Raw genomic sequence first — 144,179 nt, forward strand, 5'->3', positions numbered from 1 at the left:
CTGCCGGGTCAGATTTGACCCGGAACACCACAGATGTAACAATTTTTTTTAGAGACCTTCAAAATCAAATAAAATGATAACCATTGGTTTTGTTGTGTTTATATATCTGTTTTGAAGCCTTGTTCCAATAAAAAAAAACTGGATAATATTTATGAAATATTTTAACTTGAAACTGGTCAAATTTGACCCGAACACAATAGGAGGGTTAATGTGTGTTAACAGAATATTGAACTGGGGAACATAGGACCCTGCTAACATAGGACCCTGGGAACATAGGACCCTGGGAACATAAATACACTCCCTTTTAAATTCCCCGGGTCGCTTCTGTTTGATGTCGGAGCTCGGCAGACAGGACACAGCCTCGCACAATGTGACAGTGGAACGGCTTCAAGTCGTACAGGACTGACAGACTGATACATCTGAATTTTAATTCTCTCCAATTACACAGCACAGTCTGCAAACAGCTTTAGGTGCAAAATGATCATATCAAAAGTTGATCATATTAAAACTTTACCTACGAGTTAGAACAAAGGATGCTGTGGATCCTCAAACATAGTCGGAAAGTTACTTAAGAATGTGGCTTTAACCTATATACATGTATATAGTAGTGTTGCTTGTGTTTTAAAACCATGATTTATAAAACACATACTGTGCAACTGTAAATGTTATGAGTGAATAAAGAACCTACTAAATCTTTTGAAATGTTTTAAAAGGATTATACATTTTACAGTCTGGTAACTTTGTCTTACAGGGATGTGATATTTTAGTTTAGTGACATTGCCACTGATGTAATGTGAACTGGAGGGGGAAAATAAGTGAAAGACTAATAAAAGTCATAATTAATAAATGTTGGAAATGGAGACTCATCTCTAGCGATAAATTGGTGATGAAACTAGTTTGAGGTAGGGCCGAACAATGAATCGAAATTTTATCGAAATCGCAATATGGCCTACTGCAATTTTCAAATCGCAGGAGGCGCATTATTTGTTAAAGGTGAAATGTGTCAAAATACCATTTTTAATTAAATATTGTCGTGCTGCAGAGATGTCCTGGCCTACACATCATATTCTACAGACTTAAGAAAACATCTTTGTTTGGTACAGATCCCCGCAAAAATCACACCATAATCATTTTAATACGTTTTTCAATGAAAATGAGAATAATGATGTAAAAATGATCATTCCCTCTAACATCGCAAATCATATCGCAATTGCAATATCAGTCAAAATAATCGCAATTAGATATTTTTTCAAAATCGTTCAGCCCTAGTTTGAAGTGCATGGTTTGGTGTATCTATAACTACATTATATTGTGGGAAAATGTGTCATTTGGTCACTTAAGATGTACACGCATCACCTCTTTTACCATTACTGAATACAGTATATTACAGAGCTCCATGAATATGATTTTGTACTGAAGATGGCAACTTTTTTGCTTTTTGGGTAATGGGAATTTTACTCAAATGGCCAAATACTGGAGTGTGATAACAGTATTTCCCCAGAAATATATATAATACAATGAGTACAAGGGGCATACTCACTTTTCTGACTGGTCTTAAAAGCGCAGCAAGATATAAACAACAAGCAGCAAACACCAATTAATATAGAAAAACCATACCCAGAATCAAAAGACCCATTTCAAAAAGCTCATTTTGTTAACAAGAGAGCAAACCTTACAGCCACCCAATATTCAAAGTACAAAGTTCAATCTGAAATGTAAGGCTGCACACTACACTGCCTTTTTATTGACTGTAGATCTTTATTTCAACACAGCCTGTTGGTATGCTGACCTGGCAGACTGTAGTAACCACTTTTGAGAAGGAATCTTAAATCCAGATCCAGATGTAGATGCCTCCCATTGCGAATCTGCCATATATTTCACAATATGACTTACACCATGTAAAATGTACTGATTATCTTTTCTATTTTGCTTGATATATGTCAGTTAGATGTCAGGTTACTGATATCTAACTGGGTACTTACTTAAATCAAAATTCCAGTCCCACTCATACTGTATTTCTGTGTCCCTCAATATTATTTTCTACTGTTGAAAATACATAAAATTGTTTTTTTTTTTTTTTTATCAGAGTGGAAAAAGCTTCTTTTTTTTTCAGATTATGACCAGTTAGAACAAATATATTATATTACATTCAAAAAATAAAGTGCATATCAACACTTCCATTATACAGAAAGTACATTGTACTTTAAAAAGGTACAACTCTTAGTAAACAAGATCAAGTGGTACCTTTTCGAAATGCAAACATCTTATATTTCCTGAAAAGGCCTCTTACTACCAGCAAAAGTCTCAAAATATTCACCAGAGTTCTACCGTTTTAAATGTTCTCTAAAAAAGTAAAGTCGGCCAGCAGTTACACTGAGGCATGTCGTTATCTTCAGAAAAACAAGTATTTTTCATTTTACATATAAACCTAGAAAAATGTTTTCTTTCTACAGAGTTCCCTATTTTATTTCCAGATCTGGTTCCAAGCAAGGTATTTAAACATCATCATAGCTATTCTTTGAAGATTTTGACCCTTTACTGAAACTTTTTATTCCCCGTCGGTTGGAGCACACCTCGGCTCGTGAATCCGGCTTCCTATGGAGGTTGATGGTGAGGCGGAGGAGGCAGCGGTATTGTGTGGCCATCTGCTCATCCTGTGGCTGTCTGGTTGCCGATGACTCGCAGGATTTCCCGATGGATGCCGTGGTCTTGCGTATTGATGCTTGTATCTCCCACCTGCCCGTCTTCGTAGCTAATCATGGAAAAGCAAAAAAAATAAAAATTCAGGTCTGACACTCACACTGGTACTGTTATACATTACTTGAGAAGGCATATAAAGAAGGTTTACATGAACATGTTATGTCCTATACACAGTGGTGGAAAGTAACTAAGTACATTTACTCAAGTACTGTACTTAAGTATAATTTTGAGGTACTTGTACTTTACTTGAGTATTTCCATTTTATGCTACTTTGTACTTATACTCCACTACATTTTATAGGGAAATATTGTACTGTTTACTCCATTACATTTATTTCACAGCTATAGTTACTAGTTACTTTTCAGATCAATATTTTATATTTAAAACATTTGATCATCTTTATAAAATAACTATAAAATAGCATTGTTATAGATTAGACTACCCAAAAGTATAGCTAAATTGTTAAGATTAACTTAACATTGATAACTTAAAAGTGCTGCTTACATGTACATGTATGTCAATAAATCAGTATTAATATTCCAATAATTTATGAAAAATATAACTCTCTATATGGGGACAGTTTGCATAATGAGTACGTTTACTTTGATACTCTAAGTACATTTTGCTGCCAATACTTATGTACTTTTACTTAAGTAAGATTTTGAATGCAGGACTTTTACTTGTAATGGAGTATCTTTACATTGTTGTATTGCTACTTTTACTTAAGTAAAAGATCTCAGTACTTCTTCCACCACTGCCTATACACGAGTGCATTAATGAAAAGTTAATCAAAAGTTGTGCACACAGCCTAACCCTGCAAGACAATATGTTATAGTGCTTTAGTATGGAGAGAGATTGGTTATAGTGCTTTAGTATGGAGAGAGATTGGACTCAGTACTATTGACAAATGATCCATAAATAAGAGAAACATCACAAATGTGTTTTACTATCCACAAACAAATATCTCTCAACTTGTGTCTTGTAAATTGTCATTTAAATGAGTGTGCAATGATTTGTACAATTATATTTGTGAGTACATGTTTTCCCTTTTGGACACATATATATGTTTCCAATTTCCATATGTATTTTTTGCAATAAGCATTCTCAAACGTAAAATTGGCTTGGATCAAGTGACGCGCATACATTCAGTGACGTAAGTTTGAGACTTTCCTCTTTTCTGGATTTTCACTTTTCCTGCACAATCTACCCACAAATAGCCACTGAGCCACACACAAATGTGGCTACTTCCTCCATGCGCCCAGTGTCAGCAAGCCAGCTACCAGTAGATGGCAGTCTTCCTCTTCTGTAGTGGTAGTGGTGCTGTCTTTCTGGGGACGAGGCAAAACAGAACGCAGAACGTCCACGTAGCTCATTTTCTCGCACGAGCCGCAGCTGGACTGTTCAGACCAGTGATTCTCAACCTTTTCATATCAAGGACCCCTAATTTAATCCATATTAGAGCCACAGACCCCGATTTGATGAGATTTTTGTCTCTCAGACCCAAATCTGAGAATATTTTTATTGCTAGATATGATTTTGTCCAGGATCCCATGACTATCTGTATTGTAGGTAGAGAGATAACAGAGAAAATATGATCAAAACAGTCATTCTTCTACATTCTCTAACTGTGTTAACTTCTTGTAAATGAAATAATGGTGAAGTTTAACAATTCATCAATTTGCTGGGGACCCCCTGGAACGCTCCCAATGACCCCTGGTGGTCCTCGGACTCCACATTGAGAACCACTGGTTCAGACCAGAAGCCTATTTCTGCGCACAGTCCAGCAGCTCTCCCGCTCTAGAGGAGGAAAAATACCCCATGGAAATAGGCTGTAGTCTACTTACATTGTGCTCATATAGCCAAGGCAACAACATCCAAGCCTCATCTTTTAATACTTTTGTCTTTGTAGACGCGATGCTGACAGCTCAGTGTTGGCCTACTGAACACAAATCACCGGCGACCAATTCCAAACCAACCCTGACTCGTTCATAGCGTGCCGCAAAGTATGAGATATTTGTGCAAAAAAGATAACATGTACTCACAAATATGTATCCATTTGTACAAATCATTGCACACTCATTTAAATGACATTTACAAGACACAAGTTGAGAGATATTTGTTTGTGGACAGTAAAACACATTTGTGATGTGTCTCTTACTTATGGATCATTATACACACATTTGTCAATAGTATTGAGTCCAATCTCTCTCCATGCATTAGTCGTATAGGCTACTTAAAATCTCATATTTGTAGAATTGAGAAATAAATGAAATAGATAAATGATATTATAGATATTTGAATAGTCATTCAGAGGAGACGTGCCACATTATTACATAATCAAAATGATGGTACATAATCTACTTACACAAAGAAAAACCTTGTGCAGACATGGTCTGTGTTGGGAACAACCCAGATATCTCCATGTTTGTGCAGGTCAGGGGAAGTGATCACTGGAAGAGAATGGAAAACTCATCAATTTTCTAACTAACCACCTGTGTAACCACCAGACCTGTCTAACACACTAGCCTGTCTAACTGATCTTTCTAACTAATCATCTGTCTAACAGACCTGTCTGACTGACCTGTCTAACTAACAGACCTGTCTAACTGACCTGTCTAACTAACAGACCTGTCTAACTGGCCTAACTAACCACCAGTTTAACAGACCTGTCTGACTGACCTGTCTAACTCACTGACCTGTCTAACTGACCTGTCTAACTATCAAACCTGTCTAACTGACCTGTCTAACTCACTGACCTGTCTGTCAAACCAGCTGTCTATCTCATTTACTTAACAGACCTGTCTAAATATGAGACCAGTCTAACTGACAGACTTGTCTAACTGACTGACCTGTCTAACTTGTATTCTTCCAGCTGCTTGCAGCAAGCTCACAGTTTCTCCAGAAACTGTTTTTAGTTTAATCTAATATAGCGTGGGTGGCAGCCCGATCATAAACTTGTCCATCCTTGGCCAAATTAGTTGTGCCACTTCCCTCTTATAATAAAATAATTACTGTGAAGCAAATATGTGGCGTTGGTGTGCCTTTTAAGTGTTTAATACTTCTACTACTGCTACTGCTACTACTGCTACTGCTACTACTGCTACTACTACTACTACTAATAACACTGTGCTCCTCTAATGCTCACTGTATAGTCTTTTCTCTTGCCCCCCTCCACAGGGAGGTCAAAGGTCAGGGTCAGCTACAGGTTCTTAGGCCCAGATTCACTTAATGTTTGTGCAGGGAAAAGCATGCCATTGACTAAATCATAATGGCATGCTATTCACTAATCGTACGCAATGAGTGGAACGTGTGCATGGTAGCGCTGATCAGAAGATAAAGCCTGTTTGTGCCTATCATGGTCATGCGCATGTAAACTATATGTAAATCCCATTATTATTTCCCACATAATTATTTGTAGGCGAGGTCTAAATCAAGCTAAATTCACTAAGATCAACTCTCTCACCAAAGTATTGTAGTGCTTATACGATCTTTTGAAAGGTAATGTAAAGACTTTGTGCAAATAGTTTGTCCATTCAGAATGGTTGCTGTCATTGCTGCAAGATGCAGGCATCGTCGCCAGCAGGTCAGGCAAGTAAGGGAAAGGGTTTTCCATCCTACAATCAGATCAGTTCAGAGTACACTCCAATTATAAAGGGGCTGTTATAAAGAGTTGTCACGGTGGTGCCATTTTTACACTGGTGTTGCTTCCCTCCTCAACGCCGCTCGTACCAGTCATACCACCTTTCGCCACTAGAGGGCGGTCAAACAATATCAAAGTCAGTCACGAAAACAAAAGTGAAACTTAAAATTCTATCATTTGCTCCTAACTCGCATGTGTTAGTAACGGTATTTGTAAACAGTAACACTGTAATCAGAGATTTATAACACTGTTCAACACTTAGAGAGTTAACGTGAGTGCAGAGACTGGAATATTGCCCTTGTTTACCATTGGATTCTACTGGAAACACTACTGCCACTGTAGGTAAGGACAATCAATTAATCCTATTCGTCCTAATCTGTCATATTAGTGATCAGATATTAGCAATCAGTATGTTGTTAGTATATCCATTTATCATTTAGTAATCTAACTAAAAACTGGAAGCTCTGAATTTGTGCTTTTATTTTTTGGATTACAAAATAACGGTGGGGCTAATAACACCGGTGTCGACTCCAAGACCGTATGCTACCGGGAACACCGCCCACCGCGACAACCCTAGTGGATTAGTCTTACAGCTGACACATGCGATTTACGTTTACAATTGGTGATGAAGGGGCTCTATGCTTGTGCTGTGCCCCTTGTTGGCGCCACAACTAAGAATTCTTAGTGAATTCTTAGCACAAATGTCTTAGTGAATAAGACAAAAACTGCACTCTTATCTCAAGCAACTAAGGTACAAAAAAATGCACAAATGGCCCTTGTAATGCAGTCTTAGTGAATCTGGACCTCAGTGTCTGGCTCAAGGGCACTGCTCCAGTTGAAGGATGGTCGGCCTTCTCTTTAGGCTGATCCTGAGCCTGATAGCTGGCGTGTTGATGTGGTGTGGATGTCGAGCATCTCTTACCTTCGCATAAGGCTATGCACTTCAGATTCCGACTTTGCAAGAACTGAGGATGTTGGCCTTTCTTTTGTGACTGTAAAGAGAAAACATACAAAACATGAGAATCTCATTCATTCTTTTTTTTTTCGTTTTGCTCCTTAGTAAAGCAGCAATGTTCCAGGCTTTCCCCATTTGAAGTCTTATACTGGTCACCTGTAAATGTACATTTGTCTTGCTGCTTGCTGCCGTTTCATCCTTTGAAGTCACTTTCTGTTGCTTTTTGTTCATCCCTGTTCAGCAAAAAAATAAATAAATAAATCAATGTTGATAAAAACAAATGGTTGATCCATATATATATATCCCAAATTTCCCCAATGGGATTAATAAAGTGATATCTTATCTTATCTTATTGCACCGTCTTACTTACGTCTTACAAAATCAATAAATGTATTGAAGGAGTTTGTTATGCAATTGATAATGTCAGCAATCAATTCAGTCACCTACACAAGTACTGTGTAATATATTTGGTGCCTTGGTTGTATGTTAAATCTTGTGCTGTGGCAGTATTTACCTGAGTAGCCAAAGGATATGCTAGACATTGGGCTGAGATAGATCCCATTCCCATAGATGGCACCATGGAGCTTTACAACAGAAAGCAAAACATAACTAATTAATCTGAAACTACAAACTTTGTTGCAGATTTTAAGACAGAGAATTACAGATGAAATCCCGATTTTATTTGATAAACTAAATTTGGAGAATATACACTTAATTGCTGATGAGTTTGATGTGTAGATGGAGAATAAGCTTTTTGGAACTCAAAATACAGGTTTGTTGTACTTTTGCAAAAATTACCAACCTTTTACAGCCTCAGAATACATACTACTCATAGTTAGCTGTTACATACTGTCAGTCCTTGTATCAAAAGCTGAGACAATAAATATCACAGTGGAAAGATGTCTTTAACCAAATAAATTACGATGTAAACCAAGCCGGTTGTGGGGTGACAGTGTTTCACCAGGTGCTATACTGCATTTACTGGTTGGACCGATAAAGCTGGACTGAAATCAATGCTGGAAAAATACTGATTCAGAAATATCCAGTCCAACCATTTTTAATACTGGTTGGTCAACAAATTTGTTCATCTATATTCAGCCATCTCATGTAGTATGGGAGAGCTGTAGCAGGTTCATCTGCCTGTGTCACTAATAAAATATGTGGCCTCAACTGAATTAAACCAACATTTAACGCAAAAATAAAAAATGTGTTGATACAAATACTACTCAAAATGAGCAATTCAAAATTGCAAATAATGTAATCTGGAGTAACTGAAGTAATGCAGTTGTTTTAGGTGAAGGCCTTCCCATATGCCAAAATGCTTTAAATTTAATAACTGGTTTAGCTAAATACTCCAAAATGTCTTTAGCACACAAGTTTTCCGAAGATGTGATGTTGCTGATCAGAGAGAACTTCTTAGCATACACGACGACAGCTGCACCATTCTGTTTTGTTTACGGGGATTGTAGCAGTATAAAGTAAATAAGGTGTGAGAAGTGAAATCAAGGTCAAACCAAGACATTTTTCAACTAAAATACATTTATTACATGCTTTTTACAGCTACTTAAGCACTTCAAAAGATGCCCAACTGGTGCCTAACTGGCCTATTTGTGCTCTGGGGGAACAAAATGCATAATCATGTGGTTTTCAGCAGCTACGCACATTCAAAAGCGTAGGCCTTTTACAAGACGCTAAGCCAGTAAAACGTTTTGTACCTTCTGAACATGTTAGCAATGAACTATAGGTATTTGCAAGAAATTATAGTAAGGCTGGAGAAGCTGAAAAAGCTTCATTAACGCCATTGTTCTGATGTTCTCATAGGCCACTGATACAATATTTTCACACTTATCCACACCTGTCATCAAGTGTCCAATGGATGCCTAACAGACATAATTGTAGAAAAGGAAAGAGTCATGTGATTTGTTCTTTCAAAAGGAAACAGAACTATTAATCTTTCATGAATTTAATTCCTAGATGTAATTGTAATACCTAGAACATCAACTATACTCATACAGCACACTTTTTGAACGTCAATGATCTATAAATGATCATTAATATGCATGGTGTCCACTACAGTGGACAGATATTTGGTAGCCATTTTGAACCATTGAAGTTGTAGTACCATGTCCCAACCACCAGGTGGCGGACCCCCAAAGCGTTGTCTACAATTCCATTTGATTATTATCTTTGGCTCTCTTTGTCATTTTGAGATGTTGCATCATAAATTCAAAATGGCGGAGGGGGGAGGAGATGCACCATATAGAACCTCCTTGGATGCACCAAGTAGCTCAGGAATATCTGTTAAATCCTTTTATTCTAAGAAAACCAGACAGGTAAAAAAAAATATTTTTCAACTAAATAAGATGTTAGAAATACTTTTATCCAGATTTTAATAATATTTTTCTTGTACATTTTTTTCTGTGACTGAAAATACATCTGTCCACTCCAGTGGACGTATCTGTCCACTGCAGTGGACACCATGCATCAACAGTATAAAAAGTGATTCAATGGGACTCAATATAGGTCCGAAAAAACATATGTTTTTAAAAAAATGTTCTTATGTGTATTCATACCATTTTCTCTTAGTAAATGTTTTAAAAACATATGTTTTTCGGACCTATATTGAGTTCCATTGAATCACTTTTTATACCGTTGATGCATGGTGTCCACTGCAGTGGACAGATACCTAACTCCTTCAAAAAAAAATATATATTGAAAAAAAAGTTTTCACTTGTTTAAAAGTAAAAACAAACATTAAAAAAAAATATTACTTCGTGATTTAATAATTCATGTATGAAAGGGTTAAAATGATTTTGGTCTGATTTAGTAACATCAGTTATGCCATATCATTGGTGTGGAGACATTTAGATAGGTTATTACCTGAAGTCTTGTGTTGGAGGCCACAACCAGTCCATTCCTCAAAATGGAGTGCCAGTTCTCTATGTGGGAACCACTGAGGAGATATACTCATACTTAATTACTGTTAATCAACATTTTTCCACAAATTCACACTTATAAACAAAGTTGCCTCAAAGATCGACTTAATGTGGGTTCACAATGCGATCAACATAACCTGTAGCATCCTGCAAGGAGACATAGGAATTGATTACTTAGTGTCATAAGTTGATTCCAGCCATTCAGAGCTTCCCAGTTCTCTACAACTTTAATTTCAAAGACTGCAGCAATGAATGTCTCAAAAACAATGTTTGGAGACCAGTTGCATCCATCGTTGGGGTCAGTGGTAAGCTCTCAAGTCATTTTATGAAGTATTTTCTGTTGACTTTCAATCAGTGCTACCTAATTAGCACTTGCTAGCTAGCTATATTTAAACTTTTTTATTTTTTGGTCATTTTTGCTCATGTTAGATAGTTTAAAGTAAAGAGGGACAGGGAAGACTCTGGGAGAAAGAGGGAGATGCCATGTGTCGTTCCCCTCTCTCTCCCAGTCTTTCCTGTTTGTCTCTATTGTCAAATGTCGAATAAAGGTAAAAATACACCCAAATAAATTCTAAAAAACAAACAAAAATCATCAAATGGATATGACATTATGAGAGACAATACCAAAGCTGCAACTACATAGATGCATTGGAGCCTCTTGCACCGCCCACAATCGGTCCGAAGACAGCAACACATCAACCAAGTTGCTGGCAGTGTGGACCCACGGTTAAAGGTGTGTTGTCAAAACTCAGGCAAGGTAACTCCTCGATGAGATGGAATGTTTTCTTATTTAGCAGCCCTGCTTGCACATAGCTGCTGCAATGCAGATGCTTACAACAACCTCATTTTCACAGATATTTGAGTGAATTTCCCCTTAATTTTGGTATAGTGTCACTTCCCTGAGTATACCTCTATAAAATTCTCTTAAGATACAAGATTCACAAAAATTCAACAATAACGACTCTGAAATCTTCAAACGTTCAACATGTTCACTTTCACAAGAAGCAAATGCCTGGTATCTGGCTTAAGGAGGAACTTACTGGAAAGCAAAGGTGCTCCCAAAGAGGTTTTTGGCAGCGCGGAAGTTGGACTCTTTGGCAGGCGGACTGCTAAGCAGGAGGAATTGGTGTGGTGTGTGCATGAACTTCAGTTGCTGTTAATCCGGGAAAGATGACAGGGAGCTGATTTTATTTCATTTCATTGTACTCACTCTCCTCTCTCCCTAACCACTGAGAGAGCAATTTGAATTCAGAAAGCTTTGATTTAGCCAAGGATCAATCTCGGAACCCATTGTCTATCGGTCTGACGACGATTAGACTCTGGAGGCGACGGCCAATATTTCGGGGTTTCCAGTGGAGCCAGCGGACATCCGGGCCAAGACTTCCTCTTCTGTGCGCCAGTCATTCTTTACAGTCCGATTAGCAACTTGAGACGCGAGAATGGAGTTGGAGTTGAGAGACGACGTCTCATATGCAGATATCTGTTTATAGAGATTAGCCGAAATGTTGCCTGGACCTAAAACACCTACAAAAAGTATCGATGTTTGTGTATTGTGTGGAGAAACGATCGACTCTCGCGTCTCAAGTTGCTAATCGGACTGTAAACAATGACCGGCGCGTGGAAGAGGAAGTCTTGGCCCGGATGTCTGCTGGCTACACCGGAAACCCCGAAATATTGGCCGTCGCCCCCAGAGTCTAATCGGTCTAGTCAGACCGATAGACGATGGGTTCTGAGATTGGCCAAGGATTAGGAGAGAATACAAAAGTCTGACTTCTGTATGACAAGACAGGCATATTTAAGGACATCCTCCAAGGATGAAGCAAGGTAAAATACCATAAGAGAAAAAAACATATAACCCTAGAGGAGATGAATTAAGCCATTCATAATGGGCATATAGGGAGCTGCAGCATTTAGCAGCAATTCCACTTATCTCCACCCACCTCAGTTGTGAAAACTGATTTACAAAGTATTATAGTGTGCACAAATGCACATACTTCTTAGAAAACATATGCCTTAATTATGCTACTGTTTTGCCATATATGCAAAACTGTTCAGAAAACCACCAAATACAGCTAGGGAAAGCAATGCGGTTGGATCAGTTTCAAGTCATTGAATCTATCTGATCTGATCGTATTTCTTATTGTAACTTGTAAAGAATACCACTTACTCTCGTGACTGGGAGTTTGACAATGTGTGACCTGTTACTGGATATCACCCTAGGAAGACAAGAAAAAGTGGTTACTTTCAACCTGTATTATGAAAGGTGCAGTCATATTCCACGTGGTTTGTTGTGGCAGTTTTGTGCCAGTGATCACATTTTTACAACAGTGAAAGTCAAAACATATACTGGCCTTGACGCTGGGCTATGCATAGCAATAACACCAAAAACAGAATCCACTGTGATATTTTTCAAACTGTACTCACACAGAGTCAACATTTCAGTAGCTCACTCATTTGCGAACCATTTCAAATACACCCAACATTAGTTGATGATTAGTTTATTAGTTTTATTAGGCTCCTCTGATTAGAATTTTTCCTCTAGGGATGTCATCTGAAGGTAATGAATCCTTGTATTTTATTGTGTTTATCACTCAAGTTATATAAAGGAAAAGATTAGGATGGCCCAAAGCCTCAGTTATTATAATAACTGACTTAATGGGAATTCAAATTAAAAAAAAAAACTATTAACAAAATATCTAATGAACTTAAGTTTGGGATGAAAAATAATGACAGTACATTCATGGTAGGAACACATATCTTAGTTTCAATAATTTTACTCATTTAAGTGCAATAAATAAAAAAGCGATTTCACTGCCTTATTGCTTTTGCTGACAATAAGTGGAGTGGGGCTCTGTCTTTGTGTATGTTGGGTAGCCCGTATAAACATTGAGTCCGTATTCAACACCACTGTAGCTAAAGTGCTGATTTCAGCTAAATAATGGTGTAAATGTCTGCCTTTTCAAGTCACTCTGGGATCTTTTGGCTTCAAGAGACTTGGATTATGCTGTGAGAGCTGCATAGAGCCGTTTTATGGTTATTTTCCAGTATTTTTTTAACTCTGAAGACAGGTCTCTAGCAACTTCAGTTGTTTTGGAGAACGCTGCAATGTACTTCCTCCGGGGATTTCCGGGACTGTTGTATGGACTAACAAACTTATTCCTTTAACAAACTCCAAGCCACTCCCCACCTCAACACTCAGGAGAAAGAAAGCCCTGACGTCACTCAGTAAGGACCCAAACATCACCATCCTGCAGGCAGACAAGGGGAGGTGCACAGTGGTGTTGAATACGGAGGACTATCACTCTAAGTTATGTGCACTGCTTAGTGACACAAACACATGAAACACTGAAGAGAGACCAGAAGACGGTGATAGAATGCCTACAATGACTGGAAAGGCAGAAGGCAATAGATTGCAAGTAATACCATCGCCTTTACCTAGGGAAGCTACTCCATGTTTATATGGGCTACCCAAAAAACACAAAAATGGAGTCCACTCAGACCTATTGTCAGCAGTATTAATTCAGTGACATACAACATTGGCAAACATTTGGCCACCATCCTAGAGCCTCTAGTTGGAAACACCGTGCACCACATACAGAACTATGGGGACTTTGTCAATAAGGTTCAATGGCTCAAACTGGAAGCAGATGAGATGATGGTATCATACAATGTCCGGCACACATTCACATGTGTGTTGACAGTGCTAGCAGTTGAGAACGCCATGGAGCTACTAATGCAGAACCATACCCTGAGCAATAGAACAGAACTCAATCCAGACAGCGTATATAAATACGAAGATATTTTCTACAGACAGAAACATGGCTGCACCATGGGCTCACCGGTGTCCCCCATTGTAGCCAATTTGTACATGGAGTAAGTGGACAGGAAGATCAGAACCCGGGTGGTTAGAGCTTTCACGGAACATATTAACTCAGTGGACAGTAACATCAGTTTCACAAGGGAGGAGATACGGAACAATAAACTGTCCTTTCTGGTCAGTCTCCTTAACAAAAGGGAGTGAAATTGACATTGAGGCAAATATCAGGATATTATTGCCCACTTCGAGTTGGGAATGAGTCCTTACCCCAAGTGAGGGAGTTCAAGTATCTCTGGGTCATGTTCTCAAGTGAGGGGACCATGGAGCGGGAGATGGGTCGGAGAAACGGAGTAGCGGGAGCGGGACTGCGTTCGCTTTACCGCACCGTTGTGACGAAAAGAGAGCTGATCTTCATCCCAATCCTCACCTATGGTCATGAACTATGGGTCATGACCGAAAGGACAAGATCGAGGATACAAGCGGCCGAAATGGGTTTCCTCAGGAGGGTGGCTCGCATCTCCCTTAGGGATAGGGTGAGAAGCTCGGTCACCCGTGAGGGACTCACGGGTGACCGGGGTAGAGCCACTGCTCCTTTGCATAGAAAGGAGCCAGTTGAGGTGGTTCGGGCATCTAGTAAGGATGCCTCCTGGTCGCTTCCCTAGGGAGGTTTTCCAGGCACGTCGAGCTGGGAGGAGGCCACGGGGCAGACCGAGGACCAGGTGGAGGGATTACATCTCCACACTGGCCTGGGAACGCCTTGGGATCCCCCAGTCAGAGCTGGTTAATGTGGCCAGGGAAAGGGAAGTTTGGGGCCCCTGCTGGAACTGCTACCTCCGCGACCCGACCTCGGTGGATGGATGGATGGATATTTTCTGTCATTTTGATGATGTTGATATTTGACAATATTCTTAAGCTTTCATAAAAAGACAAACAATGTTGAACCACATCTGGGAATTAAATATTCTGTTGTGGATTCAGAGCTTCTCCTCTCCCCAACAGTCAAGAGAATTTCTGTGTCATCACCATAATCTGGCTTGTCACCCATTTTCTTTGTTTGTCTAACCCTAACCGGACAACTTTGAAAGACACAGAGCTTAAGAGTTGTGAGACAGTCTCAAATTTTCAATCCAGCCCGTGTCTTCAACACTGCAGTTACTCCTACCTGTTCTGCGGTCTTGTGCCCAAATGTTGCGGTCGCTTAAAAGTATGAAGTTCATGCGGTGGAAAAAGAGAAAACAACAGTGCTGTTATTGCTGGTTTCAGACGTTATGGATAAATTGGCGATTCAGGTAACTGGTGTTACTGGTGTCAAGTAAACTGAAAACACAGGCGATTGTAGCCGCCATATTGGTCTGAAGTAAACGTTACTATGGTTACAGACATTATTTACAGGCATCGCGAGATTGGAGTGGATTGACTGCTGTTACCTGTACATACACAGTCTAGCCGTCTTACTTCGGTCTGCCCAGTGTGTACCAGACATATGCGCATTCTCTCTCATTCATAAATTTGGTTGTCACTACCGAATTCTGGCAGTGTGTACGTAGCCATTGTGTGAAAGGCTCATGCGCAAAGGTGTACTCGATAATGCTAGATGGTGTTTCGCGGGCACGTTAACATCGCTATCATCGCATACGATGTCATATTGCCCACCCCTACGAGGTGTAGAGAAAACCCACTCACACTGACCAGTACCTCCTTTTTGATTCACACCATCCACTGGAACACAAGCTGGGAGTAATCAAGACCTTACACCACCAGGTGGAGACTGCGTCTACAAGCACGGAGCCCAAGGACAGGGAACAAAATCACATCAAACAGGCTTTGAAAGCCTGTGGTTACCCGAGTGGGCTTTCATCAAAACAGCAACAAGATCCAAAAAGAACACCAGACCTACAAGGAAAACAGATCACAATGTGAGACTGGACCGTGTTGTCATCCCGTATGCAGCTGGAGTTTCTGAGAAGTTCCAGAGGATTTTTACCAAACACAATATCTTGGGTGTTTTTCAAACCTGGTTGAGCCAGCGCTTGGTTCATCCAGCAGTTTAAACTCACCTAAAGGACAACACAGCTTTGAGGATCATAATGTACACATTTTAGATCCTCCCAGATTGCTGAACGTCTCAGCCTATCATGAAGGGTGAGGCCTCCGCAACCTCATTCTTTCGGTCACTACCCAAAGCTCCTGACCATAGATGGGGGTTGGGACAAAGACTGACTGGTAAATAGAGAGCTTCGCTTTATAACTCAGCTCCGTCTTCACCACTATGGTGCAATACAGTGCCTGCATTACTGCAGCCGCTGCACCCATCCACCAGTCAGTCTCACCATCCCTCTTACCCTTACTCGTGAATAAGACCCCGAGATACTTGAACTCCTCAACGTTTTTTGCAATTTCCCATGAAATGGTACGTGATAGAGATGTGTATGTCACTATAATCAAATAAATACACATATTGAACATAAGCCGTAATGCCCACAAGTACAATTTACACCAAACGTAGTTCACATGTGCAGCCAGACACTGGCCACATGTACAATTTACACCAAACGTAGTTCACATGTACAGCCAGACACTGGCTACAACTTGTACAACCTGTTAATAGGACCACCCGTGCATGCCATATTGGATTTTGTACAATTTTGACATCTCCTCCTTCACCATATTGGTCCAATTTCCACCTAACTTTGCAGAAACCACAATCCATGTAATGTTTTTTTCACTGCCCCCTTTGTTCAAGCCAATTCCATGGTGGCAAAAGATTTTCTTGGACATCAAAACCAGGGACACTCAAAATAAACCAGTGTTTTAAACCCAGCCCATATAGTCATACTGTGAAAAAACATGTGGAAGCACTTCCTAGCTGGCTCAATAGATTTGTTACCTTCCTATGGTGAGCTGTGAGATCCTGGGTCCTGGGTGGTGCAACCATAATTTGACACTAATGCTTGGTAGTTTATGTGAAGTTCCCCTAAAGGTTAAAAGGCCAAAACGTTAACGCTAATAAAAAACTATTTTCTGTGGAGCTAGAGTCTGCAATACATTTTTTTGTGTTTTCTTTCAGTCATCAGCACCTCTCAACAATTTTTAGTGTGCGTTACCTCTATCATGTCTTTTACTTTCTGTCTCTTTATCTTTGTTTCTTTCTTTCTTTCTTTCTTTCTGACTAAAACTGCCTTCCGATGAACAAAAATGCACAAACATGTGCACAGTAGTCCAGTCCAACACAATACATGTTGTAATATGTGGCCAATCTTCCTGCTGGTGGGGCTAAAGCACCTGTCCAAAGTTTAAAACTTAAAAAAAAGTACACATTAAAAATAAGCCATATGTGCTACAGGTGTGGTTTTCTGAACATCTTAGTTGTTACTATACTAGTACTAGTACTGCACTCTTTTGTATGGAGATCTTGGATGTTGTTCCTGGAATCTGTTGGAGCCACTCCAGGGGTTGACAATGAGCAAACATTTTCAGTGGCTCTCAGGGCCAGTAACTTTCCAAATTCACTGGCCCTGCCATTAAAGCCACTGTGCCTGAAATATTTTGTTGTTTCGGCATTATTTTAACATGAAATTTATTTTCTCCTTATGTAAGGGTTCTTATCACTGTGTATATGTGTTCAATGATGGTTAGAACTATTATACTCACTAAAAAAGACCAAAATAATAATATGGGCATAAAAAAGTAACTGTTGTATAACTATTTTGGAGAGATGTATTTAGCCTAGTAGATAATTAAGATTAAGCCAACTGATTCCCTGTTCACTAGAAGTCTGGCGCTATGTAACATTAGCCTAAAAAATCGCTAGGTAGCTCTGTTTACCAAGCTAACAGTAACCACTGACAGGGTAACGTTATCTTGGGCTCGCCGATGTGTGGCAACTCTGCAAGGAAAGCGAAGTGTTTGCTACAGAGTCACCCTCCGTGTTTTTTTCTTAGATGCCATACTGCATGGCGTTTGACCAGAAGCAGGCGGTTTTAAATACATGGCAGCAGTAGCCCTGTCACGAGTGCAGTGAGCCTTGCATCAAATCGGGATTACCGTGGGATTCCCACAGGAATCCCATAGACATATTGCTGTTATAACTATTTATTTTCAGGACTTTGTAAATGTAAATACCTTAGCACTGTCATGATAACCAAAATTTCAATCCTACTGCAATACCACTGCGAGAAAGTGAACTCATTATTTAATTAGTACGTTCCATACAACTGACCACATGTGTTCTGCAAACTGAAATTGTGAGTCATGTGTGACTGCTTTGAATAAAACCTGTTTTCTAATATCTTACCAATAAGACTGAGGCCCAGACTCACTAAAGGTTTGCACAGGGAAGAACACACTATATCACCAAAATGGCCAAATCAGAATGCCATGCTATTTACAAACTGTGCACAATGATTGGAAAGCTGCCTATTAGTGTTGGTCAAAAACATAAAGCCTCTTTGTACCTGTTATGGTCATGCATATGTAAATTATACATAAATCACATTATTTTGCTATTTATTTATAAGGTTTTCCATCCAAAAATTAGATCAGGTCAGACATCATATTATAAAGGGTGCTTTGGAGCACAAGGGTGCCAGCCTTGGCATTACTCTTACAGCTGAAGTTGGCAATTTGCACTTGGTGGGCAATTTGCCTGTGAAGTGCTTGTTTCGAGGACTAGTGTGTGCTAGGATTGTCGCGGTGGGCGGTGTTCCCGGTGGCATATGGTCTTGGAGTCGACACCGGTGTTATTAGCCCCACACCGAGAATACCGTTATTTTGTAATCCAAAAAATAAAAGCACATATTCAGAGCTTCCATGTTCAAGTTAGGCTACTAAATGATAAATGGACATGCTGACAACATACTGATCACTAATATGTGATCACTAATATGACGGATTAGGACGAATAGGATTAATTAATTGTCCTTACCTACAGTAACAGTAGTATATCCAGTAGAATCCAGTGGTAAACAAGGGCAATATTCCAGTCTAGACTCCCGTTAACTGCACTCACATTAACTCTCTGAGTATTGAGCAGTGTTATAAATCTCTGATTAAAAAGTTTTACTGTTTACAAATACTGTTACTAACACATGCGAGTTTGGAGCAAATTGTAGAATTTTAAGTTTTAAGAATTTTCACTATTGCTTTCATAGCGCTTAGACTACCCTCTACTGGCGAAAGGCGGTATAAGCGGTATGACCGATGTTGAGGAGGGAAGCAACACCGGTGTAAAAATGGCACCACCGTGACAACTCTAGTGTATGCCACAACTTGATTTGCATATTTTTTTAGTAAATAAAACCAAAACTCTGCATCCTTAGCTCAAGCAAAAAAGACGCAGATTGCACTCACAAAGCAATCTCAGTGAAACTTGACCTGAAGCTTCTTACCATTGCAGTAACGGATGAGCTAATGGATCATGCCTGTCCATCTGCTTCTTTATCTCCAAGTAAGGCGCCTGTAAAATGAAAAGATGAGTGTAGAAGCCATACAGGACCAATGGATTCATTTGAAAATAGGAATCAAAAGGAAGTGAGGACTGAAATGTTCGCTGCTTTTTAATTCACATGTGTACCTGAGCACTTTATTGGTTTAATTAAAAGAAATTTGCATTTAATTAAAAGATATTTGCATATATTGCAGCATACATACTCATTTACTGAGGTTTCCTAAACAAATTATGTCCACTATTTGAAAAAAGTGACACCTACTCTTTCAAAATGTTTATTAGCACGTAATTAAAACTAATTATGGAAAAAAGAGAGTTGCTTGACAAATTTGAACAAATTTGTGTTTATGTTTCAGGGAAGGAAAACACTTATCAATCATCTATTGGGACATACCCTACTTTATTTCAGTGGCATACCCATGAAGTGGCCAATATTGTGGAGCAGCATGTTCCCTTGTTCCCAATGACACCCCTGTGAAAATGCACCATTAGGCAAGGTATAGCAAAATAGCATTTTGGAATACCTGGGTCATCTCTCGGATGGATGTAAGGCTGTCGAGGGCTCTCATCACTCGGTCGTAGTCCTTTTTCTAAAATTAATCAGAAAAAATGACTTATGCAGTGCAAACAGAGCAATTTTCCTCATCTACCTTGAGCCTGAATGTTCTTGTCAGAAAGGACGGGGTGAAATTTTGAGGGGGCTTTTTTTACCTTTATTTTGATGGATGACAGTAGAGAAACAGGAAAGTTTAGAAAAAAGAGAAGGGCGTGACATGCAACAAAGGTCCTAGGCCAGATTTGAACGTTGCGGTTACATGGCATGCACTGTAACCAACTGAGCGGATGCCCCAATACATAGCATCTTTAATTAATGAAGGCACCACAACATACTTAAAGCATACAGAGTGAATAAGGGCAATATTTTAAATCAGTTTTTCCCATATTCAGGATGTAAACACATCAGGGGTCAAAAAGGTGACACATTCTAGCTAGGGGAGCCTGGGGGCATGTTTCCCCAGTGAGAATTTTTTTCAAGAAATAGTGTTTAAAAGCCTATTTCTTGTACTTGTACTATCAAACATTCTCTTTAGGTCATGTTAATATCACTATAAAATCATTTTATGGGCAACTTTGGTTCAAAGGATGAATGATTAAAAAAAAAGATAAAAAAGTCATATATCATATCATAGTCATTAATATTCCCACATCATATGGGCGTGATGTGGGAATGTAAGGAACATAAAGTCATGTTATGCCTGATGTAAGGAACACAAAGTCATATTATTTGCAGATGATATGACTCTTTTCATCTCAGACTCAGAGACATCAATGCCAAATGTACTTGATACAGTCAAAGAAATCTGGCTACAGAATTAATTGGGTAAGGTGGATAAGTCCCATTGTCTTCTTGTTCTCCATCTGCCTTATTCACTAATTGAAATGGTCTCATAAAGGCTTTAAAAATTTAGGAATATGGGTGACTCCTTCCCTCAGATACATGGTTGAGACCAATTGAAAGCCTTTGTTGAGCTCAATGAAAAACAATACACAATCTACAGCCACATTCATAAAGGGAGGGTAGTTGTAGTAGAGTGTGATATGGAGGGAGATGGAGGGACAAATTGGGTTTTCTGAGTCATAAGACGACACTTTGTAAACGTCTCCCCTGCTTTTACCTGGTCCAGTATGTTTGAATTGGTACACCCATATAGGGCTGGGCGATAATTAAATTCTATTGTTTATCGTCTTTCAGTGGAATCATATCGTGATGATATGAAGATATTTTAATATCGTGACACACATTTCTGCTGTCTAAATTGATGATGACAAGCAAATTTTACTTAAAAACTCTGATAAAATGAGGTATGGTAGGAATATTATTTGAAAATTTCAGTTTTGTTTGACACCCCACCTAACATCACCATTCGGTTCAATGAGATGAACATGAATTTGATTATTTAACGTGATTTTGCATACATGAACCATATCGTGATATATATTGATATCGAGAAAAATCCTTATGATTATCATGATATTGATTTCAACCATATCACCCAGCCCTACACCCACATCTTACAGCTGGCCAGGTGTAAATTTGTATCCCTTAATAAAATGTGTTTCCCTGACGGTGTTTCCTTGTTTTGTCCTCAGTGTGTGTTGTTTTACCACCGCTCAAGGAAACTATTGTGGGCTTTATAAATGACAAGAACACTGATGTATTGCCTGAAAACGTCCTTGTAGAATACAAACATTTCTGGCACATCATCCCCCCCCCCCACAATTTCAATCAGATAATTATATCTGAGTAGTTACAATAGTCACTACAAAATTAATAATAGGAGTACTCTAAAAATAATGGAGTGTGAAGAGGCAAAGTGAGAAGGGGAAGAAAGGAAGAAAGGGAAAAGAATGGGAAAGTGCAGACAGAGAGCAAAAAGTGAACGCCTCCAGCCTGATGATGGTTGTAATTCTTATAAAGATAGCCTGATAATGCTGTATATAACAAATGCTTAAGCGTTTATTTTCTTAAAAATACCCATCTCCAACCCACCATTACACAATTCATGTGAGTGACATTTCAGTTTTAAAACATGCACATCCACTCAAATTTGTGATATTTCCACATAAAATAAGCACGAGAAACACCCTTATCTAACTATGATTCACTATGTTGGCTTAAAGAGATAGGAAAGGTTTTTGCTAACAACCTCTGTCCCCAATAACTGCCAATACCATTACACTGAGGCAATTGCTTTGTAGATGGACTGAAATGACTCCCGGTTGATGGTAAACCAGGTAAGCTTTTTAAAAACCTAAACTATCCCTTCCCGAGACACAATTATGGTAATCTTGGTTTAATCAAGTCAGATATGCAGTACATACCCTTGGGTTGAAGGCCAGGGTCTGGGGATCATTAGGGTCCACCACAGAGGGATATGGCTCAAAAATGATGACTTTCCTGGGTGACTCCAGTGCAGACCGACACATGGACACTAACAAATCTACCACCTAAACACAGAAGGAATTTGAAGGAATTGTCAGATATGTTGATAATGATGTACCCTTAGCCCTATATTATAAAATGGGGAAATGGGCTGTGAAAAATAACAAAGGTTAGGCTCAACAGTGCAGGGCAAAAGTTTTGGAGGTGGCTGTAAGTGGACTTTGTTTAGTTTACTCTGAATGGACTTTCTGTGCTCAATATTTTTTATTTTCAACAGTAACAAAATGATACAATACAAAATGATACAATACAAAGACCTACAATTAAGACAAAACATACTGAAAACCACAACACAAGAGCAAACACAACCACATAAACAACTAAAAAAAAAAAAAAAGCAGTAGTCACAACCCGGTGAGTTTACTAAAAGTGGTTTGCATGTACTCTTTCTTTTTTTTTAAAGATTTATTTTTGGCATATTTTATGCTTTATTTGAGAGATATAGTGAGAGAGAGACAGGAAGGTATGGGAGAGAAAGCGAGGGGAGGACCACGGGTTGGATTCGAACCCAGGTCGCTGCGGGAAGGACTGAGCCTTATGGTACGTGCCCTACTCCGTGAGCCACCAGGGCGCCCCCATATTTATCACTCTTGACCATTCTTCTTTCAGGTATATTGCTATTGGGGACCAGTCCCTTACAAACTCCTCAAGACTACCTCTTAACACATGCGATAGTCTCTCAAATGGCAAAATGGACAAGTTTTTCATACCACGCTAAAATACCAGGGGGATCTTCATCCAGCCATTTTTGTAATATTATGAGGCGTGCAGTATATAAAGCAAATCTAAGAATATACCTGTACCTGCGTTCATAATTTGAGTCTAATCCCAGTACAAAGTGCTGTGGATTTAGAGGTATATCTAATGGACTCTAATGGACATAATCGGGACTACGGAGCCTTAAGGCAAATTTATGGTTTATGCAGTGTGCCCGGCGTTTGTGGTGTTCGCGGCAAGACCGTTCTCTCCACAGAGGCACAGCATTTCATAAAAAAAAAAAAGCGGTAGCAGCGTGGCGTTCACGGAGAGCGCAGAATCCTCCTCCGGTTGTCCATTTTTGCCGGTTGTCAGCTGTCAGATTGCTCAAATACACTACTTCCCTAGTAACCAACTAACATAGCAACCATTAACCAATCATAGCCTCAGAACTGGCCGCGGTGTTCCGCAGAATGTTATTTTTTGAGAGGAGCGCGGAGCTTTCACGTCAAGTCTCAACTCGTGTACGCAAGTTTTCGAGTAAGCATGGACTTGCGGTGCAGCAGAGTAAATCTGGCTGAGTCGGAGAATTGTTATTAGACCATATATTCTGACTGGCATCTAAGCATATGCAGCCACATATTCATCACTCAAAAATATGTAGCCTATGGCAAAATATTCTATTTTGTAAAGGCCTACATCGACTATGTGTTATATAGCCTATCCCTAACATAAATAGGTATTTTCAAATTGTTTGCAATTAACGGGGTTAACAGTTTTCTGGTGTAAAATTAATTTCTCTTTCATTTTGAGATAGCCTACTTGTTTGAGGTCTGACCATTTTTCTTCACCTAAATGTAAAGAATTGCGATACAAGCTATTATATTAGGCTACTATTATATATATAGGCTATACATATCACGGATGTATAAATTAAATATTCAAACCTCAGCTGGAGTTCGACTGTCGACAGCAACGCTGTTGACCGCAGCAGTGATTTCTTTCTATACTGCATTTTTCCGACTTCCTTTGATGCCACTTTTCAGGCTGCCAAATAGAACTAATTGGTTCAATTGGACTTTAGACGTTAGAGTTTCTATTTCGAGGTCGGAGAAGTTTCTCTTCTTGGACGTATTACGCATCTCCATGTTGTAAACTCTGGGGGCGAGGCCTCTAAACCGAGAACATTTAGGGACGTGATATTTAAATGACGATTGTTTTCAGCCTCCACATTTATCAACGCCCGATCATTCTTACGCTGTAATTGGTGAGATACGAACGTTTCATGAATCACACGTGAACCCTGTCGTAAGATGATTTCTGCGCTCGGATCTGCGCTGGTTTCTATGTTAGATTGATAAATGAGGGCCAGAGTGTTTCTGTAATCATTCAGTCAATTCTATAGTAACTGCCGCCTATAGTGTTTCTATAATCATTCAGTCATTTCTATAGTAACTGCTGCCTATAGTGTTTCTATAATCATTCAGTCATTTCTATAGTACCTGCCGCCTATAGTGTTTCTATAATCATTCAGTCATTTCCTATAGTAACTGCTGCATACAGTGTTTCTCCCCCGAACCATTCTAGCGAGGTTAGCTAGCATATTCAGTAATGGCATAACTGTTATTTACAATCCATTTATTGTTACTAGCAACAATATCCTATTAGAAAAATTAAGTGCTGCAGTGTGATACAGCAGATATGTAAGATGGCTCAGACTGCAAAGTTAGTTACATGTCCAGTAACACACGATAACGTAAGTGTAACCCAGGTTATTTTCTGTAGCTATAAATTACAGATGTCCCCTAAACGCCTCATGCAGAGTATCGGTAGATGCTACAATTTACCGATGTTCCCTAAACGCCTCATATGCAGGCTACTGCTACTGATAGCGTTTTTGCTGCTCTCAACCCGGTTCATTTAGCTGTACCCGCTGTACATTTAAACTTACACTAGTTCTGCTCAAGCACTCATAGCTCTCTCCTTCTTTTAGCAACTTTCTCGCTAATCCCACAGTTGTTTACACGCTTTTCAGATCTGCTAGTTACTTAGCTTAGTAGTTAGCGCTAGCTTAGCAGTTAGCGATGGCTTCTCTCTCTCCCTCTCAGTTTAATTAATAATTAGCTGTTAATGTTTACGTTAACGTTACACATATATTTGCGGGAGAGGGAGAAATCTGGCGCTACTGTTGATGTCCAGCGTGATGACGGAGACACTGGGAAACATGAGTTTGTTTATTTGCTGCGTTGCATGTAGTTTTAATTGAGGAAATCTGCAACTTCCTTTTAAGGCACAACCGCCAGTTCAAAACAGGGCATGCCAAACTGGCCGTGTGGATAGTTCATGTTAGAAGGGGCATTACGGCCACACTCCGGGGCATCCACGGCACTGGCCGTTTGGCCGTGGTATAATTCCTGTCCTGAACTTTATTTGTATAGCACTTTAATGCAGAGAAGCAACTCAAAGGCTAACTAGTCAAGAGTCTTTGGGGGGCAGGCGTCACATGTGTGGGAGGGTACAACACTTCAGTGGTAGGAGGGCTTTCCATCAACAAAAACACAGCCTTGAATGCAGAAATCACCACAGCACGTGTGCCGTGTTCACTTTGTTTTACTCAGTACCATTCAGCAAGCCCTGCTGATATTTACTAGTCATATTGTGCTTCAGGAAAACAGAAATATTACACATCGATCCTTTTAAAAGGGAAGGCTCAGGTTTTTAGAGGCCATTTTCATACATTGAACTTATTTCTCTCCAGACTGCATGCAAGCCAGTCCATTTACTCCTTTAGGTATTGTACTACTGAGTAACAGATCTGTTGAAAAGATGTGATGCGATTTAAGAGAGGTGTTTCGATTCCGCTTTGACTTGCACTATAGCATTGCTAACAAATGTGAACAGGAAGCTGATGCCAATTTCTCAGTTCTGACCCTGATGTAAAATTCCATGACTTTTCCATAACTTTCCATGAATGAGTTGGAGTGTTTCATTTACCTCAAAAGTTTCTTCATTCCTGGTTTGGTATTTTTTTTAATTTATTTATTTATAGAGGGATGGCATGTCTGTGCTGCTACAGTTGGGCTGAAAACCATCATCTAATGCAAATCAATGTGGGATGCTGGAAAATACATTCTGTTATAGTCCTGTACAGTGACCCATCAGATATTCATTCCTTACCTTTGAATCTACTGTGTTATACTCTGGGATGTATACCGAGAAGTATACTCTATGGGGATAATTTGTATATTTTAAGGGTATTATTGTTAATTGCAAGGAAAATGATAACTATTTCCTGGTTGCAAAATCAACCCCCTACAGTGGAACAATGGACTAAGAGACTGAGACAGGTGTACATAATGGAAGAAATGACTGCACAATTGCAAATGAAAAAGGATATCTTTGTGCGGAGATGGACACCTGTAATTCTCTATATGGCTGAATAGAAGAATACTTAAAAAAAAATATAAATAAATAAAAAAAAAAAAAAAAAAAAAAAAAAAAAATATATATATATATATATATATATATATATACATATATATATATACCTATTTCTCTTTTTTATTTATTTATTTTTATTTTATTATTTTTTAAATTATTTTATTATTTTTTGTATTTTTTGCTTGCGATATTCTCTTGAAATAATGTATTTTCCCTCTTAAAAACTGATTGGTAACTGAAAATGTTGGATGAGCTTGGTTGTCAAGGAACCTTCAAGATTGTATGTGATTGTATGTGATCACTGTATTATTCTGATACTAAATAAAATAAGCTAAAAAAAAAAAAGTTATTCATTCCTTTATATTCCCAGACTTGCCCAGAAACTTTAGCAAATTCCCTGACTTTCCATGTCTGGAATACACTGGCCAAAATTCCATGATATTTCAGAAATTCCATGACCAGTTGGAACTTAGCCCAAACCCAACCCTATTGCATCAGGGGAATGTGTTGTTCGATGAGTGTTGCGTGTTGTACCTGAGCTCCTGTGGCGATCTCGTCAGCTGCTTCATTCATCACTCCCAGCGTCTGGAAGGCAAACACACACAGCTCCCGCTCACACACTGTAGGCTGTGAAGAGATTGAAAGAGAATAAGGGAGAAAGAGAGTAGCAAATATGAGTAAGATTAGTTGTGGTGAGACCATATCTTATTGTTGTACATGTACTTGTAATATAGTGATTCAAAAAGAAACACAATGCATGTGTACAACAGTTACCATTTTTCCAGTAAATGTGGGCATATGGTATATTTGACAGTTAATATGAATGGAAAACATTAGTCAGTGTCTCTCACTACATTTTTTTTGTGTGTACGACTAACACGTTCATGAACATATTCAACAACATATCCAGCTATTGTAATTTTCAATTGACTGTGGTTCCAAAGTTTTAGAACATAATTTTGCCAATTAGCATTTTTATTGATAGAAGAGAACATAGGGGAGGGATATCATTTAGGAGATATACTTTCTGTTTGGGAGACCGGATCTACTTTTATTTTGAAATACTAATTTTAGTTTAAACCAAGAATGGAAATGCAAAATGACGATGGACCCAGGACTGCTTTGTTGACTTAAAAGTGGGATATGTTGTTGAATATGTTCACAAACGTGTTGAATGTAATTTTTCATGCTATTTTCGTGGCCTCATTCAAATGAATGGAATGTTAAAATATGAAGGGTACAAACTGGTCCCAGTTCCATCCGATCTTGGTGATTAGTTTATATTCTGGTTTTTATCCCTATGGGACATATGTCTTAGCTTATGGTATTTTATGCTAGTATCACAAGAATACCTATTCTCCCTTAATTAGGCTTTCTGAATAACTTTAATTGATATGAATCATTTGAACATTTCTATTCACCCTCAAACACTTTAACACTGTTAAAAAAAGACAACCATTGGCAATGTTGCATACTGGCTCCACTTGCTCCCAGTACCGGACATTTCACTCTTTTATTCTGTGTATATACAGTATTATTTCGTTCTTATTTATTTTATATTTTTGTATGTTATACTCTATAGTGTTTATATTTTCTTATAGTTTTTATCCTTAATTAGGCATCTATAGGCTTGCTCCAAACGACATTTCATTGTACTCGTATAGTGACAATAAAGGTATCTATCTATCTATCTATCTATCTATCTATCCTGCACTTTTGGGTCCCATTTGAATCAAAGAGCAAGGGCGTCTTTACAGACCCACCATTTTGCACTGGCATTCAACAATTACAGAGACACTGAAGCCATTGACAGTAGCTTCAGTAGATCATAATGCAATGCAGCGACAACTTGCATCTTTGTGGACCTGTCCTCAGTAGTGTGTGAAAAACAACACCCTCTTCAACAACTTTTTTGCAATTTGAACAACCGGGCACGGCGCACCCTCCCCCCCTCTCTCACAGCTCTCCACTCTTAATTTTTCTCAACTGGTAAAAACTTTCTTCTATTCTATTTCTAGAAAAATCTGCAATGTGTATACAGTTTAAGTTGAGTAATTCAAATTGTGGGGTCCAGAGGCTTAATGAGGGGCTTCTTGTCCAAATCTTGTCCACGTTTTTCCAAATCAGAGTCATAGTTTTAAAATTATTGACAGTTAAAAGGAACCATCATAAATCAAAATGGCCGATCTTAGCCCAAATTAATTAACTAATATCTATCTATCCGACTGTGGTGTGAATGATTATCATCCAACATAGATCTGTCAGTATGCACCATGGCACAGAGTGGGGATGGTGGAGGCAGCCGCATCCTCTATAGATGTCAGATGGACTAACTGGTGGATGGGCCAAACTGTCCCTGCGGTTCACCACCAAATTCTGTTTGGTTTTCATCTAGTATCATATCATAATAGTTCGCCTAAGATCAGAGCAACACATGTTATCCAAATGTATTATCTCCTCCCAAGCTAACATCATTTGGCTCTGCCGCTTATTTAAGGTGCCGTATATTGGCTTGAGGCAACTCTGTATCTCCAGCACAAGGACATCCGTTTCCTCTTTGGAGAAGCTTTTATGGTGCAACCGTTCTGGACTGTTCCATCACAAAAATGTTGGAGCACCATGGCACAGAACACACTGCTTTTAAAGGGAAGGAAAAGAGGTGATTTGATTGGTCATGATTGACGCCAGCCTCTACCACACCAATCTCGGAACCCATCGTCTATCGGTCTGACCACGATTAGACTCTGGGGGCGATGGCCAATATTTCGGGGTTTCCGGTGGAGCCAGCGGACATCCGGGCCAAGACTTCCTCTTCTGTGCGAGAATGGAGTTGGAGTTGAGAGATGACGTCTCATATGCAGATATCTGTTTATAGAGATTAGCCGAAATGTCGTCTGGACCTAAAAAACTTGTGAAACAATCTGGTCGTAGACGTCGTCTCTCAACTCCGACTCCATTCTCGCGTCTCAAGTTGCTAATCGGACTGTAAACAATGACCGGCGCACGGAAGAGGAAGTCTTGGCCCGGGTGTCCGCTGGCTACACCGGAAACCCCAAAATATTGGTCTGCTTCAAGACATCAACGATTGTTCCTATTTAAAAAGAAGCAGATCATCTAAATCATTACAGACCAGAAGCACTGACATCCCAGGATCCCTAACCAGTAGACTGATCCTGGGTCATGTTCAGTTCTGTTACTCACCCTGAGCATCGGCCCATTCTGGAACACATGAGGTTCGTCGCACACAACACAAAACTCGTTGAGAACAGGAATCCTTTGCTCTGCATACTCCATTATCTGTAATGAAATACCATCAGCAGTTTCCTATCAATTGTCTGTTTTATAGCATATCATCACATCACTTATAGTTGCAATATCATACAATCAGTTATCCTCGATTTTGGGTGAAATGCAGAGATGGACAGTGACAGCTGGGAGCCCTGCTGGCCACAGTCACTCCTGAAAAAATCCCCATTACTTTCCATGCAAGGCAAAAAAATTTTTTTTAGTTATTAGTAATTTCATGAACTTTGTTGGAACAGGTGTTCTCTGAAAAGATATTGTTTCAAACCATAATTCAGACTACAGCAGCCAACAAATAATGAATGTTCATTTAAAATATTGTGAAACATAATCACTTATGTTTTTAATTCAATGCACACTGACATATTCATATCAAATTCCGTCAAGACTTTTTTAAACAAGGAGTTTTACACAAACAACCACCGGGGGAAACCAATACTGGCCAATAAAATGGGGTATCGGAATCGGAGAATTTCCCAAACACTAAATATACCAACAGCTCTGCGTAGCATGTCAAACATCAAAACATCAAAGCCTTTTCATACACAGAAAGATATACTGTTATATCCATCTGATGGAGAAAAATAAATAATACCACAAGCATTTTTGTCCAATCACCCTGAAAAAAGGTCTATATTGTTCATTAAAAGTAATGGCTTGTAATCGCTACTCAGTATAAGGTAACTTTATTGTCCCCTTTATTGTAACCCTAACCCATGGCAGAACATCATACCTATATCTATAACACCGGTATACCTCCCACCCCTAATAACCTGGTAAGTCAGTTTTAGCACAGTACCTGCATTACTGTAGGCAATGTTTACATATCATCGCTGATTGAGAGCCGGGGGCCTGTCTCACAAAGCATGATTAGTGGGTTAGCGAACTAACTTTGGGCTTTTTGGTCTCATGATGGTGGATCAGTTTTAAGCAGGGTACATCGCCATGGTAACTTGGTGACTCCAGAGCAGGTTATGTTCAGACTATTGGATCCAAACGTATAAAAAGCCAGGGTTGGAATTATGACTTGGCTTTCAGGGGGGTCTCTAAAAATAGAAGTTGGAGAAGTAGCTGTCTATGTCTTGGAATCAAGGTACAGACTACAAACGCGTGAAACAAATAGGCCTTGTACAATGTTATCTGCTGCATGTCTAAATTGAGGCCTGTATTACTGAATATCATCGTTCACTGTATGCCCCCACCAGTTGTTTCAATAGTCAACACACGCACACACACACACACATCTCTCCCTATCACACAGAGCGCATCTGATCAAAAAGCAATTTGGTCAACGTCAACAACAATCAATATAAAACTATGCAGTAAAATGACAATAACACCTCTACCAAACCTGATAACCTAATATCTGACAGTCAACTGGATTTGCCATGAGCACTGCCCAACACAATGTGCCCCTCCCCATTGACTGGGGCATGTCAGACACAGATAACACATACGCTTGGTGTATATGTGTTACCAGCACATCCAATCTAAAACCAAGTTTTGTGAAAGCAATGTTGTAGCAACAATATGACCAATATCAAACAATATCAAAGTACATAAGCCTATTCCTAGCCTCTCTCTTCCCCTCGCTCTCTTTCACACACACACACACACACACACTCGCTCCGCCCTCACGCTCACACTAACTGAATCAAAGACATAAAAAGTGCCTACCCTTAAAGGATAAGGCTGGTGTTTTTTAATGCATTGCTTACTGTCAACAAATCCTATGAAAATAACAAAATCAGCAATGATTTTGTTTTGCCAACAAGTCTCGTCCATGTAGCCGGTGCCACTGCAGCCATAGAACTCCATTGTATTAAAAAAAAACGATTAAAAACACGTCACAGAGCCATGCCGTTGCTCTGGGCAGCATATTTCATCATCACGATGCACCGGGCCGGCCGACTTTTTCCTCAAACAACTTAATAAACCGACCGTAAACACTTTGCAATCTCAGGAAAGTAGTTCCGTAGCACAGAAAATAGTCCCCGGCGTAATGAAGAATTTGTTCCCATTTGAATTTGATTTGGTAATAACTACAACAGCCTGACTTTTCATGGTAACAGTTAGCGATTTTTAAAATGTAAACTATGTCTTTGTGAGCTGTATTTAAAGGTTTTTAGCTTACAATTGGAGCCAATGACTTCCGGGTTGACGGCTACAAACGGTACGTGGGAAGTCAGAAAGTAACGAGAGTAAAGGAAACACATTGTTGATTTTGTTATTTTCATAGGATTTGTTGACAGTAAGCAATGCATTAAAAACACCAGCGTTATCCTTTAAGAAGACAGAATAGACCATACAGGCCTGATTTCAGTTGCTTTCTTTCGGAGCTGTGGTGTCCATGACATAGATGAACTTTTTAATCCAGGATTTGGCAACGAGATCCCAAGAGAGGATTCCCAGAGTCCAGTGGAGGACCACTGAGGTCCAAGAAAAGCAGGTCAGTGTCGCTGCAGGTCGAGAACCCCCTCTCACACTTAGAAGAGGTCGAGAGAATAGCTTTACTTGCCACCGAGAGTCTCTGCAGGGTTTTATCACAGCAATATGCCTATCCTTGCAGCTTTGAATCCCTGAATTCAGAAATTGAGTTGAAATTTGATGATTCTCCTTTGATTTTGGCCAGTCGGCTCATTTGTAGTTCCTAAATCTTGGAACCCATCGTCTATCGGTCTGACGACGATTAGACTCTGGGGGCGACAGCCAATATTTCGGGGTTTCCGGTAGAGCTAGCAGACATCCGGGCCAAGACTTCCTCTTCCGTGCGCCGGTCATTGTTTACAGTCTGATTAGCAACTTGAGACACGAGAGTTGAACGTTTCTCCATACAATACACAAACATCGATACTTTTTGTAGCTGTTTTAGGTCCAGACGACATTTCGGCTAATCTCTATAAACAGATATCTGCATATGAGACGTCGCCTCTCAACTCCAACTCTATTCTCGCGTCTCAAGTTGCTAATCAGACTGTAAACAAGGACCGGCGCAAAGAGGAAGTCTTGGCCCGGATGTCCGCTGGCTCCACCGGAAACCCTGAGATATTGACCGATAGACGATGGGTTCCGAGATTGCTAGTTCCTCAAACAGAACGAGATTCTCACCGTTTTTGGGCCAGAAATGCGTGTCCACGGATTAGAGCATTTGTACCAACTCACTGTCAGGTAGACATTTAGCAAGGTTATCAATAATGGACTGGTAAAACTGCATTATGTTGATCCGTCTCCTGCTGGATATGACGGCTTGCATCCACCAGGGAGTGTGTCGCGCTTCTGGAGTTTCAGGGAAAGGTATTGCATCTTTCATGCAAGCCGAGTCTGTGAGGATGCTTGTGCAGACCACTGTATTTGGCTCCCTCCACATTTGGGCGTGAAGCATCTTTGCTCGTGCTTCGAAAGTGGTGTGCTAAAACTGCAAAATCCTTCAGTACTGCCTTGACGTTAAAGCTGCTTGCAACCCATCTTACTGTGAAAACCTGTCCGATTTTCAAAATATGGGTGTTCAATTCTGCGGCAGCTTGCTCTAACTCTTGCATTTGGTGGTACAGCAAGTGTAATTTGGAAATGAAAAATTCTAAATGATTGTATCCTGCCACCTCTTTAAGTCATACACCGCCAATTCTAACCTATACGCAACCCAGTGAAATTGGGGAAAATCCCATTTTCTTTTCACCAGTGCTAGGTCTTATGGCAGAGTGTACCTAGGGATTTTTTTTTTTTTTTCATCAATGTTAAATATATTTTTTGTCTCGTTAAGCCGTTTTCACATTAAGCCATTTCTTTCCCATACTTCCCACTTTTATAGTCTGCTTAATGTGTTGAAATGTTTACATAACCCCATGATTATTTATAGCCTATTTTATTGCTTGTTGTAATAGTGCCGCCATCTGGCCGATATGGTATAATTTTTGTTGCCTGAGTAGTGGGTGAGATTTTGAAGATTTGGTTGCTGCAGCGTTTATGGTTTCTAAGCTGCAGATACTTTTAGTGGAGAAAAAGAATGATAATAAATATAGCAGCAATTGTAAAAAAAAAAAAAGAAATTAAAAATATAGCAAGCACACTATGCCAATATGAGTGAAGATGACTTTTTGAAGAAGAAAAGAAACACTTATCTCATACTTAGCACTTATAAACTGGACTGAATATTCTGCTGTAAACAATGCCTAAGTATGCAATGGAAGTGGATACAGCTCATTGACATACATGTATTTATAACTTATAAAGTATCTGTAGGAAGATCACAGCACACTCGACTACTATCTTTTGCTAAGGTGCTAGAGGTAAGAAAACACCAAAGTGTAAGAGCAAAACTTTTGCACACTTAGGTCCTTTATTGTCCCCCACCAAAGGGGGGACTATGGATCGGTTTCCGTCCATTCGTTCGTTCGTTAGTTAGTTTGTTAGTCACACTGTAATTTTGACTTTGTGCCACTAGGGGGCGGCATTGACAATGAATGGGGACTCAGTGGTAAAGCAGGTCATACAGTTAAAGTTATCATACAATGTAGGGGACAATGAATGGGGACTCAGTGGTAAAGCAGGTCATACAGTTAAAGTTATCATAGGTAACATAATAGTCTACACACGCTACACACTTGGAGACATCAGACTGGGTTGATGTGTTGAAGTGAGAGTTAATGGAGAATTTTTGGGCAAACCTCTAACCACAAGACACTGTAGTTATTGTCCAGTTGTTGGACTGTTGTACTGTTATTGCACTCATCACTGCACTACCACTGTGCCATCAGTGTTGACTACTTACATCATATTACCACTTACCTACTGTGCAATACCATATATCACTTATCATTTAGCATTTATATTATTCATAACACTCACGCTCCTGGTGTTGTATGTTATATTGTATATTATGTTATCAATTGTATTGTAGTGTACATTGTGTAATGTACGAATTGTATTTATTGCATATTGTAGTTCTTATATTTTGTACTGTATTGAGTAAAAACAGGACAGTTACAGTTACTACATTTCAAGATATAACTTGTAAGCCTAATTCTGAGGAGAGTAGGCAACAGAAATATATGGTCAATCTGTCCTTTCATTGTCCCATACGAAAATGCTTATACAATTTCACTCATATTTCAAGTACACTCAGCAATCACTGACTGACCCAAGGGTGGAGCTACATCACTGGTGGGGGACAACATGTTTACTATTTGCTTGTTAAAGGTTAGGTTCTTTATTAAACCAAGCTTTCAGTCAAGTAGACCTTCTTCAGGGCATACAATACACACAATGAACTGGACAAGGAGAGTGCCAGGAGTGTAATCAATAGTATGTAGAACACCTGTGCTGCACCGTTCTTGTGCCATCCTAACTTATGAAGTATAAATGCTATGATTATGTGTGTGAACACAATTGATAAGTGCAATGGAGATTATAAACAATGCTTGCGTTATAAATACAATGGAACTGAATGAGGCTAATTTGCATCAATGTATCATATAACTCAAACTTATTTCATTTTGAAATATATACAATTGATCAGTGTGCCATAATGTGTATTTAGAAAGTTCGATGGCGTTTCTACTGTTTTCAGTGGCTGAGTTATGAATACAATGAAGGTCTGTGAGAGATTTGGTTTTTATTGTTGCCATTCAGTCTTACTTTCACTACTTGGGATGAAGCTTTGTAGGAATGTTCCAAATAAGATTACTAAAGAGTTCAACCATCCAATCACCAAGTTATATGCAAAAATATCATAGGCCACGCCCACCCCCTAATAATAATAATAATAATGATAATAATGATCATAATAATAAAGTACCCATACAATACCAATAGGCTTTCTAGCACTTCGGGGCTTCAACCCCTAATGATAATAATAATAACAAAGCACCAGTACAATAACAATAGGTGTTCTGCCCCTTCTGGGCTTCAACCCCTAATAATAATAATAATAATAACAATAATAATAATAATAAAGTACTAGTACAATAACAATAGGGGTTCTCCCCTTTGGAGCTGGAACCCCTACATAGATTTCTTGCTCCATGGGTGGTAAGCTTCAGTTTAAATTTACATTACAAATGTAAATTTACATTTACAAATGTAAAGACTTTTTTCACCTAATTTGTAACTGAATACTTTGATTGATCCAAGCACATTGCCATTTTATACCATTTTATATGACGTAGTAAAATCATCTAATCATCTGTGACCTAGCCCTTAGAAGCTGGCAGATGAGCTGCTGGGGCCAGTTCCATAAAGTTAAATGTGACCTTAAGTCAGACTTACTATAGAAACTTATATTTAACTGTTCCTACTACCTAATTGTTGTAGATCTCTAACAGGTTGTTTCTGTCTCTAAAGACTCCTTCAGGCTCTTTCCAAAACCAAAGATTTGCCACCTTGTATGAAACAGCTTTAGTATTTAATCCTCCCACTCTGACAGTTAGGCCTACTCATTGCCGTAGCAACAAAGTTCTTAACCCACGTTTAGCCAGGGGAAGGTGGCTAACTTTCCTACTTCAAAATAAGTCAGTCTTAATATTTAAGCAACATAAAGTGTAAATTAGACTAACCTAACCTGAGAATCTTAGACCAGTCTAAGGCTTAGACTAGTCTTAAACTATCTTTATGCAACTGACCCCAGCAGGACTGAGTCACTAGAATAAGCTGTCCTAATGAGTGATGGCCTGAAAAGACTTTTGTTTGAAATACATTTTTTGTTTGCTTGACATAAAAGTTTTGTATATTTTGTTTTTTTCTGGTTGCTGAATAAACAGAAACAGAGGTTCACCTTCAGAGTTCATCCTTTCATTGAGAGTGAACAGCTGTAACAATATGTATCACTTCTGGAATTGCAAGATATCTTATAAAGCATATTGTAGTTGTTAGTACAGACAGAAGAAAGGCATGTGAGATGAAGTTATATATTTACCTGGACAAGAAAGCCTTTATCTCTGATTGGAATGGATTTGGCACCATTGTTTGGCTACAAAAGAAAGGAAGATCAAATGGTGTTAGCCAATCAGCTCATACCAATGAAGAAGAACAAAGGCAAAAGTTTATGACAGAAAAGAAACATCACCAAGAACAAAATAATCTGGACAGGTAGCACTATTTTACCACAGTACTGTTGCCAGTGATCTATGGTCACTTCAAATTCAGGTCGGTCAGTTATGGATGAGATACTCCACTCTATCCTGGACTCAAACTTCTACAAGACATGTCTGTACCTAATTGAGTAGCATCTAATTAATAAAAGGAAGTAACTTGTATTATTGTGAAAACAAAATTCACCTGTCGATGACGCCATCGCCGGGGATTTCCAACTCGTAGAAACTACAGCCGCTCTCTTCCTGGTCGCAGTCCAGGAAGAGAGCCCGTCACCTGAGGCGGAGACGAGAATCCAGAAAGCGAGCCGTTGTAATTTCTATGAGTTGGAAATCCCCGGGTGAATTTTGGGACTTCCCACGCAGCCTGTCCGAGACACACAGTGAGTAGACAGACATGGTGCCGTCTCATAGCATGTATTAGTGAGCACCAATATATGGAGATAAGGTTAAAAAAGTGTTCCTTTAACATTTATTAAGCATTTTCAAAAGCTAGGTGTCCCCAAACTTTTGATGGGCAGCGTATACGTATATATATATATATATATATATATATATATATATATATATATGTTATATATGTTATAACATACTGTATATAACATATGTGTTATATATGTTATATAAGCTAAAGTGTCCTGCAGTCATGCAAGTGGAGTAGAGTCAAAGCAGCTCCCGAAGCAGCCAGAGATAGAAAAATACCAAATGAGACAATTCTGCCTTCAAAATAAAAGCGTAACATTTGAAAAATTCACTGTCATTTTTGGGAAAAAAAGAATAAGTAATGTTAGAAAAAATGAATGATGTGAACAGGACTCATGACTACAATAGAGTCCCGCTTTTATATATTCACTTAGGTACTTCGCATAACTCAAAAACCAATATGGGTTTTATTTATCTATTATTTTGATCATTTTTTTCATTCTGGCTGGCTCGACACTGGTAGGCAAATCAACATGAAGGTGCTTACATGTTGCCATCTGTGAAAAAGAACATTCTGCTCATTTTCAATTGTATTATTGTTATTGTTATTTTCTTGGGACTCAAGTCGAGTGCTTAGTACTCGAGTACTTGGTACTTGTATTGGTTCATCAAAACTGACACATCTATTTTTTTTTTTCTTCATACATTCACACCTGTTGGCTATAGAACAGCTTCAATGCAAAAGTTGGGTTACTAAATGGGTTACTGGAAATTTCTCTTAACCACAAAATAGTTTCAGTCTAAATTTACCCTGCCATTTAGATGTGATACAGCGTTGAAAGGTGTAGCCTATGTGCTAGATGTGTGTGTGCACGCATGTGATGAGAGATTAGAGAAAAAAAACGAAAGCTGGTTGGACGAAGAGTGTAAAAGAGTTCACCAGCACAAGAGAACAGTACCAGCTCAAGTGTACTTCACCGTGAGCGACCAGCTCCTGTTCTTCTGAGGAATAATGCTCGGCAATCAAAAAAAAACAAAAACAGGCAGGCAGGGGCAAGCTTCATTATTAGTCCAGGAGGGTTTGGCAGTATAGGCCTCAGCCTAAGCACACCCTCCTCACCATTGCTCATAGCAGGTCCCCCCCACACAAACCTCCTGCCTCCTCCTGCTTTGGATGACTTTTGACCAATCCAAAACTCATTCTCATTCCAACCAGCCAGCATTAGAAAAGGAATAGAAATGGGTCTCTTTTTTATTGTTTGCCTGTCAATCAAACCTAACACACTGGAAATCGGGAATTGTTGACTAAGGGCGTTTTCACACCTATAGTTTGTTTACTCTGGTCCGAATCAGTTGATGAGTTTGTAAACTTGGAGCGTTTTCCCCTTGGTTCGGTTTCTTTTCACACTGGGAAAAATCCAAGCGAACCAAAATGCATCACTACAAACCACGTGAGAACGTTCACTCCGCTTATTGGTCAGATGTGTCTGGGGCGGGAGCAAGAAAGTAAATACAGGAAGAAGGTCCTGTGTTCTGGACTAGTGCACATTGCTATACAACATGGAGCAACGGCAGAGTTGGCATTTGCTCATGTAATGTTCTAATTATCTGGGCAATATACCAAGCAAAACTGTACCAGCAGAATGCCGAATGCACTTCGAGGAAACGTCTTGAAAATGCTATACCTGCTACACCTGCTATATCTGGTATACCTGGCTACAGGAGCCGTTTAGCTCAAACTTGCGTAGTAAACTGAGTACACCTGGTAGTTGGGTCGGATCGAGGTTGGATCACGTTCCCACCGCAAACAAACCGTTCCAGAGTTCGTTTGGGACCGGACCGAGACCACCTCCTCGAAACGGTCTCGGTGCGGTTGTTTTGGTCCGCACCTGAGTGTGATTACTGTGTTTACTGCCCAAACGAATCGCACCAAGGGGGAAAACGAACCAGAGTCCGATTTAACCGGACTAAAAGCGCAGGTGTGAAAACGCCCTAAGTGGTCCATCATTTAGTTCGGCAATCAACAACCAATAAAATTCAGGTGTATGTGTCCCCATACACCTGAATTTGAATTTCCTTGATGTAGTGGTTACTTACCATTGGCGGCGTGGCGAGTGATGGGGCCAAGATGCCGATAAGCCCTGAGGTAAGAGAGAGCCGCCTAACTTCAGGCATTGGGTCCTTGAAGATGTCTGCTTTACCTATCTTGGTGCTGCTGGAGTAAGACCTGCTGAGCAGCCGGTGGTGGTGCTTCAGTCCGTCCATCTCCTCAGTCCTAATAGAACCGGAGCACGACCTGCTCAGCAGTCTATGGGTCTTCAATCCACCTCCTCCGACCCCGAGACTTGTGCTAATGCCCCCACTTATCCCGCCCACGCTTACACCCCCACTAGTGTGGTCACAGTGAGGGTCACTCGAGCACGAGCGGGGAAGGAGTTTATGGGGCGCCCTGAGTGTCGCAGGGCTGGCTTCAGGTTTGACCACCGTGGAGCAGGGGCGACCTAGGAGGCGGTGGGTTTTGAGAGGCATCGGGGCGGCTGTCTCCATGCGAGGGTCACCAGACAGGGAGTGGGCGAGGAGCTTGTGGGCCGACTTGCTAGAGCCAGGGCTGCAACCGTCCACCTCCGTTTGTTTGACAGTATTGGAGCAGGTCCTACGGAGCAGGCGATGGGACTTGGACACACCATCCTGCTCATGCTTAAGCTTCTTTTTATTCTTAACACAGCCAGGAGGAGGATAGCTGGGTGATCTGGGGTAGAGCCCAAGAATAAAACATGTAGTTTTACTGTATATAATCTTGACATCACCATGTTAAACCAAACTGTAATGGCTTTTACTGCAAAACATTTAAGGGGTGTACATTTAAAATACATATTACAAAGTAAAGTTTCATAGCATTGGAAGTTCACATACAGTGTCATCCTCATCTATTGTTTTTATGTTGCATTTTGATTTTTATATAAAAAAAAAAATATTCCTTAGAACATATATTGAAACTACGGAAGAGGATTAGGGCCATATGTGAAAAATGTATTTGAGTTCTGACTTTTATCTCAGAATTCTGACTTTATTCTCAGAATTCTGACTTTTTTCTCAGAATTCTGACTTTAACCTCAGAACTCAAATACATTTTTCACATGTGGCCCTAATCCTCTTCCTTATGAAACTTATACCTTGACACAAGTATAATTGTCTTAAATAACAAGATAGTTGTAAATTGAGAAAACTGCAGTGAGATAACCAGAATCTCTTAGCCTGAGTATAAGTGAACATGTCATTGAATGAGAAATTTGTATTTTGCATCTCTCTGCCAAAAAAAATAACATTCTTCTGTACCAGTGGAGCCGTTAGTCTCTAACCTGCGGAGAGTTGAGAAAATGTGCAGCGGAGATTTGACTTTCTTGTCATTCTGCTTTTTGCTGTGTAGGCAGTTGAGCTTCTCTTTACTCTGGTGCTTCCACTGCTGGGTGACAAAGGTTTGCATGATCCTGACGGAAAAGAAAGAATAAGGCAGATTCACTCATTCAAGGTTTGTGCAGGGATGAGATGAGCTATATCACCAAAATGACAAAATCAGAATGCCATGTTATTCACTAACCATGCACAGTGAGTGGAAAGCTGCCTAATTGTGCTGGTCCAAAAATAAAGCATCTTTGCAACTGTCAAGGTCATGCATGTATAAATTATATGTAAATGTCATTATTTTGCCCACATAATATTACTTATAGGTGAGGCCATGCAAATGAAGATTGCACCCAATTCACTAACATTTCGCGACACCAACCCCCTTTCCCCTTTGAAAGGTGGCATAATGACTTCTGCTGGAAGACACAGCATTTGCTTGCTTGCTCTTTTCAAGGGCTTGTTTCCACCACAACTCAATTTGCATAAATTTATTAGTGAATAAGATGAAAAATCTACACTCTTAGCTCATGCAACTTAGGCACAAAGGAGTGCATAAATTGCTCTCATAATGCAATCTTAGTGAATCAGGACCAGAGATTCCATCTTTCATACACTCAGTAGCCAGTTTATTAGGTACACCATCCTATTCACCAAAATGCAACACTACAGTGAGTCAAGTGGCTGTGGCCATGAGATGTCAACTGACCATAAGAAAGGGCAGAATAAGGGACCAAAGAAACTTTGAGCATGGTGTGATCAACAGTGCCCAGCACCATTTCCAGTGACTCAGATACAACAGATAGAGGCCATCTGACGAAGCGCATCATCTAAGTGTTACCTGACTGACTGACTGACTGACTGACTGCCTGCCTGCCCTGAATTTGCCTTGTGATGCCCTCGGCTGCGCTGTGGGAAAAAGGAAAAAAAAAATTGCAACTTTGCAATGGTTGTATGCAAAACAGTGTCTCAAAACACAAACTGTTGGCCCTCATCACAAATGGTTGTAGCAGCAGACCACCTAGTAGATGGGTGTACCTAATAAACTGGCTACTGACAGTACCTTACTGAAAAAAAGACGTGAAGAACACTGAAATCTGAAAGGCAAGATGATTTATTTATGATTTAAGTTTATCTCATTTGGACGAGTTACTAAGTCTGTGATGAAACAGGCAAAAAGGCAAAAAAAAAAAAAATCATAAAAGACTAGGCTATATAAGCATTCTTATCACGACAGTTGTTATAATTGTGCCTGAACTTTAGAATGGGAGATTTAGATCAAATTGAGACCACTTTCTTTAGAGTTTTGAGGAGTAAACAAACTTTTAATGAACATACTGGACATTTTTGTTATTGAGCTTACTACGATTATTTGTCGTCAGTTTTTCTCTAAGTTGGACTTGCCTTGATTTCTTTCGTAAGTTAGATATGTATAGTGACAGTTGCCAAATTGGGACTTGTATATAAGGAGCCATTTTATTAATGCAGGATTTTAGATTTTGGTGAAATTTTCAGTGCCCAGTGTATCTGCATTCTAATGCTTTCCATCACCCTGTGATATCATGAGTGTAGAATTGGTGGATTAGATGCTTTTGTTTTCGAGCCTATACCTTTTGATTATGACAATTTTAGATTTTGGTCCATCGGTATATGAAAGGGATTTGGACTTCATGCATCTGTTTTAGGTTATGGAAAGCCTACTCCATGCCAGTGCTAAGCCATTTGAACGACTTACTGGGTGAACGATTTAGTAAGTAATTCGAATGATTTAATTACTAGTCTGGATGAGTTAAGTCATCCAAACGATTTTGTAACTCGCCCAAACAACTTAGTAACTTGTCCAAATTACTTCTTAACTCAAATGAGATAAACTTTTGCCCGCAAAAGGTTTTTTTTTCACCTTGCCTTTCAGGGCTTCCACAGAAAAGCGATCAAGATGCACATTTATGATTAAACCTTAAAATTGTATTTCCCCTCACTTTTTCAGCTGATGTCCCAGCCCAAACCTGTCTTTTGTTGACACCTGGAAAACATCAACCGTTGGGACTGAATAACACCACACATACACACACACACACACACACACAGACACACACACACACACACAGAGTTATGCATGTTGTAGGTTGCACATGATGAAATGCCCAATGCAAGCATACAGAGAAAAAAACACCCATTAACTGATTTAATCTTTCGTAACTAGGAGCCACAATTAAAGATTTAATCATGTTTGTGTCTTACCTGTTCCATTCAGGTACTGGGTTAGCGAGCAGTGAAGCCGCACGATAACAGGCTCTCGCCTAATCACATCCCATGCCAGCGCAATTTCTTCCTAATGTCAAGGTTGAGAACAACATAAAGGTGGACATAAGATAAAGAACATGTAGATGATGTAGCAAAGTGCAGTTCTAGACGTACTCTCTGGGTAGTTACTAGAATGGTACCCAGGAGTGGAAGGATGCAATCTTGTGGAGTGGAGTCTCCACTGGGGTCTTACACTACGTTGCCTGCATGAAATGGTGCAACACCCAATCCAAAGGTCAGGCTTAAACCAGCTGCCCCCTCTTCCCTAGACCACCCACCCATACCTGTCTCCTGTAGGTACGGAAGACTGGATTTGTCCTAGTCTGATTAGGTACTACATTAGATAAATGGAGAGTTCAGGAGCCGCCAATCTCGGAACCCATCGTCTATTGGTCTGACGACGATTAGACTCTGGGGGCGACGGCCAATATTTCGGGGTTTCCGGTGTAGCCAGCGGACATCCGGGCCAAGACTTCCTCTTCCATGCGCCGGTCATTGTTTACAGTCCGATTAGCAACTTGAGACACGAGAATGGAGTTGGAGTTGAGAGACGACGTCTCATATGCAGATATCTGTTTATAGACATTAGCCGAAATGTTGTCTGGACCTAAAACACCTACAAAAACTATCAATGTTTGTGTATTGTGTGGAGAAACGTTCCGACTCTCGCGTCTCAAGTTGCTAATCGGACTGTAAACAATGACCGGCGTACGGAAGAGGAAGTCTTGGCCTGGATGTCCGCTGGCTACACCGGAAACCCCGAAATATTGGCTGTCGCCCCCAGAGTCTAATCGTCGTCAGACCAATAGACGATGGGATTGAGGAGCCGCCAACATTAACTGCCCTGGAAATCTGCTGTCAGCATCAGTATTCATGTCTTCCCCTAGCAAATCACTATTAACTAGAAAGTGTGCTCTGTAGAGCACAGACCTCTGCCATGTCTGACAACTACCTTTTGGTGATAGGCCACGCCCACCACCACGCCCCCGTTTGGCCAATCGACATGAAAAGTTAATCAATTGTTCCTTGGCCCATAAACAACCTTCATACCAAGTTTTGTGCAAATCCGTGCTCAACTTTTTGAGATATCCTGCTAACGGACGGACGAACGGACGGACAAACACACAGACGCAGGCGAAAACATTACTTGGCTGAGGTAACAATTGCAAACAAGAAAAATTACTTTACTTAGTCTCTGACACCATATGAAATATTACCTTGATGATGTACTTTGTATGTAAGTATGATTTTCAGACTAATGTTCGACATGCAAGTAAGACTCAATGAATATTGTGCTGACTACAGGTCCCGAGAGTGCCCAATTTTGTTGGTTGAGCATTCATGGCTTCCTCTTAATAGGAGTCATTCCTATGTTCCCAGGGTCCTATGTTTCCAGGGTACCCAGATTTATATGGCACATAATGGGAACATGACAAAGGGTCCTATGTTCCCAGGGTCCTATGTTCCCCAGTTCCACATATGTGCTCTCCCAGGGTCCTATGTTCCCAGGGTCCTATGTTCCCAAGGTCCTATGTTCCCCAGCTCTATATAGCACATAATGGGAACCTGAAAAAGATGTTCCCCAGCTCTGTATTCACTTAATATGGTTAGTTAGGGTTAGGGTTAGGGTTAAACATAGGATCCTGGGAACATAGGACCATTTGTCATGTTCCCATTATGTGCCATATAAATCTGGGGAACATAGGACCCTGGGAACATAGGACCCTGGGAACGTAAGACCCTGGAAACATAGATACGCTCCCCTCTTAATATAGGTGGATTAAAACTGAAAATGGTAGGTTTTGTAAGATGACATTGTGTTTGAATTCAGAAAAAGTAATCACCACATTGGGTGAAAATGAATGAGTAAAATAATATGTTAGAATCACGGCAACACTGATAACGGAATTTCTCTGCTATTTGCTTTCAAAGTAAATTTAGTGGTTGGGGCATCTGACCAATTGAGGGAAGGGAGAGGGGAGCTAAGTGCATCTGTCTTTCTGTTTCCTTTCAGACTTACCTGTTGTGGCTTTAATATCACTTTAAGCAATTGTTTAGCAAGGTATGTCAATTAAAGATAAAAAGCAATTGTGATGCAATTGTGTCGGAGGATATTCTAAAAATGTCAGTTTAAATTAATGGGGTTTTCAAGGTGTAATACCAATAAAACAAGGCCATGAAACCAATTGAAATGTTCAGTATCTTCATCACATACTCTGATCATTATCATAAAATTGTATTCCGACATTAATACAAATTTAATGCAAATAATTTGACAGTGCAAGCAAGATCATTCACATGGAATTTCAAAAAATGCTGAAAGGTATATTATGATATTAATATATATTTGCCCTGAAACAAATTAACACCAAGCTCATAATCAGATCAGCCAATTCTCTCATCCACTTCCTTGAGTATTAAAAACCAACAAAGAGTGCCATACTCACATCTAGGAAACTGACATCAATGTGCAGATCAATGTCCACATCATCGATTGCACCATATTCCCTGTAGAATGACAGAAATATGATCAACATTAAACTTCCCACCCTAAAATCAGATTTCTTGAAGTGCTGCTGGGTGATAATGACTCAGAATATGCAATACAAGCTTAACAATAATCGCCATTCACATCCATTTTTTTTTTTTAAATAATTGCATGATTGTACAGTGTTGAGAGTGGAGAAGAGGCAAAATAGCTCTTATCAATCTGCCTTCAAAATAAAAGTATAAAGTCTTTCACTGTCACTTTTGCAAAAAAGAATAAAGTAATGTTGATGTAAAGATGGTGCAAGCAAAACTTTTTTTTATTATATTTTTATTCACTATAAATTCTCCCTTAAATATATTTACTTGAGTACTGCAACACTTGTTTGTCAATATGGGTTTTATTTTGACATTTTGACCGGAAGTTGATATTTTTATTGTGGCTGGCTGGACAGTGGTAGGAAAACCGACATGAAAATGCTGAAATGTTACAGTTTATTAAAAAGAACATTCTGCTCATTTTCTATTCTATTATAAAAATTATTATTAATATTTTATTTTATTCCATTGAGGTTTGTTGCCCAGTTTTCAGTGCATATTTTGGTCAAACTAACTGCAACCCCACTTGTAATTCTTTCATAACAGGCAAATAATATGCGGCATAAAGTACTATTATTTGAATAGTACTGGGATCAGTACTGGGATCGGCTGATGTACTTGTTTGTTGAACACTATCCTTTGACTCTTTGACATTACAACAAATCTCCCACTCCTTTTATACACACATTCTTCTGCCAGTGTAAATGGACAGTGAGCCAAAGAGTCAAATATTTAAATGTTTACTGATGACAACATTTTCCTATGTGTCACCCTAAACCAAAAATGTTCCAGTGAGCACTGACAAGTCCACTTTTGTATCACTGCCTTTAGTGATCTACCAGCCATTTTCCATCCTAAGGGATCTCAGCATCATGAGTCAGGCCTTTAATATTTGAACACATCTGCCCACATGGACACCCTCCACCCCCAGACAATGCCTGGTTCTCCAGTCATGAGTCACACAGCAGCCCTCTGAGATCCAATTGTCATTTAGAACTGAACAAGAGAGCTGGGGAAAGGCTCTGCACACCATAGTACAGTGAGTAGGCATGGGACGATATGAAAATTTCATGTCACGATTATCCTGGCCAAAATAATTGCGATTCACGATATTATCCCGATAATCATCAAAATATGTTTAAAACTCTTAAAATGGCACTAAAACATACTGGAATCACTTTACCTTACATTTTGTTAAGAAACAAATATTTTGATTGCATCATAGGACACATATCTTTTTTTTTGTGAACATCCTTTTTAGTGAAAAACAAACAAGGACAGATTCAGACTCTCGCCAACACCCAGCAGGTAATCACAATGAGACAAAAAAATCCATTAATAAAAAGAATCTACCTATCAACCTGATATCCAAGCATTCACATGGTTCAATTAGTTATGTGTTGTAAATGTGGCAAATGGCAATTCAAAATAAATCAGGAAATCAACAGGACTGTACGTTAGTGAGCTAGACAGCTTTTTCAAGTCACTCGTGAGGATATTCACGCTCATGTGAGCATATTCACGATTATCCCGATAATGGAAATTCACCAAGATAAAATTATCTTGAGTGTTTTTATCGCGATAAAAGATAAAATGTTATATTCTCCCATCCCTAAGAGTGAGTTTGAAGTATAGTTGTATTAATCTGTTATACTGCTCTATGTATGTATATGCCATACTGTGCATACAGATACCATGCCTATCAACACACAGTGTATATAAACATCGAACAAAAAGTTTGGAAATTTGTGTTTGGTAGATTATTTCTCTGTTGTAACAATGCTTCTTGGCAATACATTTTATACCGTTGGAAAGCCTGTTTATTTCCCTTTTAAATGGTGCCCCATTTGTAAGGAACATGTATTTGTGGGATGAGCAGCACAGCTGAGTATGTGGGTTGCGCTCATGAAAAATTTGCCAAATCTTCTCTGCCAATGCCAAACAGCTTATTCTGCTGTTGCTATCGACTCTTGTTTTGAGCTTCCAGTACCCCCAGGTGCTGACAATCAGATACCTGATTGGCACCTGATTGGCAGCACCTGTGAGCATGGGCCCTGCTACAGTGGTCAATTGGTGTCTGCTCCAAGAATCGGCATGCCACATTTGTCTGATCTCGATAAGGCCTGTGCGATAGGGCAACTTCAAGCTGGTGTTCCACAAAAGCAAGTTGCGGCATTATTTGGAGTGAGCCATAGTACCATCTCCAAACTGAAGGCCAAGTTCCATGAAACGGGGGATGTCAGAGACAGACCGCGAAGTGGGCGTCCCAAGAAGACGACACCCCAAGAAGACCGGTTCCTCACCCTTTCAGCACTTAGGAACCGTAGGCTGTCTTCTACAGATTTGCAGTCAAGGTTTGCAGGACGATATGGCACACGGCTCTCGGCCCAGACGATCCGGAACAGACTGCACGCAGCCAATCTCTGGGCTCATGGGGCTGCCAGGAGGCCTGCCATGACTGCCCTTCACCGTCAGGCCCGTTTGCGCTGGTGTCGGCAACACCTGCACTGGAACCTGAACATGTGGAGGAACGTTATGTTCAGCGATGAGTCCAGATTCTGCCTACGGAAGTTGGATCGTAGGGTCAAAGTGTGGAGAAGACGGGGAGAACGCTATGCTGATTGCTGCACCGATAGAGTAACACCTTTTGGTGGAGGCGGTGTGATGGTGTGGGGCGGCATCTCCATCACTGGAAAAACGAGGCTTGTCATCATCGGAGGCAATCTCAATGCAGAGAGATATCGAGATGAGATTCCGCAACCAGTGGCAATCCCATATCTCCACAGTCTGGGACCGAACTCCATCCTCCAAGATGACAACGCTCGCCCCCACAGAGCGGGGTTTATCAGAGACTACCTCCAGAATTTGGGAGTAGAGAGAATGGAATGGCCTGCCAACAGTCCTGACCTCAACCCAATTGAACACTTATGGGATCAGCTTGGGTGTGCTGTTCGTGCTAGAGTGACCGACACAACCATATCGGCTGACTTGCGACAAATCCTGGTTGAGGAGTGGAATGCCATCCCACAGCAGTGTGTGACCAGGCTGGTGACCAGCATGAGGAGGAGGTGCCAGGCTGTTGTGGCTGTGTATGGTTCTTCCACACGCTACTGAGGCTCCTGACTGTTTGTTAAATGAATAAATTGTAAAATTGCCAATATGTCTTGTTTCTTCCTTGTTACTGATAGACTTCAATCATCCAATCCACCAAACAACACCAAACAAGAGTCAATAGCAACAGCAGAATAAGCTGTTTGGCATTGGCAGAGAAGATTTGGCTAATTTTACATGAGCGCAACCCACATACTCAGCTGTGCTGCTCATCCCACAAACGCATGTTCCTTACAAATGAGGCACCTTTTAAAAGGGAAATAAACAGGCTTTCCAACGGTATAAAATGTATTGCCAAGAAGCATTGTTACAACAGAGAAATAATCTACCAAACACAAATTTCCGAACTTTTTGTTCGATGTTTATGTGCACATGTTGGGAAGCTGCTGCAGATACAACCAGAGACCCATGGTCCAGTTTCCATATGCAATCATCCTGGTAGCCTCTGGAAGCCTATAAGAACTGGCCTATCCATCTCCTGCAGCAGCTACACAGCAGGGGAGATGCAGTAGGGTTAGTGGGATATCTAGCAGCTACCATTGCTGGGGTGGCAACCACATAGCATGTCCAGCATGTCATAAGGACAAGGACAAGGACGGCAGACACGTTTGAATTCAGCTGTTAAGTTGAGAAGATTATGAAGGTGAAAAGAGGACGGGAAACAGCTAAACATATGGTGAGAAAGAGGACCACACTAAAAAGCAACAATTTTTAACTTCTACATCCTAGCCTAAAGGTAGATGTTTTGTTCATATAATATAAGATATTCAATAAATGAGAAGTTTACCAGGGCCATAACAACCTGGTGAAACCTGTAAACATCTGCCAAGATGCTTTATCACTTTTTTTTTTTTCAGAAAGAGTTGTAATAAGATGTGTTGTCTAAGGCAGCGGTTCTCAACGTGGGGTCCGGGGACCACCAGGGGTCCTTGAGGGCGTTCCAGGGGGTCCCCAGCAAATTGATGAATTATTAAACTTCACCATTATTTCATTTACAAGAAGTTAACACAGTTAGAGAATGACTGTGTTGATCATAGTTTCACTGTTATCTCTCTAACTACAATAGTCATGGAATTCTGGACAAAATCATAGGCTATCTAACAATAAAAATATTCTCAGATTTGGGTCTGAGAGACAAAATCTCATCAAATGGGGGTCCATGGCTCTAACGTGTGCAAAATTAGGGTCCTTGATATGAAAAAGGTTGAGAATCACTGGTCTAAGGTAAGAATGTGGCTTGGTTCATCTGGGACATTTTTGACCCAAACTTAAATTTTGAACATCATGTTAAGAAATTGGTACAGTCATGCTTTTTTCAATTAAGGAACATTGCCAAAATCAGTACTTTTCTCTCTTTTCAAAACACTGAACAGGTTATTAATGCCTTTGTGACATCACTTTTAGACTATTGCAACACACTGTTTACCTGCCTGAATCAGTCTGCCTTGGGACGGCTCCAACTAGTTCAAAACTCTGCAGCAAGATTGTTGACCAAAACTAAGCGTGCGTCACACATTACACCTGTCTTAGCCTCTTTACACTGGCTTCCAATAGAGTTCAGAATAGAGAAGAATTACATATAAGGCCTGTATGACCAGGCATCTGAGTACATCATTGAGTTGCTTCATCCATACCAGACCACAAGGTCCTTTAGGTCTTCAAACCAAGGTCTCTTGGCTGTTCCAACATGCAGACTGAAGTCAAAGGGTGATAAAGCATTTGCAGCAATGGCACCTAGACTGTGGAACAGTTTGCCTCCCATTTTAAGATTGTCTGAATCCGTTACTACGTCTCAAGACACATTTTTATGGTTTGACTTTTAACTGATTGTACTTTTGTCTTTCTGTCTGTTTTTATTTTCTCTGTAAAGCACTTTGTAAACTCTGTTTTTTGAAAAGTTATTATAGTTTAAATCCTTTGACCAGTTGGGAAAACCTGTGTGAGGTAAGTTAATGGGTGTCACTGGTCACCACTCATCAACTGCCCAGTAATCATGTACCCTTCAGCAAGGCACTCCGTTCAACAGACAACAGTTAGAAGCCTGAATTAGGTATCTCCCAGGTATGTCAGTCTATATGTGCAGTGTAACAATGCAAGTATGTTCAGCAAACCTCTTCTGAGTAAATACAGCTCAAGAGGAGAAGTAAGAGATGGAGAGGCATGTCATACAGGCCTTACCTGAGAGATACTGCATGAGGTCCGTACAAATCCCTCACGGCCTGAAGATCTGCCTCCAACTGGGGATGCTTGTGGAGCTCGCCATCAAAGTTCACCTACGATAGAGACAAAAAGGTCAGCTGACATACTGACCTACACCAGGAGAGCATACAATGAAAAGCATCAGTACTTTGGGACAGTGAAGTAAAATTGGCCATGTTTGCTGCTACTCATGGAATTTATAATTAGGATCAAAATATGAATAGGCTGCAGTTACGCCTTGGCAGAGCATCTCAAAGCAAAATGTCACAGACTTGAAGCAATTATTGCTGGGGTGTTGTTAGGGTGATGGGACCACATACTAACTTAACTTGCAACTTACAATTTTAATTTGCTTTAAATTAATTTGATCCAATACTTATGCTCACCTGAAATTGGGGAGGACAGAATTCAAGGTTTTATATGCAGTAAAAGTAACCAATTTCACTTCACTGTGCCATTACTTATGATTTTCACTGCATATCTGAATATACAGTGAAATATTGACAAGCATGTTTTGTATAGGGATTTGTGTTCATATTAGTTGTGCTATTTGATCAGTTGCTCCTGAATTCTTTCTAACAGTCAACTAGGTACAATAAATCTCAGAACAAAATTAAAACATTACTGGTGCTAAGTCACACTGTGTGACTTTAATAAGTGCAAAATTAACTTATGTCTTAATGAATTTGTAGTAATAACTCAATGGGAATAGCAATACAGGAACACGAGAAGTCAGCAGCAGGGACATTCATTCCCATGATATAACTGTCTTTCCAGTGGTGAGCCATAGTTTTTTCCCATGGAGACCTCATGAAAATATTAAATATACGTAATGCTTGATGAGCTTACTGAGTATTTTGGAAAATTCTGCAATGAAATCAAGAGTTTGCGCTCAGTACAGGTGTCACTTTGCATTTTTTAGCTTGGTAGTAGATCAATCCCACACTTAACATCAGATCTTACTGGCAAAATGACTCTCCGAAAGTAGAACGAACAATGAATTTGCATGATGACTCCATGAAAGGACATGGTGTAATGATAATTGCCACAAGCCAACAAATCATAGAGTTGGCTCCAGTATCAGCTATTACCAGTCATTCAGCACAGAAAATTGTGCAGTGATCAATCTAGGGATGCAGAAATATTTGTTACATCTATTGTGACTTTCAATCTTGGACTCCTTCGGTTGCTCTTATCCAGGAATTAGAATAAGCTTATTCCATTGCACCTAGATAAGAGCATCAGCGAAATGGCTAAAATGTAAAATACCTCAAGCCCCTATGTGTAGAATTTGTATCTGATTATATCATCCTCCAATTCATTTTGATACCATAAAAGTTTGTCAGTAGAAAAATGAGACCATCGCGGATAAAATTGGTTTAGTCTATGTGTTGAACAGCGTGAAGCTAATCAGTATGGCAGATAGTGGTAACATGGGAGAAAGGGACTCTGACTGCTGGACCCTCTGCAACAAAACAAAATAAAAAACCTATAACAGAAGAGATTTTTTTGTTAGGACCAGTGTGGTTTATATCTGCGGTTAAGTGTAATAGCATAGTTTATTTATGTAGTCAGCTATGTAACGTAAACCTAGCAAATTAGCTTCACTTGTCAGTACATAGCCGGCTGCCGATAGAGAGTTGGGGTACAGAAGGGAAAGAAACCATAGAGACTTAAATCAGTGGGCAGACAATGGGGTTCCTCCTGTCCAATGTGTGTGTGGATTGTAATCACGTCGTTTCCGCATTTGCTTACCTGTATCACTAATCTATTATAAATACAGATTATGCCATGAATGCCAGTATGCTGTTGGAGTAGAGGGACTGTTTCTTACCTGACCTCCATAGTAGAACTCCTCAGAGTCATTGTCTCCCTCAGAATCTTCCTCTATGGCATAATGGCACTGAATAAATACAACAAGAGTTAGTGCAGATCCAACTGAACCAAGATCAGTTTCAACTCCCAATATCTTTATAACAGAAGTACATTACACAACATATCAGCACAATAGAAATTTTGTGGATTTATCATTAGATACTGACACGAGTCACCATGCATTCTTTCAACATAATGGTCATAATCCATCCTACCTGATTTTTGTCTATCTGAAGTTTGGATCTGATGGACTGGCAGCTAGTGGCATCATTATTTAGCTTTATCTCTGTTGAAAACCAATAATGAGGAGGCAAGTCAATTCAAAAACAGCAAGACTCACAGTTTCATGACATTATTATTATTCCCTTGCTTGTTACTTTTCAGGAAGAGATGTTGGGTAAGGAAATGTTGAAGTGAGACAAAAGAACATTCGCTGACATTAGGAGACACACACTTAAATGACAGTGTATTAATGGCATTGTTTATGGAAAAATCACCAAGCCTTAGACGATATGCATGCTCTAAATTCTCAATCTTCCACAAAGCTCAGCTGCTATGGAGTTTGTGCACAGAGGCACGTTAATTAACAACACAATCCTTTGGCAAATATTGTGATCTGTTACAGTGAAATACACAATAATTAATTATCTGCGCCATTTACTCAATTATATCATAAGACCAAAACATTATGTTTGAGTTCTCAATGACATGTTTTCATTTCAAATAAAACAGACGGTATGTGTAGGTCTTCTCCTGTGCACCTGTCACCAAAAAAAAATATATCCACCTGTGCAAACGTACTATTGTTTAAAATCGCAATTTTGGCCCAAAATTCAATTGCATATTTCCCAGAACTAGCTACAAAGTCATCAGGGACATTAAAAAAATGTCATATACATTTTTTTTTTATCAAACAGGTTTGATATTAACATTTCAAACATCCATTGACTCCTGTAGTATGAAATCATCATCAACAAAAATCGCATGCACACACGTGCGAGCGCATACACATACGGCTCTAGCGTGAGTGCACGGGGGGGGGGGGGGTGGACTGATTCTTGGTAATTTTGTGGCGAAAGGCATGTGGCAAAAGGCACATGGCACAACTGCGGTGCAGTTGAAAGTAGGGTTAGATAAGGAAGAATTCATTATCAGTATGTGTAGGGGCTGCTGTCAGTCAAATTTTGCAGGCCAAAAGCCACTGAAACCACCCATATGCTCCAAAACCAAATGGGTAGGAAACCGTACACCTGACAAGTCGGGGAGGGCACAGCCTCAGTAAACATATATATATATGTAAAGTTGGACTAGCCCTTGCTTGTAGATTGCAGTGCCGTTGGAGACGTGATGTCTTCTCCTGGCCTGCAGGACTGCAAGACTGGTTTGAATTACCAGTAGCTGTAGGTATAGCTTCCACTGCCTTAGTGCACTCACAAGATATTTTTAAAAAAGGACACAAAACTTATTCTATAGTCCGCGCCATCTTCACAGCTGAACAGTGAAACAAACTCTAGTGTGTGTCCTGCCTTGCTTAGCAACAAAAGTAGTAGTGATCTGGGTGTGAAAGGGTATAAGCCAGCAAATTAACTCTATAATGAATATATCATATTTATCATGTTATTTTGATAACGCAATGCAACTTAATATATTTAGTGTTGCCGCAGTTAGCTGATGTAGGCATAGGCTACTGTTTAAGTTGCCAGACCATTTCATAATGACAAAGGATACAGTCGGTGTGTAGAAAATTAAACCAGTGTAAGCTTGTACACCATATCCAACCGGTTAAACCGGAAACCAGCCCAGCCCTAATATACCGCACCTTAAATTAAAATATGGCTGCAAGCAATGATTCTGTGGTGCCAACTTTCATAGCAATCGAGCAAACCACCATTAAGTAATAGCCATTTTTTAATACTTTGTATTTGCTTAACGCAATTGGCTGGATATTAAAAATGTTGCTGTATGGTCAAATTTACATGTTACAAATGGAGGTACACACACAATAGCTCAAATTATCTTTGAGTTATAAGCCATTATGTAATAGGCAATGAGATAGAGATATTTCCTGGCTGTTAGGTTTGATTACGCTACATATAGACTCATCAAGCACTTAATTAGGAACACCTGCACACCTGCTTATTCATGCAGTTATCCGTTCAGCCAATCATGTGGCAGCAGCGTAATGCATAAGATCATGCAGATACAGGTCAGCAGCTTCAGTTCATGTTCACATCAAACATCAGAATGGGGAAAAAATGTGATCTCAGTGACTTTGACCGTGGCATGGTTGTTGGTGCCAGACGGGCTGGTTTGAGTATTTCTGAAACTGCTGATCTCACTGCTGAGAGTTCACACAGAACGGTGCGAAAAACAAAAAACATCCAGTGAGCGGCAGTTCTGCGGACGGAAACGGTGTGTTGATGAGAGAGGTCAGAGGAGAATGGGCAGACTGGTTGGAGCTGACAGAATAAAGGCTACAGTAACTCAGATAACCTCTTTACAACTGTGGTGAGCAGAAAAGCATCTCAGAATGCAACACGTCCAACCTTGAGGCGGATGTCACTTTGGTAGCCGGTTGACACTGAACTGAAAGCTGATACCTACCCACTATTAGTATGGTGTTCCTAATAAAGTGCTCGGTTCATGTAATTTATACATATATCTATGATTAAGTATACTTGGCCTCAGTTAGATATTTTGACTATCCTACTATAAAATGAGGAAAACTCTGTCCTTCTGTCTGTCTGTCTGCATCCATTTTGCTCCTCAATGGGTCGGCTAATCAATCTGAAACTGCACATGGGCATTGAGCATTGGCATAGGCAGGGACTGACGAAGCTGATTTTTCCATTTTCCCAAATTTACGCTGTTTATGAGCATTTTTGGCAAGTCTGCGCGGAGTTGTGGCGCGCGCATCCCCGGGTATGGACTAGTTAGTAATAATAATAATAAACTGTAGTGGTTCAGTACTATGTGCTTGAACCACTAATTAGCTTGGAATTAGCTCTGGTCCTAGGAGAAGTCCTAGTAGATGAACCCCGTCATTAAGTGTTAAATGACCTTAATTTTGTCTCTGGTCCTAGCTGTCCAATGTAGGAAATAGTTCATTATTAGACGAAGAGCCGAACATGAGTTGGTGGCGAACTGCAGGGACAGTTTGTCAGAGACTGGCTGGTGGATAACCCCTTCCCGTAGGCAGAGGGTGCGGCTGCCTCTACAGTCCCCACTCTGGGCCTCAGGGCACACACTGACAGTTCTATGTTGGATGACAATCACTCACACCACAACCACCATGTGTATGTAGTTAAAATGAAAAACGCATCTCATTTTTTTTCCTGCTTGTGGAATTTATAGTCAAATTGACCAACATATCATCCACAGAAATGGTTGATAAGTTTTTAAATAGGATCTCTACGTGCGAGCATCGCTTGGGTAAGGCCACGAAAATAAAACAGAACACAACTGCGCCTTTGTGGCATGTGCTTTGGACATGGCTTGAGCGGACGGGCAACACAAGCACAAATCCCGGTAATACTGGACATGAAAGTTGCGGTGTGCTGCTTGATTGTTACAGACACACAGACCCCCTACTGCACCTCTCCACCTACTTAGAGGCCACTTCCAAAATGCCACTTCGCCAGGGCAAAGCCCCACCACACACCATGCACTATCATGAAAACAGAGTCCACATGCTCAGGCCTCATATCTTAAAACATTTGTGAGGTTTGTTCTCTCATTTTATCTGTATTTATGTTCTTTGATGCTCTGTAAAAACCTTTGTGACAAACCTATTGCAGTTGCCAGCTTAGCAGATGGAATATTGTTAACAGACTTTCTCCAGCTGCACACAACCTGGCCTTGTTTGAACTTTACCATCACTAGAACAGATATTCTTGGGCTGTGAATAGTACTTGTGGTGCTACTGTGAGAGGAGAGGCAGTTCATCACTACAGTATGTACATACAACCGTGGTATTACACAACAATCCGCCCAGAAGCTTTTTAAAATAAAAACTAGAGCCAGGCCCACTGACAGTGCTGAATGTATGGATTTGATGGTGAGCACTAGTTTTGAAAATTTGTACAATAAAAGCTTAGAATATATGACTGTCCCTGTCAATAAACAAATGCCCAGGCCCTTAATGTCCCTCTTCTGATTAAACATGGTTTAAATCACCGGCCACATGTCGCAGCCACTTGTTAACAAGCTAGCCACAATGGCGGCAAGCTAACGCTTAGCTAGTCAGTAGCAACAAAAAAAAAAATCTTGGAAAAAATCTTGTATATATACACATATGAAAAAACATAAATGGCTAGCAGGTAAAAGAAAATCATAAGGAAATGTATTTTTTCTATCTTAAAAGACAAAAGCTAATAGCTAGCCCAGACAACATAATAGTTGGGAGGAATTGTTGGATGTCCCTATAGACCTTTTTTGTGTTTGTAAACAGCGATGACGTATTTTGTGGGCGGAGCCGAACTGGTGGCAGAAAGTGAGAGTTAGCAGTATCAGGTGTCAATTTACAACATAGGAATATGGGTCATCCGGACGCCTTCTCCAATATTTTAATGGTTTGCCAGCAGAAGACAGGTTGTCTTACGCTAATAAGCTAACCTTTAGCAATGGGGTGAGGTTTCCTGACCCGTAGCCTACTCACTGTCGGATCAATGGGTCAAGGATCCAACTAAATGGCCAAAGTTACAGTGGCCGGACATCTTCATATACCTTGTGGAAACACCCAGCGTCTATACGAAAGAAAACTCAAGGCATACAAATCTCTTGACCCATACAATTTTGTACTTTGCGGTCATGTCCAGGACCTTGAATACCGAGATTTATCGAATGGTTTCTGTGTGTTACGGACCGACGTACTGCCTAGCCAGCGGCAAGGACATAAAACACAGCTATACAAGACGTGGGCTATTATAAACAAGTCAAACAACTATATACTGACGGCAGATCAGTCTCATATTTCCGATTCTGTGCCGGTCAAATTTAAGACAACGTTAAAAACTCCGCTGTAGACTGTTAAAATATACATAATAATAGTCCATACATCCATACTGATCTCCGTTCCAGCGCATCCTGTCTCCTCTCTCCGCCGTTGTCCTCTCCAGATTTTACTTTTCAAGCTTCAGTTTATCACATGCATGATATTGGTCAGCCTGCTTACTGAGAAACGAGCTACCTCCCGATCTCAGCGGAGTCATTTTTTTCAACACAAGATGGCACTATGACTCTTTAAATCTCCATTACATTGGGCTGGGCTTTTGATGTAAATAGATGACATTAGGTGTGTTGTTATATAGATCTGTTGCACCAGTTTTTCCCTTATTCCGGGGATCTCGCCCGTTTCCCTCTACTTGTTTCCTCTGTTTTTCTGCCACCACACTGCGCGCGCAACTGCAGTGACGTAACTGTGACGTCCGCTCCAAATTGGTCTATACCATGGTATAGAGTTATTAGTATGATGAAAGCATGAAAACACTGAAACAGAGGTCCCTGCAATACTTTTGCTTTAAACTACTTCATACAATTTTGCCCACAAGAAAAACGTTCTTTGTCTGGGGTATTAACCAAAGTTCAACATGCACATTCTGTGATGAGGAAATGAAAATATGTGAGCATTTATTTTGGTTTTGCCCAAGGGTGGCTCTGTTTTGGAAATATGTGCAAAAGTGGATTAGAAAATATGAAAAAGAATTTCATTTAAGCTTATTACAGGTACTGGTGATTTGGAATGCAGCCCTAGTTCCTTAGGAAATGTCATTACATGACTGGGGATTTTTTTTATTTTTAGAGCTGCATTTTGAAGAGCCTAAGTTAAATAGCTTCCTTTATTTTGTATGTCATTTTAGTAAAATAGAGGCCATCTCAGTCCAACAGCAGAAAATGCCTCATACAAAAAGATGGCTAAAAGTGAGATGAAAGGCAGTTCATTACTACAGTGTGTACGTACAACCTTGGTTTTACACAATTTTTAAAATAAAAACTCAATGTCATTTCTGATGAGCCCGGCCACTAACTGTTAAATGACCTTAGTTTTCACAGTCAGAACAATTTTGAGATACATTGCATTTATTTGACATTCCTTTCTGATGGAAAGCAGAAAAGGTCAATCCCAATGGATATGTTACCATAACTGCTATCAGTATGTATAGCAAATATATATAGAAAAAGCACAAACTTTTTCAGCCACAAAATATTGATAAACCCAACCCCTCTACAATACAGCATCCCAAGGATGACCAACATTTGAGTGCACAAGCTTACCTGTTGCAATTTGATGAAAAATGACAGGAATCGGATCTGTTGTGATTAAAACTTCATCATCATTTTCAGAGTTTGACACATACGTGTTGTCTGCAATGAAAACAGGCAAAAGGAAATAGTTTTGAAAGAGAATAATAGTGACTCACTGTAACTAAGCAAGGCATTGCGTAACAACAATTTAACTTGATTTTACACTTACATACATGCTATCACGTCCATCTCATATATATAATAATCCAGCATCAATTATTTTTATTTTTATTATTTAAATAAATATATATTTGTGTGGAAAAATTAATTACATGGATATACAAAGATTTTCTCTTTACTTAAATAATTTATTTCTGTTTATACTTTTTACTTATTTTGCTCACAAATTACAGCTGTAATCAATTTACTGTATAAGTGCTAATTTTGTCAATGAAAATCATGACGATGAATTTGCGTTGATGTATTACCATGTATTACCAAAGTACTGATCCTTGAAAATAAAACAAAGTATTACAAAATCTATTTACAGCTCTCCATGACACAAATTCTGAAACAAAAAACCACAATGGAAAAAAATAACGAGACTAAAATGACGAAAGACCCCTTAGACGTAAATATCACGATAAAGGAAATGAATAATGTACAATGTACATGTTAAAATTCAAACTGTATACTGATGATGACCCATCCAATTAAAATATGTTTAACTCCCCATTGGACGATTCCCGTTACATTGAGTTGTCCTCACTTTGAGAAAAGTGAAACACAGCGGAAAATTGTCAATGTAGCATCAAATCCTCCTGGCAAAGATTCAGCCACATCAGTGGGGAAAAAAGAAGAAATTATATCTGGATGCACGGTTGTCAGTTAAATTACCTAATTCCACTAACGTTACTTAAATTCCACAAGGTAATAACGTTACCTACCATTAAAGTTTTGTAGAACAGCAGAAGATAAGTTATTAAGTTACTAACACAGGCAAGTTTGAAGCAAATTGTGGAATGTTAAATTTCACTTTTCGTTTTCACACCGGGAGACTGTTGGATTGAGTATACTGCATCTCTTAGCCAAAGACGCCCTCTAGAGGCCATCTGACAAAGCATTAATGACAGGCTGACTCACTCACTGCCTGAGTCATTTTAATGACAACATATTTATATTTGATTTCATGGAGAAACTAAAGGTAATCTCACATCTGACTAAATTGTGACTAAAAAGTATGTGACTAAAAATTGACTAAAATGCTTTGAGTTCCTGGTGACCACATTTTAACTCAAATTATCACATAAGAAAGGACTACATTTTGACTAAAATGAAAGGAAATTTTCATTGAAAGACTAAGACTGAACCTAAAACTTGTTTTCATCTACTAAATATTAACTAAAACTAATGCTTTATGTGATGACTAAAATCTGACAAAAATAAAATTAAAAAATCTGTGAATGATGCAAAAGCTCCAGCTCAACCATTTTATTCCCCTAAATCAGTTCATACAAATTATCCACAGTCTTATGCAAGATGTGTGCTCCTGTTCCTGATCTAAATTGTTACCTTTTTTATTGTACATATTTTAGTATTTTTCTTTTTCTGTACAGTTTTTGTATGCTTTATTGTGTAACCCCTGCTACTGCTTTTTGAGTTGTTGGTACACTGGTCTTGATAAAGGTTGTTTTTCAAAGTATCCAGCACACAACTTTTTTATTATAAAACTATAATGTACACATACAGGACAAATTGAAATCAGTTTTGATTAATGTGTTCACAGCACAATGCAGAACTGGTTGTAGGATAATCAAATTTAATAGAACTTTAGTGCAATGTTACCTTTAGTCTTATATTAGCCTCTGCTCATGACCTATCTGTCTCAGTTTTGGAACTCCCTCTCCCATAAATAAACCATTTATTAACATTAACAAAGCATGCCCAAAACTGTACTTATCACACCTCCCTTTAAAATATCTTCATCCTTCATTAATGGTTTCCTGCTCATTAATAGACTTGGTTCTTAACTCTTAATTAATCCATTTCACATTACCTATTGTAAAGTGACAGTTCTTTATGCCTTACCATGGCTTATACAAGGCCGTATGAAACGTTACTTAAGGGTTCCCTGACAATGATGCATCCATGGACTTCCAAGTATAATACTAATGGCTTACTATAGTCAATAAGACATGAATTAAAAAAAGGGACAGCTCTTTATGCTTCACAAAGGGTTACTTCAGGAAATCACACAAAAAAGTCTTTACAAATCAAGGATGAGAGTCACGCAGGTATGATAACCATAAGATATATATATATATGTATATTCTATGAGAGATGCAATTGAGTTTAACTAAAAGAGGAGAAAGTAACTCCAGAGGCCTGTATCACGAAGCAGGTTCAACAAAGTCAGGGTATTTTTGCCTTACTCGGCTTCACTAAACCTAACATTGGCAATCCTGGATAACCGGTCTCACGTAGCTGGTTATCAACTGGCTCTGTCATTACAAAACATAACCACGAAAAATAAAAGTTGTTTCTGCTTCCAAAGCTAGAGAGGATTACTGGAGGAACTGCCCTGTCATTAGGACACAGTGGGCATATGTTTCATTGATAATAGTTTGTGGACACACTGAGGCTGTAAAAAGATTTTCTATTCATAAAGTCATCCTCATGTTCTTCGGGGCTGCGGTAATGGAATATGAAATAGCCTACACTGAACCAAACACTGTCAGGAATCCAATTAAATAAAGTCAGCGCAATTAATATATGCAACAGTAACTTTAATCCATTAATAATATGGTCAATTAAGTAGCCTACCTGCGATAGCTCTGATATAATAAGTTATCATGGAAAACAACGTGATTCTACTGGTCTGTAAACACGTCGCCCTGCGAACAGCACTTCTTACTGTCTTAATTAAAAAATAGCCTAACAGTTTTCAGTTTTTTTTCAGGAAGGACAGGGGAAAAGAAAATTACAGAAAAACATATGGGTTCACTCACAATGTGCATCTAAAAGTGGGAGTATTTGTTGTATTTGTTGTGTTCTTTCATCTTTCTATCTCATTTGATTTGAACTGCACTAGTTTACTTTTAAGTCTTTTATCTTTTGTATCTCTTGTCTGTACTTTTGCACTTTTTAAATTATAAATCTTTTACCTTTACTGTATTTTTATCACCCTGTGAAGCACTTTGAATTGCTCCAGTGTATGAAATGTGCTATACAAATAAAGCTGCCTTGCCTTGCCTTGCCTTTTTTATTGCGATTTTCATTTGTATTTTTGTCCATATCGGGATCCTGTAGGAATGATGACTCCCTGTTTCCAGAGAGCTGATTGGTCAGAAGGCGGGCCTTTCATATGTTTTGATCCCTAAACTTAACCTGCTCCGAAGCAGGTTAGCCGTGCAGCATAGGTTACCATGGTGATCTACCCTGGTTAAAAGTGAACCACCTTCGTGAGACCGAAAAGCCGGGTTTAAACCCAAAGTTAGCTCGCTAACCCACTAATCTCACTTCGTGATACGGACCTCAGGTCAAGATTACGAGTATGTGATCAACAACAAATACAAAACATTCCATCCACTTCAAACTACAGTAATGGAGAAAAGTCACCGGGAGTCTTCGGCGCACTGCCTCCCAGAAAACAGTGTCCATCTCCAGCACTGAGGGCCAGGTAGGTCTCACTGGGAGGCAGTGCATTGAAGAGTCCATGGGGAGGACTGACCGGTTTGCAGTGACTTTTCTAAGTACTCAAAGCACATATTGGGGGGGGGGGGGGGACTCAAGTCATCCACCACCTGGGTGATGCACGGCAGCCAGTTTCCGCCAGAACGCTCACCACACATCAGCTATCTCAGTGGAGAGTAGAGGACTGAAAGAGCCAATTAGGTAAAGAGGGATGATTAGGTGGCCATGATGGAAGGAAGGACTGTTTGGGAATGTTGCCATGGCACCGGGGTTACTCCCCTACTCTTGCGATGAGTGCCGATGGGATCTTTATTGACCACAGAGTCAGGACCTCGGTTTAACGTGTCATCCGAAGGACGGTGCTCACTCACAGGACAGAGTCCCTGTCTCTGCCCTGGGGCATTGGGGATATTATTCATGAGACCAGAGGGAAGATCACCTCCTACTGGTCCTCCAACACCACTTCCAGCACCAGGTGGTCTCCCATCCAAGGACTAACCACAGCCAGACCTGCTTACCTTCCCAGACAAGCTAGCAATGTGATGCAGGAGCTACGGTGCTGGCATTGTTATCTGATCTTATTACATTACTGTGTAGGCTGAAGTGTGGGATGTTCTCTCTTGTATTTTGAAAGCCTAGCGTTAGCCAAGATAAGAAGGATCTCTTTTGTTGTCATATTGTGAATGTTGACACTAAAGGAAGCAGATGGAGAGAAATGTTGTGGATCACACTCATTGTAATCCGACCAGAAGTTACTTTCTCTAGTTTGACTGAATTGCATCTCTCAATGAATATTTTGATTGCATATATTCATTTGATATTGTCATGAAATGTTAAATGTCTTCATTAAATATTTATTACAATACCTGTGTGACTCTTGAAATGGGTTATTTAAGAGTTAGCAAACATGAAATAATGTTACTAATCAGCAGGAAACCATTAATGAAAGTCTTTTAAAGGGAGTTGTGTTGCGATTTCAGACCCTATAACCGATCCTGAAACTAACGTGTGCTATATGGAGTTTTCCTTCCTTTCCTTATAATGATATAAACCAATATCCACACATGCAGGTCAGCTGTGTTGCTGTTTTCACCTCTTTTCTAAAGCTTGCTGTCAACACCCGGACCGACTCGAAGCTCCTCCCGGCCCATTCAGTAGCTTTTAATTTTTTTTAAACTAGCTTGTCTCCTCCCTCGCTGTTTAAAAGCAGCGCTCACCCGGTGGAATCGATGAAGTGAGCGATCGTGTTAAGCTTGTAAACTTGCTATCTACGTCTTCACTTGACACTGTGGGACAATGTAACCTTCACACATCTCCGTAGGTAGCTTAGTTTAGCTTAGCTATTAGCCTAGGTTAGGTTTGTCCTTAGGGGCCTCCGTTTTGCTGTCATGTTTGCTAACTCTTAAATAACCCATTTCATGTTATGAACCCGCCAGACCCCTCAGGTCTTCAGGTGCTGGTCGGCTTACTGTTCCAGGGTCAGAACAAAGCAGAGAAGCAGCTTTTAGTTTTTACGCTCCTCATGCCTGGAACAAACTTCCATAACATCTGCGGTCTGCCTCCACTTTACAATCTTTTAAATCAGGGCTTAAAACGTTTCTGTTCGCCAGGGCTTTTTAAGAAATCTAGGGCAACACTCATCTGCACTGTAATATGTATTTATTTATATCTTTTTTATTTATATTATAATGCACTTTTCTAATCCTTGCACTGTCTTTTCTTTTGTCCTTCTATTTTACTTGATTTGAACTGCACTAGTTTACTTTTTAAGTCTTTTATCGTGTGGATCTCTTGTCTGTACTTTTGCACTTTTTAATTGTAAATTTTTTACCTTTACTGTATTTTTTATTACTCTGTAAAGCACTTTGAATTGCCTCAGTGTATGAAATGTGCTATACAAAAAAGCTGCCTTGCCTTGCTTAGTCCAGTTTTGCTGTGTTTTATTTACAAATGTGTTCATAAGCCCTGAAAGTGCAACTTTTCCATAGGAAATAATGAAGAAACAGCCATGTGGAGTTGCTTACTTAACCAACCAAGCAATGATTTCTATCGACCTTTCTGTCGAGCATGTGTTATGTTTATATTGAGTATAAGTTCTGTCGCGATAGATATCGTTATTGTTTTATCACCCAGCCCTAATACACATATAATGAGCTCTCTGACCTCAATGCCAGCCGGTGTAAAAGGTAGAGAGGCTATGACAAATAGGCTACAGTACAATTATCTGCCAGTCTTGCTCATTACTTATTCATAACTGCGAGTCCTAGGCTATAGGAGGCACTCTAGTTGGCATCCTTCCCCTTTGTCTTGTGAGCATCATGAGAGGGCATGCTCCTCTCTGTACCTCAAACTACTTCTACTAACTCTTGTTTGCAGTCCTTATCATTTCACGGGAAAAATACTAAATATAATATATCAATACATACCATAAAAAATGTAATATTGATACACAAAAATGTCGCAGTGCCTGGGGTTGGCAGTAAACCGCCAAACTGTTACTTTTTCACCGCAGTAAGAAAATTTCAATTCCATCAAAGCCCTAATTTCAACACAAGGACATTATGAGCAGAATGAATGAATGAATGAGAGTTGAGAAAAAATGGATTACAGCATACATACTAAGAAGTGAATAGTAATGAAAAAAGGCTTATTGAGACACTTCAGATGAATCATTTTGTATCACTGACTGCAAACCCTTCCCATAAATACTAGGGTTTTCCTAAAAATGTTATGTTGCTGAATCTTCCATGATGTTATAGATGCACTCTAATGTAAAAGAATGGACATACAGCAGCTTATGAGAAATTGTCTTTTAGGATTAATAATCAGGTAGATAGATATAGTCTGAAATGGAACAGATACTTTAGTCATATTAAAGGCCCTTGAAACCTCTCACAATCAGGTAACAGCCCTTTAATTTGCAATTTATTTGTATTCCCTAACACATTGAATATGCTTCACATTGCTATGGCCCTGAACCCCTATGCTGCCATTACAATCCCCCCCCACCCCCTTTTTTTTTGTTTTTTTTTAAACGTAATTATTTATTTTGTACTCTATTATTTTGATGTATTTTTTTGTATATATATCTATATTTTTTTTTAAATGTATGATTTAAGTTCATATCTCTGTTTCTACAATTGCCCATTGTTTAAGGTTGTTATGTCTGTTTAAAACCCAAATAAAGTGTTGATCATAAAAAAAAAATGGACATAAAGCAAGGTTGCAATGTGTTAGTCCTTACCTGGATAGTCATCGGAGACATGCACAGAATAAGAAACCCTAGAGAAAAAAAAATAAGAGAAAGAAGGATATTATTACAACATGTCACAGAAGTGTCAAGGCCAGGGTAGCATGTTAAATCCAAATTTTACTCCGCCTCAGTCAGGTTGCCAGCTCATTATCACTCCCCTTGCTACTGTGTACAAGCCTCAATGAGATCATAGTTACAGCAGCTTTGTACATGTGCTGTTTGACTCAGCACCGGGCCCACCATCATTTACAGGCTGCCATGATTCAGTGCAGCGCTACATGGATCAGATCAGTAGACAGACTGCTGGAAAAGCGGATTTCTCACCTCCCGCTTCCAAACATTCTCTCAGATGGTGACTATGGTATATAGCTGGTGATGAGTTTTTCATTTTCTTAACACTCTCTGGAAGGTACATTAGCTCTAACTGGGCTCTCCAGAATAGCTATGCACATTTTTACATTCATGTGCGAACAGCCAGGGGTGAAGGATATCTCTGGAGGACACACTGGGGCCACTGAAGGTTTCACTAAAGGTTTGTGCTGGCAAGAGAGTGCTATATCACCAAAATGACAAAATCAGAAAGCCACACTATTCACTAACTGTACATAATGAGTAGAAAGCATGCCTAATAGCACTGGCCAAAAAATAAAGCCTGTTTACGCCTGTCATGATCATGCATACAGTACTGCATACATACAGTAAAACACAAGACGTGATGCACAGATCGCAAACTTTTGACGACCTTCACAGTGCCAGACCCCTCAGTAGCATTTTTTTTTTTTTTATACCTTTATTTAACCAGATAAGTCAATTGAGAACCAATTCTCATTTACAATGACGACCTGGCCAAGAGGCAGAAATAGAAGGCAAGTCGGTGCAAGACATTAACACATAAATACAGCAAGTACATAACATTAGTCCAATTTAAGACATCACAATATATACAGTTAGGGCTGGGCAATATATCAATATTATATCGATATCGTGATATGAGACTAGATATCGTCTTAGATTTTGGATATCGTAATATCGTGATATGGCATAAGTGTTGTCTTTTCCTGGTTTTAAAGGCTGCATTACAGTAAAGTGATGTCATTTTCTGAACTTACCAGACTGTTCTAGCTTTTCTATTATTTGCCTTTACCCACTTAGTCATTATATCCACATTACTGATGATTATTTATCAAAAATCTCATTGTGTAAATATTTCGTGAAAGCACCAATAGTCATCCCTACAATATTGTCGCAATATCGATATCGAGGTATTTGGTCAAAAATATTGTGATATTTGATTTGGTCCATATCACCCAGCCCTACTTACAACTGAACATTTAGCCCACTTTGTAGAAAATACAGAGATATATATCGTGTATCGCCATTCAGCCTAAAAATACCGAGATATGATTTTTGGTCCATATCGCCCAGCCCTATATACAGTATATACAACAACAAAAATCTATGTACTATGGACCAGAAGAAGCAAATTCAAAAGCAGGTGCATTGATCAGAAACTTGTAATGAGTTATTAAAGGAGGGTAACGGAATGAAGGTGTGGAGTTTTAGCATCTTTTGCAACGTATTCCAGTCACTAGGAGTCACTGGAATGAGTGACGGCCGAAGGAGGTGTGGACTTTAGGAATGACCATAATAATGAATTTGCCAGAACGTAAATTTCGGTTACTGATGCATGATGCCCAAAAAGAGAGACAGTAATTCCACCAAGCGGTGGCACTCTGATCGCATAAGAACAACGGTGTAGTAAAGAGTATAGGCACGTATCTCGCATAGCCACACCTCCGGGTCAGGCGACTGGGATGGGTGTTAATGAGGGGGGGGGGGTGCTCTCAGCCTTGCACACTGCAGGGTGGCTCCACTACAAGCAGCAACAAATATGCAGACTTATTGATTTCTCCCTGCCTCACTGCCAGCTTAGTGACAAGGAAAATACAGGGAAAACTTTTACCCCACTCAAAAGCAAGCCTCTTCACTGGTGCCCCCATTTCGGATCAACCTGACTCCACAGGTTCATCCGACCTCCACATGCCTATTAATGGGAGCCCCATTTGGCAACGGCTGTTGACCTTACAACCGGCACAAACCCCAGTCAATACCAATTGGCTGCTTCCACATACTCCTTTCCTTTGGGGCCAAACTTCTGTGCAAATTCCTGAGTTAGAGGGTAAAAAAACAATACCAAGCCAACAGACTTCATAGCCACAATTGACCCCTAGTTTTCTAGCTCTATTTGCCCCTGTGTGCTTGTGGACTCAATGCTATCTGTTTTTAACAACTGTTATTGTTGCTTCTTCACTCTTGTGATTTGTAACTTTTATTGTCTGTAATTTGTTACACGTGTCCCCATTATAGACATATTCTGTTTCAGAGATGTTTCAGAGTTTTTTCTATTAACTGAGTAGTTTTGAGCCCTCTATTTACATAGAGCATTCATTAGTCTGTAATTTTTTATTTTTTATTTGTGTGCATCTTCATTTATTAATCTGGTTTGTATAGCTCTTTTTAGATAGTCTCTTGCTATATGTTTCCGGTCTTGGGCATTCAGTTTTATATTCATTACTTTTCAGCTTGTGACACCAGTCATTGTTTTTCCTGATTATTGTGGTCACACCTCTTTCATTAGGAGAGGCTGTATCTGAGCGGTTCATTCACAGATGGATCCTATTATGCAATTATGTATTCTCTTTTCTGGTTGGTGTTTGAACCTCACCTGTCTATATAAATTGCCATCTCTGCTGTTTTGATTACGCTGATGATGGCTTCTAGCTGAAACACGTTCGTTTTTGCCCATATTAAATAAGAAGACTATTGTTCTGTGAGTGCCGGTGTTCTGTTTGTTTTGATTCTAGCTCTGTTTATAGCCTTAGCAGCTGGTCTGCTAACGTCAGCCTCACAGCTCCTTTTAGCAGTTTTAGCCTTGGCTTGTTAGTGTTTTTATCCATCCATCTATCCATTGTACTGTGCACTGGCGTGACAGAGATTTTTAACCGACTTCTTGGCCATGGAGTCCTCCATGCTTTCATATCTACTTTTGCTGATATTAACTCTTTTGTGAGATAAGTTATGTTGTGACAACATGTGGCCTGTAAGCTAAATAGTTATAACTTAAAGGCAGTTTGTCCAGTCATCATGAAACTTGGTGAACATATTAAAATACATTGAATAACCATGTGTACAAAGCCATTGTAACATCAATCTCGGAACCCATCCTCTATTGGTCTGACGGCGATTAGACTCTGGGGGTGACGGCCAATATTTCGGGGTTTCCGGTGTAGCCAGCGGACATCCGGGCCAAGACTTCCTCTACCGTGCGCCAGTCATTGTTTACAGTCCGATTAGCAACTTGAGACACGAGAATGGAGTTGGAGTTGAGAGACGAGGTCTACATCGATACTTTTTGTAGGTGTTTTAGGTCCAGACGACATTTTGGCTAATCTCTATAAACAGATATCTGCATATCTCAACTCCAACTCCATCCCCGAAATATTGGCCGTCACCCCCAGAGTCTAATCGTCGTCACACCGATAGACGATAGATAGATAGATAGATAGATTTATTTGACAAAAATTGAAAAACATACATGATAGACTAATCATGATAACAGTCCCCATATAAGATTTTTAAAATTGTCGAGAATTAAAATACACAAAAAAGCCCGAGGGCTTATTTCCATTGTGGTCCTCTTTCACAGTACAAGATGGCAGATTGAATAAGAAAGTGTCAAGCAAGAATGACATTTTGCTAAAATAAAACAACCAGTAAAACAAATAAAACAATCAGAAAAACAAATAAAACAAAACAATAAAACAAACAATAAATCATGCAAACATTTATGAATCTACCAATTATTTAACAGCCATTGGGTTCCGACATTTTTATAACATCGACTTGTAGGGGGCACCGCAAATACCAGAAATGTATATCTCTGAAGCGGGTTGACATTATGAAATTTGATATACATGATCTAGAGCCATGTATTAGAAAAAAATCAAAAAAATTGGTTTGGATTGACGCATGTGGGCATGACCTATGACATTATGGCTTATAACTCAAAGAGAATTTCACCTATCACTATGAAAATTGGTAAATATGTTTGAACCTTTATGTGGAATGTATACACTAATTTTCATACAGATCCGACCGAGTTTTGCCCAAAAGCAGCACTTTGAGTGTACAGCTAATTACTTGGTTACTACTTGGTGGCCGGGGGCCTGATGGCTTAATGGCTGGACAATCTGTTGTTAATAGGGGACATGTTGGACTCCTATGCAAAGTAGGAGATATATGTACAAATAAAAAACATGTACTCACAAGTATGTATCAATTTGTACAAATCATTGCACACTAATTTAAATGACAATGTACAAGACACAAGTTAAGAGATATTTGTCTGTGGATAGTAAAACATATTTATGGATCATTATACACAAATTTGTCAATAGTTTTGAGTCCAATCTCTCTCCATGTGATTCAGCCTGGGCAAGACAGTTAAGTTGTGAAAGCAAAGTCTGAAGCAGTCAGTGTGTGTGAGTTGTGTCAGCACAACTATGATGAATGAATGCATTGCGAAATATACTTGGATTGTGTTAGAATTCTTACGATCTCTGTGTAATGGCAGATTGTGGAGATGCTTTCACATTGGCCAACCCTACTTGAAGAGCAGTTGATACTGTGTAATGTAATTTTAAGTCACAAATATGGCCGCAAGCTCATAATTATTAGACATCTATATTTGATACATTTTCTGAGGTTTTTAGAGTCAAATTTACCCCTTCCCCTTTGATTGCAATTTTCGGAGTAGTACCAGAGGACATGCTCCTTCCCAGTCATTACTCGAATGCTATTGCTTTTGCTTCCTTAATTGCTAGAGGCCTTATACCTATGAAGTGGAAGCAGGAGGCCTCTCCCACACATGTCCAGTGGGCTGGAGACCTTATGAGGTTTTTACACATGGAGAAAATAAAGTGTACGTTGGGTGGCTCCAGGTAAATTTTATAAGACATGGCAACCATTTCTGACATATGAAAACGCTAAAACTGTGTACTCTTCCATAACTGATTCTTATTCAAACCAAATTACAATGTAGATTGGCTATAGACAACCGTGACTAATATATACGTCTATTTGTTTGTATGAATGTATGTGTATTTATGTTTACATCTTTGATCTATTTTGCCGTTTGTTTATGTACGTCGGGGAGGGTATAAAAATGGACAACATGCAAACTTCTGTATTTTGGTATTTCACACTGAATATGTTACAAAGTTGTTATGTTGTTGAAAAGAGGGAAAATAAAACTGTAAAAAAAAATATAGCCGCAAGCACCTGATGACCTCTGAAGTAAACGTGTGATATGGACCAATGTGCAAGTGTGATCCCTGTGGCATGCTGAGTATTTTGTACTGTATACAATGACTGAGATATAAATACAATGGATGTGCATGGCAATTTAAACTTATGATGTTGCTATAGCGCCACCTATGGGCAAAATTACACCAAATTTTGCATGCACATGTGTATCAAATTTGGTTAAGGTAGCCCAACACATTCACAAGTTACTAGGCCCCACCTACAAATTTTGAAAGCAGAGTGTAGCAAAATGGTATGGAATGTCAAAAACGTATGTGCAGGATAGTCCTGACACGCTGTGAGATGAGAGAAATTTGGTGAAGACTGGATCAAATTTGCAGCAAAAGTAGCAATAAATGTGTTTGACAAAATTCGAAATGGGGGAAAACCTTGTGGGCGGAAATGGCCGTGGCCTATATGGACAGATGTTAGATAGATTTTGTTGCTATGATTTACATTCACCTAGTTATGGCCATTCAAAATTCTAAAGATTGCTGTTTTTGCTGGATTTCCTGTCTGTTCCAGCACTACATGCTTGGACCACTAATGAACTATCCTAAATTACATTTGTACCTCTTAACTGCACTTACAATTGCTTTAGTGCAACGGTTTGATGCTAAGATTTGCACATTGCATCTTGGCAATCTAAAGCAAAGCATTGAAGATTTTCCAGTCAAATCTGAAGAGTGCTGAGGAAGATTACTGGCTAAAAGAGTATGGCATGGCTGATAATGAGCCGATAATGAGTTGCTATGCCCTCAAGAAACAAAGCCTTATAGTAGGCCTATGTGTATACTGATAATCAATGACACTGGTGAGCCATTCCCACTGTAGTCTGCCTGTGAAGCCCATTTCAAAGACTGCTGACAAAAAGTTGTGAGGCTACTTTGACTTTGCAGCTGTGCTGAGGCAGCTTCAAAACTCAGCAGCTAAAAGCAGCTTTTATTTCTTACCATCAGCAATTCTATTTCTCCCCCTCAGAGAAATAGATCTTACAGAAGTCCATAACATACAGGTCAGAGAGGGGATGCTTGTTGTTGCAACCTACAATGGCTTTACATCTATTTAAAGAGGCTTGTTCATGCAATGTCCAATGTGTCTATGTGATATTAAGCATCCTCAAGCATTAAAATGCTGACAGATAAAATCCAATATAATACAAATAACTATCATTTTTTGATATCCTGTCCCACTACAGGAGAAAACAATCCTCACAATAAAGTCAGCAGCTACAGAATGGAATCTATTGCCATCCCATATTAAAGACATTGTCACTGCTAACCAATTTAAAAGAGCAGCTGCTGAGCTGCTGACAGTCAATTATTAATGAATGCGTTTTTTTGATTGTTAGTTATATTATATAATGAATATGTTAATGTTTTTTTATGTCTTAAGTGATTCATGCACTGCCAGGACCTGCCTGTGCTGACCATTGCTTTTTACAACGAGGACCACAATGGAAATAAGTCTTCTTGACTTTATTGTGTGTTGAATTCCTCAACAATTTTATATGTGTATGGTTGTGGCCTAAGGGCCTTCAAACCTGTGCGTACTTTAAAATCTGTCAAATAAAATCAGTCAAAGAAGAATCTGAATTGTGTATAAAATCATTAGAGCATCTCCTACTTTCAGAGAGACTATGCGAGATAACTAACAATCTTCAAAAACATCATTAATTCATAGATTCAAAGTTTACATTTATCAACTCTTCAGCCAAACAGATGCCCATAAAAAATTTGGCAGAGCAAACGTAACCAATCCACAAAAATGTACTAACTGCTTGGTCTGAGTCCATTTTAATGGTTGAAATGGACCAAATATCAACTAACTATCTTGTAGATGTGTTTAGCTGCTACTGTACCTTTGTGCTCAGTCTTGTGTGGAGAAGTCTGTCAAAAATCGAATGCACACCCTTAACCATGAACAGCTGGCTGCCTGCTGACAAGGTTCTGTGTTCTGTAACCGCTAGGCATGAAGATACATGTTCCCAGCACCTAATCATCATTGTGTAATCACTTTTTTTTTTTTTCAAGATCATCCTTGCCCTGGCCTACAGTGTCTCCGACTTCTTTTTCCAAGAACGAGCATCTTTTTTCAGTTGTTATAGGGCAGTGTCTCCCCCAGAATTGTATTTTTGTTAAGGTAGAAAAGCCTCTGAAACAGCATTTGACACCACTAAAACACATTAAAATGTTTTAGTTGGGTTAGCGGCTCCTTAAGGCAGGGTGAGCCTCCTCACATATTCAATGGTAGGGGAAACTTGTTGCAGGGAGAAAGAGTATGTGACCCCTTTGTTAAAAAAAAACAGCTATTGTTGATGTATCTTGCATTCCTAGGTAAAATTTGGTTTGGTGGTGTATTTTTTTTTACCATAGATAACTGGCCAAACGTAGATAACGTGACATCACAGTAAGATATTTTCAGTGCAGCTTTAATTGTAGTTTGATAAGAGAACATTTTTCAGCAATCTGAAACATCAACAGTAAACATCAAGTTTTGGTGTCAGTCCCTCAGAATCAACAAGGGCTTCTTTCTAGACTCACCATTTTGCACTGACATTACACAATCACACAGGGATAAACTCATCATACAAGGAGCAGAAATACTAACCTCCACCTACAGTAGCCTCAGTAGACAAGAATGCAATGGAGACACAACACATGTTGTGTTTTCAGTAAAGGGCCGTGACTCACTTTTTCTTCACTGGGAAAAACTTTTGCACCACTATCACTATCGCTCTGTGAACTGACACGTAATGGCCACAGCTGAATGCAACACATTCTTAGCCGTTCTCTGGGGACCGTCCAGTCATTCTGGGAAATGTATGAAATCACTAACTGAAGTAGAAGTAAACTTCGTCCTCACAGCACAGTTTGTCTTCAAAGCAATGTATCATCAGCTTCCCTCTACGTTCAATAGCTTCAGAAGAAGAACTTGAAGAAAATCATTGTTACAATGCGAGATGTAAGAGACAACTTTTGTCGAACATCCATGTCTCAGTTTAGTCTTCATTTTAGAGGAGCCAAAGTTTTCAATCACCCCCCCCCCCCCCCCCCTCCTCTTATTTCTTTGATCTCACACCCACTCTGTTTAAAAAAGCTGTCAAAAAGTATTTACTTCACAATCATCATGCTTATTGAGGTGATCATACTGCTGTCTCTTTTTTGGTATAATTAATTACTTCATGTTAACTAATCTTTTCCTTTTTTTTGTTGTTGTTTTTTCTCTTTTTTTCTCTCTCTTTCTCTCTTTATTTAGTATTACTTTACCTAGTGATTTGTTCATATTGTTTTGTTCTTTCTAAACTTTTTTTGGGGGGTTTTATTACGCTATATTGTAATTATGTATGATTGTTATTAAGGGAGACACTCCATAAGCCCCTCAGGGTTTCTTGCCTGGTCTTCCTTGCACATGCTCTTTATGATGTTGGTATACATTATGGATATTTTGTTTGAATTACTCTTTTGTGCTAAATAAATAAATAAATAAATTAAAAAAAAAAAAAAAGTAGGCAAAGGAGGTTGAGGGAAAGTGGGTACCCCAAAAAATAAATTACAACATTCATCACAAAATAACAGCATGGAATGCATTGAACATCACAAATTGATAATATAACAGCAGAAGAGTATTCAAAGTATTCCTTTAAAGTATCAACATTGGACTATCCAAATAGTGTTGCCTCTTCAACTGCTAGCTCAGTGAATCTAATCTTCATTTCATTTGCCTCATTTACTGCACTTTCTCATGGTACACTGAGTTCTATGAAGTAAACAGGTTGCTGAGGGCCAAATGACTAGGGCAGTTCTTATGGTGGCTTTGACTTACTGTGGTGGGAACTGGAAGTTGCTGGCCTATGTCTCACATTTCCCAATCTCTAGCTTCCCCCACCCGCCCTAACATATGCCTACTCTTCTCCTCTTTCCTGACTTGCCAAACTGTTGCATTGGGTTCTCTCAATGAATGGGCAACCAATTAAATTAAAAAATGCTCGTTAACATCTATGTTAAAAGGCCCCCATAGATAATCATTTGATATCAATTCATTTGCCAATTAAAATGTTTCATCAACTGATTTTTTTCCCTAATAATTTGATTGACAGCTAGGGCAGTGCATGTGCACTGCATAGAGCTATCTCTGTATTTCCCCTACCGGAGTTTGCATGCATGCTGACTGACAGCATCTTCATAAGCCTTTTCCATCAAAAGGTTGTTCTTTTTACCCTAGCAGTCACTTATCTGGCTGTTGCAATGACAGTTTGTGATATTTGTCCTCCTATTATTAGATATTTTTTCTTGTTACTATTTTTCTTATGTGTATGTATTTGCATTTTCTATGAAGGTTTTGCACATGATTGGTCCACATATACATACATGCATTTTTATTGTTAGCGTGTAAATCTATCGGTCACTTGACTATCACAATATATGAGATATTTGGTAAATCTATCGGTCACTTATTTGGCTGTTACAATCACAGAATGTGATATATTTCCTCCTTTTACTATCTTTCTTACTAATATTTTTCTGACTCATATTTGTTTCTTTAGGATGGTTGTTCGTATTTATGTACATGCATTTGTAGGATATTTTTTATGGAGATTCTGCACATGATGAGGTTACAGATATAGACCCACATACATGCTATTTTTATGGCTAGTGTGTAAATCAATTGGTCACTATCTGGTTGTTGCAATCACATAATGTGATATATCTCCTCTGTTGGCTTAAATTGTCTCAAATTTTCTTATTTGTAGTATTTTTCTTGTTAGTACTTTTTTATGATGCCTGTTTGGATGATTTGTATCAGTTGGTTGTAACCACCAGCAGGTCCCTGGCTGCTGTTTAATATGGGTCACACACCCACAATTTTTCAGTAACGCTGAGGAAAGCCTGGGGCTGAAACGCGTCATTAAAGAAGTGATATACACTTATCTGTGAGTGCTGACCACTTTATTTGTTATTTTGTGATTTTTGGGTCGGCACCCGTTACACTCTAAAGACTGTGAGTTGAGCACGCCAGTTCTTTTGTTTAAGCTGTTCTTGCCTGGAGCGCTTTTTGTGAGGAGAAATAAAAAGCGGATCATGATACCGTCAGCTGACGTTAGCTGAGCAGCTGCTAGCTCAGTAACCAGCTGGTTAGCGCTTCTTGCAGACAGTACAGTGTTGTGCAACAAGCAAAGGCTTACCAGATATTCTCAATACACGTCCAGCATAATCCCATACTGCCTTTTATTATTTATTGAACATTTTTAAACTTCTAAACTTCCATATAACATTCCAATCCACCAACATGACAAAGGCACAGCTTTCTATCTAAAAAACTAATTGTCGTGAAATCATGATTAGATGAAGTTGAAACTAAAATCTGGGATTTCACAGATTTCCCCACTTTGTCTCCCCCTCTGGTGGCAAAAAATATTTGAAATGATGTTCAGACTACAACCAAACAACACAGAAGTATTATATTATCAAAGAAGGTATAGCAGTCACTCGTGTGCCATCAGCTCAACAGTTAACAGTTCCTACCCTAATAAAAATGGTATCCCCGGACAACACAATTTGACTTTCAACGATTTTAACTTGTAATGAAATTAGGCAATAACATCACTTATGATGGTATAAACTTGACAGTAACAGCAGCCTACAGTGTGTGCCGCTAGCACATCTGTCAGGCTAGTATGCTAACTAGCTAGCAGCACTCGGGTACCCAGCGCAGGTAAGCTGTGTTAGCTAACGTTAGTTGGATAGATAGCAAACTTTCGTCCTACCCAGTCAAAAATTTCAATACTGGTCTATGGAAAGCATCTCCAACCATGGTCCAGAAAAGTAACTATCTATTACTACTACTACTATTAAAAAAGTCCTGGATTCCAGCTTTAACAAAAGACCAGATCAGGCAAGAGCAGAGAAAACATTTAAGTGCATGTGGTTAGTTATTTACTCAAGTACCACTGTAGAGGGGGATCTGTCACTGACTGTAGGTAGGCTAATTGGAGTTATACAGCTAGTCATAGCTGGCATAGTCAATTGCCAGTCAGGTTTGTCTGATTATAATGTTTGTGCACTGTAAAAGTATTTAAATAAAGCAGTAGCTAAGTAATAAAAGTGTCAATATGTTTTTTGAGAAATTATTAGCCCTATAGCAATGTTAATCAGTGGGGCAGTTTCTCTGTTTCTCTATCTTCCAGAAATCATACTGTGGTTGTAGGCCCTAAAAAGTAATATACAAAAAATCACGTCAAGTAAGATATTGAATAAATTGTAGGGTCTAAAAATAAAGGGGCCAGTTTAAAACCCTGGCTTACACTCTATGGCTGTTGTCGGTATTGCTTTATTATTGCAGATATATCTTGTGTAGGAGTAAAGTCACCTGGGTGACTCCCTGACACACCAGCACCCATCATGGGCCGCCACACCAAAGCAAATATTCCAAAAGAAACTAACCTGCAGACGTCAAAACAGTTCCCCACAGGATCTCCATTCTACGCACTAATCAAAGGATCTGTGATCAAAAGGACCTAAACAACAGTCACAAGTCCTCTTGTACTTGGCACAAGTACTTGGCACAAGTACAAGAGGATGCAAGATAAACTTCCTGGTCCTGGAAACTGCACACTATCCACATTTAACATAGTAAATCCCTATTCGGACAGGATTAGTTTTCAGGACAATGTGCATAAAGTCATTGTTAACACGGGACATCTGTAAACATTAATGGCCTATTTGCTAGGGGTAAGACATCTCAGTAATCAGTCTCCAAAATTACAGAGCTGGGAGTGTGTATGCGTAGTCATCAGGCCAAAAATGCACCATATGTATAACTTCTGTTGTATAACTGCAATTGACGTTGATATGATTGAGCAATAACAATACAGCATGAGCTGCAAGAGCAAGAGCAAGTTGCAACATGTTCGTGAATCTTGCAACGGGCCACTTGAAGCTGCGTAACACCAGTGCCTACCCCGTCAACATTTAAGTCATTTTATTCACAAAAACACACACACACAAACACATATTCATCATCACCCATTGTGCCTCACTCTCTCTCCACACTCCATTATTTTTGGATTTCCCCCCATCATTCATTCTGTAGTGACTATAGTAATTGGCAGGAATGTAATGATCATCTGAATGGAGTCAAGATAGACCGGGTCAATACTGTACTGGTTCACACAATTCAAGGGACCGGGCGAAACCAAAATGGGGGGGTGGGGTCGATACAAATGTGCCGTTTTATTACTAGGGAAATTCAACAGTCAAGATCGACTAGTGTTGATTTGCTTGCATCTTTCTTTCTCCCTCCACATCCCCAGTCTATGACAGCCCCGCCTTTCTTGGTGAACGAGGCTGTATGCTGCATTCATGATGCGGGGATATTTGCTGGAGCGATCGATGTGTCAAAGCACCAACTTCGAGGTGTTTATTAAAGGAATAGTTCACCCAAAAATGAAAATTCTGTCATCATCTACTCCCCCTCATGCCAGTAGAAACACAGGTGAAGTTTGTCCATATAACACACAGGGAGGTTGCCAGCACAACTCCATAGCAGCCTTCTCCAAAACAACTGAAGTCAGTGGGGACCAGTTCTTCAGAGTTCCAAAAAGACCTACAGTGTATTTACACCATCATTTAGTGCAAATCTTAACTACAGCTGATTGATTTGCAACAAATAATGGTGTATAGGTCTTTCTATTCACAGTGTGATTGTTTGGCTGTTTTTGTTTTGGAACTCTAAAGAACAGGTCCCCATTGACTTCAGTTGTTTTGGAGAAGGCTGCTACCAAGTTGTGCTGGCAGCCTCCCTGTGTGTTATATGGACTAACAAATTTCACCTGTGTTTCATTTGGCATGAGGGTGAGTAGATGATGACAGAATTTTCATTTTTGGGTGAACTATTCCTTTAATACATGTTTTTAAACCTCCTCTGCTCATTTCCTTTGACTGTCCATCCTTTGAAACAAAGTTACCATTAGAATGATTTTGTAGTGACATTAGCTTGACTTAAATGTCAATGATTTAAAATGTATGCAATTCAAATACAATCTCTGTTGGCACTATATACTGAATTGTATTATTTTATAAAATAAAGACAAGTGAAATTGGACTGTACTTAGAGATTTTAAGGATAACAATTTATATTTTTTTTTTTTTTTTTTTTTAGTTTGTGTCAATAGTCTAGGTTGGCCATCTCCATTCCATTATTCCTGGTGGCATCTGCACATAGCATAGTATATCAGAACACACTACCTATAGATATCAGGGAAGCCAGCTCGCTAAATATTTTTTAAAAGAAAGCTAAAAACTTATCTCTTCACTTTAGCCTTTAACTAGCTCTGACTTTCCTGATACGGGCCTGAAACTCTTTTTTGCACTTTGCTTCGCACTTATGCACTGCTGCACTTCTTTTAAAATGTTGTATTTTACTTGATTTTATGCATTCTATGTACTGTATTTTTTAACTTTATTTTTATTATGGCATTCTATCCCTGTTTTTATGCTCATTCTATGTCTTTTTTCATGTGAAGATGCATTCTATGTATTCTATTCTCATCTTTATCTTATTTTCACTATTATTATAAAGTTTTATGTGAAGCACTTGGTGCATGTAATTTCTTTGTTGTAAAGCACTTTGAGCTGAATTTCTTGTATGAAAGGTGCTATACAAATAAAGTTTATTATTATTATTATCATCATCATCATCATCATCATCATTATTATTATCAGAGCTCATTTTTCTAGCCTCAGAGGAAGTCATTCATTCCTGTACAGTATGCAAAACAACTTCCACAGAACTGCATAACCCATCATCGTAAACATGAAGGCTTCATTTGGTTTAGTCAAACTTTCTGTTTTCTCCTTATGTCATTGTACCACAGTTGAGTGTTTTCATATCAGTGCTGCGTTACTTTATGATCTGCTTCCTGTCAATCACCTGACACAAACAGGAAGAAATGAAAGTCGCCTTGCAAACTTTACTGTCGCAGGCATGTCTTTTTTATTTTAGGCATGTTTGTTAGCCAGGGCAGTTCATTTCAAGCTAGGTTTGACACTGTAAAAAAAACAGTGTACATTAGAGAAATTATATTTTTCTTGATACCACCGTAGGACCAGACATTTAGGCCTATCTGTAACAATGACAGATTTAAGCAGGTAGTTGGTTCTTTGTCATTGGAAACAAAAAATGTTCAATGCTTGAATCACAAATGGGGATTCTTCTGAGCAGTCTGTTTTTACTTGCCACAGGCCAAAATCTCAAGACCTCATCTCTTCAGGAAATGTGTAACTTCCCTTTTCGACACAATCGGCATGTGACGTTGGTGGCTGTGAAACCGCCTTGAATATGCCTTCCAGACTTCACTCCATGTGTACTGTGCTTCAAGCTGTCAGTCCACTGTAATACCTCAAAGTAGTTTCTGCTCTAGATACACCTTTATACCAATCTGACCACAAAATACTATACTCACTTCCTCTCTCACTTATGCAGTGTGAGAGGAAGATAACCTTTTCCTGGCCTGTAAACTAAACCTTATTAAAGACCTTCGAATCTTTGCAGGTCTGACTGCTTGTTAATGCCCTCTACCATAGCCTACATGCTATCTGTATTGTCAGTACTGACTTTATGATTGGAGCTGCCCACTGCTTCGTCAAATGCATACCAGCAATGATTATCAATTTGTAGTAGGGCTGGGCGATATGGTTGAAATCAATATCACGATAATCATAAGGATTTTTCTCGATATCAATATATATCACGATATGGTTCATGTATGCAAAATCACGTTAAATAATCAAATGAATGTTCGTCTCATTGAACCGAATGGTGATGTTAGGTGTGATGTCAAACAAAACAGAAATATTCAAATAATATTCCTACCATTTTATGAGAGTTTTTAAGTAAAATTTGCTTGTCATCATCAGTTTAGACAGCAGAAATGTGTGTCACGATATTAAAATATCTTCATATCATCACGATATGATTCCACTGAAAGACGATAAAGGAATAATATTGAATTATCGCCCAGCCCTAATTTGTAGTGGTGTTTTTGTGTGAAGCTCAACCATTTCAGAGTCATATTTACTTGCAACATGTAAAAGAAAAATGAATTCTAAATTCAAGATAAAATCAGATAATGCTTATTCATTTTTTTGTTGTTGTTGTGGTTTTAGAAAATACTTTGAGACGGCTAATCTGAATGAATCTCTGAACAGGATGGAGATTTTTTTTTTCCTGTTTCCAATTAAGGAAGAAAATGGCAACAAGACAACTGACAAGACAACGAGTCTTTGCAAGTATTGTAAGAGATAGATAGGTAACACTAGCAACAAGCTGCATGCACAACCACAACACAATGAAAAACTCCAGTCGTCTGCATATAGTTAAATGTTGCTTTCAGTCTTAAATATGGTTTCAGAGGTCTTGACAACATAGCCGACAACATAGTTCTTTCTCTTTTTCTCTACTGCTAGTGAGATATTTCCCTGGTTGCACAGATGTATACTTCACTGTTTAGCTTTTTGTTGTTCATTTTTAATGCCGGTTCAAACTGTATTTGAACTTACAGAAACCTGTAGTAACCCTGTTTATGGCTTGCAGTTTTTGTTTTCTCTCTATATATACAGTATATATATTTTTTTTTTTTCAGTCATAATTAGGGCTGGGTATCATTTAAAAAATTACGATACCAGTACCAATACCAGTACCCTTAAAGTGATACCGATACCAATAGAGTACTTTATTCGATACCTTTTTTTTTTTTTTACGTTTTTTACGTCAAATTGAAGAACGCTTGCGGTGATTGGCTGCGAGCAAAACTATACAAATAGTCATTTTTTTTCTAGCTCTGTGTACAAAAAGTATCAAATGCAGGTATCGTTTGACTGGAGAACTTTCGATACTACTTGGTACTGGGTTATTTCGGTCGATACCTTAAAAAGGTATCGAGTACCGATACCCAGCCCTAGTCATAATAGTCTTAATTCAGACATGGCTTAAATTATTGAGATAAATCGAGCCGTGAATCCAGTATCGTGTATCAAACCGAACTGTTCACTGAACGCTGAATGTATCTACACAGCCTAAGCTACCATAAGTCCACACTAACTTCTGCTCCCAGTTTACACATAGCAAATGTTGTGTGAGCAGAACCTGAAAATCAAAAATACTCACCATGCTATCAAAAGCAACAATATTAGTTTTGGAGCATAACTGACCTGGCTTTCAAACAAAGAGCCACTGCTGCTGATTCACAAATGCCTGATGCTATTAATACCCCTTGGTCTCCTAGGCCTTGTGAATAGGGCTGATAGTCTCTTCTTTCCAATTATTGCAGGTACTTTGGTGGGTGCACACATCCTGTACATAGCCTGTATCTTTAGTATTAGGAGTGTATAATTTATCAGGGCAAACAATGTGACAGGGAATCTTGTATAGTATGCCAATACAACTAGTTCAGTACACATGTTTTTGTCTATAGGCATATAGACATATAGGGGGAAACAAGAGCTTTCAGTCATATTATCAGGTGTTACTTTACAGCCATTGTACTCAAAATGCTAAATTAAAGGCAATCACACCAACTTCTTTCTGTATCACTTACACTGATGAACACACACACACACACACACTAGTGGGGCTGGGCGATAATTCAATATTATCATTTATCGTCTTTCAGTGGAATCATATCGTGATGATATGAAGACATTTTAATATCGTGACACACATTTCTGCTGTCTAAATTGATGATGACAAGCAAATTTTACTTAGAAAACTCTCATAAAATGAGCTATGGTAGGAATATTATTTGAATATTTCTGTTTTGTTTGATATCACACCTAACATTACCATTCGGTTCAATGAGATGAACATTAATTTGATTATTTAACGCGATTTTGCATACATTAACCATATCGTGATATATATTGATATCGAGAAAAATCCTTATGATTATCGTGATATTGATTTCAACCATATCGCCCAGCCCTACACACTAGCAATCAACATAAACATACTCTGACCAACATTACAGGCAGTGCCAGCCCTAGACATATTTAAGGTTAGAGGTAAACAAATGTCTTGGTAGGATGTGGAGAGGAATAAGTCTAGACAGCAAGACTTCCTCTGATAAAGTGAACAGCAGCAGTGTTCCTAGTGTTACCCACAAAGACGTGTGGGTCCACTGAGCAATGGCTGCATTTCCTCAACTCTAGTTTAAAATTAGCATATTTATTGTGACAATGGCATGCCTGAAGGAGAGGATCCTGACATTGGCACGCTTTTGTGCGAGGCAGAGTGGCTGGCAGAGGCTTCCAGCGAGTCAACATGGAAGACCAGCAGGGATGTTGGCAGTGCCAGAGCTTCTGACTCTCTTCCACATGAGAGAGGACCATTAACTGGTATGAAGTTTGGCTACAGAGTGCATTGAAAGATATGCACAACTGCAATGTGCGTATCCTCAAATTTTAAATTGGAGAGGTTTTATATGTGATTGAATAATGACATCACAAAACGAACAGTTATGAATGAAAATGATGCTGCTTTGGTAATAGCAAATAGTCTTGAATTCAGTCATTGTAAAGTTATTGTAAAGCTCTTGAAAAATGGGCCACATTTTGAGGCAATGTATATGGGGGATATTGCCTTTCATCCAAAAGTGGCAATAGAAAATTAATTCAAAACAACTCTGTCACTCTCAAAATTGTCCATCTAAATTGCCTCAAACTGTTGTCTATGTTGGCCTTTTGATTTTGGAGTAGTCTAGGCCTACAGTCTAGGCCAGTGGTTCTCAACGTGGGGTCCGGGGACCACCAGGGGTCCTTGAGGGGGTTCCAGGGGGGTCCCAAGCAAATTGATGAATTGTTAAACTTCACCATTATTTAATTCTACAAGAAGTTAACACAATTAGAGAATGTAGAAGAATGACTGTTTTGATCATAGTTTCTCTTTTATCTCTCTACCTACAATACAATAGTCATGGAATTCTGGACAAAACCATATCTGACAATACAAATATTCTCAGATTTGGGTCCGAAAGACAAAATCTCATCAAATGGGAGTTTGTGGCTCTAATGTGGACTAAATTAGGGTCCTTGATATGAAAAAGGTTGAGAATCACTGGTCTAGGCTTACAGTAGGTCTGTCCACTGTCCACTTATTGACATGTAATAATACAATGTAATACAGCCTTACCTTTTCAATCCTTTAGAGTACGTGAAAGTGAAAGTGGCATCTGAGTATCTGAAATCTGTAAGAGACACAAAATTGACTGGTCAGGGGGGATGACAAGAAGTTTATGTCTGGGATGGAGGGCAAGGCCACAGAAAGTCCTCAACAAGTGCAGTTTCCATGGCAACAATAAAAGGCCTATGCTAAGGGGGCAGATTGGTTAAGCCATACCTTACATTATCCATCCTATACCATGCAGGAAATGTGTGTTTCAGAAGCATTAGGAGCATTCAGGATGGCCAAAAGGCTGCTGTACAGGCGTATAATGTAGCTCATAGCTAAAGCTTTGTTTTAAAGGTCAGACTCAGCAGCATATAGCCAATCAATGTCATCTTATTTAGGCTTATTCCACAGCAATTCATCTAATGACCTCACGAAATATTTGATTTTAAGCTAGGCTAGGCCGATACTAGCTATATGTGGGATGTTATGTAGATTTGCAGAAGATTCGAGGTGTTAACCTATTTTCAACAGCTCCGTTAGGCCTAATGATATGTCGGTAGGAAAATGCCAGTGCCGGTCAGCTTGTGGAAACTCACCGGAGAAAAGGCAGTCTTTCTCTGCCTTGCACCTCTCAATAACGATGTCGACGTCTTTTTGTATTCTCTCCTGCCTTGAACACATCCCCATCAAATAAAACCCGCTGAAATAGCTGCTTCTGCTTCTCCCGCGTCCTCCTCTTGTCAGACAACAACGGAGTATAATCCTATAGAGACGGTGTGGCCAGGTTTGTTAATGGAGGCTGGTCGGATCAGCTGAGTGCCCGCTTCAGGACGCTATCATCTCGGATGAAGGTGGGTCTGCTGCTCGCTAGCTTCCGTCCAGCCGTCTGCTGCTCAACAACAATGGCAATGGGCTGGTCTTAAAGAGAAAGCAGCCTGTCTGACTGGAAAACACACCCACCGCGCCAGCCGCTGCTTGTAATAAAGTCATGTGTCACCTTAGCGTGGTGGAAGAGCGAAATGAATGTACTGGATCGACGGAGGTATTACATCGTTTTTTATTCGCTGCCTTTCCACCAGTTACAGCCAGTGATCCCATACGGAAACAACATGGTTTTACCATGTTTATCAAATCATGGTTGCCATGCTTACTATGATGAATAGGTGGGGTATGGTGGTGACTAGGAACCAGCATGAATCACTTCAGTGGTGACTGCCCGTAATCCCCACGCCCCCCCAAATAAAAATCACACACACACACACACACACGCACACACCCTCTGTTTACTGTACTGTTAAAGCATAAATGCCATAATAATTATTAACTAAGGTTTGAAGTACAGTAGACATAGCTATAGCACTGTAGGCGTTGTCCAAACTCTGTACACCTTGATGGAGAGCAGTCTGAAGTTGAATTTCCTTCTTTTGAGGTTTTTGACAAACACTAACTCTTCACTTAAAACATTTTTCTTTTGTCGTTAATACTGTAGCGTCCGAGGTGTACTCTTTATATTATATTATCTTATCTAATCTTAACTTTCTATTTCAAATTATTTTCCAACATGATGGCATGCTCACAGCAGTGATGTCATGGATCAATTGTCATGGAACTCTGCCCCAGCTGTGCAGCTCACACACACATACATACACACGTCTCTCTCTCTCTCTCTCTCTCTCTCTCTCTCTCCCTCTCTCTCTCTCCCTACCACCTGTCTAACTGACTGACCTGTCTAATCACCTAACTGCAGGATAAAGCTGCTGCTCCCCCAGAGGAATGGGAGCACTCACCAGGGAACTGACACAGGAGGCTGACAGGCCAGGGCCTCTGCTGGAGATCTACTGCCGAGCCACAGAAGACTGGAACCAGGAGAGGGCAGCCAGGAGCGCAGTTGACAGCATCAACACTGCAAAAAATCTCCATCTTAACAAGTCATTTAGTCTAATAATGAGTCGTAAAATCCAAATTTTTGTAAAATAAGTGAACAAATCTGCCACTGGGGTGAGATGATTTCACTTGTTTCTGCTGTAAATCAAGAATTTTGTAGAATCAAGTGTCATGTTTCTTGATAGCAGTGCAGTGATCTGCCTTATTCAGACTTGTTTAAACATATTGACACTCAGTTCCCCATTTCAAAAAAAGGGGAACTGCAATGGAAACAAGTGGAGTTATCTCACCACAGTGGCAGATTCTTTCACTTGTTTTAAGAAAATTTCGATTTTAGGACTCAATAATAGACTAAATGACTTGTTAAGATGGAGAGTTTTTGCAGTGCAGGTCTCATCTGAAGGAGTGCGTTCTCAGCATGTTTGAATTTAAACCCACACAATGAGCACAGGAGGTGACTTTATGCAAAATAATATATTTATTACTAAACTAAAGCACACTCAATAATCAGGTAAATACAAGTGAATATAGTACAATATATACAAGAGGTATACCTATGAATTGTGAATAGGAATAGATGATCATGTGAATATGCAATACTGATAATTAAACCAACATTTCAGCAGACACAATCATGGAAGATGAGCAGTGGAAGACATGAGTCAGCAACGATAGCAATAAAGGGGCAACAGTATAACTATCTGGAAAACTGACTTAAATGAATCCCTGAAAAACTTAATGGTTACTATAACTATAGGGAGCTGTAATAAAGTGTGTGAATGTAATGGAATAGCTATGTGTGATGTATGATATGATGCCCAGTGGACAATGATCAGTACATACAGAGCTAGTAGATACTGTGCAGAGTGAGGCATTCAGGTGGCAGCAGTGGTATGTGGAAATATCAACTTCACACACACATCAGTTCAATAAGAGTGTGACAATCATACTGCTGTCTTTACCCTATCTGTCAAAGCTCATACCTCTATCCATCCTCCAGTGCTCAGACATGGACTCCTCCAACCAGGCCATGTGGAAGGAGGCAGGTCCGACGCCAGGACAGTCCATGGACAGGGCACACATCGATCAGCCTTGCTTTGAGGGGGCATACCTCTTCTTCTGCCCAGACCCCCCTCATCTACTGAAGGCCATGAAAACAGCTATGTGCAAACATGACTTCATACTTTCTGAGGAAATGGTGAAGAAACATAATTTACCCTCTGACACAGTGAGCCAAAGATTAAACATCCATCCATCCATCCATCCATCTTCAACCGCTTATCCGAGGTCGGGTCCCGGAGGTAGCAGTTCCAGCAGGGGGCCCCAAACTTCCCTTTCCCTGGCCACATTAACCAGCTCTGACTGGGGGATCCCAAGGCGTTCCCAGGCCAGCGTGGAGATGTAATCCCTCCACCTGGTCCTCGGTCTGCCCCGTGGCCTCCTCCCAGCTGGACGTGCCTGGAAAACCTCCCTAGGGAGGCGACCAGGAGGCATCCTTACTAGATGCCCGAACCACCTCAACCGGCTCCTTTCTATGCGAAGGAGCAGCGGCTCTACTCTGAGTCCCTCACGGGTGACTGAGCTCCTCACCCTATCCCTAAGGGAGATGCCAGCCACCCTCCTGAGGAAACCCATTTCGGCCGCTTGTATCCGCGATCTTGTCCTTTCGGTCATGACCCATAGTTCATGACCATAGGTGAGGGTTGGGATGAAGATTAGGTAGATCCGGTAGATGGAGAGCTTTGCCTTCTGGCTCAGCTCTTTTTTCGTCACAACGGTGCGGTAAAGCGAGTGCAGTCCCGCTCCCGCTGCTCCGATTCTCCGGCCCATCTCCCGCTCCGTGGTCCCCTCACTCGAGAACAAGACCCAGAGATACTTAAACTCCCGCACTTGGGGTAACGCACAGAAAGATACAGCAGCAAAGCTGGTACCTGGCTTGACAGCCAGAGCCATTTCCACCGATCAAAGCTTTGAGAAAATGAAGGTATATGTCATATCCAACTTTCATCCTAAACAATACATTCATAAATTTAGTGTCATAAATGTCATGTGTTTCAATGTGACTGGACTTTAGAAACTGGACTTTTTTTTTTCTTTTTTTTTTTACATACAATATTGCTGTCCATTGTCTGCTCCAAGGTATTACCAGCATGCAAAGTGTTCTCACGCTCAACAGTCAGTGCCATTCGACTCCTGCAGCACTCCAGCATCCTGCCAAAGGAGTGTGAGACCACAGCCTGGTTTATCGACCTTGTCAATGACTGGTTCCATTTGATAACATCAAGAGGATATCTTTATGGTCAGTAAACGCTGAGCATGGAAAGTAGATCTAATCCTAAAACAAAGTGTCCACTCACATGTCTTTATTCTACTCTTAAAGGCCCTATCACTGATCCCAATGTAAACAAATAGGGAGCCCTACTACCAAAAATAAGAATGGAGAAGATGTTTTCATTCTGCAGTTGAATGACTTGATACAAGGACTAACACTAGACAACAGATAAATATTTGTTTTTAAATTGTATTTGCTGTATTCTGTGGATGGAAAAGGTTTGTTTATGTTGGTGATGTTTGTAAACACTGTAAAACAGATACTTATTCTGAAGTACTATGGGTCAAATAGCATATTTTCCATCTACAGATAAAACTCTTCAAGAGTGTATGTGAATATACCCCACATCGATTTGGTCAAAAACATTACAGATTGGGCCTAACACAGTCTATATAAAAAACTCAAACGTGTTTATCCACCCTTGCGACACAGGTCCACACATCTGGATCAGATGCCCTCCTCATCAAATTACTAGTATAAACAGTGTTAACATGAATTAATCTAAAAATCCATTCTGCAGCACTGTACCCACCAAATAAAACAGCTGGGGCAACGTGGAAGTTGGGGAGACTCCAGGAATTCCTCGTCACATGGACGACCCTTGCCTTCAGATCAAAGAAAAAGGCGAAGGTTGAGGGTTGGTAGCGCTGAAAGAACTGAACCATTACCACTAGGCAACTATTGTTAAGATAAGGAAATCAAATGTGACTAGCTATAGCCACTTACCATCTCTTGTAGGCTGGAAGCCATCCCAGAAAGGAGTGAGGATGGCAACGTCCACCGTGCTGGTGATGGCAGCCTCAGCCCTCTTTCCGGACAACATGGAGGAAGCAGACCTGCAGCATGTTGTGTGTGCAGTATGCGTTACAATGTGTTAGACTGCGTTACTGTGTGTACAGTTTGTGTCAGTGTGTGTTACAATGTGTTACATTGTGTTACTGTGTGTACAGTGTATCAGTGTGTGTCAGTGTGTGTTACAATGTGTTACAGTGTGTTACACTGTTACTGTGTCTACAGTGTGTCAGTGTGTGTTACAGTGTGTTACACTGCGTTACTTTGTGCACAGTGTGTCAGTGTGTGTTACAGTGTATGACAGTGTGTTACAGTGTGTTGCTGTGTGTGCAGTATGCGTTACAATGTGTTACACTGTGTTACTGTGTGTACAGTGTGTCAGTGTGTGTACACACAGTAACGCAGTGTAACACACTGTAACACACACTGACACACTGTAGACACAGTAACACAGTGTAACACAGTGTAACACACTGTAACACACAGAAACACACACTGACACACTGTACACACAGTAACGCAGTGTAACACATTGTAACGCATACTGCACACAGCAACACTGTACACTGTAACACACACTGACACACTGTACACACAGTAACGCAGTGTAATGTAGTGTAACACAGTGTAACACACTGCAACACACACTGACACATTGCACACACAGTAACGCAGTGTAACACACTGTAACACACACTGACAAACTGTACACACAGTAACACAGTGTAACACATTGTAACGCATACTGCACACACAGCAACACACTGTAATACACTGTAACACACACTGAAACACTGTACACAGTAACACAGTGAAACACGGTCTAACACACTGCAACACACACTGACACACAGTAACGCAGTGTAACACAGTGTAACACAGTGTAACACAAACTGAAACACTGTACACACAGTAACACAGTATAACACACTGTAACACACACTGACACACTGTACACAGTAACGCAGTCTAACACATTGTAACGCATTCTGCACACACAACAACACACTTAACACACTAACACACACTGACACTCTGTACACACAATAACAAAGTGTAACACACTGTAACACACACTGACACACTGTACACAGTAACGCAGTGTAACGTAGTGTAACACAATGTAACACACTGCAACACACACTGACACACTGTACACACAGTAATGCAGTGTAACACACTGTAACACACACTGACACACTGTACACACAGTAACACAGTGTAACACATTGCAACACACACTGACAAACTGTACACACAGTAACGCAGTGTAACACACTGTAACACAGTGTAACACACAGTAACGCAGTGTAACACACTCTGACAAACACTGACACACTGTTCACACAGTAACGCAGTGTAACAAACTGTAACACACATTGACACACTGACACACTGGACACACAGTAACACAGTGTAACACACTGTAACACACACTGACACTCTGTACACACAGTAACGAAGTGTAACACATTGTAACGCATACTGCAAACACAGCAACACACAGTAACACAGTGTAACAGTGTAACACACACTGACACACTGTTCACACAGTAACGCAGTGTAACACACTGTAACACAGTGTAACACACAGTAACGCAGTGTAACACACTCTGACAAACACTGACACACTGTTCACACAGTAACGCAGTGTAACAAACTGTAACACACATTGACACACTGACACACTGACACACTGTACACACAGTAACACACTGTAACACACTGAAACACTGTTCACACAGTAACGCAGTATAACACATTGTAACACAATGCAAACACAGCAACACACAGTAACACAGTGTAACAGTGTAACACACACTGACACACTGTTCACACAGTAACGCAGTGTAACACACTGTAACACATACTGACACACTGTACACACAGTAACACAGTGTAACACAGTGTAACACAGTGTAACACACTGCAACACACACTGACACACTGTACACAGTAACGCAGTGTAACACACTGTAATACAGTGTAACACACAGTAATGCAGTGTAACACACTGTAACACACTGAAACACACACTGACACTGTACACACAGTAACAGTGTAACACGGTGTAACACTCTGCAACACACACTGTACACACAGTGTAACACACTGTAACACACAGTAACACAGTGTAACGCAGTGCAACACAGTGTAACACTGCAACACACACTGACACACTCTACACACAGTAACGCAGTGTAACACAGTGTAACACACTGCAACACACACTGACAATCTGTACACACAGTAACGCAGTGTAACACATTGTAACGCATACTACACACACAGCAACACACTGTAACACACTGTAACACACAGTGACACACACTGACACACTGTTCACACACTGACACACTGTTCACACACTGTAACACACACTGACACACTGTACACACAGTAATGCAGTGTAACACATTGTAACGCATACTGCACACACAGCAACACACTGTAACACACTGTAATACACTGTAACACACACTGACACACTGTACACACAGTAACACAGTGTAACAGACTGTAACACTCTGACACACACTGTACACACAGTAACGCAATGTAATAGACTGTAACACACACTGACACTGTACACACAGTAACGCAGTATAACACATTGTAAGGCATACCGCACACACAGCAACACACTGTAACACACTGTAACACACTGTAATACACTGTAACACACACTGACACTGTACACACAGTAATGCAGTGTAACACACTGTAACACACTGAAACACACACTAACACACTGTACACACAGTAACAGTGTAACACGGTGTAACACTCTGCAACACACACTGTACACACAGTGTAACACACTGTAACACACAGTAACACAGTGTAACGCAGTGCAACACAGTGTAACACTGCAACACACACTGACACACTCTACACACAGTAACGCAGTGTAACACAGTGTAACACACTGCAACACACACTGACAATCTGTACACACAGTAACGCAGTGTAACACATTGTAACGCATACTACACACACAGCAACACACTGTAACATACTGTAACACACAGTGACACACACTGACACACTGTTCACACACTGACACACTGTTCACACACTGTAACACACACTGACACTGTACACACAGTAATGCAGTGTAACACATTGTAACGCATACTGCACACACAGCAACACACTGTAACACACTGTAATACACTGTAACACACACTGACACACTGTACACACAGTAACACAGTGTAACAGACTGTAACACTCTGACACACACTGTACACACAGTAACGCAATGTAATAGACTGTAACACACACTGACACTGTACACACAGTAACGCAGTATAACACATTGTAAGGCATACCGCACACACAACAACACACTGTAACACACTGTAACACACTGTAACACACACTAACACACTGTACACACAGTAACGCAGTGTAACACACTGTACACACAGTAACGCAGTGTAACACACTGTAACACACACTGTACACACAGTAACACAGTGTAACAAGGTGTAACACACTGCAACACACACTGACACACTGTACACACAGTAACGCAGTGTAAGACACTGTAACAGTGTAACACACAGTAATGCAGTGTAACAGTGTAACACACTGTAACACACACTGACACACTGTACACACAGTAATGCAGTGTAACACACTGTAACACACACTGACACGCACTGACACACTGTACACACAGTAACGCAGTGTAATACACTGTAACACACACTGACACTGTACACACAGTAACGCAGTGTAACACATTGTAACGCATACTGTACACAGCAACACATTGTAACGCATACTGTACACAGCAACACACTGTAACACACTGTAATACACTGTAACACACCCTGACACACTATACACACAGTAACACAGTGTAACACGGTGTAACACTGTAACACACACTGACACACTGTACACACAGTGACGCAGTATAACACACTGTAATACAGTGTAACACACAATAATGCAGTGTAACACAGTGTAACACACTGTAACACACACTGACACACTGTACACACAGTAACGCAGTGTAACACACACTGACACACACTGACACACTGTACACACAGAAACGCAGTGTAACACACTGTAACACACACTGACACTGTACACAAAGTAACGCAGTGTAACACATTTTAACGTATACTGCACACACAGCAACACACTGTAACACACTGTCATACACTGTAACACACACTGACACACTGACACAGTGTGCACAAAGTAACACAGTTTAACACAGTGTAACACTTTGTAACACAATGACACACTGTTCACACAGTAATGCAGTGTAACTCATTGTAACACATACTGCAAACACAGCAACACATAGTAACACAGTGTAACACACTGTAACACACACTGACACACTGTACACTCAGCAACGCAGTGTAACACACTGTAACACACACTGACACACTGTACACACAGTAATGCAGTGTAACACATTGTAACGCATACTGCACACACAGCAACAAACTGTAACACACTGTGATACACTGTAACACACTGACACATTCTACACACAGTAACGCAGTGTAACACACTGTAACACACACTGACAATCTGTACACACTGCAATGCAGTGTAAGACATTGTAACACATACTGCAACACACACTGACACACTGTACACAGTAACGCAGTGTAACACACTGTAACACAGTGTAACACACAGTAATGCAGTGTAACAGTGTAACACACTGTAACACACACTGACACACTGTACACACAGTAATGCAGTGTAACACACTGTAACACAGACACACACTGGCACACTGTACACACAGTAACGCAGTGTAATACACTGTAACACACACTGACACTGTACACACAGTAACGCAGTGTAACACATTGTAACGCATACTGCACACACAGCAACACACTGTAACACACTGTAATACACTGTAACACACACTAACACACTGAACACACAGTAATGCAGTGTAACAAACTGTAACACACACTGACACACTGTACACAGTAACACAATGTAACACGGTGTAACACTGCAACACACACTGACACACTCTACACACAGTAACACAGTGTAACACACTGTAATACAGTGTAACACAGTAATGCAGTGTAACACAGTGTAACACACTGTAACACACAGTAATGCAGTGTAACGCAGTGTAACACACTGTAACACACACTGACACACTGTACACAGTAACACAATGTAACACGGTGTAACACTGCAACACACACTGACACACTCTACACACAGTAACACAGTGTAACACACTGTAATACAGTGTAACACAGTAATGCAGTGTAACACAGTGTAACACACTGTAACACACAGTAATGCAGTGTAACGCAGTGTAACACACTGTAACACACACTGACACACTGTACACACAGAAACGCAGTGTAACACACACTGACACACACTGAGACACACTGACACACTGTACACACAGAAACGCAGTGTAACACACTATAACACACACTGACACTGTACAGAAAGTAACGCAGTGTAACACATTTTAACGCATACTGCACACACAGCAACACACAGTAACACACTGTAACACACACTGACACACTGTCCACACAGTAACGCAGTGTAACACACTGAAACACACACTGACACACTGTACACACAGCAACGCAGTGTAACACACTGTAATGCATACTGCACACAGCAACAAACTGTAACACACTGTAATACACTGTAACACACACTGACACACTGTACACACAGTAATGCAGTGTAACACACTGTAACACACACAGACACACACTGACACACTGTACACACAGTAACGCAGTGTAATACACTGTAACACACACTGTACATACAGTAACGCAATGTAACACACTGTAACAGACACTGACACACTGAACACACAGTAACACAGTGTAACACGGTGTAACACACTGCAACACACACTGACACACTGTACACACAGTAACAGTGTAACACACTGTAACAGACACTGACACACTGAACACACAGTAACACAGTGTAACACGGTGTAACACACTGCAACACACACTGACACACTGTACACACAGTAACGCAGTGTAACATACTGTAACACACACTGACACTGTACACACAGCAACGCAGTGTAACACATTATAATGCATACTGCACACACAGCAACACACTGTAACGCACACTGACACACTGTACACACAGTGACGCAGTGTAACACACAGACATACTGTACACACAGTAACCAGTGTAAAACAGTGTAACACATTGTAACACACACTGACACTCTGTACACACAGTAACACAATGTAACACATTTTAACGCATACTGCACACGCAGCAACACACTGTAACACACACTGACACACTGTACACACAGTAATGCAGTATAACACATTGTAACGCATACTACACACACAGCAACACACTGTAACACACTGTAATACACTGTAACACACACTGACACTGTACACACAGTAACACAGTGTAACACAGTTGTAACCCAGGTGAAAAGGGGTGTCAGCTAATAACAATCTAGCCAATCCCAGACCGCTCCCCGAAATATACATATCCAGGGTTAGGCAGGGTCACGTCCTCCTCCTCTCATTCCACTCTGGCTGGTCGGCGTGTTGGTGTTTCTCGACAGATTCTTTCTTAACAAACTCTCTACAGACAGCGGTGAGTTATGTCATGTTATGTATTGGTTGTATTGTTAGTGTATCGTCACTAAACTAGCTCTCGCTACCTCCCGCTAACTCCCGCTAGCTTAGCGGTAGCTGCAATGAAGAACTCCTATAGGAAAACTAAGCTAGCGGAAGGGGAACTGCCAACTGCCAGGGGAACTGCCAATTTAAGGCAGTTAGCTGTTAAACAGTGTGAATGTTCAATTATATATGTTGTGTACTGAACCTTTCTGAGGGCTTTTTATTTCAGCCCTGTATGTATTTCAGTTGAATCTTTTTTTATTTGAATAATTGACTATATTATTCATTGTTGTGTCGCCTTGGCTGAAAGGTGTTTTTTTTTTTTATTTGAACTATAATTTTATTGATTCATGAGTTGTTGTACAACAGATAACTTAAATTATAAGTGTTAATTATTCCTTGTGACCTTTGATAGGTCAGGTTTTTGTGTTGTTCCGTCAGGTGTGGGCCTGGATCACATGGATACCTTGTTGATGGTGAGCTAAACCTGGATTAGAACTGAACTGAACCTCCTTTCCACAGTGTGGTAGGATTGAACTGGAATTACTTTTTTTGTTTTCCGCACGGAAGCACTGAACTCTGAACTCTGGATTCTGAACTAACTGAAAGAACAAGGCCTAACTTTTGTGTTTGTATTAACGGTTATTGTGAATTATTGCAATACAGCATTTTGTTTAAAACTTACCTGTGTGTGGTGTGGTATTCATACACATTGGGCTCCCAACCGAGCCCCTCTCCTGTGCATCTAGTCTACTGGTCCAACCAACTACCATTTCTAGTCAGTAAATTCCACTTGCTACACAGTGGTTCTCAAAGTGGGGTCCGGGGACCCCCAGGGGTCCTTGAGGGGGTTCCAGGGGGTCCCCAGCAAAAAGGGGAATAATTTATTTTCACTATAATTCCATCCATAAGTAACACAATGACAGAATGCATGACTATTTTGGTCATGGGTTTCATACATTTTCTGTAATAAAACATCTAAAAGCAAAAATCTGGGACCCTTGGACAAAATCTTATTAAATGGGGGTCTGTGGTCTAATTTGTGTCAGTTTAGGAGTCCTTGACGTGAAAAAGTTTGAGAACCACTGGTGTAACACACTAACAAATCCTGGAGCCTCCCAAAGAGGAGGAGAGAGAGCCTCTGCCACTCCTAAAACTGCAGGTTCTGTACTACCTGACAGGATGGGTCAAGGAGTTGAGGAAGACCACCTGTCAGACCTGCATTGAGTTTGCCCTTGCTCCACAAGCCCTTGAGGAACACAGTTATACAGTGCTACACCCAGAATCAGTGGCAGCAATCACCACCATCAAGAGCAAAGGAAAACTTGTACATCCATCAGAAAATGTCCACACACACCATCTACGGCTCCACCAGCTAATGGAGGAAAATAAAGCAAACCTTTTCCAGCTGAAAATCCTGTGGGCCTTCTTATGGTGAGGATGGATGCCTAGACAGAGTGGGACCCTCCATGCCATGGCATCAGCAGACAGGTCGTTAGAAGGTTGACCACACTTAAACTTCATATGCCTTATTCTTTATTCGGATCCCCATTAGCTTCCACTACAGCGGTTGCTAATCTTCCTGGGGTCCACATAAAATTATACAAACACTGACAGCATACAGACACACAAACAGACATATAAACATCGACTGACACCCCGTCAGTCTAGAAAAATGTACATAATTAAAGGTCAAGTAATCAAAATATCAGATAACTTAACCAATGCATGTACAGAGGTTATCAAACAAACTCATGAGTTGAAATCCCAAACAAAACATCATAGCAGGTGGCATCATTCCTGTTGTGGCCTGTCTCATTAGTTTCTGTTTAGGTGATTTTTTGAATAGGTATTTGCTTCTGATTTGTTTAATGTGTGTAGGTAATGAGTTCCACTGGCTGGAGGCTCTATAAATGACTGAGTTTTTAAGTTGATTAGTTTTTGGCTTTGGAAGTTCAAGATGACCCATGCTGACCTGTCTACTTTGATGATTGTGCTTTAGACCTGTCCGTACAAGTTGTTCTGTGAAGAAGTCCGGTTTTCCGTCTATTGCATTTCAGGCAAATATGAGAAGGCTGGATGTTAATTTAGCCTCAATGGTCAGCCATGACAGACTACGGTGCATCTTTGTGACATTAGTTTTAAAAGAGCAGTGAAGAGCTTTTTGATATCTTTTTTTGATGCTGCTAAGCCAAGCTTCCCTGAAGAGCCAGGCTGAAGGCAGAGAAATACAGTATGACAGTAGATCAGCCATGAGAGCAACAGCCATCCGTCAAATCAACAAACAAATCTGTTACGTTAGATATCAACAATCTCTTTTTTATATACTTTAATTGTTTCAAAACTATTTTCATATATGCAGCTTAGCGGCTTCCAAATGTACAATTCATGATAAAGAAAATGTGTAATCAAAATTGTAAATTAAACAAACAGAACAAAACAAACAACAACAAAAAAGAAAAACAACAAAAACAAAAAAGAGATGACAAACCGGTTGGATACTGCACATATGTACATTAAATACATTCACATATACAGTACATGTGTATATACTGTATGTGTATGTATGTGTATATACATACACATACATACATATGGTCAGATATTCAGAAACATAGTCGTCAGTCTGTTTGAAAAAGAGAGGACAAGCTGGTAACTGACCTGATACATTTTGATGATGATGTACACTGAACAAAAATATAAACGCAACACTTTTGGTTTTGCTCCCATTTTTCCTGAGTTCAAATAAAAGATCTAAGACTTTTTCTATGCACACAAAAGGCTTATTTCTCTCAAATTTTGTTCACAAATTTGTTTAAATCCGTGTTAGTGAGCACTTCTCCTTTGCCAAGATAATCCATCCACCTGACAGGTGTGGCATATCAAGATGCTGATTAAACAGCATGATTATTGCACAGGTGTGCCTAAAAGGCCACTCTAAAATGGGCAGTTTTATTTTGAAAAAAGACATTTATTAGGCACATTACAGATATCCATTTTTTGAAAACCAGTCAGTATCTGGTGTGACCACCATTTGCCTCATGCAGTGCGACACATCTCCTTCACATAGAGTTGATCAGGTTGTTTATTGTGGCCTGTGGAATGTTGGTCCACTCCTCTTCAATGGCTGTGCGAAGTTGCTGGATATTGGCAGGAATTGGAACACGCTGTCGTACACGCCGATCCAGAGCATCCCAAACATGCTCAATGGGTGACATGTCTGGTGAGTATGCAGGCCATGCAAGAACTGGGATGTTTTCAGCTTCCAGGAATGTGTACAGATCCTTGCAACATGGGGCCGTGCATTATCATGCTGCAACATGAGCTCTGGTGGACAATCCTGCAGTCAAAACTTGCGACGTCTGTGGCATTGTGTTGTGTGATAAAACTGCACATTTTAGAGTGGCCTTTTATTGTGACCAGCCCAAGGCACACCTGGGGCCTGTACTACGAAGCAGGATTTGGGGTTAGCGAGGTAACTCCAGGTTTAACCCTGGGTTTTCGGTCTCACGAAGGTGGTTCAATTCTTACCGGGGTAGATCACCATGGCAACTTATGCTGCACGGCTAACCTGCTCTGGAGCAGGTTATGTTCTAGATAACAGATCAACAGGCATGAAAGCACCGCCCACTGACCAATCATTTTTCTCCAAATGGCATCACCATTCATCGAAGATCCCGTGGACCTCGGTGCGCAGATCGTGAGAGGGGCTCTTAGGAGAGAGAGAGTGTTTAGAGACCGGCAAAACCCCTTGGCTTTCCCTGATGATTTCTTATATGAAAGATATAGATTCTCGTCGGAGGGAATCACCTATCTGTGTCAGCTGCTGGAGCCGTATATTTTGCCACGGGTAGTTTCATGTATGCTGTGGGAGATGCGGAGGACCTGAGCAAAAATACAGTCTGCAGCGCAATCCATAAGGTGGCACGTGCGCTAACAGAGCTATTGGATGTCTTTATCGTGTTCCCTGGGCACTTGCCCACACAGTCCATAAAAGAGGGCTTCTATGACATAGCAGGTACACATTAACCTATTTGACTGCTTGATCTATACATAATGTAGACCCTATGACGTATACTGTTGCATATTAAATGCAGCCTACTCCTGTCATAGAGTTCCCCAGAATGATCGGTGCCATTGATTGCACCCGCATCCCCATCTCTGCACGTCTGGGTGAGAATGAAGCTGATTATGTGAATCGCAAGTCATTCCACAGCCTCAACGTTCAGGTAAATCTTGCAATGATAATTTGCAATGCACAAGGCACATTTTACATTCAATTTGCACATCAATAGCAATATCCTGTCCCAAGTTTGAATTTCTATCCCACCTTGCTGTTATCCCATGTATTTGCATGTAGTACAGTACCTTTTATATTCCTATATTCAAATTCCACGTATGTAATCTGATTACCTACTTGGCAATAAAGTGATTCTGATTCTGATATATATATGTTTGGTAATTCACACACACCTCATTGTGTGTGTTTTAGTAAGTAATGCAGTAGCCTGGATAATTAAGGTCATTCCCTCTTAGCACATATGGAAATATTCACACAGCACAGGTGTCACAGTTGGACTATCTTTCACTCCACCATGGGGTCCTTTCAAATGCACATTGATGCTACATTGACCTTAATGCTGTTATCATGTGGAAGTATTGTTAACCCCAAATGCTTTTGCAGATGACCTGTGACCATCAATGCATGGTCACCAGCATTGAGGCAAAGTGGCCTGGGTCAGTCCATGACTCCCGGATCTTCAGGGAGTCTGCACGGTGCCACAGATTTGAGCAGGGTAGGACAACTGTAGATTGCATATCATTTTGTGATATGTTCCTTAAACTGCAATTTGTGATACTGATCATGGCAATATTCCCTCTTATCTTCAGGGCTGTTCAGTGGAGTGCTGCTAGGAGACATGGGGTACGCCTGCCAGCCCTTCTTAATGACCCCCTATCCTTACCCTGATGCAGGGCCACAAACCAGATTCAACGTGGCCCTTGCCAGGACCAGGGCCAGGATAGAGATGACATTTGGCATACTGAAGGCCCGCTTCACCTGTATACGTGGGCCCAGAGTGGCCCCAGACCGGGCTTGCAGGATAATCACAGCATGTGTTGTGCTCCACAACATAGCCACCATCCGGAAGGAGAGAGCCCCTCCTGTCAACCCACAGCCCCCTGATGTTGTGGACCCCATCACCCTGGACCACCCTACTGGCAGGGCTGTGAGAGAGGCCATCACCCAGCAATATTTTGCCTGAACACACACAAAGAACACACCTTTTTTCTTTTCATTTATAACTCTTTATTCTGTAATCATCTTTTGTTCTCCCGTTCCTGGGAACAAATGGAAATAAATTTTAGTTTAATGTTTTCCCATGACTGGAACTAACTTACGTTGCTCAAGTACCTTCTTTTCGTACTCCAGTTTCTCCACCTCGAGTTTCACTTTTTTGATCAGATGTTTCTTGTACTCTATATCTAGTTTTTTGTTCTTGATATCTAGTTCCAAGGTCCACTTGTACAGGGACCTCACATTTTCTGCTCCAACCTGACATGTACAGCACACAATACAGTTGCTTTAACATTTAAGCATTGTCCCTTTGCAAGGTTCACTTGAAGTAAGGTGCAAATGTCACATTGACTACCCTGTTTAAATTAAGGTTAATTCATTACCACTTGTGATCCTCTTGGCCTATAAGTTGAGGCCACAGGCTCAGGGGGAGGAATATTTCTCTCTTCCTGCAAGATTAACATCATAGCAATGGAAACAATTGATTCATTCAGAGCACTTGAAGCAGTTATTAGTCCCATGTGCAGACCACCACCAATAGCAAGTAATTGGAGATAAATCAATTACAGCCAAGTGTCCACACTCTCACCATCTGTGTTGAGATGGGCAAGTTGAACATTGCATAAAATTGGTAACCAAAGCTCCAAAGCTCTCCCTGAGCATACGGACACCGTCTCGTCATCTAGGACCTCCACCTGGGAATATGAGACATGTAAATGGTCTATTTGATCCATGATCAGCAACCACAGATGACATGCCAGTGTATATGACAGGTTGCTTTCGCTGTTACCTCTGTCTGGGACAGTGTATAAGTGGGTGGTGGCAGCAACACCAATGTCTCCCCATCAACTGTAGAGACAGTAGGTAGGGCTACATGTTACTTACTCCCACAGTAATTAGTATATTATATAATTGTGTTTTATTAGCAACCCAGTAGTTTAACAGTGAGTCATTGACACATACCCTGTACAAATGTGGCCTGTTGGGAGCTGCTACTTCCACCAGGGTCTGATGTGACCCCCCTTCCATCCCTTCCATCAAGGGGCGACCCTGATTGTTGGAGAGGGCCAGCTCCTCAGCAGGGGTGTACTCCTGTGTAGGAGGGCCCCCTCCTGTCTTTTTCATCTCATTTTTTTCCCTGTTGGCTGCAAGCAATGTCAAAGCCATTTCATTGTGCTTTTCTATACCGACATCATCCTGAGACAGAGACTGATTAGAGCACTGAAGCCTTGTACTTGTTGTACTTATAAGATATTAAAGTAAGCCTACTTACCACTTTGGATTATGTTTTTGTATTTATTTTTTATTTGCTCCCAAGTACGTTTGACCCCGCTGGGGTTGCAGCTGAAAGAATAAGGCTGATATGTCATACACGCCAGAATAATACATCTAAGCAACACATTAATTTAATGGAATACACAGATGTAATTATAGTCAGATCTACTCGTGCTCTATTGATGGGGCAGTGATATTATAAGGCTATTAACTTAAGCATTCACACAATCGGCGATTTTTTGCCAGCTGTCCTTCCTGCATTTTGCAGCTGCAACTGTGTTGCTTTTTGCCTGTATGATGTGTTTGAATTCTTCATATTTTTTGAGTATTATAGTTTGTCCTTCATGTGTGAAATATGCCTCTCTGCTGCCAGAGGACTTGTCCATGTTTGCGATTGGTCATATGCTGCAAACACCGCCCCTTTTATGTGCACGTGCTCATAGCTAGATTGGGAAAACCTGGGTTGACTTACCGAGTTGATAACCACCGCCGTGTGACCGCTTAGCGTGATTGCGGTTGTTAGGCTTAGTCAAGCCAGATCACGGAAAGATATCCTGGGTATGTTGAACTTGCTTCGTAGTACAGGCCCCAGTGCAATAATCATGCTGTTTAATCAGCATCTTGATATGCCACACCTGTCAGGTGGATGGATTATCTTGGCAAAGGAGAAGCGCTCAGTAACACGGATTTAAACAAATTTGTGAACAAAATTTGAGAGAAATAAGCCTTTAGTGTGCATAGAAAAATTCTTAGATCTTTTATTTCAACTCATGAAAAATGGGGGCAAAAACAAAAGTGTTGCGTTAATATTTTAGTCCAGTATAGTTAGAATTTCCCATCATCTAAAGTCCACCTTTTCTCAAACACATCTTCCATATTCCTTACTTTGTGAGTCACTTTCTCCATAAATTGCATTTCTTGGATCATGCTTTTCCATTTTATTAAATCTGGGGGTTTGGTTTTTTTTTCCACCCTTTTGTTATTTGCTTCAGTGCTGTGATTCTCAGGATTCTGAATAAATAATTTTCATCTTGACTAAGACCAGTTGGAGGTTTTCCCAGTATAATATGCTCTGCTTTTAAATACAGAGTTAAAAAAAAAAAAAAACTCTTCTATAAACTTAAAAACTTCTAACCAAAATGTATTTAATAATTTGCATGAATAGAGGACATGTAAATAATTTGCATTACTTTCACCACAGTTCCTCCAGCACTGAGAGCTTAATCTTCTGTCATATTTAGATATAATTTCTGGGGTCAAGAAATATCTCATATTTATTTTCCAAGCAAATTCTCTCCAAAATAAGGAATTGGTAGTTTTGTGAATTTCACTCAACATCTGTTTCCATTCTTCATCTGTTATTTGTGTTCCCAACTCTTCTTCCCATTTTATCTTTATACTACCTATGTTTCTTCTTTCCCTTGTAAGATTTTATACACATTGACCATTGTATTTTTGAATTTTCCATTGTAAATGTAATTGTTCATGACAGATCATTTCAGGGGATGAATATTCTTCTATGTATGTGATAGTCTTTTATCTGTTTACTTTTTAAATAACTTATTTGCAAGTATCTAACTGATTATTTGGTATAGATATCAACAATCTCAATCTCAATTAACTACTCCAGTCATTTATACTATTGTTACTATTAGTTTCATGATAAGCTACCTTTTTTAGCATTATTAAAAATATTTTTTGGTAAGTTGTATTTGCTTCACCACATAATAACAATTTACCTTAACTATAACAAGTAACGTTAATTAACTAGCTACACTACAGCTATTAATTTTAATCTACTTACCAGAAAACATTAAGCTAATGTTATCAACACGATGTCCGTCTCTCGACTTCGGTGGGGAAAAGCTCCAATTCTCAGCCTGGTTGAGGGGTTGCCACATCCAAAATAAATGCAAAATATACAAGCTATCTGATGAAATATACATCAACCAATACATCAAACGTTAGCTAGTTAACAATGCAACAAATTAGCAATGATTCTGCCATCTGGGGTAATAACCTGTTAAAATGACAGGTCATAAACGAGGAGATGGCGATCACATTCACCTCAGTGTCGGCCGAACTTGGTGCCAAGTTTTCACACTTGGCACCAATGTGCGTTCACGCGCTACACAGAAGGGCTGTAGTCAAGACCGCCTTGGCCGAGTCCAAGTCCAGATCGAGTCATTGGTGAATCGAGTCCGATTCAAGACCAAGACCCAGGGGGGGGTCGAGACCGAGTCGAGACCAAGACCGAGGGGGGTCGAGACCAAGACCACAAAACTACGAGTCCAATTCGAGTAATAATCGTATAAATAATCGTATGTCATACTAAAACTGCATAGGATCACTCAGCACTTTGGCAGTCCCTCTGGTTGTCTAGCCACAGCCAGTACACTGACATTGGAAAATGACAAATCCACAGGCTCTTCTGTTACTTTTCTTTATGGACCCTTTGCAGGTGGCGGGTGAAGTTAGTCATCCCGGCTGTTTCGGTGATATTAGCTTGGCAGATGCAACACACAGCCATGTGCTTTTTCTTCAGTGTGCCTCTGCACACAAAGTCTTTGTGATTTTTAAAAGCAAATGTAATGACCGAAGAATTGTCAGACATTATGAACAGTTACGTTAAAGTCGAGATGAAATGAAAAATGCATTTTTAACCCTTTTAGATCACATCCCCGGTCATATTGTGCACCTATTTAACAATATATGCCAAAAAAATACAAAAAATCAATTCCTTTGTATTCTTATATCAAAATCCAATCATGTTTTCTTCCTGTAAAACAAAATATGCCGTGTGCTTACGTAAGCATGAACCAACCAATTTCAACCAATAATATCATGACATCCACCCATCAATCATTCTTCAACCTGGTGTGTGTGGAGCCAACAGTCCTCTGTAGCTCCGTTTCTCTCTGTAGCTCCGTATCACGCTAAACTCTAAACCCCGCCCACTGTTTAGCGGTCCAATCAAATGCGAAGGATTTGATTTAAATCCCTCTTGTAACCGTACACCGCTCAAATATTCCGTTTCACTGGGAAATACGTCACAGTACAGAAGCTAAAGACGCTCTAACTTCCGTTTCAGTGGGACTTAACGTTGAGCAATTTAAGAAGGCAAAGACGAAGGAAAAAAGACAGAGAAAGACAGAGCGAGAGCAGGAGTAACGTTACATATGGACATGGTGATTTTTTTTTTTTCTTTTAATCAAAACAAAGTCATTGGTTGGGTAGTTGGCATATCACCAGTCAGCAGTCACTAAACCTTTCAATGGGTACATAACTCAACTGTGAAAATTGTGAAAAATCATTCGCTGCTGGTCACTTTCTGAGAAGAGATTAAAATTATAAAAACGAGACCAAGACCGTCAAAAATCAAAATACAGCCCTACTACACAGTGACGTAATGGCCCTTCCTTCTATTATAGATTCCTTGTTGCTTTGTAGCCCGTAGTCTGAATGCACCATTAGCCTCTGTTGCAGCACAGCAGGAAGCAGAGAACAGAACAGTGCCAGAAAAACAAACACACCTCAAGCTAGCTCTGCCCACCTGAGATCTTCCAATTCACACAGACAAAGAAGACAAATGAGGGGTGTCCTAGTGTGGTCTAAAGCTTGTGCCGTGTAAATGCAACGTAGGGATGGAGAGTCGACTCCAAAAGAATCGATTCTCGATTGTGGGGAGGGGACAGGGAGAAATTCAAGGCTCATTGGTTGAATGCCAACCGGCATAAAACTTAAATTTTTGTGTTGATTTTCATTTGGAATCGGGATCGATTTAGAATTGATTCCATTACAAGGAGTCGGGAGTCGGTATCAACTCCAAAAAATGTGGAATCGTCCATCCCTATGTCCTGGCTTTGAATCTGGTCCAATACGTTTGTTGCATGTCTTGTAATGGAAAATTATATCATGTGCTTATAATTTTGATAGGTACTTTCCAATGTCGATTTTGCTTACTAAACCTTTCTCTGTGACCGGGACATGACCCCAGCCGAAAGGGCAACTTCTGTTATAATACTCAGACTTCTGCTATTGTTCAGACAGAATAGACAACAGAAGATGCTATTTAAAGGGAACTTCATCCTTTGTCTGTATCAGTCTGCCTTGAGATCTTTGAACGCTCAGTAGCTGATCCTTCCCTGCGCAGAGAAGCTCAATAAAGAATAACCAAGAGAGTTGTTCAAATTTGCCTTTATTACCAGAATTTCCATCACAGTCTTCCCAGTCTTCCCTGTCTCTCTCTACTTTGATCTGTCCAATAAAGGCAAAAATGCCAAAAACCTACTCTTAAAAGAAGACAAATGAGTGTCAGAGCTGCAATATCCATTGGTGATACTCTGAAAGACAACAGAAAAGCTATACAACTGTTCATTTGAATAACAGTTGAAAATAAAAAATGATTGGCCACTAGGCACACAGACAGGGTTCTACAGTGTGAGCACCTAGTTTTTTAAAAATGAATGAGAGGTTGAATTTAGGGGCACCGGTGCGAGCGTAGGAATGTAGCAATTAACTGATGTCACTATTAGCCACGCTTTGAAACACCACGGTTTTCTAACGTAAGCATTTTAGAACTGCGGTATCTCTGCATGCGATTCTGTGCTCTTGAATGCAGCCTCACGTTCGCCTGTCAAAACTTCTCACAAGAGCGAATCACTGTTTTCACTTGTACACACAAGTAGTGTCCGTAGAAAGCACACTGCCACAATTACAATACAATAAATACAATTAATGCATGTGCTTGTTTATACAGCCAGTGAAACATTTATGATGCAGATTGCTTCAGGGTAAGTGCTATTATGGAAGCGAGATGTTCTGGTCTTAATACTGCGGAGTCTTTTACTCGAAGGGAGATGACTGAATAGAGGGTTTGCCGGGTGTGAGGAGTCCTTTAAAATCTTAAAACTCTTCCGCTGAATGCGGATGTGGTATAGTTCAGAGATGGTGGGGAGTTCACAGCCAATTATTTTTGAAGCTGTGCGCACGACTCTGTCCAGCAGTTTTTTCTCATGGGCTGTAGTCAGATGCCAATGTTATCCGTTTTGGGGAGCTCTGATAGATAGCCTAGAATGAATGTTGAAATAATTTTCCAGGACAACACAAGATTTTCCAGGACATTTTACTTTTTCTCTCATTTTCCAATTTCTCTCACCTAACCTCTTGGATTAAGTCAAGAAACAGCAACCCTGTATAATGTTAACCAAAAATGTAAAATTATGTTATATTACTAGATTTCAGCATTGAGGTACTTACATTCATGATTTTGCATAGGCATACTAACCTAAAAACCTATTAGTGGGAATCGCGAGAAAGTTTCAGAGCGACAGCGTCCCTGTAACCATAGTAACTCACTCTCACTCCTGCCTGCGTGCACACAGCGCGAGAGGAGAGGGAGAGACGCAGACGTCCTGATTACTCTGAGCAGCATGCATGGGAATAAATTACAATATAATAGATTTAGATTAGATTAGATAAACTTTATTAATCCCCAAGGAGGAAATTGGGTTGGTCACGTGCGCATAGAGAAAACAGATCCCACAGCAGGCATAAAAGACACATACAGAAGACAGATCACACAGTCCATAAGAAAACACATAGGATAAACAATGCATTCCAAGAAAACATAAGTTTTGCTCAGGAACCAGCCAGAGCCGATACAAAAGAAAAGTAGTAAAAAAAAAAAGAAAACATTGCGATACCGATACAATGCAATTCCAGTACACACAACAAGTTGTAGGCTTTTACACTACAGCCAGTACAGCAATACAAAACCTGGACCTATAGCCTACATAAAAACCGGACCAGTGAATACCCAATACACACAACATAGAGCCCAATGTCCAGATAACATGTGAGTTCACCAGATAATAGCAATACATACAACAAGGATATAGGCTTTTAGAGTGCAAGCCGATAGAGCAATACAAAGCCTAGTCCTCCACATAAAAAACAAGGCCAATGAATACCCAACACATAGGCTACAATGTAAAAGCACCAATGACCAAATCCAAAGCACATTCACCTGTTGGTGGCAAGCTTTACAGCTGAAGGCACAAATGACTTCGTGAAACGTTCTGTGGAGCATCTTGGCATTAATAACCGGCCACTGAACGTACTCCTCAAGCTATTCAATATACCATGCAGAGGGTGACCGTCATAATCGAGTATGGTTTTAAACCTTCTCCTGGTTCTTTCCTCCATGACAATTTCTAGGAAGTCAGGAGTAGAGCCAATTATATATTCCTGCCTTCTTAATCAGTTTGTTAATCCTGTTCCTATCATCAACTGTAATGCCATTTCCCCAACATACCACAGCATAAAGAAGGACACTGGCCACGATGCTTTGATAGAAAACATTCAGAAGTTTCCTACTAACCTCAAAGGACCTAAGCTTCCTCAGGAAGAACAACCTGGATTGAGCCCTTTTAAATACAGCATTAGTGTTCTCTTTCCAGTTCAAGTCCTTGTCAACATGAACACCCAGATATTTGTAAGAAGGAACAATCTCAACCTGATTACCTTTGATGAAAATTGGAGTAGCCTTCTCTTTCTTTTTTCTAATATCGATGACGAGCTCCTTGGTTTTACTGATATTAAGGTTCAGATAGTTATCCTCGCACCAGTTGACAAATCTCTCAACTTCGTCTCTGTAAGTCTGGTCCTCGCCATTCAATACATGGCCTACCAGGGCAGAGTCATCGGAGAATTTTTGAAGATGACAACATACGTGACTATGTCTGGAATCAGCTGTGTATAGATTAAACAAAAAAGGAGATAAGACTGTTCCCTGGGGAGCCCCCGTTTTAGTAAGACTAGTGTCTGAGACCCTATTATTTAGTCTGACATACTGATGTCTTGAGATGAGATAATCCATAACCCATGCAATGGTTGAACTATGTAGGTTACATTTCATAAGTTTTAAGGCCAGAAGATGAGGCTGAATGGTGTTAATTGCACTCGAAAAATCAAAAAACATAATTCGAACAGAACTACCTGCTGTCTCCAGATGACTATATATGCTGTGTAACATGTAAAGCAATGCATCATCGACACCCACTCTCTTCCTATAAGCAAACTGTAGGGGGTCCTGGAAAGGATAGACCTGCATAGCAAGAGGCTCCAAGATGATCCTTTCGAAACACTTCATGATCTGTGAAGTCAGGGCTATTGGTCTTAAATCGTTAAGCTCATGGACTTCCCTTTTCTTACAGGGACAATACAAGAAGTTTTCCACATCATTGGTATTTTAGACACCGAGAGTGAGAGAGAAAGGATATAATGAAGCACATCACACAACTGGTCAGCACAGGTTTTTAGAGTGTGGGGATGAACACCATCAGGACCCGCTGCCTTGTTTGTTTTAAGTCGCCTCAGCTGATGACGAACTTGATCAACAGTAATGGTAATAGGAGAACATGTACTGTCACGGTTTCTCTGGGATAAAGATGAGGAAACCTGTGCATGATCAGTAGAAAAGTCGTGCTCATCAAATCTGGCAAAGAATTCATTGGCCTCATTTGGAGTTATTCCCTCCTCCTGAAGGCCCACGCTGGTGGCACCACAGCCAGTGATTAGCTTCAGACTATTCCACACAGTCTTGCCATTATGGTCCTGTACCTTCTCCTCTACCTTACGTTTATACTCCCTTTTTCCCTGCCTGATAACCCTTTTCAGGTCTTTCTGTGCCACTTTAATCTTACCCATATCCCTGCTGACAAACGCAGCCTTTTTCCTATTAATGGCAGCTTTAACATCCCTTGTCACCCAAGGCTTGTTATTAGAAAAACATTGAATTGTTTTGCAGGGAATCACAGTATCAACACAGAAATTGATGTAGTTAGTTACACTGTCTGATACACTGTCCACATCATTTTCCCCATAGAATATAATCCAGTCAATGCAGTCAAAACACCCTTTCAGCTTTTCACAGGCCTCATCCGACCATACCCGCACTGATTTAGTAGTGGAAGGCTGCCTGTGCACGATCGGGGTGTATTTAGTACTTAGACACACTAAGTTGTGGTCTGATTGCCCCAGGGGAGGTAAAGCACGCGACACATAGCTATCCTTGATATTGGAATAAAATAAGTCAATAGTTCTGTCATTCCTGGTGGGGCAAGTTACAAATTGTTTAAAAGATGGCAGAGCGGAGGAGAGCGTGCAATGATTGAAGTCCCCGTTAATAATCACAAGAGCATCGGGAGAGCTGCGTTGGAGTTCATGCGTAACTCTAGATATTGTGTCCGTTGCCGATTTGGCATTTGCAGACGGAGGGATGTACACGACCATGACAATAACGTGGGAAATCTCACGTGGTAAATAATAAGGTCGGCAACTCACCGCCAATAGTTCAATATCTGGATTAGAAACAGTCTGCTTCACTGTAGTGTGTCCTGGAAAGCACCATTGATCATTTACATAAAGGCACACTCCTCCTGACTTCTTGCCCGTCTTTACACAGTATCTGTCCAATCTGATGAGCGTAAATCCATCCATACCAATGTATGAAGAAGGAGTACTGTCTGTCAGCCAGGTCTCCGTGAAACAGAGGAGACTGCACTGGCGAAAAAGGCGATCATACTTAAGGTTAGCTGACAGATCGTCCACCTTGTTGGACAAGGAACGCACATTTCCCATAATAACTGAGGGAAAGACTGCTTTGAAGTGTCGCTGTCTGTTCCTTACATGGATACCACCTCTGCAGCTCCTTTTCCTCCTTTTAACAATCCTTATGTCTGGTGGTAGGTCCGAGGCCAACCGGCCTGTCACAGAAGGCCGAAGTTGGAAGAGCACCTGTCGGCTGTAGGTAATAGGCGTAGTGCGCTCCTCTCCATGCGTCTGTACCACGTTCCATAAAAGCGCTAAAAATCAACCAGACAAATAGCAATAATGTGGTAATGCTAAGTCCAGACATCATGACTCCAGATTAGGGTTGATGCCCAACAATAAAAATGCAGCTTGAGAAAATGGACTTGTGGCGTGAGAGCGTGTGAAAAGTGTCAATTGCGTGAGTCTCACGGTCAGTGCGTGAGAGTTGGCAGCCCTGCTCAAAGATCTTCCAGAAATCAGATGGGTCTTCTCTCAAGTAGTATGGTAATTCTTGGAGGGCCACTGCTCTCTTCCACTGGTTGGAGTCCTAATAATGACATTACATTTTTACTTCACATTACTAAAGGCATGATTTTGATACTCATTTCTTTTGTATTTCACTCTAAAATATTTGTTTTTGTATGAGACAATGATTCCCCTCTGAAACTGTGTGCAACTATCAGACCCCCAAGTAGTTTAATCCCAAACTGTATCACTAACATTCCTCAACAGACTGTCCAATTGCCAAAACTTGATGTCACCCTCACACCTCAACAGGACAGGAAGTATGCTGTTCTAGTCCATCAAAGAATGCCCTCTTGAGGTCAACAGAAACCAACCTGGTGAACTCAGGAGTGATCTCAAAGACAGAAACAAAATAGGCAAAAGCAAAACTTTTAATCATAAATGAAATTTAATTCATGGATTTGTGTCACCATAGAAAGGGCAGAGAAATGCAAAACAGTAAACACAGCTTGCCCACAGAAACCTGATTGCATACCCATCTCTCTGTGAAGAGTGTTGGCCATCTAGCTTTCACCTCTGTAATCTTATAATGCCTTATGAGACTTTTGGGACTACTTGTGCTTGTGCTACAGTACCTACATTTCCCCTGCATGAAAATGGACTCGAATGAAAAAAGTGGGTCTTGTCAAACTGGTATTAACCTGTGGGAGAAAAGTCAAGGACAAATCAAAATACATTTTTCACAAAATTTGGTGGCACAACCATGGCATTTTACCATGGAATCACACATTTAAGATATTATTTTGCTACATACTGTAATGGCCTAAATAGATTATTCATTGCAAATTTGCATAAATAACATTTAATTTAATATTTGTAAATATGTTTAATTTTTATAATAGAAAAAGCAATGAAGGATACCTGCCTGCACAGTCAAAGGTGAAAGCTCAGAGCTCATTATCTTAGTATGTTTGATCACTGACTAGTATATTACTATAACATATTTAACACCCTGCCTTAATTTAAAAATCTTCACCAGCTATACTGTCGTAATTCATATTCACACTTTTCTAGATATTTTTTATATTTCTCTGCATTTTCTCTTGTTTGTGATATATCTTTTCTTTAGTTTTTTCTATAGATCTATCTTATCCAGCGTATCATTTTGATTTAACAGCTAGCATGTCAATCATTATGATTTAAAAGCCTGCATGCCTCCATCTTTTATATTTAAAGGTATAATATGTAACATTTCTGCATTAAAATATCTAAAAACGACTAGACCTATGTTATATATTTTTTTGATTTGTGTACTTACATTATCCCAAATGTTTCCAACAATGTTCAAACCCAGAGAAATCCCTAATTTTATTCAAGGTAACGGTGCGTTTCATTTGGTCGCCTGTCAATTGCGTCATATCCCCTTTACCCCCTAACTTCCTGTCATGGCGTCATATCCCCTTTACCCCCTAACTTCCTGTCATGGCGTCATATCCCCTTTACCCCCTAACTTCCTGTCATGGCGTCATATCCCCTTTACCCCCTAACTTCCGGGGAAACACGGGAAACACCAGATGATACGTCAGAGAGCGAGGAAGGAAGTCAGCCAACTAGCTAGCTAGCCACTCTATTGTTTTTTTCATTCTATTGTTTTTATCGCTCATTCGTGACAGATCATGATTATTCATTCCCGTTTGCTGCGCGTTCTGTCGCCGAAGCTGTCCCCGTAAAAAAAACTCTGTTACTTCACAACGTCATCAAACTACGTCTTTTGTTATTGTTTTGATTGAGAGACCCCTAGCGGCAGAAATTACATACTGTGCGTTTAACACAGCACGTGTCTATCATTTTGTTTTGTGGCTGGTCCCTTTACGAAAACAAGAGATGGGGGACAGTTAGGCTACGGCTAAAGTTATATAACCACTAACATAAGTAAAATATCACATAAAAAAAATATAAAATACCAATAAAACACACTTTACATAACTTTACTCAACCCTAGTTTACTAGCTCTTGTCCAGCTTTACCTCTTGTCCTCGTCTCCTTTCTCTTGCTGTCAGCTTGCATGTTTATATATTTAATATTGCAATTATTGCCTATCAGGCATTGTCTAGACAAAATACACCTGGAGTGTTGTTTTGGTAGCGTCCCCTTATAACTCTTATGAGACTTTTCTGACTACTTGCGCTAGCCTAAACAGTACTTACTTTTCCACTGCATGGAACTAACTTTGTCGGCAGTAATTTAGAATACCAATCTCCAGGACCCGGTGTTCTACCGTATTTGGTGACCCATCAGATTCTGTGACCTGCAGTGTTGGTTAGGTTGGTTAGGCTTAGGCTGCTCCTTATTGTCATCCAAAGCTTCCACAGGTAAGTCACAAGTAAGTCATACTTGTGACTTCCGTACTGGAAGATGGCGGCAGCGTGGAGTTGCAGTGTGGCAGGTCCTGCGACCCCGCTTGTCCTGTCTCACCAAGGAGGCCGTTCATCGTACCACAGAGCATGCTTGTCAAAAACTGCGTTATGCGTAAAGCAGTTTTTCAACAGCAAAAAGACCTGGGCTGTGTTTCATGGAGTGCTTTTTGGACTACTGTTGCTACTCACTGCTGTATTGCCTGTACGCGTTTGCCTGGCCAGAGCAATCAACACCGATGGTAAACAGCGGGGCCACCGCGCACTCCTGGCGACTGGGCTCAGGACAAACGCTGGCTCATGGCCAGTTGACGCTCCTACAGTGAATTTCCACCACAATTTACTGGGATATTTTGCAATCTATTCCTCTGTCCTGCGGCACGGACGAGCCCAGGTACTAGAGCGAATCACTGATCCAACGGACCGGTCATCTGCCACCCCGTTTCGGAGAATAGCAGGTCTCCTCTTCACGCTGCTCCTGCTCTCCGGAGATGTTCAGCTTAATCCTGGGCCAGTGACTCCGGGAGCGCCGCTGAACTACGGTGCTGATTTGCGCACGAGTGTGTCCGGGGCTCCTCCGGTGCCGGTGGTGAGTGAGCATGAACCTTTTGAGCCGGGCTTCTCCCTTAATAGACTAAAGTTTGTTAACACCGGGCATGATGTCTTATTGAATAACTTTTCGGTGCTGGACTGTGGAGACCTTGATAGGTCCACTGTCTCTTTCACAAAATCTGCTGCAGACACCGCTGTGTGTCGAAACCCTGCAGTGAGGAGGCAGAGGTTATTCAAAACTTTCCAAACTGTCAATCATGCGAAAGTCTTATGGGACCCGAAGCTGAAACCAAGGGGGCTATTTGGTGGACATTTTAACATCAGAAGCATTACTGCAAAGAGCAATCAGCTAACTCATCTTCTGTCTGACTCAAATCTGGACTTTCTCTGTTTGACTGAAACGTGGTTGAAACAGACAACTCCCGCGAGTGTATTCACGGTGCCCGGATACCAATGTTTTAGAAGAGATAGACCTGTTGGAAGAGGAGGAGGGTGCTTTTTTATGTGAGAGATGACATCAAATGTGAACGTGTGGTTTACAATGTGGGTAACGCCTTAGAATATGTTGGGATAAAAATAATCTTGTCCCAACAAATGTCTTTTAACATCATAGGTGTCTATAGGCCCCCTTCTGCAGATGACACTTTCTATGATCAACTCACAGATGTCTTGAAAGAGTGCAGTCTCAAGAAAGAATTATTACTTATGGGTGATTTTAATGTGAACTGGGAGGATAAATCTAAGAGGTAAAAACTAAAAAGTATCACAGAGAAATTCCACCTAGAACAACTAGTAAAAGGCCCAACTAGGATTGCAAAATGCTCCAGTACGCAAATTGATCTGATATTTACTAATAAACCAGAAAGAATAACTAAAAGTTATAATTTAATCACTGGCTTATCAGATCATAATCTAACCCTATGTGCGAGAAAATTGACTAAAAATAGATTTAGGAACACGACAACTAAGGCAAAGATCCTTCAGTGCATACCCAGAGCTAAGCAAGAAGATTTTGTAAGTGAAATTAACAGCTTGAACTGGGATGATGTACTGTCCTCTGACGATCTGGACTATGGCTGTGATACTTTTACTTACAGAATCAACTCTGTGAGGGAAAGATTTAATGTGAGGGTCCAGATAAAATCTAAAAATAAAAACAATTTACCCTGGCTTAATGAAAATCAGGGAAATCAGTAATATACGTTTCTGGAGTGACAAGTTAAAAAGCATGAAAACTGTTTAGCTGTACCTGTTAGACTGTTTGTCTCTGTTTGTCCCCTTTCAGTTCTTCTTCACTGGCATGTTTTTCCTCCTTGTCCAAATCGATGATGTGTGTCTCTTGCAATGTACTGGAAGCAAAGATTTAAGGCAGGCTTTCCCAACCCTGGGGTCGCCACCCCAAGTGGGGTTGCATGGAATTCAAATGGGGTCGCCTGAAATTGCTAGTAATTGATCAATATAAATAATAATTATTATTATAATAATAAAAACACCACACACAATTTAAAACAACTAAACGTATCCTACGTTTTCACTTCCCCCCACTTCCCTTGTAAATACAAGCTCACCTGTACATATCCTGCACTGGGAAAATAAAATCCTCACTTTGTGCATTAATCTGTGGCTCGTCCTGGCTATTCTGCCTCCGGCTGCCGTCCACAATAATATACATGAAATAGCCTAAATGTGGTCAAAAATGAACGTTTACTTGCAACATAGTATTACAAACTATTACATGATCGAAAACAAATACATTTTAGCAAAAAAATGTCTGTGTTTTGAATGTCTGGGGTCACTTGAGTTTTGTGACGTCAAAGTGAGGTCACGAGCCAAAAAAGGTTGGGAACCACTGATTTAAGGTGACATGCCTTCATCAGTGGAATCCCAAATTATGGTTAACAATGTTCAACACTATGCTAGAATAAATTAAATGAATAAAGAATGTGTTAGATGTGCATAATAGGAGAAAAAACTTTCTTCACAGGTGCTGGCATGTACTTAAACAAAATACTCAGGAAACAACGCTGAGCACAAAGGACAGGCCACCTTCATAAAAATGATTAATTATTATAAATCTGCCAACCATCAGGGGCATTAATGAGCACATGTAAACCAGCTACAGCTTTCGTTCCAATTCAAGAAGACCCTGAATTATAGTTGATTGAAGAGTTATCACAATGATCATTTAGTTCAGGATGAAAATGATGTTCCCTCACACTGATCATGAGAACAAACTTAATTTCCTACAACAGATCCAAACCTGGCCATATTGTGCTCCACTGTATTTCCTGCTGTACGAGGACAGCCGGGGGTCCTCTGCTGATGCTGCCTTGTCCCAGCCTGCTCCGTGTTGCCAAGGGCAGACTGCTGCTGTCCCTGTGTAGCAGGCTGTCTGTTACCTACTGCCACCTGCTCCCTGAACCTGTACTTCATCTGTGAAAACAACTCAAAACTGCCTATAAAACCCTAGGTGCTAAATATACTGAGCAAAACATAGAGAAGATAGTAAGTATATCTAAAGGCTGTATTAATTGAAACATTATCTAGATAGTCACAAGGCCTGAAAATAATATGGTCTGTAAAGGTGTCATTGAAACATATCAGCGTGCTTCCGCCGGCCATGTTGGTGTGTTTCATTGTTTTAAATGGCTGCACAGAAGTATGTAGCTTGGAATGACACACACTGCCAAGTCATCTCAGAAGTTTCACAACATACTTACGGTTTTGAGAAGATGGCTCAGCTTCATTAGCCCCGGCACAGAGTCATTCCTATGTTCCCAGGGTCCTATGTTCCCAGGGTCCTATTTTCCCCAGATTTATATGGCACATAATGGGAACATGACAAAGGGTCCTATGTTCCCACGGTCCTATGTTCCCCAGTTCTAGGGTTAGGGTTCAGGGTTTAGGGTTAGGGTTAGGGGAATAGGGATAATAGCCACTATCAGTTATTCTTGAATAACTTTTTTTCTGAAGGTCGTAGACTTGGAAGTAAGCTCCGCCTGGGGGTTTTGGGTTTTCAGGGGCGCCCAATCGAACGGTACCACCCATGAGTAGACCCAAACCAAATCTGCAGCATTTTTTTTGCATTTTCTGCACCTATTGTTTTTTAAAATCTGTGGAATTCTGTGGAGTGGAATTTTTTGCTGCTTAGGTGTACAACAGCCATATCGTAACATAAAAAATTTGTTTTAGAAATTCTAGCTACTTAAAATGTGTTAAATCAAGATGGGAATACTTCAGTATTTGTGAAAATTGAGAGACAGCACATAGCTATGAAGTTTACAATTTGTATTATCAATATTATTTAAGAAACTCTCTTTAAAGTGTAAATACAATAAATATATTATAAATATACTATAAATACTTTAAATAAAGCAAAAGTTGCATCAATAAATAAATAATCTCATGTAAAAACAGGAATATTAACAAGCAAACATTTAAGCTGTTTAAGAAATACAATTGTGTGTGATACAGAGAGAGAGATGGATGGGAAATGTCTTGGAGTGTAAAATGAACACTGAATTTAAAACTCATACGAATACAGTAAGTAAGTAATTTATTTTTCAAAGGTGCCCAGCCCGCATGGGCTTACAAGACACTACAAACATAACAAAAAGAGCAATAACAGTGAGCGCGAAAGAACAAATACAATACACCTCCATACATGTCAAACAATGTCAAACCAAATATGAGTACAGTCCTGCTTCTTAAACATTACAGCTATAAAACATAACTTAGACACATCTGAGGCACATACTGTGCCTCTAACACATCAAACATAAAGCGCCCCCCCTACGCTGTTGGTAGGTATTTAACACAAACTGAGCTGCATTTCATTTTCAACCTCTCCCAGATCACAGAGGTGACATTTTCTATTCTCCTCTGGAATTGAGTGGAGAACACATGAAAGACAATAACAAAGAAAAGAAAAGTTTACCATAACCATCCATTAAACAAAGTTAAAGCTGCATGTTATGGTGTGAGTGTGTATGTGTGCGCAGTTATGTGTGGGGGGAGAGAAAGAGTGAGGAGAATGGGGGGGAGATGGGTGGATCTCAGTGCTACTGGGTGCTGTTGAATTTGGCAATGAGCAGCATCTTGACATTATTTTCTGTCAGGCTCCTTCTGTACTGAGTGAGAAGCTTCGTATAATGTGAGAACAGCCTCTCAACATCCACTGAGGTAGTAGGGAGGTATAAGAAAATTGCAGCGAGTGGGGCAAAGTTGGCATCCTGTCCTCCCTCGCAGCCCACCACTCAGCAGCACTGACTTCATCTGCATCCGATTTGTCCATGCAAATGTAGCGGTGCCATTCCTCCGCTGATACCTGGCTGAGAACAGGGATGACCTCCACATAGTCCTTGATATTGTTCCTGCCACCAGCCACCTTGGTTGGTTCAAAAACTGGGAGCACTTTGAAGAGGTCCATGCTGGGGTGCCTCTCCAGTACTGCTTGCAGCTTGGTGGAGCAGCTGGCCATGGCCTCCTGGAAGAGCACTGAGCAGGAGAGCCGCTCCTCCTCTTCCAGTGTGCTCAGCATCTCCCTGGTGCCAGGACGCCAGTCCTCAGCCTCTGCACTGCGCCCATACTCAAACAGCATCTGCAGGTCCTCCAGCTGGCTGAAGATGGTGGTGGCAGAGGGAGTAGAAGTCTCCTCCAGTCTGGTGAGCATGGCCAGGATCTCTGTGCTGTGCTCCACAATGAAGACAGCTTTGGTCTTCAGTTGAGCTCTCTTCTTCTCCAGCAGCAACTTCAGGTCCTGCACTGCCTTGGAGGAGAGTGGCAAGGTGGCAGTGAAGTCACTTAAGACATCTATGTGCTCTGCCAGATACTGCACCGCTTTGATCCAGGAGCCCCACCTGGTCTGCACAGCAAAAACAGGCATTACAGGAGAAAGACTCTGCTGCTCCATGAAGGCTCTCAGCCCAAGGCGACGCTGAGGTGCCTGGCAGAAAACCCTCTTCACCAGAGCACACAGCTGGTTGACATCTCCAAAGTTATCTGGAAAGACCTCCAGTACCAGGTTGAGGAGGTGAGCAAGGCAGGTGACATGCCTGGAGTTGGGGAAGAGACCCAGAAGGATGGTGTTGTAGGCCTTCTTCATGTAACTGGCTGAGTCTGTGACAAATGCCCAGACGTCACTGAAAGCGACATTATTATTATTAAGGCAGGAGATGATGGCCTGTGACACTCTGCTGTAATTCACAGTGTCTAAAAAGACCAGGGGCCTCATGTACAAAGGGTGCGTACGCACAAAAAAGTGGCGTACGCTCTTTTTCATGGCAACGTTCAGACGTATCAAGAGTGAAATGACCGTGGAAATGTGCGGTGCGTCACGCAAACTTCATGGCTGGCGTACGCACATTTCTACGCTGTGGATCCTTTGGTGACACTTACAGGTGATGCTGGGAAACTGTTATAATACATAAATGTGAAAACAATTAGTCATCAGACTGAGTGATGTGCACATCAGAGACACATGAACAATTAATACTGATGAACAATTAACATACCCAGGTGTCTGCAATTACATGAGTGGATATAAAAGCATGCGTAAAGTTGTGCAAAAAATACCGTTAAAAACAATGGCTGCGTTAGCACTTTTGGAAGACGTTGCAAATGGTGCAATAAGAAGAGAGCGTGTGTACAGAGACAGAGAGGATTTGCTGGCACACGATGACAACTGGCTCATCAGCCGCTTCAGGTTCCCGAGGGCAATCCTCCTGGAACTGTGCGCAGAGCTGCGCCCGGCCTTGGAGCGCAACACAGCGCGGAGCCATGCGCTGCCAGTGCCCATACAGGTGCTGACCACACTGGGGTTCCTGGGAACCGGGACATTCCAGAGGGAGCTGGCCGACCGATTGGGACTGTGCCAGTCGACCCTGAGCCGGGCCATGCCAGCCGTGTGGGACGGAATAATCCGCATGTCAGCCAGGTATATCAAATTCCCATACCATGCAGCTGAACAGGTCAACATTAAAGCGCAATTTGCAGCGAGAGCCGGTTTAATCGGAGCTATCGACTGCACACACATTGCTATAAAAGCGCCATCACATGATGAATTTGTATATGTAAACAGGAAACATTTTCATTCCATAAATGTACAGATCATTTGTGATGCGCAAATGAAATTAACAAACATTGTGGCGAGGTGGCCTGGTTCAACGCACGACTCATACATTTTGAGTAACAGCATGGTTGGGAACAGACTACAAGCTGGCACTGTGCGCGATGGGTGGCTTCTTGGCGAGTACATTTATTCGTGTAATTGTCCAAATATTAATCCCCGTGATGCGCATTGAGCATGTGCGCCCCCACATTCTATCCCGTCTTTACAGCATCATTACTAGTCAGTGGTTAAAGTTAGTGACTTGCTGTTTTTTGCTGGTTAAACTACAGCTTAAGATCTTTCTAACAAGCCCCTGATTGTCTATGTGTGCAAAGTACTCGTGTTAATAACCCTGTGCGTCTGAAGTCTGAAATGTCTTAATCAGCCTCACCTTTTCCCCGGCGCACTTCTGCACTAATTTGCAACAATAGTGTGTGATCCATGTAAGTAGTGTATAAAATTAACGAATGGAAACTGTCAATCCAGTTTATTTGTCTGCTTTCAATTGACCTCCAAGTGACCGTGGCTACCCACTTAAGGGCTGGCTGATGACCCCTCTCACCAACCCAAGAGCGGAGGTACAATGACCTCCATTTCCGCACTCGGTCAGTCGTTGAGAGGACCATCGGTTTGCTGAAGGGACGGTGGCGCTGCCTGGACAGGACCGGGGGTATGCTGCTATACAGTCCCGAAAAGGTGTGCCGCATTGTGATGGCGTGCGGCGTCCTCCACAATGTGGCACACCGGCATGCCATACCACTGCCAGAGCAGCATATCCTCCCACCAGACCAACCAGAAGCTGGACCCATTAATTTGTATCCCACCCAGGAGGCCATTCGGGCCCGGCAACATTTGATTTTAACCATGTAAAAGAGGCAAGGACGCAGAATTCATTTATTCACCAATGCATTTATTGATTCACTGATATTTGTGAGGACGCCTATCTGTTGATCTAGGCGATCATTTATGCCGCCTATTGCTCTAACTATTTCCTCTTGTGACTCCAGCACAGCACGGGTGAGGACACGGCCAGTCGGGCGGGCAGCAGCAGCAGCAGCAGAAGCAGGTGGTTGCGGCGTGCTGGCGCCGGAGACGCCAGGGACGGTGGAGGAATCCCCCGAGCCGGAGACGCCGGAGACGCTGGGGACGGTGAAGGAACCCCCCCGAACCGGAGACGCTGGGGACAGTGGAGGAATCCCCCGGGTCTGTGGCACGTGGCTGCGACTGCGTGTCCTCTCCTGTGTTTTAAAATAATAAATTCAGTTATCAAACATGAGTCAAAGTCTTTGATATCCTCTTTGATATGCTGGCATGTTTAAATTTTAATTCAAAAGATTTCAAACCAAACAATACCATACATACAGCATTTACGCATGAACCTCTATCTTATAGGGCTGTGAGCAGGCTATTGTATGAACACATTTGTTGTGAGTTACACAAATGTATAGGTATTTACCTTCGGGGTAATCAGAGTCACCCACATGTGCTCCCACCACCCCTGAGAGAGCAGTGTCACCCAGAATTGCAGCGACTCTCTGGTCAAACGGCGTGGGCCCCTCTTCACCTGCCCCTCCTCCTGTTTTGGCCACACTTTGGCGGTGGGCAGCCATCCTCCGCTTCACGTCCACCTTGATGTCGGACCACTTCTTTTTGAGTTCGGCTTGTGTGCGCTCCTCCGACCCCACAGCATTGACAGCCTCACACACAGTCTCCCACTCACGCGTTTGGTGCTTATGCCAGAGGACAGCGTGCCAAACAGCACATTTTTGCGCACCTCAACTTCAGCCAGTAGCGCCTCCAATTCACTTTCTGTAAAATTCTTTTTCTTACCCGTCTTACTCATGCTTCAGTGATTTTCTGATCGTGCAGAGAGGGGAATCTCAGGTGCAGGGCTCATTTAAATATGATTTGCATATTTATATGGGGGCGTGGACAGGGAGGGGCCGGGTACTCCAACATCTGCGCTCAATTCCACGTTGATTGGGATGTACAAAGGAAATGTGCTTGGATTCGTGCGTACGCACAGATTGATACATCTGAATATTTTTGTGCGTACGACGTTTTCTGGATTTGAGCGTACGCCATGTTTCAGTTGGAAATCCACGCAAGTCTTTGTACACGAGGCCCCAGGTCTGCTGCCACAGGTTGCTTTCCTACGGGCTGGAGGAGGATGGCCAAGACACACCGCCCACACGCATCTGTAGTCTCATCTGCAATGACATAGACTGCCTGTCCCTGAACAGCATCCTTAATGTCCTGTAGGTACTGTGGGAAGAGCTCTGGGAGGTAGTCTGAGCGGAGATTGGATGCCGCTGGAATGGACCCTCCCTGCTTACAGTGCCTTTTCAGGAAACCAGCAAACTTGGAAGCTTTCTCTAGGGGGACATCTGCCTCTATAAGGGTTCTGGTGAAGTCCAGCACAAAGTTCTTCCTCTCCACAGTAGATGGGACCTTGGAGAGACATGAGGCCAGAGTTTGTGTGCTAGATTGGACTGAAAGGAAGAGAAAAGATGGGAATAGGAATAAAGGTTAAACTTGAAACATTTATTTTTATATTTACATTTTATTTATTAATGAGAGGGACAGAACATGATAAACATCTTTGTAAGCGCTGAAAACAAGTGTAATACTATTATTAGTATTTTAATTGTGGTGAAAACCGGGACAATTTGGTAGTAAATGTTGAAAACCGGGGCATTTTAGTGTTTTACAGATAGGCCTATTTGTCGGGACTCGGGACACCCATCTTGAAACCGGGACAATCCCGGACAAACTGGGACGTCTGGTCACCGTAGTGTGTGTGTGTGTGTGTGTGTGTGCGTCTGTCTGTGTGTCGCTGTCGCTATGCTGCCTCCTCGTTCTCCTGTAGCACCAGAAAAAACACTAAAACATTAAATTAAAGTGAGTAGTGGCGGTTTGCATTCTAATTCCGCGGAATTTCTGCAGAGTTCTCATCGGAGCTCTGCGGGCACAGATTCCTTGCGGGCCTGCCCATGACTTTCTACGACCACTGGAAGTGGGAGCTGCCATAGACTCCCATTCAAAAAATATTCAAAAATTTCACTGTCAAGTGCAAAATTGTTCCCCCAGAAAGTGTTTAGGAGCACGTTTCAGGCCATTTGGAGTCATTTGATGCCTATTTCTAGTGACATTTTCCCAGAACTTACCTTGACCAATTGTAGTGTAGTGACTTGGTTAGGTTCAGGCACCAGGAAGGGTGGTTGAGGTAAGTGTAAGTGTCAAGATAACAGGTAAGTTAGACTCAAGGTAAGTCAACAGGAGTGTGCACTGATGGGTAGAACCATGCTGGAGAGTCCCTGGGATGCACAATGAACTATGTACAAAATCAGGATATTTGAAAAAATTAAATCTGCTGTCTCTATTGAGGACTTTCAGGAATGGAAACAAAAGAATGACAACAAAAATAGTAGAAAAATACCATCTACAGCCTCTTCTTCTGGAGGACTGTCAGGATTTCAAAATGAAAAATGAAATGAGAAATGACTACTTCTTCAAGATCTTCTGTCTCTTGTCCTGAAATGCCCTTTGCGTTCTGGCTGGGATGGAGTGTTCCCGGCAACTGTTCAGTTTGACCTGAGGATCAGGGATCACCAGAGACACCTCCAACTCTGTCCACTTTTTGGAGGAATTGGCAGGCAGGCACATTGCTTGTGATCTGACCAGTGGCTTGATGCCATCGTGGTCATCAACAGCCTGTACGTCTTCCTCAGGCTGGAAGACCTCTTCCTCTGTCTGCTTCTCCTCCAGCAGCGACCTCAGGTGCTTATAGTCGACATAGTCCCCGGCATCATCATACCGATACGACTCACGAAGGTGACCACCTTCAGATGTGTTGCCCCTTTCAGTCCAGGTGGCAGCCAAGCCAACGCCTGGCCATCCCATGGTCTCTGTACTTCTCCAAACTCCTGGAGTAAGCCAGAGACCGCCTTTCCACCTCCATGCACACCTGCAGAGTAACTGGAGCCACTCTGGACAGAGGAGATGGTGCCCGATCTCTAAGGTGGACCTGTACATAGTCCTTCCCGTTCCACCATACCCTCTTGGTTCCCTTGAAGTCATGGAATGTAATGGCTGGGAAAAAACTAAGTATTTCCTCAAGGAAACCCTTGAGCAGGCATTCCTAGACATCTTTCCCTGCTCGCTGGAGCAGGATGTGTGCCCTGCCAAGGCACCGGGAAGCTGTCCTTGGTGGCAAGGTCCTGGCAAAGGACTCAAGGGAGCAGGCACCTACGAGCCTACCAGGTGGTGAGTCTGAGCAGAGAGCAGCCATGGGGATTTGTGTATTCCTCCTATACACATCCCTAGTGTTGTAGTACTCGAGATCGGTCTTGGTCTCGAGACCGGTCTTAAGACCACATTGTGGTGGTCTCGGTCTCGTCTCGGACTCGACTGCATTTTTACTCGGTCTTGACTCGGTCTCGGACAAAGAGGACTCGGAATTTTATTTCAAGACCAGTCGAGACCATAAGTGCAGTAACATCGTTACCTGCCGGAGCATTGTCTGATTTATTTATTTTTTACTGTGATTGGATATAAAACTTTCCCCTTCAAATTGCAACCGATAACTTGGCTTATTTTAAGTTTGAAAGTTTATTAACAATTAAACGCTGCCACCCTCACTCACCCCCCTCTGAGCTGCACCAAGAAAGAGAACGCAGGATACAGGAGGAGAGAGCACCATATGTGGCTGAAGAGGAGAGAATGAGATAATACAATTTGCCTACAGAAATCACAGAGAGTTTTGCAAAACAGTTCTAAGAACAAGCACCGATTCTATACAGGCACATGGCGCGTTCAATTCAATGCGGTGCATTAAAGCATTGCGACACAGTTATCGGTTAAATTATAATTTCACTAATGTTAGGCTTAAATTCCACAAGGTTATAACGTTACCGTTAAAGTCTGTAGTGCAGCAGAAGACGTGTTATCAGGTTACTGTGTAAACCGTTACTAACACAGGCGAGTAAATTGTGGAATTTTAAGTTTCACTTTCGTCTGCACAGCGGGGCTCTGGCAGATTGAGTAGGGGAGAGCAGGGCAAGTTGTCACATTGGTCAAAGTCAAAACACTATAACATAAAAACAACTTGTAGCCTATACATGACAGTAAGTTTATGTTTCTTCTCATTTCAGGAATCAAAATAATTATACATTGTGACATAAAAGCAAGGGTCAGCTATAACCTGATAATAATTTTGAATGTTTTAGTGAAGCTATCTGCTCAGGGTGTTTTAACACTTCTGTTTCATTCTGCTCACTGTCTTGAGCCTTTCCAAAGGTCAGTGAAATCGAATTGCAATGTTTCAAAGGATTGCCTTCTGTCACTGAGTACATACTGTACATCCATTTGTATTTTACTTAAATTCCTAAATAATGCTTTCTTTCTTTTTGAATTTTAGCAGAGTGTAAATGTTGAGCCATCACTCTGATTACATGGTCTTGAAAATGGACTCGCATTGGTCTGGTCTCGGTCTTGACTCACCCCCCTTCGGTCTTGGTCTTGACTCGGTCTCGCCCCCTCAAAGTCTTGGTCTTGACTCGGACTTGATACGCTCTGGTCTTGGTCTTGACTCGGTCTCGGTTTAGGTGGTCTCGACTACAACACTGCACATCCCCTAGCAGCACTCTGACCAGAGCTGCACCAGTCACTGGTGGTTCTGTGTCCAGGGTCTGGTATAGCGGGAAGACCCGCTCTATCCGCAGCTTCTGGAGGTCGTCTCTGGTCCAGTGATGGAGTGGCGGTGGTGTTTCTTCCGAACTAGCACTTGAGTGAGGTGCTAGGCCGAAGAACCCTCTTTGGTTAGTGAGGCTGATGTCACTCACTGTGCTTGTCCCTAAGCTTGCACTTAGGTCAAAGTCCAGTAGTGACAGAGGGCGGCCAAAGAAGAACTCCTCAAGTGCTAGTTCGCACTAGAATGCCTTCCAAGTGGCATCATAACATCCCACTCCTTCACTGGACCTGAACACGACTGTCAGGGTATCTACCAAGTAGGCCAGAATGCTGCAGAGGGTTGACAGCAGACCCTCGCCAGAAGAAGTGTCCTTGAATGGGACCAAGAGTGCATGTCCCTCCAGGAGGTGGTGTAGGGCCTCCAGATTGAAGTGAGCTGAAGGGTCAAAGAGACATGGTATGTCACTGTCAAATCTGAGCACCTGCACAATCCTGCATCCCAGCTGACAGACCAGTCTCTCCTTGAGGTCCCTCATGTGGCCCAAGTAGGTCTCTGCCCAGTAGAGGAGGGCAGTTTGAAACTTGGGGTGTGACAACCCACAAGTCACACTGGCACCGCTGACTGGATGCTTGAATGGCATTTTAATGTGCGCATGTGGGGAGTCAACATAGAGCTGGAGGAATGTCAGCGTGCCTGCATGTCCAAGGACACCCAGCAAGGCTTCACTGACATCCATCTCCTTGTTGTCCAGATTACTCTGGAAATTGGTGGCCTCATGCATCCCCAGCGTTGAGAACAATGTGCCCCTGACACCCACCAGATCTTGCAACCCATACCTTGAAAAAAGGATATGGGTGTCAGGGTAACATGGCACAAAGTTGCAGGCCAAGTGAACAGACACTGCCCTGATGGTTGAGGGATCAACCAGATTGGTACAATCCAGGCTATCTGGATCTTTCTGGCCAAACTGGTTCATGAAGATCCCCACCTTCATGAAGTGGCAGGCGTTGGCGTCGTCAACTGCCTTGTCAACCAAGGACAGGATGAAGGTCAGGTCCTGGCGCAACACGTGGAACCTTGACGTGTCCCGACACCCCTGTTTTTGGAAGGTGGGCCAACACATGTCTTTTTGGGACAGGCTGCCGAGCAACTGCCTGAAGTTGTCCGTGACAGCATTGAGCAACTGTGTTGCCATGACATTGTAGAGGGCCATTTTCAGCAGCCTGGTGTCTGGCTTGGTGCTGTCTGCCGGGAGGACAGTCAGCAACAGGTAATATCCACCATCAACATAGCCGGTGTGTGGCCCACTGCATTTTTCAGTGCAGTGATGCCATCTTGGCTGTATCCGTTGAGTTCCACATGTTTTTTTTATCATGGGGTAATGTGGGCTCAGTAGGTGTGTTTGGAACCGTGGGAGGAGGAGGTACTGAAGCCCACCTTGCAGCCCTATGAGCTTGTCAAACTCCACCACAAGCCCATCGACATCAAACGAAAAGTTTAAGAAATCGCAGGGGGAAGACATGGTGGTGGCGTGTATTCCCACATGCAAATCAGCATGCATGAAGTCCTTGGCATCATCGTGTTCTTCAAACGCATCGAGAACATTTGTATTGTTCTGGATGCCCACCTCAAAAAGTTGGCCATAGACAGCCATAGTGTGTAGCAGGAAAGAAAGTACAGGTAAGTAAGAAAGAAAGTAAGTATGAAAAATAAAATCAGGTAAGTAAGAAGGTAAGTATGTAAAATAAAATCAGGTAAGTATGTGTTGAAGTTGTTTGAATGTGTCTGAATGTGTGTTTGAAAATGTAAATGTACTGTGTATTGATTTGAATGGGTTTCAATGTAATTCTCTGTGTATTTGAAGGTGTTATCTTTTCGATTTCGAGGTTGAAAATGAATGTGGGTAAATCACTGCTTTCCTTACATAGGGTCTGGTTAGAGCCAAAAAAATTGTTAAATTTTGTCTATGACCTTTTGTTTTCTAACTAAAAGCAAAAATATGGTAAAAATATGTTTTTTCTTGAATAACCTTTTTTCTGAAGGTCATAGAGACTTGGAACCAAGCTCCGCCTGGGGGTTTTTGGGGACGCCTGATCGAACGCCAACCCCAAGTCTCTACGACCTCGGGAAGTGGTCGAAATCGCCATAACCCTAAATCCCTCTTCCCGTTTTTTTTTTAATAACTTTTTTTTTCTGAAGGTCATATCGACTCGGAACCAAGCTCTGCCTGGGGGTTTTCGGAGATGTTGAACACGCCAGTCTTGGTCCCGTTCCGTTAGGAGTTAGGGTTTAGGGTTAGAGACCTTCAAAATCAAATAAAATGATAACCATTGGTTTTGTTGTGTTTATATAGCTGTTTTGAAGCCTTGTTCCAATTAAAAAAACTGGATAATATTTATGAAATATTTTAACTTGAAACAGGTCAAATTTGACCCGAACACAATAGGAGGGTTAATTTGTGTTATCCAGAGGTGGGAGTAAGTCACACATGTGCAAGTCACAAGCAAGTCTCAAGTCTTGGTGCCCTGCTGTGACTAATCTACCTAATGGCTGGTCCCCATATCAACAACTGTAGATTACGTTACATAACGTTAGCTAACGGGCTCAGAGTTAATTTAGTTAGGGTATTATCACAAGTTTAGCTAACTTACTAACATTAGTCTGTTACTAAACTCAATCACATATGCATAAGAAGCTCCAGTCCGTCAATAAATCTAGCATAACATTAACGTAACTTGCATGCAAATAAATTATTGAATTAACATACAAATCAAACGAAATGTAATGTACGTAATGACCCTTCCTTCGTTTATAGTTTCCTTGCCGGTAACGGAGTGAGCACACAATTCAAATTAATGGTAAAGAGGCGCTTAAAACAGCAGAGAAAGGGGTACAATGGCATGTCATGAGAAGACTAACGTTACACCTGTAACCATTTAACAGTTATGAGCACACAGTTGGGTTAGCAAGTAACGTGCCCGCAGAGTTTAACTGGTTATATGGCCCCGAATCAGTCAGTCTTTTACATTAACGATATGTCTTCTCAATAAAATGCATAATCGATTCGAAGCCAAGTCTAACATAAGTTAGCTAAAAAGACACATTCATGTACCTTTCTTTGTGGGTTTTGTAGTGACGGATGAAGTTGGATGTTGTAGTGGTCGTGTCACTGATTTTTGACCTACTGACCTTGCATACCGCTTTTCTCTTCTTACTACCGTTATCGACAACATAATCTGTGAATCCAAATTTTATCATTTTTGGAATAGCCCCCTCCATGATAGCTGCCTCCTGCGTTGGCCTCGGTCTCTGCTGGTCTGCCGCTTCATAGTAGGTTGCCAGGTTTGCGAGCATTGCACTAAAAATCACCCAATCATGTTTCAAAAACAAAACGTAACTTCTCAATATCTAGAAAAATGCAAATATACACAAAAAAAAAAAAGTCAAGTCCTTTCGAGTCATCTGTCTTAAGTCTAAGTCAAGTCTAGAGTCATGAATACCAAGTCAAAGTCAAGTCGAGTTTTTTATCAATGTTAGTCAAGCAAGTCTCAAGTCCTCAAATTTGCGACTCGAGTCAAGTCAGAATATTGAACTGGGGAACATAGGACCTTGGGAACATAGATACGCTCCCCAAGGCACTTCTTAACAAGGCAACAACACGCCTGGCAGCATTTTGTAACTCTGCCTGTTATACAGACATAAACAAAATATATACTGAACAAAAATATAAAGGCAACACTTTTATTTTTGCTCCCATTTTTCATGAGTTGAAATAAAAGATCTAAGACTTTTTCTATGCACACAAAAGGCTTCTCTCAAATTTTGTTCACAAATTTGTTTAAATCCGTGTTAGTGAGCACTTCTCCTTTGCCAAGATAATCCATCCACTTGACAGCATATCAAGATGCTGATTAAACACCATTATTATTGCACAGGTGAGCCTTGGGCTGGTCACAATAAAAGGCCACTCTAAAATACAGCTGCACCGCTCTCCATTCACCTTGTGTGACTGAATGTACATCATTGTCATTATAACCCCAAATGAAACATGCCTAAAAGCTGTTGTGTGGTGGGCTGCACAGTCAACAAACTTAAAAAACGTGAATTACAGTTTTTTGTGTTCCCGAGCAAAACGTGGCAGCCGTTAAGAAGAAAAATGTGGATTCAAGCCGTAAGGAGAGAGGAGCTGACAGTGGTACATGGTAGAAGAGGGGTAAACTTTGGGACCCTGAGACTAAGTACACTTATAATGTGGCCAGTATTTTGTCACTGGTCATTAAGTTACCAGTAATTATCTAGTCATATTCTTGTAAGATAACCTGTATGTTAATTGTGTTTAAAAGCTACCATGCTGTCCTAACATTAGGCTGCTACTAAGCTAACGTTACTGAGCCAATTCCTCTCTATATAACAGATGAGTGTGTTCATGTGGGTCTCAGAATAGTTTGCTCTGTATTGACTGCCAGTCCAGGGTGCAAAACTAATGAGAAATCTCACTGACTTGTTAGCTAACATAAGATAGTTAACTTAGCAACAATCCACTTTAATAACCAATGTCACGTCAGCGTCTCTCAAATTTATACTCTGAAAAGCATAGCTGTATTTCAAAATTTGAAATATGAAGTTAAATTATTCAAGGTCAAACTATTATTATCTTACCTGGTGATTAAATTAAGTAGTGGTAAATATCAAAGTATTTCACTTCAGGTCGCTATGTGGGATCATTTATCCAGCTTTATTAAAGTAATGAAAAAGGACATTGATGGAGGCCAATTAAGTTCAATTTTTCAATGTACATTTCCCTCTCTGTTGGAGGCAGTGTGCTGAAATAATTCTTTGACAGACTTGTCTACTCGAACACAGGAAAAACCTTGTCAGGCTGTCCATATCTGAAAAGATTTCCTCCCGATCGCCGCTTTTGCCAGTTTGTTAGCGATATTGTTTTCCCCCAAGGCTTTCCAAGTGTGTCTATAACAGGTGTTTGGCTCCTGGCAAAAAAAAGAAAAAAAAGTTTGGCTCCTTGGACACCCCGCACTACAAACCAAGCGCTCCTTATTGTCCAACTCTTTTTTGATTTTCTCAATCACTGCAGTTATAAAGAAGGCAAGAGAGCACATGCTCACTCTTTCTCTACACTTCAACCCCACAATCTGGTACCCAGTGTTTGCCTGTACAGACAAAGGTAAGTTGATGTTGATTTTGTTTTTCATTATTCTATTTGTTGGTGATTGTTTTGGTGTAAAATTGCATATGTTTGCATCCTAAAAACAACGAATGCAAGTAAAACATCGCCACAGATCATCAGCTGGCCGTTGCCTCCATTTGCTCCAACCTTTATCATTACCAAAAATTATGCATGATATTAGTAGAAATGTGTACTCGGCTCATCTTTTCCTCATGCTTCAAATTGAGCTGTATACTCATTTAACCCTGTCTTTTACTCCAATCCAGTTTCCCCCCCCACTCCTTGTTTTACCCACACCCTTTATAGACTTCACCTCCACTCTGTTGCTTTCACCTGTTAAACCAAGCTCCTTTCTTTCAGACATTCTTTCTCATGGGGCAACAGCTGGCTCAGTGGTGAATATCCACTAGTTTATTTTTTTTCAGTTGCTTATGAGCTTCATTTAGTATATTCTCCTGTATTGCTGTAAATCCATATTTCCTCAGTGTAATGAATTTCCTCATGACATAGTATGTATTTATTCAGTCATGTGTAATTTTTTTGTTGACTCAAATTGGTGTATTTTGTCTCCCTTATGCTCCTCAGATTACCACAACCTGTCCATGTATTTATACGTCAATGATCATTGTGAATAAACAAAGAACTCTGCTGGATACTCTCTGGAATGCATTGTATTCTCCTCTGGAATGCACTGTATTCAAAGCATTCTAATGTAGCACTGGGACATGGCCACTGTCAATTCCTGGATTTCCTGTCCCCTTAATGGAGGGCACTACAAAGTTTTTAAAGTGGTAAAGGCTGTCAATCATAGGCTGCAGTATCACAATACTTCTCCCTTTAGTTTCTCCTCAGCAAACCTGTAACAGGCATTTGGTTCACTAGGTAAAGCATCAGTCTCTCGTTTATGACTTCCTTTCCGATGTCATAAACTGTCAAAATAGGGGCTTATTCTCCAATAGAAAGTTTGGCCATTGTGAATAACTTCAATGTGGTTGCAATGAAATGATAAACTTGTCAGACGTCACAGGGCAACACAAAATTAGTCATAACTAGACTGTGTCCTATCTCTGTGTCGAATAGCTCATTTTAGTAGGGGTAAATTGGAAGCTGCCAGAGCGCATACAATGGGCCTCATTCACAAACACGCACAAATCTGTGCTTAAACCGTGCGTACGGACGGTTTACGCACAAATCCGGGATTCATCAATATTTTCTTACCTGAATTTGTCCGTCCTCTGCGAACAAATTTAGAACTTCCTCAGACCATGCGTACGCACAAATGATGAAGGCCCTGCTGTCTTAGAAAATGTAAACACACATTTTAACTAAATGCATAGCATATTAAAACCGCATTCATTAAAAAAGGCTTTAATAAACAACAATATTTAAAACCGTTAATTTACTAATGCATTGGCCAAATGCGTTAAATAACCATGAAACTGATGCCTTTTCATCCTCATCAATTATTGTCTTAATTAAAATTTTCAGCTATAAAAACTGAGTGTCCCAGCCCTAGCTTACAATGGGGTATATGCAAATGTCCATATTGAAATGTAACAGTTTTGTTTTTCATTGTTTTTATTGACTTGGCCTATAATGATCGGCTACTCCCACCAATTTCTAGTGCCATACAATTGCGCAAATGTAGCCAATGTTAATTGGTAGCCTATTAAAAGGCATGCAGGGTATATAAAAGATTCCGATTTCTGATTCCCGTGCCTTCAGGAGAGAGCGCATCTTCAGAGACCGACATAACATGTTTGAAGAGAGTGACGAATAGCTTATCAGCCGTTTCCGACTGCCAAGACAAGTTTTGCTGCAGCTGGAACGGCATCGAAGTCATTGGACACACCGCTCTCACCCGATACCTTCTCAGGTTCAAGTCCTGTCCACCATCGGTCCACCTTGTAGCTTGATTTTGCTGTGGTTTAACTTGGTTTTGCTGTGGTTACACGAGTGAGTATTGCACCCCCTAGTGGGCTTCCGCCCTCCTAGTCTACCCCTGCTTCAGCGGCCCTCACCCACTCTAGTGCTCTACTATCTCACTGTAGTTTTAATTATTGTCCTAGTTTTATCCAGAGACTGGAAGTAGTTTTGATTTTAAAAAAAAGATATTGTATTGTGTCATAAACGGTCTATTTTTCTACTGCTGATATAATAGTTTATGGCAGTCTTATTTCATTCATTTCATAACCCCTTTCTTCCCCAGCTCCTTCCAGTCTCCCTTTCTGAATCTTAATAAATTTTTTTTTTTTATTTGGAAACACATCTCTGTCTTCCTTAGTGGATGAACCTATGCATACTACTTTGGGTATTTAGTCTCATACCTGTGATATTTCCTTGGGTGAAATTCCCAAGGTGGCTTTGTCTGCTTCTCCTTTCCTTACCACCCCATCATAGTAACTTAAAATGCCTCATTTTAAAATGGCAAACTGAATAATACTGTTATGAAATAACTGGCTTTTCCATGTTGGACACTTAAACATGTTCCGAAATTGAAGCCACTAATGCAACTATGCAGGCTACCATACTGTATCTGGAGCATATGTACATTTTTCTGAAGCAAATGAAACACACAACACTTCAAAACATGCACTTATTTATTAGTGAGGACATCCAATAATTGTTTCAATGTTTCATTAATGTCTTTTATGCCTGTCGCTATGTCCTTCACGGCATCCAGGAGAGCCGGCTGGTTGTCCAATAATTGCGGCGCGTCTCTCATCTTGGGCTGACAGATCAGGTGGTCCTTGTCCTCCACCTGCTTCCTTCTTTTTCTTCTGGTCTGTTATTCTTTTTTTTCGCATCAACTTCAACCATCGTCACTCCCGAGGAAATACTTGGGAAAAGTGTGCCTTTTCTGGCTTCCACCTCGGACACTATTGTTTCAATTTCTTCAGTCGTGAAATTCTTTTGCTTTTTTGCTTTAGGGGCCATGCTTCTCTCTTACAACAACTTCACCGCTTTCTCCATGATACACCTCTAGGCAAACTTATTTCCTTATATAGAGAAATGGCGGCGTGGCAGTATGTTGATTACAAATAGCGGGCACGCACCTGTCAATTTAGAATGATTCTGATTCACTAACATATGCACGGTGGTAGGTACAAAATTGGCCGGTGCGCACGTGTCATGAATCCGACGGTAATTTTGCGTGCGCACTTATTTTGTGCGCAAAGTAGGAACATTTCTACACACATATTAGTGAATGAGGCCCGAGCTTTGGAAAGAGTGACCCCCAATATTATATCAATTCTTGTGATTTTTAAAAAAAAAAAGAGGTTGACTCAATGTTATCAAGTCAGCAATTAGCCTACTGCTAGGAAATATGATTCAGACTCAAAATACATTTCACAGAAATGCACAGTGGAAATATTTCATATTTGCACCACAGAAGCATATATATTTGATTTCCCTAATGTCTTCTAGAATTTTGTGTTATGAGAGAGAGGGGGAGCTTTAATGTGTGAGTCTGTCAACAAAGTGAAGAAGATAGACTCTTTACAACTTGTCTGTGTGTGTGTGTCTGTCTACCTTCTGTAATGTTTTATCTATCAGTCTGTCTTTTCAAATTGTGCTTGGACCCCGCAATTGGCGCTTGTGGCTATATTTACCAGACATGTGACTCAAGTCATTTGGTCCAAGTCTCAAGCAAGTCCCAAGTCATTTTTTCTTGGTCAAGTCAAGTCACAGGTCAAGTCAAGTCGAGTCGAGTCCTTAGTTAAGGCAAGTCAAGTCCCAAGTCAAGTCACTTTTTTTTCCCCCAAAATACTGCAGTCTTACCTGCAGTATCCGGTCTTTATAAAGAGAAAAGAGGTATTAGTACCTGTCTAATAATGATATTATTGGTTGGTTATTGATTGTATCTGGCTAACGTTAGCTAACATCAGCCCTCACAGACACCGATCCGAATGAGTCTTCAAATGACGAACAAAGTTTGATGTTGTAGTCTGGCTGTCAGAAATCTTTGATGAGCAGGTCTTGCATTCAGTAGTTTGCCTTTTTCCTTCACGTGAAATTTTTGAATCCAAAAGTGATGACTCTTGGCACAGTCCCGGCCGCCATGATGATGATGATCTGATCTAATCCATAGACTGTATAAAGATCTGATCATACTGTGTGTGTGTAACCACAAGAAATACAAAATAGTCTAGAGCGGGAGGGTGTAATGACTAACGAGTGCTTCTCATTGAAAAAAACGTCAGGTAGCGAGGAGCTTGACTGACAGGGTCGTCATCCAATCATGATTGTCATGATTGGATGACGACGCCATTCCCAGTGTGCGCTCGCATACCGGGTAGCGTTACACACTACAGACACTTGTAATGTGAAGATTGACAACATTGAACATTTTAATACTTTATATTTAATATTTAAACTGAAAACATAAAATGACACAAACAAGTCATTCGAGTCAAGTCATGAGTCTTTAACTTCCAAGTCGAGTCTCAAGTCATTTATTTTCTGTCAAGTCAAGTTGCAAGTCATCAAAACAGTGACTCAAGTCAACTTGAGTCCAAGTCACAATGACTCGAGTCCACATCTCTGATATTTCCTAGTCATATTATGCTTCAGTAAAGCAGAAATATTACACATTTAACCTTTAATTCATTAGATTGTAATCTAATGAAATGTAATCTACAAGTATTCCAATCACAGAAATGTAATTTGAATGTAATATAATCATAGAAATGTCATAAATATATTCTTACACTAATCTAATCCCCGAAATATAAACTAAATGTAATGTACAAGTAGTCTTATCACAGAAGTGTAATCTACAAGTAAGATAATCACTGAAATTTTATGAAAATGTAATCTATCTCTAACTACTAATACTGTTGCGATGATCCTGAGACCAGGGGCCACATCCACAAACATTCTGAGTGTCTCAGAGAGTCTTATCTTACCCTAAAATTCCTTAGCAAGGAGTCCTAGCTTAGGAGTGATTTAGGAAAGTTCTCAGAGCGACTCTGAGCAAGGAATGGACAAGAACTTTTATCTTAGTGAGGAGGTGTGGTTGACCCCGTTGATAGGTGTGATGCTCTCTTTTGGACGCTGTCATTGGTTGATCATGAAAAATCAGCACGCCTCTTTTTGTCATCCAAAATGAACACAAGGAATCACACAAGATAAAACACAATTTACTCGATATCCTCACAGGTTGACACATTATGCCTTTATTTGGGTGAATAAAGTAATGTTATACTTTACTAATTTGATGTTTGGTGAAAATGGCTCAAGACTCAGTAGTATTAGTATAATTTCTAGACTATATTGGCAAGCCTATATGAATAGGATTTTTGAACAAGAGTATATTGCAGATGATGCGGACATGTGTCCCATCAGTGACCAGACACTACAGAGAAAACTCACTGTATCCATAGCTGCTGTTTTGTTGGGAAGCTCCTAAAAGTCCTCCTCTCTACTCTTAACAGTTTTCCACCTTAGGAGCTCTCTTAAGGGCTAAGATGCTTTGTGAATAGCTTTTATCTTTACTAGGATTTAGTCTTACTTTTAAGGGCAAATTCTTAGAAAATGTCATCATCATTTTCTCAGAATTTCACCACTAGGACCAACTCTTAGTACTAGGAGGCTTTGTAGATACAGTACTAGGAGGCTTTGTAGATACAGCCCCAGAATAGTTTTGCTCATGCACCTCTCTCTTGAGGACAAGTGACTGAAGCAGAGTTTTGGCAGAAAACACTGGCTCCGGCCCATTATATCAAGTAATGAATTAAGTTTTTCTTAATTACAATTTATCGGTCGACTTCCAAAACACTTTATGAAAACAAGCATATTTAATTACCCACTCCGTTAACCACTGCTCCACAGGCTTATTTCAACATTTCAACATTTATGGAGGTAATGTACAGGGAAGGGAATTTTAATTTGGCCACTTAAGAGCATTGTTTCAAACAGATGTCCACAAGCCTTTGCATCTGGTGGCTGAGCCGTCGCCAAAATCCTGTGGATTTTAAAACAGAAAGCTTCTTCTACTTACAACTGAATCATACTGCTATGAAACAAACATGATATAATCTGTTCAATGACTAGTGTTGAGGTAAACCCTAAACCCTATCTGCTCCAGTTCCGACCTTTGGAATCTCGACGTCCAAGTCCTGAAAAGATCATTTGAATCTGAATCTGAATATTGCATGCATTTCTGAAAAAACAAGACGCATGGCATCAGTGCACCACTGAATTACACAGAACAATGACATGCTTTAATGATATAGAAATGTGTACATTATTGATTTCAATTGTAAAAAATATGTCCAAAATTTTAACAGAAATCTGGTCCAGTGAGTTGAGCCCATCATTTTGTAGTCTGCCAGACTGTGATACTGGTGATAATGGAAATGTGCTTCAAGTAACAAAGTATTATTTCTGTATCAAATGATCTGCCTATGATTCTGGAACAATCCAAGAAAATAAAAATAAGAAAATACAAAAATGGAAACATATACCCCTAGAAATTAAAAGTACACAAGCCAACCTGAATTATCTCTTAGGTTTTTCATCATTCAAAGACAGCATTTTGATTACTGACTCAACAGCATTTTGATTACTGTCAACCTTAAATAAAATTATAGATCTTGCTGTGCAATTAATATTTTTCATCGCAGCAAAATGTTCCATTCAAAGTACGTCTCCAATGACGCGCTATTGTGCTTAGTACAACAATAGGTATTGAGCTCATGTACACAAATACATTAAATCAGCTTATTATTTAACAGAACACTAGGCTATTCAAATGAAAAAAAAAAAAAAGGACGAGACATCCATTAACCTTAAATGCACATCTCAAACAAAAATGATACAACTCAACAAGCAGTCAAATCAAATGTACACAATAGGAAATAGTATATACAATTAGCATTAGACAGTTGTGCTTCATATTGTAAGAGGTGCTTGAATTGTAATCATTCCTTAACTGGAACATTAGTATTCTTTTAGACATAATAAACTGTAATGTGATGCATCCTTACAGTGTATGGATGCATCTTTTCCTCAGTCCTTTGCAAGAAATTGACTGTTTTGGATGGATGCTGGTTTTGATTTTTTTTTTATCAAGAGACTTCTGAAGTGGGTGCTCTATCACTCCTCATGTAATTTGCTCGAATAAATAAGAGTTATGGCAGGTGTCATACAACTAACTCAAAACAAAACTGATAAATGAGAATAACCTGTGTGTCATAGCAGATTAAGGGTAGTACCAAATAGGAGGAGTTAATTCATTAGGATGTATGTTTGAAACAAGGATGCTACCACTAAATTGATAATTATTTCAAAACAATAATTAAAAGGACACATGAACATCTTCATGCGAGGCTCTCCAGTAATAAAGGGAGAAATCAAAAGTGAAAATCATTCTTTCCACATATTCACTTGCTCATTACAATAGTCATGTGTACAAGTTTGCACAAGAACATGACTAACCTGGGTTTTTCTTTTGACTAATGTTCCCATACACTCTGTGATGAACTGAATTGCCATTGCAAGATTATAACATCTGTGCACACAGTATTTGGAATTATATGTTAGACAGCATCATACGAATTTGTAGCACACTGTTTAAAACAATGGCTGATGATGATATTGTGATAACACAGTGAATATAGGTGTTTGAACAAATGTAGTTAAAATTAGAACTGCTCATGCTTAGTTATGTCTCTTTCACACTTCAATCCGTAGTTTAAAGAGCAACATCAACACATGGACATTTGAAGTACAATGAAATTACAGTTATATGTATAACTGTAGTGCTATCTGGAACATTAAAACATCTTTCTGAGTTAAATGGAATGCCAGAAAAAGTATAAAATTGTCATACGTAATTCATTTGCTGAAGAGGAATCACATAATGTGAAAAACCTAGCGATATATTTTTTTCCTTTTTTTGTCTTCCATTGACAATTGCCTGTAGGGAAGTGGGGCATGGTGTGCACGGACTGTAATTTTCAGAGTAAAAGTTCTGTTGTGTTTCCCCTCTTAACTGACAGCAACAGCAGCCTATCACTTACGGAGTTTTACAGTTGTCAGTGTATATAGGGACAAAGTAGGCTCATGGCTTACTGTAGTGGTTATCTGTTTCTCATAGATATTAAGGGATAATTTTAAGGCATTTATTTTTTCATAACATTACTGTCTGTCAATTATTGTCTAATGAATTTAAGTGCCGATCAGATTAGGGAAGATAGCTAATTTTAATTGGTTATAACTTGTATTTGGTGTTTTTGTGTAGCCAGGGGTTACATTGGGATTTGGAAAGAGGGAACTCCTGACCATGACCAGGGGAAAGGAGGAGCAGGAGGGGGTTGCAGTCAGGTATCTTTCACCTGAAAAAAGCTGCCAGAGCGCATACAATGAGCTTTGGACAGAGTGACCCCCAATATTATATCAATTCTTGTGATTTTTTTTTTTTTTTAAAAAGAGGTTGACTTCAAAAACCAATGTTATCAAGGCAGCAATTAGCCTACTGCTAGGAAATATGATTCAGACTCAAAATACATTTCACAGAAATGCACAGTGGAAATATTTCATATTTGCACCACAGAAGCATATATTTGCTTTTCCTAATTTTCTTTCTTTCTTCTTGAGAGAGAGAGAGAGATTTAATGTGTGAGTCTGCGAAGAAAGTGAAGAAGATGGACAGCATAAAATTAATCAGCTAAGTGGAAAGGTACAGGGACAGTTCCGGCCCACAACACCAAAGACAAGATTAGTTATCTTTTCCAATCACATCAGCAACAGCGAGGTCCTGATGAGACACTAATTGGCAATGACAATAATGTTATTCAAAAAATACATTTCTTAAAAGGTATCCCTTAATATCAGTGATAAACAGCTAACCGCCAAGCCATGAGCATACTTTGTCCCTATATACACTGACAACTGCCGTTGCTGTCAGTTCAGAGTTTACAGGGAACGCAACATAAATTTTACACTGAAGATCACAGTCCATGCATACCAGTCTCCCATTTCCCTATAGGCAATTTTCAATTTAAGACAGAGAAAGGAATTATGACATTATTGGATTCCTCTTCATCAAATGAATTTATTATCATTATGTAGCCTACACAGACCCAGAAATTGTCCATCAGACAAACACTCATGTTAGAAAAAATTTAAATAATTTGTGAGCTTGGAATTATCAGGTTACATCTGGGTGGAATGCAGTTTTGAGACATTGAGCATACATTTGACATAGTAGCCGGCAAAAGTGTTATATACTTTCTACCTCTTTAAATATTTATATATTTATTTATTTTTTTTAAATAACACCACATAAGCTTAAAGTAGCATTCAAAGATCATGAAAATGGGGGTAACTCAATTTTGATTAAAAAAAAAAGTCAGATAGAACCTTTTAAATCTAAACAATGGGCAGAAACAGTGATGTGGTCCAATAAGGGATGAAGTGTTTGAAAGGCAAGTGGGGGCTTCAAATTATTTAGAAAATAGTCACATTTCAAGAGCTTAGAGTCCATAAATGTAGAGCGTAATACTTTATTAAACGTCTATTTTCCCCAATTGTGGATGTCAACATTCAGTGCCTAGCAAGTTAGCATCAAAGCTAACACCACAACAGCAGTCCTTGGATCTTTTTGCATGTTGGCTTTATTTTAAAAAAGTAATGACTGGCGACGGCATGATTGTCTTCAGAGTTTCAGAGTAAATCTGTAGTAAAGAAACAGCATTTAGGCTACCCTTTCCATGTGGATCACAACCATAATCCTGCATTGTGCACTACAACAGTAGTGCCTCAAATCCCATCTGAGTTATTTTATGAATAAAAACATCATAATCTCAAGTGGACTCCATAAGAAAAATATATAAAAAGTGGAAAAATGCAAGTCTGTTTCATCCTCATATCCAACACTCTTCCATGACCTGGCTTTGGCGTGCTGTTTGACTCCTTTGCTCCTCCTCTGGAAGCTTCCATCTCCTAGTTCATCACACTGAGGTCCTGGGTTTGCGGATGAGGAGGTGGACGGGCCCTTCATTAGCGGCTTTGATGATGTTCCAGGCATCGTAGTGCATTAGGCCCTCCAGAGAGCGCCCGTTGATAGCCAGGACCTCGTCGCCTACATCAATGACCCTGGAGAGCTCTGCAGCGCCTCCTATTGTAGAAAGGCAAAGAGATTAAGCTCAGATGTTACCTAAAATATAGTGCAATAGATAGAGGTGAATTTCTTCCTTTGAAGAGTTCATGGCATTTCCTTTACTATGATTAATTAATTTCAAAATCTGTACCAGGGAAAAGCTCTTCATATTAGAACACAAAGCCTACTATGCAGCGGTGTGACCAAGTCAACTTTGCTCGAGACCCAAGTCAGTCTCAAGTCTTGAGGCACAAGTCTCAAGTCAAGTCCCAAGTCTAAATGTAGATTACCAAGTCAAGTCCATGTCAAGTCCACATCATTAATGTCAAGTCTCAAGTCTAAATGTAGAACAGCAAATCAAGTCAGAACAAATCAATAGTCCAGTATCAATTTAATATCTTAAAGAAAACTAAATATCTAGGACTTTTAAATACAATATAATTGTATTAGTATAAAACTTGGTAAGAGCATCATGAGTTTGATTTCTGTAATCAGTTTCAACTTCAATAAATTCAATCATTCCATACATATTCAGAAAACAGAATTTAGTCAATTTAATTCAGTCATCAAGACTTTAGAAACCTTTTCAAGTCATCAAAGTACAAGCCAAAGTCCCAAATCACCAGAAGTAAAGTCAAGTCTCAAGTCTTCTCTTCATGCATTAAGTCAAGTCTCAAGCAATTAAAATTGTGACTTAACTCTGACTCAAGTCCAAGTCATGTGACTCGAGTCCCCACCTCTGCTACTATGTTGAACACTGAAGAACCAGTCATACTCCACTGTAATTTCACTTTTTTCCCACGTCGCAGCCGAGGGCATCACGTGGCAAATTCAAGCCAGGCAGGCAGTCAGTCAGTCAGTCAGTCAGTCAGGTAACGTTTAGTGAGATAGTGAGCTTTGTGAGATTGCCTCTAGAGGGTGTCTTTGACTAAGAGATGGCCCTGAGTCTCTTGACAGAGGAAACAAATCTAGGCTATATCTAGGGGGTCACTGGGCCGGAACGCACCGGTACGCCATCCCGGGAGTGAATTTGACGACGTAACACGCGTTCCGGTTATGAAAAAATAAATATACAGAGCAGTACCGGTGGTTGTACCTGTTTTAGGAGCTTAAACTACCGGCTCGGTTTGCTTTATGACAAAAGTTTTTTGGCTAGGCGGTGTTTGGACCTTCGGGCCAATCACAGTACTTAAAAACAGAAAACTCCACTCAACCAGGATGCCGGGCCAGCTTCAACAAATGCACAATCAAATTACAAGCACAGACAGTTTAATCTGAGCTGCCGAGCTGACAGGTTGTGTCGAGACAGAAGAAACTAGACATTCTTTCCTATTTTAGTGAATTTAACTTGATTCTATGAAGTAGCACTGCAATGAGTGAAGCTAGGCTGCTGAATTTCTGCCTCTCCCACCATGTTGATGTTCCAAAACAGCCCAATGGACAGAAATCTATCCGTCAATAATTCTGTCCGTTTTCTGACAGATCAGTGTGGCTGCAGCTAGTGGAATTGAACACGGGCCATGGGCCTGTACAGGATCTGTACTTGTTAAATCCTAAAACACAACTGGTGATGTGCTCGGAGATGCATTATTTTTAGTAGGATAGTAGAAGCATCCCCAACGAAAGCATTGGTCTCTTGCCAATGCTCTTTGTTTCATTCAGGAACTGGCTGACCCTAGCTGACTGACTGATGGCGCCCTCCAGAGGTCAGCATCAAAAACTGATAGAGCTCATAGAGTTCCATCTCCTAATTGCTCTTCCTTCATTCAGCCACGTGTTTATCTACTTCCATGCTTGTTTTCTTGGCACAGCTACGGAGAAGGGTCTGGATGATAACTTACAGAGATAAGCTATACATCACATTTAAAATGATCAATTTTGTGCCAGTGACAACATGTGGATACATAGGTTCCTATGACTGCCCTTGAGATAACAGATAAAACGAGTGATCTCTCAAGTCATTGTGAACATCATATTGCAATGAGCACTGACTGGTGGTCTTTGATCAGTACTTCGCTTTATGCATACTGGCGCAGCTTTCTAGGAGAGTTAAATATAAAAGTCACCTTTAAAGATGCGTTTGACATTGAGCGGCCTGTCTCCATGGGCTGAGGCTTTGCCCCCCTCCAGACTGAAGCCCAGGCCAGCAGAGGTCTTCTGAAGCTCCACCGTTAAAGCACCATCTGGACC

General features: G+C 40.4%; 2 protein-coding genes and 1 pseudogene across 6 annotated transcripts in view; 1 reads left to right on the plus strand and 2 right to left on the minus strand.

Annotated features, from left to right (window-relative positions):
• Positions 1-6: 6 nt before the first annotated feature.
• Positions 7-85,513, minus strand: parp8 (poly (ADP-ribose) polymerase family, member 8). Of its 5 annotated transcripts, XM_071537465.1 has the most exons (27): positions 85,237-85,513; positions 84,662-84,716; positions 66,104-66,141; positions 59,197-59,286; positions 53,139-53,209; positions 52,883-52,951; positions 51,028-51,122; positions 45,600-45,660; positions 43,090-43,180; positions 42,828-42,894; positions 40,806-40,934; positions 39,837-40,195; positions 39,544-39,773; positions 36,849-36,902; positions 29,837-29,932; positions 27,170-27,262; positions 22,378-22,503; positions 20,019-20,084; positions 19,436-19,503; positions 12,399-12,447; positions 11,272-11,384; positions 10,176-10,248; positions 7,810-7,879; positions 7,452-7,528; positions 7,263-7,332; positions 5,066-5,150; positions 7-2,752 (listed from the first exon to the last, which is right to left on the minus strand). In XM_071537465.1, exons 1-27 carry the CDS (start codon positions 85,325-85,327, stop codon positions 2,650-2,652), a joined length of 2,589 nt encoding a protein of 862 aa, XP_071393566.1. In that variant the 5' UTR covers positions 85,328-85,513; the 3' UTR covers positions 7-2,649. The 5 variants fall into 5 exon arrangements, with proteins under 5 accessions (XP_071393566.1, XP_071393567.1, XP_071393565.1 ...); XM_071537466.1 differs by lacking the exon at positions 22,378-22,503; XM_071537464.1 differs by having other exon boundaries at positions 7,464-7,528; positions 39,544-40,195.
• Positions 85,514-99,950: 14,437 nt separating this feature from the next.
• On the plus strand, positions 99,951-101,562 carry LOC139659252 (putative nuclease HARBI1; annotated as a pseudogene).
• A 39,327-nt stretch (positions 101,563-140,889) lies between these two features.
• The window catches only part of LOC139659251 (PDZ domain-containing protein 2-like), a 19,350-nt gene continuing 16,060 nt past the window's right edge, over positions 140,890-144,179 (minus strand). Inside the window, exons 9-10 of the mRNA XM_071537468.1 lie at positions 144,056-144,179; positions 140,890-142,007 (exon numbers count right to left, since the gene is read on the minus strand). The exon at positions 144,056-144,179 is cut by the window's right edge and continues 11 nt beyond it. Coding sequence (XP_071393569.1) covers positions 141,841-142,007; positions 144,056-144,179 — 291 coding nt within the window. The 3' untranslated portion in view covers positions 140,890-141,840. The remainder of the gene's footprint in view (positions 142,008-144,055) is intronic.

The sequence above is a fragment of the Centroberyx affinis genome, unplaced genomic scaffold (assembly GCF_046629955.1).
Source record: "Centroberyx affinis isolate AG114_WGS23_722 - 3 ecotype Tasmania unplaced genomic scaffold, CSIRO-AGI_Caff_v1 ptg003054l_1, whole genome shotgun sequence".
Lineage (NCBI taxonomy): Eukaryota > Metazoa > Chordata > Actinopteri > Beryciformes > Berycidae > Centroberyx > Centroberyx affinis.

What these genes read in the sequence shown, in the direction of transcription:
- parp8 (XM_071537463.1), bottom strand. Translation starts at nt 85,327, where the DNA reads ATGGGGATGTGTTCAAGGCAGGAGAGAATACAAAAAGACGTCGACATC. An exon ending in CCCTGGCCTTCAACCCAAGG is followed by an intron (nt 20,085 to 22,377) that starts GTATGTACTGCA and finishes GATTAATTTTAG; the next exon opens with AAAAAGGACTACGACCGAGT. An exon ending in GGGAGCACCTTTGCTTTCCA is followed by an intron (nt 10,249 to 11,271) that starts GTAAGTTCCTCC and finishes ATATCTCCTCAG; the next exon opens with TGGTTCCCACATAGAGAACT.